General features: G+C 37.9%; 3 protein-coding genes and 1 long non-coding RNA gene across 8 annotated transcripts in view; 1 reads left to right on the top strand and 3 right to left on the bottom strand.

The window, feature by feature from the left end:
- LOC132105826 (ras-related protein Rap-1b) overlaps window positions 1-6,260 on the bottom strand; it is a 59,774-nt gene extending 53,514 nt beyond the window's left edge. Inside the window, exon 1 of the mRNA XM_059511251.1 lies at window positions 6,139-6,260. The gene's annotated coding sequence lies outside the window, so the exon portion shown is untranslated. The remainder of the gene's footprint in view (window positions 1-6,138) is intronic.
- Window positions 6,261-14,318: 8,058 nt separating this feature from the next.
- LOC132105828 (uncharacterized) lies at window positions 14,319-28,232 on the bottom strand. 2 transcript variants are annotated; one of them, XR_009423999.1, is made up of 3 exons: window positions 28,111-28,232; window positions 15,042-15,212; window positions 14,319-14,883 (listed from the first exon to the last, which is right to left on the bottom strand). It is a non-coding gene; the product is annotated as an uncharacterized LOC132105828 (long non-coding RNA). The 2 variants fall into 2 exon arrangements; XR_009424000.1 differs by having other exon boundaries at window positions 28,107-28,167.
- Window positions 24,800-39,042, top strand: LOC132105827 (inosine-5'-monophosphate dehydrogenase 1b). 4 transcript variants are annotated; one of them, XM_059511252.1, is made up of 16 exons: window positions 24,800-25,134; window positions 28,822-28,920; window positions 28,993-29,067; window positions 32,898-32,946; window positions 35,331-35,432; window positions 35,515-35,589; window positions 35,702-35,908; window positions 36,080-36,167; window positions 36,334-36,533; window positions 36,758-36,848; window positions 36,934-37,029; window positions 37,645-37,788; window positions 37,865-38,009; window positions 38,211-38,354; window positions 38,440-38,523; window positions 38,621-39,042. In XM_059511252.1, exons 1-16 carry the CDS (start codon window positions 24,929-24,931, stop codon window positions 38,640-38,642), a joined length of 1,827 nt encoding a protein of 608 aa, XP_059367235.1. In that variant the 5' UTR covers window positions 24,800-24,928; the 3' UTR covers window positions 38,643-39,042. The 4 variants fall into 4 exon arrangements, with proteins under 4 accessions (XP_059367235.1, XP_059367236.1, XP_059367237.1 ...); XM_059511254.1 differs by lacking the exon at window positions 24,800-25,134 and adding an exon at window positions 26,734-26,970; XM_059511253.1 differs by lacking the exon at window positions 28,993-29,067 and having other exon boundaries at window positions 24,823-25,134.
- A 1,426-nt stretch (window positions 39,043-40,468) lies between these two features.
- On the bottom strand, window positions 40,469-71,569 carry LOC132105829 (proline-rich transmembrane protein 4-like). Its single transcript, XM_059511256.1, has 4 exons — window positions 71,316-71,569; window positions 63,519-64,644; window positions 49,945-50,061; window positions 40,469-43,175 (listed from the first exon to the last, which is right to left on the bottom strand). The coding sequence occupies exons 2-4, from the start codon at window positions 64,546-64,548 to the stop codon at window positions 41,155-41,157; spliced, it is 3,168 nt and encodes a 1,055-aa protein (XP_059367239.1). The 5' UTR covers window positions 64,549-64,644; window positions 71,316-71,569; the 3' UTR covers window positions 40,469-41,154.
- Between the last annotated feature and the right edge of the window lie 72,610 nt (window positions 71,570-144,179).

Here is a 144,179-nt window from a genome sequence, read left to right on the forward strand (position 1 = left end):
AGGGCAGAAAACAAATGTAGTATTTGTTGTTTTTTTACACCGCTCTTTTTCTAACTCAAATCTGGATGAAACCATGTAATCAACTCTTGGAACAAGCACAAGCCATTACATCAGAGACAGTCTGAAATAAATAAAAAATTATAAAAACAAAGCAATCTGGCTCACTGCTTGCCATTAATTGTTTTTTTAACCGGTTAAAAAAAAAAAATCTATTGTGTTGAGAACTTAGACTTACTAACACACAAAAGGCTTATTATGAGCAATGATTATGAATGAGACGACATTGTTGACGATCAAGAACATTTAAAGGTTTCAAAAGATTCAGTGGCCCACGTAACAGATAGAAAAGGCTTTTGTTTTGGTAAATGATGCAGTTTTAACTGGCCCTGTCAAAAACCTGTGTTGAAGCCCAACATGTTATTTGCATGTCAATCAACTCACCTAGGTTACAGGTTGTCAAGGAGAATGAGTGAAAACAAACATGGAGTAGCAATCACGGTTTCACATTTAGACATTTCCTTCTGATGCAACGAATCGGTGGGGGATCTAAAGTGATTTACCAAAGTGAACAACTGCTCTTTTTCTCACATACTCTCAACCAGCGTAGTCTCGATTTCTGTTCGCAGAAACAGAAAATGCAAATTCTGTCACCATTTACACACTCTCATGTCATTCCAACAGCTATTTTCGCGAACCAAAAAAAAAAAAAAAAAAAGTTTCTTTTTTAGTTTTAGGCAGGATGTTCATGTTGCTCTTTTCCATACGATAACTGTGAATGGCGACCAAGCTTCAAAAATGACAAAAATAGCACCATGAAAATTTTAAAACAATAGCTCATACACTTTTAAAAAATAAAGGATCTAAAAGGGGGTTTATGCAGCAATGCCATAGAACAAACACAATATTTATTCAACATTCAGCTTGGTGTGATGTTACTTTTCTCTCATTTTCAGAGTTTGACCAATTTTTTGTCACCATTCACTGTCACTGTACACTAAAGAACAGCATTAATATTCTGCAAAGCATCTCCTTTTGTGTTTTACAGAAGTCATACATGTCACTTCTGATCTAGTTACACTAAACTAGAAGGCAACTGATGCACACAACAGTTATGAAGACTACCTCAAAGTGCAAGGGTGTCAAACATCCCTTGTCAAAACAATGTCACGAAGACTAAGGCAATAGCATGATTTTATTGCTAAGAACCAGTAAGCTGCTTAGAGACTGGAAAACAACAAGTCGGAAGGCAGATTATGAAAGGAAAAGGAGCAATGGGAGACGAGATCAATGAGAACTCAGCCCAAATTCTTGTGTCAAATGTCAACACATGGCAGGGCATCTGACGTCTGACTGACTACAGTATATAGACCCCAGGGATGCGTTTATACACACATACACACATACACACACACACACTCAGACACATAATTTTCTGCAGTCAAATGAGCAATGCCTCTTCATGAACTTGTTGCTCAAACCATTTTATTGTGCATTTCTAAATCAGATCTCAGCCTCATCATAAAGGCTGGGTTATAAATATACTACTGATGTGCATAATAAAATAGCATTGCAAACATATGGATGATTTCACCATGCGGCTATTTCTGGCCTTGCATCAATCCTGAAATAAAGTACTTTTAGACATAAGACAATCAGGTCAGTTTTTTTTAAAAGTAATGCTCAAAAACTCTCCTTTAAAGCATTTATTTTGGCAGTTTGCCCATGAAACATATAGAGACTTAAGCCATTTCAGAAACAATATGTAGGCTTACATAAACCATATTTAATATGGCTTTAAAATAACACTCTCCTGTTCAAAAGTTTGGGATCAGTAATATGTTTTTAATGTCTTTTTTTAAGTCTCTTACACTGCTGCATTTATTTAACAGAAATATTGAGAGACTATTACAATTTAAAATACATCTTTACTATTTCAACGTATTTTAAAAATGTAATTTCCTGTGATTTTCAGAAGCCATTACTCAAGTCTTCAGTGTCTGTGTCAGTGTCATTATTGTGCTGCTTAATATTTTTGTGGAAATCATGATACATTTTTTGTATAGTATTTATTTGAAATATAAATCTTGTATAACATTATTAATGTATTCACTGTCTTCAGAGACAAATTGATACGTTATCAATGCAGTGCATCCTTGTTGAATAAAAGCATCATTTTCTTTCAAGAAAAAAAAATCTTTTTCAACATCAGCGAACATATAAAGAGTTCAGATGCAAAAGCCTCTAAGTGCCATCTGAAATTTTCATGTGAAATTAGGATTTTTATCAAGCTCCTATGCTTAGGTTGAGTCATTTTACTTTAATGGCAATGTGCAGGTCATTTTCCAGGCTATTAAATTGAAATAACTAAACAAATTTAGGAGCCTGATAAAAATCCTAAGTTTAGATGAAAATTTCAGATGGCACTTAGAGGCTTTTGCATCTGAACTCTTCATATATAAAGCAAAAACAAATATCTGAATTTCAATATGACCATAAGCGTCATTCAAATGTCTATTTCTAGATCATAGACTCAAAAAAGGCCCCAATCTTGCAAGTCACAAACAGCTGCAACAGTCATCAGTCATGGCTTACATGCTTAAATGAGGAAATAATGTGTGGGAATAGATGGAGGAATTGCTTTGGGATAAGCGTTAGAAAACGTGAGCATCAAACTGAGCCACATTAGCTCGGTAACCCTTGGAAACAACTTGAGAGCCAATTCTGATTTCTTACACTGAGATCATTCACTTGATACCTGCTGAAAACAAAGTATATTTACAGTATCAAACCCACAGCTATCTATACACTCACTTAGTCTCGCACAATCACATGACTTCTAAGGAGGAAGGAAGGCGTGACAAGGCCACCAGGTTTCATGAGGCCCTTTGGCCTAAAGAGGAAGTGGTCCAATTTACTGAGGAACACCAACAACCTTCTTTTCCCCGGACTGTCATGCTCTTCCTCTCCAGAGCATCTCCTTTCCTTTCTGCTCAGTTGGTTCCTCTAAAAGTCTCAACGGTTACCGACAGCTGGCAGTTAATGTTTTGTCATCTCATTACCCATTGGCTTCAAAACGTGATTCTGTTTCCTAGTCAAATGTCAAAGCCTTGGTGGGAAACCACAGTGCTTACTAATGTCATAGCTGTTCTCAAGTCTCAATATTCAGTAACGGGCTCAAGAGGTACAGTTTAAGGATCTGAAATTGAAAAACCCACAATCAACCATTATATATTATTATATATTATTATTATTATTTATATATATATATATATAAATAATAATAATAATATATAATGAATATATATATATATATATATATATATATATATATATATATATATATATATATATATATACACACACACACACACACACACACACACACACATATACACCAGTCACAGCCCCATAATATAGTGACACTAGAAGAATAGCGAGCACAATTCAGACTAGCAGGCTGGTTATTCAGACACAGCCCTCCAGAGGAATCAGTCCCGACAGCTGTATTAGAACTGCCATTTACAAAGTCAAAGAGATATTTGCTTCCCTGAAAGACCCTGTGTTTGTTTGCATACAGTTTGACTCCCACAAGAACGCTGCTGGGAAGTTCTGATACAGCTCAAAGCAAGAACCACACTGTCAACCACGACAATCGTGACTATAATTATACAAAACAACTAGGAACTACATGAAGGCGATACCTGAAATCGACACATCATAGCAGACGTGGCTCTAAATACAGACGTTTCTTCCAGGACCCAACCCAGATTTTTAAAGGGTGTTCAAAATGTGGACAGCTTCTTTGAAAGGAAGTCCACATCTCTTCATCTTGTTATTTTCAACAGAGCCTACAGACCGGCATTCCTCTGTGCCCAAGAGGACACACTATCACAGGGGTTTCCTTCCTCTTGCTCTAAGAGGGACAGGATCGGGGTCAGACCCCACTAGGGTGAGGTCGTCCCGACCCAAAGCTCCAAAAAAGATCTATATGCTAAGTACTGGTATGGTAACAAGCCTGGCTTCTCAATTTGAGAATTTGGACCTGTATGTATGTATGTATACATGTATAAATTACAGGTAAACAGAAAACAAAAAAGATACAAAAACAAAGCAATGACTGTGTTCTCTCATATTTCACACGAAGTTAGTGAACTGACAAAACTATTTGACACAGGAAATGTAAGAGTGTACTTACACTTATCTGCCTTTGGCAGTGACAGATATATTGCTGCCTACTTTTGTGTGATTGGGAATGACAAGTGTTTGCTCAAGACCCCCTCCAAAACAGGAAATGGTGTTCAATCGATTGCCGGTTGCACAATTGTCATAAATGTTGCTGCAAACAAAAACCTAAACAAATTCCACAAAGCCTAAATGGAGTTTTAAACCATTTTACAGTGGAAAGGTGTCACAGAAGCTCCAAGTATTCCACGTAAAAAGGTGTATTTACCAATGGAGTAAATTAAAATAATGCTAGGTAATTCTGAATATAGAAAAATGTGACATTACAAATATAATGAACTATTAAAATGTTAATTCATGACATATGCTTAAATGAGTGGTCACACAGACTTGTTTTTCAGCTAAATTTAAGGTTCATCATCAATAGCATAGCCATTTATGAAGCGGAGCTCATATTGAAGTCAATGTCAAACCGAGCAGTTCTCTGTTGGCGAGTGTGGCCAATTTGGCGGACCAACTTCCACCATCACACCAGACTCCCAATCGCAATCAATCGTGAGAATTCCCATTGAAACGACTAGATTCCATCCATAAAAATTGCAGACAAATGGTAAAAGTGACCGCACCTTAAGGCTGCACTGATGCTGCATTCAGATGCAGATACGATGAGCTTAAGGGGAATCGAAACTGGCATATTTTATTATTAGTAGTTATTTATGTGACATGGCATTTCCACACAGACTTTATAGCAGACACAAAGCCACCTCAAAGCAGGCTGTGTAGAGACACCTTTGGAGAAAGACTGTTATAATTTGACAAGAGCCCCATCATTAAAGATCAAGCCATTAAAAATACATGAAGAAGCAACAGGATCTTCTTTAACAACCTCTTTGAGAGACTTCAGCCTCACATCCCTTCACAGAAGACAATATTCAAAATGTCACATCCAACTAGTAGTCTATAAAGGCCCTGTGATGTCTATGAAGTGGACTGCAACACGCTATATATATATCTTTCCGTGACCCTGAAAAGCAGCAGTGCAAAGTATTCCTACGTGAGCTGACAGTCCCTCCACCGTGAAAGAAAACCTAGTCTCATTTTCTCCAATTCTTCTTGAATGAACTCGTCATCTCCCTCGACTGAGAAACAGAACAGAACTAGGCGGGGCCGGTAATCAGTCAAATCTAGAAGGAAAGACTGCGTTAGAAGGTGCTAAATGTGCCTTTTATCACGATGCCTGACACTCCTTTCCATCTCTTTACGTAAACTGTGTCGAAAAATGCAGCTTTGACGGTTATAAGCCGATAATTCGTGCTTCGTTAAACTACTAATTCGTACAACTTTTCCATTTCCGCTATAACTTCCACAGTGCCGTGGACATGAGACAACAGAAAACGCCATTCTTCACGCGACAGAGCAACGCAAACCTCGCGCGCTTCAACACAAAGTTCCCGGCGACCATTTTCGCCACTAAACCGAGTCTGGTAAATCTAAGGAGTTGAATTGTTTCACTCCAGCTCCGCCATATTCTAGACATCTGAGCTGCTCTTCCGCAAACCCTTGTGCCGGTGTTCTGTCGATTTGTGCTGCCTTGTCGAAAAATGCTACCTCCCATTAAAACCAATGGTAGCATAATTCGATAGCGAAAAGTGTTACCTATCAGATTTTGCTTCATGCATGATATTAATAAGGTGTGAGGCTTTATTAACATGTACACCTACCCCAACCCTAAACCTACCCTTACAGTATGATAAATACAGTGTTGGTAGCATAATCTGATAGGTAGCATTATTTGTCAGAACACCGGTCTGCTTTGCAACATTGTAACATTCCGCCGTTCAGCCGCTACAATGTATCAATCAAACGGTGACATCATAATCCACTCACAGTTCCCGCGAAATACACGCGCCGATACCACTGTGAAGCCACAGAATCTCGCTCAAATGCGATACTTACAGCAATCCGCTCCAGCTCCAGCCAGTCAGTGAGTCTGCGTCTGCGCCTGTGCCTGTGCGTGTGAAAGAGCTGCTCGCCTCTGGGAGGGTGGGTGAGGTTTAGAGTCGAGCATGACGTTACAGCCTCGGTTTCAGCACCGCGCGCTCCTGAGCTCTGCCTACAACCGAGCGTAACGGGAAACGGAGAACGAGCGCTGCTAAATGTGGCACATGGAAGTGACAGTGTCGATGGCTATGTACAGTACCTACAGTACAAGATAGGGAAAGAATGCTGAGGGAGAAAATAGTACTCTAGTGGCATCATGGTACAGTGATTTTATCCAATGGTAATAATACCATGTTGCTAGTATCCCAAAATACTTCAACAATGGTACATGTCAAGGATTTATGTCAAGATATTACAAGGATAGTAATAAAATAACTATGGCAGCAGTCCCACGGTACTTATAGTTACTGTTTCTTTGCTGATTTTAAACGTAATTATTACTCACTTTCCTTTATATTTCAATTATGGTGGATCTGGTGTGGGGTTAAGAATTGTGCTAAAATATCCCCACATAGTCTACTCATTAAACACTTTAAAAGAGACGGACATGTAGATGTTTGTGAAATGTTTTTTTTTTCTGTTTTGGAGGAATAAGCACTTAAATTATATCATATTGCTCCATTACTATAGGTTAGATGTGTACAGTTGTTTATTATTCATTCAACAATACATATGACTAGGACTGTAATATATAGTTTTCATTAATAACCATGGCTAACTTTAACTAGAGCTCTTATGAATGTTGTTAGCATGACTTTGTGAAAATGTAACTACAATACTCAATGAAATAGCTTATTCATAGCTAGTGTTTGCATTTTATTTATTTTTATTTTTTGTGACCTTCTGCAGATCTCTGCACTAATGATATATGGTACTGTTTTGACAGCATTGATAACGTTTCTGACAGATAATGTTATTATAATTTATTTACTTTTTTGCCTTACTGAATGTGGGAGCCTGTCAGCAATAACATATTGCTATGAAAACAAATAAAAACAGAAAATTACATAAACCAAAATGAGTTACATTTTTTTGTAAATAAGGCAAGATAAAGATGTATCTAACTCTAAACTGCAACTTACTTCTCTGTTAGCTTTCTAAAGTGTCAAACTAAGTAGAAAAAAAAACAAGTTAAAAGACGCTTATAATAATCGGGTTTAATAAATTGAAATTGGCGCCCGCGCCTTCACTCACAACCCTCTCGAGCCTCGTTCACTCCGCTAGCATATAGCAGATCTCATTTACATACCACAGACGCTAAACATTCTTGAAAACAGTCTAAACTTAATACTTGCAGACACTTATATGAGGAGCTTTAAACTGCAGAGCAGTCATTTAGTGAAAATTAGATTTTTGACCATGAAAATTTGCCAAGGTCCGGAAGCTGGCTACGCGCATGTATATGCAATATCAATGGCAATGTTTTCTTTCAGTGAATGCAAGATTTCTTACTATTTCTAAAACGTATGTGATATAATTTTTGTATCTGGTTGTCCCATATTGAATTACAGGGATGAGAAAACATATTTAGTGACAAAGATTCTAACGAATTCAAACTGATTTGAAAGATTTCACCCAAATACTAAAAAATCTATATATTTCACTGCTATTTTGTCAGTGTACATGTTTATGCAATATTTTGACCGTAATAATAAAAATAATTAAAAACTATCCCACTCAATTAAGCCATATCATTTTACATAAAATAGATCCTTTTGCTTCTTTTTGTTTCTACAAATTTATGCAATGCTTCTTTTGGATGTGACCATCTAAAAACAACCCAAATCACACTGAATTGAATCGTGGCACTTTTCAACATTTTCCGTGGTGCATGCTATTTCAATGGCATCATTCTAATCCTAGTATGGCATGAATGGACTCCTATTCTCCAGAGCAGCAACTCTCATCCGTCAGAGGCTGACTCTGCCACTCTGGGGGAAAAATCCTCAGCGCCAGTCAAATGGCTCATTGAGAGCAACTAGGAGAAGCCAGGAATGCCAAGTATGCTCTCTGGCATCAGGAATGCAGGCCCACTCCCTGCTGTGGACTAGCATCCCCTCCCCTCTGCTGGCAGTCATGTGGCCCTGAGCTACATGAGGGCTGAGATGTCTTCTTTCGGTGTGGTCCTTAGATGCGGATCAGTGACTAGTGTGCGGTTATGCTGGTCTCACTAAATGGGGCAAGTGAGAGACGAGACAACATTAGTATGTCGCCGCTATATCAGCATTTGGCTCAGCTGTGGAACGACTGGGTGAAGGGGAGAACATCATATGAGACTGAACCACTGAACTAAATAGAGAAAAGCGGAATCAGATGTACAAATTTGCTTTCAGAACTGTAAACGTCTGTGGGTGATGAGACAAATACACTTTAGTTAGAGTAGATAGCATATTTAATGTAACACAAAGGAAAATGAGTCCGTGAAGGATAGAGTTACAGTCGGTTTAATGGGCTGTACTATTGAGGAAATGGTTTTCGTAAGCATTTATTTGGGTGCAATGTGACAAAACCTACGTAATTAGTGTGCAATTCCAGTAAACATGGACCTAAACAGGGAAAAGAGGAACGTGAGCTTTATCTTTGCATTCAAAACTGTTAAGGTCTCTAAAAATTTGGTTAAATGTAAGTATTTAAAACATTTAGGTCTCATTAATCAGAAATTTTGAAACTACTGTCTACAGATGTAGAAATGAAGATGTTGGATATGGCAGGATAAACATTTTTCAATGCTCAAATCCTTGCTTTTATGCAAATGTACAATGTAGATAATTCAAATTTTTACAAAGTGGGATTTTTTATAGGAACACTAATAGGAAAATAATAAGCATAATGGCACCCACACATGCTGCATGTATATGTAGTAATAGAGTTTTTTTTTTTTTTTTTTACTGAGATGTTATTTTGAACCATGTATTTTATTGTAAACTTCAACATCCATATACATTTTTATTTCTTTCCTAGGACTCCTCTCAAATGTATTTTATTTTGTTATACTGCATCTTATTCTCAAATGTCAGGGCACAAAGCCAAAAGAGGAAGCCATTGCATGAGTCTGATTGCAATATGCATGAATAGTTCGGTCCTGTTTTTGTAATGATACGTATATAGTGTAATTTTCCATCTTGGGGGGTGGAGCCAAAGACAAATTTCCATGCGAGTATACAAAAAAAGATCATCTTTTTCCAAACAACTACTTAAAGACCATATTGTTTTATTGCATATGGCTAAATATTAAAGTAATAACAATAATTGAATAGTATTGAGACAGCCAGCCATTGTATGAGAAACTAATTCCTCTAATAGCGTCTAGAGGAACTCCTATCTGTGTGGGTGGGTGGAAACTATTCTTAGATACATCTTCCTGTTAGGGAGGACGTTCAAGGTTTCTTTATAACAATTACAAGCTATTCGATTGTTTGTTGTCATCGTCCAAGTGCTACATATGAAAAATAAAGGAGAGTAACATGGAGTGAGAGTATCAGCATTAGAGCAGTTTACTCTGTTATGTGTGTGTGTGTGTGTGTGTGTATTTCTGTTCAAGTCTTATCCAAGAGAGAGCGCTGTTGCTTCATATAGCCTACAGGAACAACTAATATGCAGTACAAATTAGGAAGTCAATACCTGGTGAAAGCTGTCTGTTAGCATCCCCATGCAAACGTATATGGCATGCACACGGTTAAATATGAAGTATCCATAAAGGGGTTTAAGCAGAGATGCCATAGAAAAAGCATTATGGGCTCTCCACAGATCCTCTCAGTGAACAGTTCTAAAATTAGCCTTTTTTTCCTTGAAGTGAAAAGCAACAAATAAACATTTGTTTTACTATAAGGAACCTTTTGAGTAAAAGAAGGGTTCTATGGATATTGTAATAAATATTTATATACACCGGTGCATCTCAATAAATTAAAATGTCGTGGAAAAGTTTATTTCAGTAATTCAACTCAAATTGTGATACTCATGTATTAAACAAGTCTTTGGTTCTGTTAATTGTGATGATTTTTGGCTCACATTTAACAAAAATCCACCAATTCACCATCTCAACAAATTAGAATACTTCATAAGACCAATAAAAAAACATTTTTAGTGAATTGTCACTACTTACAATACTTGGTAGGGGCTCCTTTTGCTTTTATTACTGCCTCAATTCAGCGTGGCATGGAGGTGATCAGTTTGTGGCACTGCTGAGGTGGTATGGAAGCCTAGGTTTCTTTGACTGTGGCTTTCAGCTCATCTGCATTATTTATGTCGTTTGTTTCTCATTTTCCTCTTGAATATATAGCCCATAGATTCTCTATGGGGATCAGGTCTGGTGGGTTTGCTGGCCAGACAAGCACACCAACACCATGGTCCTTTAACCAACTTTTGGTGCTTTTGGCAGTGTGGGCAGGTGCCAAATCCTGCTGGAAAATGTAATCGGCCTCTTCAAAAACACAATGGACCAACACAAGCAGATGACATTGCACCTCATCAGAGACTGTGGAATCTTAACACTGGACTTCAAGCAACTTGTGCTATGAGCTTCTCCACCCTTCCTCCAGACTCTAGGACCTTGGTTTCAAATGAAATGCAAAACTTGCTCTCATCTGAAAAGAGAACTTTGGACCACTGGGCAACAGACCAGTTCTTTTTCTCCTTAGCCCGGGTAAGACACCGCTGATGCTGTCGGTGGTTCAGGAGTGTCTGCAACAACTGTAGCCAGTTGTGTGGTGGCTTTTAATGCCTTGACCCCAGCCTCAGTCAATTCCTTGTGAAGTTCACTTTGATTTTGCTTGACAGTCCTCATAAGGCTGTGGTTCTCTCGGTTGGCTGTGCATCTTTTTCTTCCACTCAACTTTCTGTTAACATGCTTGGATACAGCACTCTGTGAACAGCCAGCTTCTCTGACAATAAATGTATGTAGCTTACCCACCATGTGAAGGGTGTCAATGATTGTCTCCTGGACAACTGTCAGATCAGCAGTCTTCCCCATGATTGTGTAGCCTATAGTGAATCAAACGGAGACCATTTTGAAGGCTCAGCAGTCTGAGCAAGCCAACCAAGATTTAGAGAGAATGTTGCGATGTTTGGTCTCCAAGAATCCTTCTTCCTGGAACCAACAACTCTCTATGGTGGAGTACGCTCACAATTCATTACCAGTGTCAGCCACGGGCCTCTCTCCATTTCAGTGCAGCTTAGGTTACCAGCCACCAGCTTTTCCTAGTCTGGAATCTGAAGTCGCGGTCCCCTCCACTCACGCATTTGTCCAGAGGTGCCACCGCACCTGGACCAGAGCCCGCGAGACTCTGCTCCGGATTAGGGAGCGCACTAAGGCCAATGCCGATCACTCATTACTCATCCCTATATATTGGCTTGTCTAGCGTCTTGTGTTCGTGAGAGTGTTGTTTCATGTTGTAACCTATGCCTTGCTTTCTTGTGTGTTTCTGCGTTGGATGTCCGTGTCTCCCCGGAACCCCGTCCACTCTACGCAACCCACCACCAAGCAACACCACTTACCTTCGGTTCGCTTCCCCGCAGTTCCTGTGTCACCCTCTCCTGCAGCCAACTCACCTCCGCCTTCCGGATTTGTCATTCCTCACCACCATCTTGGACTGTGCAGTCCTCCCAACGTTATTTGTGTCTCAGTTTTGTATTGTCTCATTGTCTTCATTAAATCTCATTAATATCGCACTTGCTTCCTGCCACTCCTTCACCCAGTCGTTACACTCAGGAAACATTTGCAGGTGTTTTGAGTTGTCACCATATTCTAATTTGTGACCCAAAAAATGCAGATGAGCTGAAGGCCACTGTCAAAGAAACCTGGGCTTCCATACCACCTCAGCAGTGCCACAAACTGATCACCTCCATGCCTCGCTGAATTGAGGCAGTAATAAAAGCAAATGGAGCCCCTACCAAGTACTGAGTACATGTACAGTAATTTTACATACTTTCCAGAAGGCCAATAATTCAATAAAAATGTTGAGATGTCGTTGAGTGAATTGGTGGGTTTTTGTTAAATGTGAGCCAAAATCATCACAATTAAAAGAACCAAAAGCTTAAACTACACTACTGTGTGCACTTAATTGAATACACAATTTGAGTTGAATTACTGAAATAAATTATACACACACACACACACACACACACACTCAGTACAGACCAAAAGTTTGGAAACATTACAATTTTTAATGTTTTTGAAAGAAGTTTCTTCTACTCATAAAGCCTGCATTTATTTGATCAAAAATACAGAAAAAAATGTAATATTGTGATATATTATTACAATTTAAAATATTTGTTTTTAAATTTATTATACTTTATCATTTATTTCTGTAATGCAAAGCTGAATTTTTAGGATCATTATCACATGATCCTTTAGAAATTCTAATATGATGATTCATTATCAAAGTTGGAAACAGTTCTGCTTAATATATTTTCAGAACATGTGATACTTTTTAGGATACTTTGATGAATAAAAAGTAAAAAAAATAAAAAAAAGAAGCTATGTTTTTAAAATATAAATATTTTGTAATAATATACACTACTGGTCAGTAATTTGGGGTCAGTATTTTTTTTTTCTTCTTTTTAAATAAAATCAATACTTTTATTCAGCAAGGATGTGTTAAATTGATAAAAAGTGATAGTAAAGAAAATATATTATTAGAATATATATTAGAATTTTTTTTTTGATTTTGAATAAATGCAGTTCTTTTTAACCTTTTATTCATCAAATATATTAGACCGCAGAACACTCATAATAAATCAGAATATTAGAATGATTTCTAAATGATCATGTGATAGACTGATGTTACATGTGACGCTGAAGGCTGGAGTAATGATGCTGAAAATTCAGCTTTGCATCACAGGAATAAATTATTATTTTTAAAGTATATTCAAATAGAAAACTATTATTTTAAGTTGTAATAATATTTCACAATATTACGTGTTTTTCTGTATTTTTGATCAAACAAATGCAGGCTTGATGAGCAGAAGAAACTTCTTTCAAAAACATTAAAAATTGTAATGTTTCCAAACTTTTGGTCTGTACTGTATATATATATATATATATATATATATATATATATATATATATATATATATATATATATATATATACACACACACACACACACAAATAATTTAAAGATGTTGCCATATTTTGTTTAGTGATTGTATTTTTTTTATACTGTATTTCACCACTGAATTTTGAGGGTATTGGGTTATACCAGTCTTTCCCCCCTTGTATAGTACCTTGAGCAAATACACAAATATGATGTTCATATTACATTTTTATAAATGTACACGCCAACAATCTTGGTTGTAGGAGTAATCTCAGGAACAAGATGTTCTGAACCTCTTCCTGATGCCATGACTCAGCTTGTGTAAACTAAAAAGTCACTAGATTAATGGGAACAGTGACAAAATGTGAAAAACTAGTACTGATGACAAAGTGAACTAAACAGAGAAAGCTGTATGGATAAATTCACACAATGTGAGATTCAAATACAAGAAAAAGCTGAAAACAGCCATTTCCAGAAAAAAAAAAAGCGAAAAAAAAAAAAAAAGCTTTCTTCTCTGATGAGAAAGTGGGGCTGTGGCTTTTATACGAAGGCTTGGCTAGATCATATTACTCAATAACATTCATCTACGTCAAGGTTCTTTTCAAAGCTGCCAATATGCAACTTCAGCTTTGCAAAAAGTCACTATCTGTGGAAAAATGCCACGGTAAAGAGGAGTGGATTTCCATGGAAAATCGAGACCATACATAACATTTTACCTGATTTAACCATCTATAACACTCCCAATTACAGTTTTTCACCTGGCCAGCTTGTATTAAACAAACACACCCCTATAAGTTTCACCTGCCATTTTGTGTAGTTGGTCACAAAACACTCTCAGAAAAAAGTGAAAAGAGTGAAAGTGTGCTATTAAAAAAAAGTTTTAGTAATAACTTTCAGACCCCCCTTTCAGAACCAAAACCCAAACAACGTTTTGCTGCATAATGCCAGTATTTTTTAATGGTGAACACAGCATGTTACACAAATGTATGCAAACATTGTGTTAGTCTTCATATAAAAAGGAACACGAATAATAAAAACAATCACAAAACATTTTTGACCATAAGGGGATTTCAATATTTTGATTCTAGCAGTCAAGCATACTCATGTATCATGTTTGTAGTATTTTTAAGCTTTCAATCTTTCCTGAAGATTTTGTTTTCTACTCTTGCAAGCTTTCTTCATATAAAGTCAGACAAGTTCTTTGCAGAAACCAGAATAATCATGTAAAAAAATCTGATGAGTGGGAAGAATTGACGTCTCATATGGCTTGTAGAATGATCAGCCCTTTTTGATGTTCTTCATGTCTGACTCACAGTAGTGTAATGGAGGAAATAATTCCACAGCAGGCTTTAGTAGGTCAGTAACAATGCACCGATTATTTCTCCTAGTGCAATTAGAGACTTGCCACCGATGGCAGTGGAGAAGATCACCTCGACTCGTGGCGCTTTGTGTTGTTGGCAGCCACAGAAGTCTGTGATGAAGACCCAGGGGGAAGCTTCTCCGTCCAGCTGTCGTCTGCCCAGTCTGGTCCTTGAGGATACATCAGACCTCCGACCGAATCAACCAGACCAAACAGAGCCAGCAGAAAGGAAAACGCGGTTCCGAAGAAACAGATCTTCAGAAAGCCGAGTTCAGTCATGTTTCGCTGCGGATGTCCAGGACTGTCCTTTATAAAGAACAAAAGCACACACGAGCCACGCGTTCATCAATACCGGAAGTTAAAAACACACATTGGCTTAAGAATAGAATTATTTATTTGTATTCCTCGTGTAAACTGATGTTTCAGATTCGCAAGGAAAATGCGTTTGCTGAATAAATACTTACAGAATGTCACTTTGAGAAGGAATTCCTCAAATACGACCAAATATGCGAAAACAAATCCGTCTTTCTTACCAGGAGGGATGATTGTCTTGCTTGTTTGGGGATTTATTACAGCTGTGCCCGTGCTTGTATGCCGCTCTCCTTTTGATGTCATGACATCATATTCAAATTCTCCTGTGAAGTGGGTGTTTCCAAAATTCTGAACACACAACATGCAGAAATTCCCGCGATGTGAAAGAAGCGTGCTTTTGTTTTGAAGTGAATCATTTCAACGAATCACTTGAAGCCGGTACGAATCAGTCTACGTTTTTCTCGAATCAAAAGCTCGTTTTTTATATATTTTTTTACTTACATCGCGAAACATCACATTAATTAGCCGCTGAAAACATGTTAAAGTTGTTTACGACGACTGTAGGAAAGTTTTATTTACGCATATCCTAAAGGACTTTATGGTTTTATGAACGGGGACACATTACAACAAACCTCCCTACGAAAAATGTTACGAATTACCTATATAGATTGCTTTGGTAGAATATGCAAGGGAAGACGCATAGACGTAATTGGGTCATAACGTAAAAGGATCACTGAATTGCTGCTTCTTGTAGATTTTAAAGGCGGTTGGCATGCACCATCAAGGTTTCACTGAATTGCCGTTTTCGAACCGGTTCAAAAGAACTGATTCGCGAAAATAGATTGCTCCACTAATTCCCATTTCCCAACATGTAGCTATTTTAAATCTAAAGTCAGCACAAATAACGAACTCGTTTTATTAAAACCAGTCAGTAGATGGTTAATGACAAACTTGCTTATTACAATGAAACAGGATGTTCTTTGTGAGTCACCAGAAAGTACCAAAGAAACCCGTAAAGTAAAAGTCACTAAAACGGGTTTGAATTCAATATTAGCATTCGTATACACAACATATTAACAGTAGCTAGGTGACCTTGTGTGCAAGTCAAAAGTTTAGCAATTTGTTTATTAAGAGTGCAATAGGCAACCAAGATCATGTTACAGTTTTAATCTGGATGTCCTGTAAAGAGCACATTCAGGACTTTTCACCAAATGTTTGGATGGATCCATAAAATTGTAGGCCTAACGTACATCCTTATGGAAATGGGATAATATTTTGTAATTCTTTTTTGATTAATTGTTTGTCATAAAAACAACATCTCAGAAAAATGTTATGGGGTTTCAAAGCAAATAACTTCGTATGAAAATTAGATGACATGGTCTTTAAATGGGAAAACCAGGGTCTCAAGAGGATATGGGAAACTGCGAAATGGAAGAGATATGAAGATGTAAAAGTCTATGCTGCTCTCTTCTGGCCGAAAGAGAGAAAATTGATGGTTTATTAAAATTACCATAAATGGTCGATAGGGGGATCAGAAACCAAAACGGTACCAACATTTTTTTGGTGTACAAAGACAATACCATGTAAATACAATAGTTTATGAATATGGCAATTGATTAATGTTATAGTATATATAGTGATATGGTTATACATTCATATACTGTAAGTCTTTGTAAGAAGTGCAGTGTACTGTTGGTAGATGTGGATAAATAATAAAATAATGTATTGCATTCAATCAGGAAAGCTTTGTTTTAAACTGTCATTATCCTTAAGTCAAACTGAAACCATCTGCTCACCTGATGAGTCACACACAGCCCAATTCCCTTTATGCACTGAATTGCTGCACACACACACACACACACACACACAGGCAGGCAGCAGAGGGTCAGGAGAGGACCTCGGTCATGTGCTTGACCCTCTCACACTGTTTAGTGAATGGGACTCCCCACAAAATATGCATGAGATTACTTATCATGGTCATAGTAACCACATGAGAAATTAAATGTTTGATTCACCAGACAGAATGACAAATGCATTATATATTTTAGATGACTATGTACATAAATAATTTTGCATAGTTTCGATGATCTTCCACACACAGGTTTTGCATGTGTGGTTTTGAAGACAGCTACTGTTTTTTTTCATAAGGTCTAAGAGGATTTTAGCTTAAGCTACAGTCTCAAACCAGCAACCACCTGCTTCTGCTTAATATGAAATATAAAGGAAAAGAAAGCCTTCAGTTATAGTGCGCAATGCACTTATCAGCTACTCAATGACAATGTGTTTTGATGCATAATCTGTGGCCTTGTTATTGTGAGGAATAATTATTTAAAGGGTTAGTTCACCCAGATAGCAAAATTATGTAATTAATAACTTACCCTCATGTTGTTTCAAACCCGTAAGACCTCCGTTTATCTTTGGAACACAGTTTAAGATATTTTAGATTTAGTCCGAGAGCTCTCAGTCCCTCCATTGAATTGTGTGTACAGTATACTGTCCATGTCCAGAAAGGTAAGAAAACCATCAAAGTAGTCCATGTCTTCTCTTCGGTGTCTGTTGTGTGAGAGAGTTCAAAACAAAGCAGTCTGGATATCCGGTTCGCGAACGAATCATTCAGTTCACCAAATCGAACTGAATCGTTTTAAACGGTTCGCATCTCTAATACGCATTTATCCACAAATGACTTAAGCTGATAACTTTTTTAATGTGGCTGACACTCCCTCTGAGTTCAACCAAACCAATATCCCGGAGTAGACGCTGTGGTGGTGATTAAACGATTAAAACTAAGTTAGTAGACCTACTACTATAATTTACAGGGTCCTGCAAGAAAAAGACAAGATCGGCAAATCCGTGGCCACAGAACAGCAGAATATAAACGCAATGCACAAAGTCTTTCGTTAAGCGTTTTCCTCCTGTAGAAAATAAACACTTAATATGGCAAAATGTATTAAGATGCATTAAGTTCAATTAAAAGACCAAATTCGATATATATTAATTATTTAATGTACTAAAAGGCAAGCAGATGGCTATGAACACAATGCGCAAACTTTGTCTTCCCATACAGCAAAATGCTTAATGTGGCCTAATAACAGACTAAGATGATAAAGACAATTCAGTAGGCCTAGCCTATATGTCTTCTTGTTGACTCAACGTATATACAGACCAGCAAATATGAACGTGCATTATGCATCAAGTGATTTTAAAAGGATCAATCAGAATCAGAATCAGAATGAGCTTTATTGCCAGGTATGTTCACACATACGAGGAATTTGTTTTCGTGACAGAGCTCCGCAGTGCAACATAACAGCGACAGAACAAAAAACACAATAAGGAATAAAAAATACAAAAAAATACAAATAGGTGGGTAAGGATTGACAATATACAAATTGACAATGTATGGCAGGTATATTAAAATGAGCATTTATGTATGTACATGTATATTATGTGGAAAAATTTTAACTGTACGCTAAGTATGTGTGTTTGGATAAATAAGTGTATGTGTATATAAATATAAGTAGTATAGTGTGTTCCATGTATGTACATGTATATTATGTGCAAAAGATTTAAGTGTACGCTAAGTATGTGTGTTGGATAAATAAGTGTATGTGTATATAAATATAAATATAAGTAGTGTGTTCCATGTATGTACATGTATATTATGTGCAAAAGATTTACGTGTACGCTAAGTATGTGTGTTGGATAAAAAGTGTAGTGTATATAAATATAAATAGTGTAGTGTGTGAGGGAAGAAACTGGACATGTAGGGACATGTAGATTGCCTGAGGGAAGAAACTGTTCCTGTGTCTGGTCGTTCTGGTGCTCAGTGCTCTGTAGCGTCGACCAGATGGCAACAGTTCAAAGAGGGAGTGTGCTGGATGTGAGGGGTCCAGAGTGATTTTGACAGCCCTTTTGCTCACTCTGGATAAGTACAGTTCTTGAATAGATGGGAGGGTTGTACCGATAATTCGCTCAGCAGTCCGGACTACCCTCTGTAGTCTTCTGAGGTCAGATTTAGAAGCTGAGCTGAACCAGACAGTTACTGAAGTGCAGAGGATGGATTCGATGATGGTGGAGTAGAACTGTTTCAGCAGATCCTGTGGCAGGTTAAACTTCCTCAGCTGGCGAAGGAAGTACAACCTCTGCTGGGCCTTTTTCACAATGGAGTCAATGTGAATGTCCCACTTCAGGTCCTGAGAGATAGTGGTGCCCAGGAACCTGAATGACTCCACTGCAGTCACAGTGCTGTTCATGATGGTGAGTGGGGGGAGTGCAGGGGGGTTTCTCCTGAAGTCCACAATCATCTCCACTGTTTTGAGCGTGTTAAGCTCCAGGTTGTTGAGACTGCACCAGACAGCCAGCTCTTTAACCTCCTGTCTGCAAGCAGACTCGTCACAGTCCTGAATGAGGCCGATGAGTGTGGTGTCATCTGCAAACTTCAGGAGCTTGACAGAGGGGTCCTTAGATGTGCAGTCATTAGTGTACAGGGAGAAGAGCAGTGGGGAGAGAACGCAGCCCTGGGGAGCTCCGGTGCTGATTGTACGGGTGCTGGATGTGTATTTTCCCAGCCTCACTAGCTGCTGCCTGTCTGTCAGGAAGCTGTTGATCCACTGACAGACGGAGGTGGGCACGGAGAGCTGAGTTAGTTTGGGCAGGAGGAGGTTTGGGATGATCGTGTTGAAGGCAGAGCTGAAGTCCACAAACAGGATCCTCACATAAGTCCCTGGTCTGTCTAGGTGTTGCAGAACATAATGCAGTCCGATGTTTACTGCATCGTCCACAGACCTGTTTGCTCTGTAGGCAAACTGAAGAGGATCCAGCAAGGGTCCAGTGATGTCCTTCAGGTGGGCCAGCACCAGTTTTTCAAATGACTTCATGACTACAGACGTTAGAGCCACAGGCCTGTAGTCATTTAGTCCTGTAATTTTGGATTTCTTTGGGATGGGGATGATGGTGGAGCGTTTGAAGCATGAAGGGACTTCGCACAGCTCCAGCGATCTGTTGAAGATCTTTGTGAAGATGGGGGCCAGCTGGTCAGCACAGGATTTCAGACAGGCTGGTGTAACACAATCTGGGCCTGGTGCTTTTTTCCTTTTCTGCTTCCTGAAGACCTGGCGCACCGCATCCTCGCTGATCTGTATTGCAGGTGTGGGGGAGAGGGGGGATGCAGGAGGTGTGAATGGTGAGAGCGCTTGATTGGAGAGGTGTTCAGGGTGGGTTGCAGGAGTTGTGAGTGGTGTGAACAGTTGTTTGGAGAGGCATTCAGGGTTGGTTGCAGGAGTTGTGAATGGTGAGAGCGGTTGATTGGAGAGGTGATCAGGATGGGTTGCAGGAGCTGTGAATGGTGTGAACGTTTGTTTGGAGAGGCATTCAGGGTTGGTTGCAGGAGTTGTTATTGGTGTGAACGGTTGTGTGGAGAGGTGTGGAGAGGTGTTCAGGGCAGGTGATGGGTGTTCTTTCAAACCTGCAGTAAAACTCGTTCAGATCGTCTGCCAGTCGTTGATTTTCCACAGTGCTGGGGGGTGGTGTCTTGTAATTGGTGATCTTCTTTAGACTTTTCCACACTGATGCTGAGTCGTTCGAAGTGAACTGAGTCCTTATTTTTTCAGAATAATTCCTCTTTGCCACTTTGATCTCCTTTTCCAGTGTGTATTTAGCCTGTTTATACAAGACATTGTCCCCCTTCACGTAAGCATCTTCTTTGGCCTGACGGAGCTGTCTGAGTTTTGCAGTGAACCACGGTTTGTCATTGTTGTAATTTAGTTGAGTCTTGGTAGGAATACACATATCCTCACAGAAACTGATATATGATGTTACGGTCTCTGTGAGTTCGTCCAGATCGGTGGAAGCAGCTTCAAAAACACTCCAATCAGTGAGGTCAAAACAAGATTGTAAATCCTGCTCTGCTTCATTAGTCCATCTTTTTACAGTCCTTAATACAGGTTTAGCTGATTTTAGTTTCTGCCTGTAGGTCGGTATAAGATGAACCAGAAGGTGATCAGAACGTCCCAAAGCTGCTCGTGGAACAGAGTGAAATGCATCCTTTATTGTTGTGTAACAGTGATCCAATATATTACTGTCTCTTGTGGGACAAGTAACATGCTGTCTGTATTTTGGCAGTTCACGGGAGAGATTGGCTTTATTAAAGTCCCCAAGAATGATTAAAACAGAGTCCGGGTGTTGTTGTTCTATCTCTGTGATGTGCTCAGCGAGTTTCTGTAAAGCTGAGCACACGTGCGCTTGAGGAGGGATGTAAACACTAACCAGAATGAACGAATGAAACTCCTGCGGCGAATAGAACGGCTTGCAGTTAATGAAGAGCGTTTCGAGATTTGAGCAGCACGTCTTCTTTAACACAGTTACATCTGTACACCACCGTTCATTGATGTAAAAGCATGTCCCGCCGCCGCGCGATTTCCCCGTTGATTCTGCGTCGCGATCCGCTCTAAACAGCTGAAAGTCCGGCAGATGGAGCGCGCTGTCCGGTATGGTGTCATTCAGCCAAGTTTCCGTGAAACACAGAGCAGCAGAGTGAGAGAAATCTTTATTTGTCCGAGAGAGCAGAAGCAGTTCGTCCATTTTGTTGGGAAGAGAGCGGAGATTTGCCAGATGGATGCTAGGCAACGGCGTTCGAAATCCGCGTTTTCTGAGTCTCACGAGCGCTCCCGCTCGCTTTCCCCGCCTGCGCGTCCTCTGGAAGCGTGTGATCAGCGCAGCCGCTCCGCCGACAAGATCAACTCCATACAGGCAAGCAGACGAACAGAACGCAGTGCGTTAAATTGTACATTAAACGTTTTCCTCCTATAGAAAATCATTATAAACAAAACACATTATGTATCCTAATGGACAAAGACAGTGAAAGAAACGAGTTGTAGACAGTTTATTCTATATGGAAAAATGCTTAACGTGAAACTTTGCGTGTTGCATTTATTCTGGGCTCACCTGCTTGCCTGTACATATAAGTTATGAATTTTAATAATGTAGAGAAGCATATCGAGTTTGGCCTTGATCATCTTAGTCCATTATGCGTTATGTGAGGAAAATACTATATACATATTCATAAAAATAATGAACTGTATATTTAATTTGATATTTTAATAGCATCTTAATACATTAAGCCATGTTAAGTGTTTATGTTTTTTTCTACAGGAGGAAAACGTTTAGCCAGAGACTTTGCACAAGCGTTCATATTCTGCTGTTCTGTGGCCACGGATTTGCCGGTCTTGTCTTTTTCTTGCAGGACCCTGGAAATTTAAACAAAAAGTAATAAATTCAACAAAATAAAAAATAAAGACTACTAGTGATGTCACTATAGCGGAAGTGCAAGTGTCTGAGAGTGCAAGTGCAAGTCTGCAGCCAGACCCTCTTGCATTACTCTCCTTCTTGGTCAAATTGCCCTTGATGCCTTCAGTGTGACTCTACAATTTTCATAGTCATGAAAATAAAGAAAACTCTTTGAATGAGAAGGTGTGTCCAAACTTTTGGTCTGTACTGTATATATATATACAGTCGTGGCCAAAAGTTTTGAGAATTACATAAATATTGGAAATTGGAAAAGTTGCTGCTTAAGTTTTTATAATAGCAATTTGCATATACTCCAGAATGTTATGAAGAGTGATCAGATGAATTGCATAGTCATTCTTTGCCATGAAAATTAACTTAATCCCAAAAAAACCTTTCCACTGCATTTCATTGCTGTCATTAAAGGACCTGCTGAGATCATTTCAGTAATCGTCTTGTTAACTCAGGTGAGAATGTTGACGAGCACAAGGCTGGAGATCATTATGTCAGGCTGATTGGGTTAGAATGGTAGACTTGACATGTTAAAAGGAGGGTGATGCTTGAAATCATTGTTCTTCCATTGTTAACCATGGTGACCTGCAAAGAAACGCGTGCAGCCATCAATGCGTTGCATAAAAATGGCTTCACAGGCAAGGATATTGTGGCTACTAAGATTGGACCTAAATCAACAATTTATATAAGATTATCAAGAACTTCAAGGAAAGAGGTTCAATTCTTGTAAAGACGGCTTCAGGGCGTCCAAGAAAGTCCAGCAAGCGCCAGGATCGTCTCCTAAAGAGGATTCAGCTGCGGGATCGGAGTGCCACCAGTGCAGAGCTTGCTCAGAAATGGCAGCAGGCAGGTGTGAGCGCATCTGCACGCACAGTGAGGCGAAGACTTTTGGAAGATGGCCTCGTGTCAAGAAAGGCAGCAAAGAAGCCACTTCTCTCCAAAAAAAAACATCAGGGACAGATTGATCTTCTGCAGAAAGTATAGTGAATGGACTGCTGAGGACTGGGGCAAAGTCATATTCTCCGATGAAGCCCCTTTCCGATTGTTTGGGGCATCTGGAAAAAGGCTTGTCCGGAGAAGAAAAGGTGAGCGCTACCATCAGTCCTGTGTCATGCCAACAGTAAAGCATCCTGACACCATTCATGTGTGGGGTTGCTTCTCATCCAAGGGAGTGGGCTCACTCACAATTCTGCCCAAAAACACAGCCATGAATAAAGAATGGTACCAAAACACCCTCCAACAGCAACTTCTTCCAACAATCCAACAACAGTTTGGTGAAGAACAATGCATTTTCCAGCACGATGGAGCACCGTGCCATAAGGCAAAAGTGATAACTAAGTGGCTCGGGGACCAGAATGTTGAAATTTTGGGTCCATGGCCTGGAAACTCCCCAGATCTTAATCCCATTGAGAACTTGTGGTCAATCCTCAAGAGGCGGGTGGACAAACAAAAACCCACTAATTCTGACAAACTCCAAGAAGTGATTATGAAAGAATGGGTTGCCATCAGTCAGGATTTGGCCCAGAAGTTGATTGAGAGCATGCCCAGTCGAATTGCAGAGGTCCTGAAAAAGAAGGGCCAACACTGCAAATACTGACTCTTTGCATTAATGTCATGTAATTGTCGATAAAAGCCTTTGAAACGTATGAAGTGCTTGTAATTATATTTCAGTACATCACAGAAACAACTGAAACAAAGATCTAAAAGTTCAGTTTAGCAGCAAACTTTTTGAAAACTAATATTTATGTAATTCTCAAAACTTTTGGCCACGACTGTATGTATATATATATATATATATATATATATATTTTAGGGTGGGCCATTTTAACTTGGCTAAGTAAGCGCCACCTAGCGAGCACAATAAACACCCTAGCAACATTTTAAATGTTTGTTTTATATTGTTGTTTTATCATGTTGGTCGTATTTAATTTATATTAATTCATTTATTTTATTTTTTGCTTGATATAATTTGTTGATCTAGTTTGTTTTGTCTGGTTGTTTAATATTTATTTGCTTGTTTGTTTCATCAACTTTTTTCTGGCCATTTTAATAATGTTTTGAGTTTGTTTCAGCTAGTTTGTTGGCTTTATCTTGTTTGTTTTGTGCCTTGAGTCTGAGTCGAAGTGTTTTCTTCATCTTAATGGTCCCCAGGTCTAATTCTCCAATCCTCTTTGTGTGAGTGACATGCGCTCTTGACAGAACCACAGCTAAAGCTACAAAGAGTGGGAGCGCACGAGCGCAAAACACTCCTTTCGATCTCATCACTGTCCCAGTATGTAACTCCCTCAGGCTTGAACATTCTCTTACTATCTCTAGTTTGTCTGTAATTTGTTTTCGGTCCTCCTATTATACCAGTGCTTTCGCACACAGCCGCCAGTGGGATTCAGAGGTGGGAAGATCTCCACGGTGACACCTTGGTCTCCATGTGAGCAGGTGCATAGAGCATGGATTCACAGTTCCTGGGAACTCGCTCGCCATGGCTATATGAGCTCATAGCAAAGCTCTTCGCTCACCTCGTCAAACACAAACAACCACAGGATCCTAGAGAAATTAAACTGCTTAACTCTGGATTAACAGCTAGATAGATGACTTTAGCCTTCGTAGTTACATACTTATTTTCATTCCATTCTTGAATCTGAATCTTGGATCCATAATTGTGCTATTTTGAACAGGATTCACAGAACATAATTTGAATTTGCACAAGACTCGGCCACAAGACTGGCTTGGACTGGTTTGATTTGTTTTGGAAATGAACAGTGCACAGACTATATCCCTAAACAAAACAGAGATGGAAAACATTCCAGAAGACTTCCAAGAACAGGAGATGAACCACGAGATGGTGAACAACACTGCATGTTCTCCCAATGGCTTCCCAGGGGTTCCTCATGTGCGCGGACATGAGTCTGCAGCCCAACGCTACACGGCCACACGTTTACAAGCAGGTTTTCCAGACAGGTGAGTCGAAGGTTACGAAGTCAGAAATGTTATCTGTTCTTGATAATCGAGATATGAGCATCACATATTCTTCTGAGCCTGTTCATTTTCTAAAATGCATTCAACTTTGAATATAAATCCCCTCTTGTTATGCTATAATTAAATGTAAGACTCTAATCTCTAATCTTTAAAACCATCAAGATTAGGGGTTAAAATAGGCTTGTATAATTGAAGGGCTTAAAATCTGATGCAGGGTCAACAAAAGTTGACATTTAAAAGAGCTATTCTTCGCATAGCAGATCAGGTCTTCTCCGGCTATGCAGTGGGGTGTGAAGTACAAATGTTTTTGTTTGTTTTTGACAATGATTATTGTCTGCACTTTTATACACTCTTGTATAAATGCTACGAACCCACATGTACTTGTCATCTCGCCCCACTGGTCCAAAAGCTTCATGGAAAATGTGCTCATTACCATTGCCTCTGACAATTTTGCCTGGGGGTGTCAGACTTAAATTAAAAGATTAAACCTTTGGTTTCTTTAATGAAAAAGATCATAATTTGAGTTGTTGAATGGCATGCCAACGATTTGGAGTACAAATTGCTTTTTTATGGTTGGCTACCCATGTTAATCAATGGAATGCAAAGCAAAGCACACCAGACTTGATCACGAGTTGCATTATAGTGCTATAATTGTTCAGTTTTTACAAGACCCTACATTGCAGTGTCTAAACAAATGATAAGAGAATATGGATAGAGGAAATTAATAATATGGTAGACATTACAAAGAAGTTCAGTGGATGGCCAAAGATGCTACTCGTTTTATAACATATTACAACTGTATTTTTTCCGTCCTCAAAAGAATGAGTAATGTGCACATTAAAAGACTACTTTAGACAAAATTAGTTTTGGCTTTCATGTGTGCAAGGTGCTGGCCAGTCAGTGGAGAGGATTTATAATTTGCTTAAGCACTGTCATTCTTCAGCAATCAGCATCAGATAATTGGTTCTGGCTGACTTTTAAATCTAGGAGTGGTGCTAAACAATTACCAATCTCTGGTTATAACATTATGTAATTGGGTCATTGGCTTTTTTTGCATTTATTCAAGACTTCACGAGACAGGAATTTAGAGAGAATACTATGCCAAAATTGATGACTTCCTTTATAATGCTTAAAAATACATTTAAAATGTAATTCATTTGGACAGTGACTTGAATACAAACTTATAGGTTTTCAGTTTCTGAATTTTAAGTTTTTAGTAAAAAATGAGGTGTAACAGATTATACATGAAAAGTCTAATTAAAATTTACAAAAATAGTGCAGTTAAAAGGTACTTTGTTGTCAGTGTGGCCTAACCAACATTTACATGTGACCCCAGCCCCCTCCTTCTTTTTTACCTTCCATTAAAAATAAGAAATACATTAAAACACGTCGATTTATTCACTTGTACTCAAGAAAAGCGTTTTAGTTTATTATATCAAATGCATTTAAAAAGTAGTGTACATTTTAAGCCCATATGAATACTAATATTACATTTAAATAATTTGCCCCCATACACGGAGTATAAATATAGAGCATGAATATACACCCTAATGTGGCGGTAATGAAAGAGTTAACCGTGCCGTCACCACGTGGAGCTGTTGAGGATATGACGCGCGCGCTCTGTGTCTGCCTCGCTTTCTACATAAAGCTAGACTCATTACAAAACCCGAATTCAAACGAGCCCCTCTGAAGGATCTCATTTAGATGAACTAAGTTAACCGGTTTCAGATAACGCATTCTCCTACAGAGAGCGGTAAACTGGGTTTCCCATCTGACGCGCATCAGCTCCAGACACACGCGTGCTCATCTACAGAAAAGGTTTGGGTTTACATTTACTCTGGTATCATGTTAAAAATGGTTATTTCAGTAATGTGAAGCAGGAGGAGCACTAACAAAGAAAATCTCCACCAGGTTTGCTTTTGATTTCGACAGAGACTCCGGGTTTCCCTGACTTTCATTTATTAATGTACATAATCTAGGTCACTGGGCCAGTAGTGCGAGTCTGTAGATTAACTCACTGTATTCAAAGAGTAATGCATAAATACACTAATATAATATTTCTGCCGGTTTACGACTGTCTGTGTGCACGTGACGTGTCAGTTCGGTAATGTTAAAATCGCGGTTGCAGATGGAATAATGTTAGTAGGTCACGGCGCTGTGATAGTTACATTATTACATTTAGCGTTTTGGTTATCGATTGACTGTTTACATCGTGAAACCTAAGCGCATTGTTCCTGATATTCCACGCGTAGCGACATGTGGTTTATCAGACATCTGCGTGGCTTCCTGTTGACGCCAGTCTTCTGAATGTGCTTTTTACTCAAGTAAAACAGATCAGAATTGCATTTCCTGAAATAAACATTTCCTCCATAGCAGAAAAAAAGAAAAGTGCTAAGACTTTAAGTTAACTTAGAAAAGATTAGATTGACATTAATGTGTAGAGACCATCAAATCGACGGATATTTGGCCAGAAGACAAATAACCATGGCTGATTTCCATCGGCATTGAGGTTAGATCTAAAAACAAGTATCAGCTGATACTTGGGGCCTGTTTCATAAAACAAGTTTACCAAATAAGCCAGGTTTATTTCAGTTAGTCTGACTTATTTTGAGTCAAATCAACTGACAATAAGCCAGACTTTCTGAAGTAAACCTGGCTTATTTGATTAACTTGTTTTATGAAATGGGCCCTCTGTCACTTAGATTATCGACCTCAACCAAAGTCAATAAAAACACTGGCATAGCCACTGGTACAGACGGAGTCTATAAAAGCAGCCACATTAAAATCAAATATCAGCCTTTTTTGAATTATTGGCATCAGCCAGACTCAAACAATGACAACCTCGTTGGCAGAAAAGTCCATAAAACGGATGCATCACAGTCAAATATAAGCAGACGACTATTCAAATAATAATCTATTTAAATATTCTATTAAAATGTTTTCAAAAATCTTACCTACCAGTGTTTCCTGAGGGCCACCTCAGGTGAAGAGATGAAGAGTTCATCTCCGACACATGTCTCTGGAGGTTTGTGGTAATTTCAAACATCTTGACTGATTAGAGAGTTCAGGTGTGTTTGTTTGGGTTTGGAGCTGAACGCTGCAGGAAGGTGGCCCTCCTGTGGCATGATTGGACACCATTGGCCTACTCAATGGATAATTTTAATTTGAAGTGAATTTTGAGTAAATATTGTGTAGAAGACGCTTAATTTGCTGTTGCCCTCGCCCTAAAAAACCAAAATTTTGTTTGTTTTGATTATCTGATTGGTAGAGCTAGCTTTGCAGGATCATGGGTAATGTAGTTTTCACATTTAGGAAAACTACAACTAGACGGCTTTGTTAAACATAACTGTTAAACACAATAAAAATAATAATGATCATAATAATAAAAATGGCTTCAACAAAAGCATATACAATTGATTAATAACCCTGCAGCTCATAGTTGGTATGTCTTTAAGTGATTGTTCAAAATAAATTCCCCTGTGGAAAAAAGAATGGGAATTTTTACATATAGTGGAAATTCAGAAAGATGAGAAATTCAAGTGGAAATTCTATTTAGGCTATAAACAGAATACCAATATAAACACAGAGATGCATGGCCTTTGCTTTGCAGATTAGCTACGACGAGATCTGTGCTATTTACAGCTTGTGTTTGTGTATTTCTTTTCCCAGTATGGCAGACTATCTGATAAGTGGAGGAACAGGCTATATCCCTGATGATGGACTGTCTGCCCAGCAGCTCTTTTCAGTTGGAGATGGTCTCACCTACAAGTAAGTGCTTTTCACTGGGTTCCTCTCCCTGCAGTGTACTCTGTGTGTATGTAATGGGCATCCACATTACAGATCAGAACAGCAGTCTGTCCCAGACGGACTCACGGCGGAAGAGCTTTGCTCTATGGGGGACGGTATGACTTACAAGTGAGTAATATGGCCCTTTATTTAAGACATCGTCATCTAGTGAGCTCAATAAAAGACCCAAACGTTCCAGCTGTATAAGTACAGTCTGGATGGTCTATTTACTGTTCTCGTTGTTAGGCGAAAATCAAAAAATTCAGATTTCAGTCGTAATCTATGGCCCTTGTTATATATGCATGATAGATTTAAACAAACTCAAAGTTTTTTTTAAAGGGACAATTCAGTAAAAAATTAAAAATCGTCCCCATTTATTCTTCTTGTCATTTTAAACCTGTGTGGCTTACTTTTTCTTTTTTGGTACAAAACAGAAGATATTTTGAAGAATGATGGGACAATGTTTGAACAATGTGGACAGATAAGTGTGTCATGTTTGATAATGCATGTGTGTCTTCATTCTGTTTACCCATAATGCATTGTAATGGTAGACTTGTGTTCTGACGGGTGACATTAGGACATGGTGAGTTCATGAACAGTCTCGCCTTTAAGATTGAGATTACAAGGTGAGAGGTCCAGCTGTATAACTGTCTTATCTGTAATGAAAAGCGGTTAGGGATGCATTGTGGGCCGCATGACTTTCCTCACGCTGGCATCATGTGTGTGTGTGTGTGTGGGGGGGGGGTTCTTCTACAGACACACATACACACAGAGAGAGATGGAGAAAACGCAGTGATGTCTGAAACCCCCCATAAATCTGACACGGGTGTGTGTGTGTTGAATTGATTTGTGTAATGCACTTGTGTATCTGAACAGTATATAGCATATGACACATGATGTCTCGCCCCTGTGTTACTTTGCAGCTTGTTGTATGTTTTTTGAAAGATTATTGTGATTAATGAGATTTCTATGTCTTCATAAGTATTCAAACAAATTCCTCCATTTATAACATTAGCTGACACAGAGGCAATGTCAGTGTTTTTTGCCTTTTTTCAATGCACATAATCTGGAATTTCTTTCTTTCCTTTTTTTGTTTATTCAAACTATAATAAAACTTTGCAACAGGCACCATTTTTGATCTGCATCAAATCTGATTTAAAAAGCCATTTCACACCTTGTAGGTCTTTGGGCTTTTATTACATAGTTTTCTCAAATATTCTTTATGAATCAACCCCTCTTAGAAGTAAAAAACCTCACATTTCCACCCAGTGGCTAACTATTTTTTGCCTCCTGTTTATTGAATCCTGCTCAAGTATACACTCAATTTAAATGAAATTTCAGAACTTAAATACTTGTAGGCTTTTTTTTTTAGTCTGTGAAAGAAAAAGTTTGTTTGAGTGTTACCCTGTTGCTTGTTTTTTTCTAAAACAGAGAATAAATCTAAGTTCAGTGAGGCAGAATGGCTTCACTAATGATTTTGAAAAAAAAAATGGCATGAGTTAGGAGAGGAAGTATGGATAAAGAGATACTGCATTCAAACTGAAACCGCAAGTGGATTACGGATCCGCTTCAGTCAGAGCAACTGCTCACTGAAACCATATAGCTGAACAATTAGTATGCGGTTTAAAATTCATAAAAAAAAAACATTTTTAAATGTAGGGTTATTATTTCAAAGCTGGTTGGAATAAAGCTGTAGTCTGCGAGTCTGGTGATATTTGGCACATTTGGAGGTAGACTGGGTTTCAGTCTGTACTGTCTTTGAGTCTAGTGAAGTTTACAGTCTGAGTCATCTAAAACTGAGACTTGTTGTTCCACCAGAGAGACTGTAGAGCTGAAAGTCAGCAGTGAGTTCATTAACTGATTATAGATGCTAAAATGTGCATTTAAGACATTATTTAGGTACGTAAACACACAGAAAGTAACAAAGCAAGACTACTTAATCACAACCTTTCAGAACATATCTAATGGTTAGTATGAAGTTATGCGAAGCAGGATTTTGAACATATCTAATTTCATTGTGGGCAGGGCCATTGCATTCACTGGAAAAAAGTCAATTTCATTGTGGCTTGTTGGGACAAATGATCTGCTTAACATGGATAAGAGCTTTTATTTCTTGATGTCACTTCAGGAGAATGAGGTGTAACCGCTATTGCTCCCTGCAATATTCCTACCAGTCAAACAATTCCTGAATTTGTACTAAAGATCCAGACTCGAGCACATTTAATCAGGACAGCTGTCTGTTTTGCCCTCATTTATTTGGGCTTTTTTTATGTTCACACCCTGTGTTGTTGTTTCGGGCTGTGTGGTCCGCTCATGTGGGTGCAGAGGAACCCTGCCCTGTTCCAGCCGACACAAACTCCTTATTTAGCCCACCACAAAATAAGAAAATATGTTTATGTCCTTCAAGTTGCCTCTGTCTCTCCCTTTATTTTTACGTATACATAACCTATTCAGAATCCTTAGAATTTTCTCTCTTTGTTTTTTTTGGCACTCATCTGCCAATCATTTACCTTTCGTCTGCATGAGGAGCTTTTTTTTTTTCTCTGGTTCTTGCTAGTAAGTCAGCAGGATTTATATAGCACGTATCGGTGGTTTCTTCTGTTCATCAAGCCTGCATTTATTTGGTCAAAAATACAGAAAAAACAGTAATATTGTGAAATATTATTACAACTTAAAATAATAGTTTTCTATTTGAATATACTTTAAAAAAATAATTTATTCCTGTGATGCAAAGCTGAATTTTCAGCATCATTACTCCAGCCTATCACATGATCATTTAGAAATCATTCTAATATTCTGATTTATTATGAGTGTTGGAAACAGTTCTGCTGTCTAATATATTTGATGAATAAAAGGTTAAAAAGAACTGCATTTATTCAAAATTAAAAAAAAATCTAATAATATATATATATTCTAATAATATATTTTCTTTACTATCACTTTTTATCAATTTAACACATCCTTGCTGAATAAAAGTATTGATTTTATTAAAAAAAAAAATTACTGACCCCAAATTACTGACCAGTAGTGTATATTGTTATTACAAAATATTTATATTTTAAAAACTTAGCTTTTTTTTTTTTTTTTTTTTAATTCATCGAAGTATCCTAAAAAAGTATCACATGTTCTGAAAAAATATTAAGCAGCAGAACTGTTTCCAACTTTGATAATGAATCATCATATTAGAATGATTTCTAAAGGATCATGTGATAATGATCCTAAAAATTCAACTTTGCATCACAGAAATAAATGATAATTTAAAGTATAATAAATTTAAAAACAATTATTTTAAATTGTAATAATATATCACAATATTACATTTGTTTTCTGTATTTTTGATCAAATAAATGCAGGCTTGATGAGCAGAAGAAACTTTTCAAAAACATTAAAAATAGTAATGTTTCCAAACTTTTGGTCTGCACTGTACATCCAGCAGTCAGCATCAGGTTTTCATTATGGTTGAACTACCGCCTCCTCTCCCTATAAAATCAAATAGAAGTTATTCCACACTTTACTCATGTCTTTGCATTTATGCAAATGCTAAAAATGGACAAAATTAACTTTAAGGAGGTATGCAGTACCATTCAGATGTTTGGGATCAGTAAAATTTGTATTTTTTTTTGTAATTAAAAAAAAGTACTTTTATGTAATACTATGTATTACTGCATAGTATTTTGAACTACTTATTACTATTTATAATAATAATAATAATAAGAAATCTTGAGCAGTAAATCAGAATATCAGAATGATTTCTGAAGGATTGTATGACATTGAAAACTGAAGTAATGATGCTGAAATTTCAGCTATTCACAGGAATAAAATACATTTTAAAATAGGAGCATTAAAACAAGTTATCGACACCAAACTTTTGAGACGGTAGTGTTAGTTTCTTTTTCAAGAGAATATATATGATTTGATTCTTGGTCCGTGATAGTTTTATCTCTGTGTCTCTTTTGCAGTGACTTCCTGATCTTGCCTGGCTTCATTGACTTCACCTCAGATGAAGTGGTGAGTCGTCTATCCTCCACACTTTCATTCACTCATTGGGTTTGTTTTCACAATGACGTGTTGGTTTAAACAACCCGTCTGTGTATTCTCTGGACTTACTATTTTTAGCTAAAAGGCTGTCTCCTTTGTTTCATTTCTCACAGGCTTTATTGCTCTTTTCTTTTCTTCGTCATCACAACACATCTTGTCTAGATTTTTATTTTAATTTTTTTTTACAGAAAGGGCATAAATCATTGATATGTTTTAGTGTTTTATTTTCTTTAATAATGTAACTTAATATAAAAAGTGTCTATTTTTTAAATCCATCAAATATCTGTACCATCATTACAAAAGTCACTGTATCCAACTATTAAAATAATAAGACATTGTGATAATTTTGAACTATGTATTTCATACATACAATGTATTACAAATTAAATAAATTATATATATATATATATACACCGTAATTCCTCAAATAAAAGCCGGGGCCTTTATTTACCTGAACTGCAGAAGGTAACAGGCTTTTATTTGAAGCAGGCTTTTATTAGAGGCAGGCCTTTATTTCTAATTCCATCTGTTTGATAAGTAATTGTTATAAATTGAAAGCGATTAGCGTTCCAGTGGACAGCGATCATAACATTAGCACAGAATCAGTTCAGAATCAATCACCAAAAGAATCAGTTTGGTTCAGACGTGCTCTGTGTCAGTCTGCTTCACGCTGAATCACACATGCGCAGTATCATCAGCTCCTCGGTTCTCGAATCGGACATGTCTGACAGAAACAGTTCTCAGTTCAGTGTACTGGTGATCCGAAAACCGATGCAACCGGTTCTTGACTCGAGAACGAGAAACGCTCCAGCAGTGGGCGTGTACGTTCGTTATCTGGCTCTGCTGCACAAATTTTCCCCCGGCCTTTATTTAAGAAGATTTAAATACCACAGGGATTTTCCTTAATTGTGAAATGTATCACTTCACTTTTTGTGATCTTATTTGACTCCTGTAATGCTTAATTCAGCAGTTTTAAATGTGCATCAAGTTACTCATAAACCAGCTGCCTTATTCTCCCCTTAATTTGAATTGTGTTCTGTTTTGTGAACAATGTTCACAATCCACTTGCAGATATTAAAATATAATGAACTTTGGATATTCTGCTGTATTATCTTTGTTTTCTTTTTATTGCCTTTGGCGCACAGTAGGGCTTTAAAATCCCTGTATTGAGTATAATAAGGAATTAAATGAGGTCGAAGCTCAAAACCCAAAACTACAGCAAGTGTGACCAGTATTGAAACTGAAACTCCTGTTTGGGTTTGTGTAGGCTGGTTTAATAACAGCTTTAATGTCTGTGTCTGACTTTCCCCAAACCATAGATTTGGGAAATTTCCCACAGTGGTGTCTGCTTTCCCAGGAGGCCACTTTCCCCCAGCAGAGTGTATGCAAAAGCGTATTTTGGGAACTTAGGCAAGGTGAAGGTTGTGAAGGGAATGTTTGTGAGCTTATCTGTCTTAGAGGAACACTTCTCAGCGCTGGTGTACAAGTGAAGGTCACAGCCTTCACTGTCACTCCATCTTAACCACTTCTACCCACCCACCCAATTTTACTATTATTATTATTTTTTATAATTTTGATTTACATGCACTTTTACCCACAGGTACATGCTTAAATGTGGTATTCTTTGAATTAGTTCTTTTAAAAGTTTAGGGTTAGTAAGTGTATCTATAGGAAGTCTCTTCTCTTATGCTTACCAAGGCTGACTGCATATTTCATTTTTTTTTAAAATTAATAATAAACTGCAATACTGTTCAATATTATTATCATTTAAAATAGTTGTTTTAAGATATGGCAAAGTTGAATTTTCAGAAACCATTACTCCAATTTTCAGCATCACATGATTCTCCAGATATATTTTTAGAATGCTTATTTGCTGTTCAATAAGCTTTTCTTATTATTAATGTTTGCTTTGTACGTTGCTTAAAATTTGTATGGAATCCGTGAATCTTTTTTTTTTTTTTTTTTTTTTTTTTTTATAATTCTTTAATTCAAAATACAAAAGAACAGCAAAAATCATTTGTAATATTATAAGTGTCTTTACTGTCACTTTTGATCAATTGAATTTGTCCTTGCTGAATAAATGCATTCAATCTTACTCCAAACTTTTGAATAGTAGTGTTTTATTTATTTTATTATTATCTTTTTGCACCAAAAACAGTTATTTTTTTTTATCAAACAAAAATGTTATCCCTAGGCATACTATTCATGTTGATATGATGGGTACAGCAGTTAATAATACTCTTCTGCCTCTATTGGCCAGACATGGAACTACATAGTCAAAATACACTCCCTTTTGGCCTGAAGTTTTATTAACAGAAATAATTTTTAACCATTTTCTATGATCTTTTATGTAGGACCTGACCTCAGCATTGACCAAGAAGATCACACTGAAGACCCCACTCATCTCCTCTCCTATGGATACTGTTACCGAATCCTCAATGGCCATTGCCATGGCAGTGAGTACCTCTTAAATCCTTTTTTTGATTAGACTGAACTTCTGTCAATAATTCATATGAATGTTTCTGACTTGTTGCTCAGCTGATGGGAGGAATTGGCATCATTCACCATAATTGCACACCAGAGTTTCAGGCCAACGAGGTGCGCAAAGTGAAGGTAAGACTGCGTCAGCCTTCATAAACGTTTCATGCCAGGTCTTCTGTGAGTGTAAGCGTGTGTTGGTACCTGTTAATATTTGATGTCAAGGTCTGTGTGTATGTGCCTGCAGAGGTTTGAACAGGGTTTCATCACTGATCCAGTGGTCCTGAGTCCTCATCACACTGTAGGTGATGTACTTGAAGCAAAAGTTCGACACGGATTCTCTGGAATCCCCATAACTGAGACGGGCAAGATGGGCAGCAAACTGGTCGGCATCGTCACGTCACGAGACATTGATTTCCTGTCTGAGAAAGATCATAACAAACCCCTCGAGGAGGTAAGACGGGAGTGTTGATGGGTATGTTTGGCGGATGTTGATGTAAAGCCATGCACACAAGCATGTATATATTTAAGAAACGTTTGTTTATATATTAAATATATTTATACATGATATAAATTAAATGGGGTGCTGTACCCTTATGGCTGTTCATCTCTACTTGTTTTCCAGGCGATGACTAAAAGAGAGGATCTTGTAGTCGCTCCTGCTGGTGTCACACTAAAAGAAGCCAATGACATCCTGCAACGCAGCAAAAAAGGTAAGAACACTTAAACAGATTACAGTCATCAGGTCTAATTGGACAATCACAGCCATTTTAACTGAATATCAAATTCTTTTAGTTTCAGTCCCCTTTCACCCACTATAGAATACAGTGTTTAACCATTCTAAAAGGTCTCAATGAGTTTTCTTCATTTCCTTGACAGGTAAACTGCCCATCGTTAATGATAAGGATGAACTGGTGGCCATAATAGCCCGCACAGACCTGAAGAAGAACAGGGACTATCCTCTGGCCTCCAAAGACTCCCGCAAACAGCTGCTGTGTGGTGCTGCCATCGGCACCCGTGAAGACGATAAATACCGTCTGGACCTGCTCATGCAGTCTGGAGTGGATGTAGTGGTTTTGGTAGGTCAAAGCCACTGCGGTTGTTCTAAAGGAACTGTCAGTCTTTCAGTCTTTGGGTTTGAAAACTGAAAGCAGATGCTGCTTGAGGGAGCTTATCTCCAAGATCAGTTTCATGTAGGCCTGTAACTGTCATAAACTGTTTTGAGTGTTTTTTCTATTAAAGGTGAAGTGTGAGGTAAGTCCCACTAGCATCACCAATACTGAGGATTTTATTTGTTTTTCAGGATTCGTCACAAGGCAATTCTGTATACCAGATTAACATGATCCATTACATCAAGCAGAAGTACCCAGATCTGCAGGTTGTGGGAGGGAATGGTAAATATGGATTGAAATACTATCACATACTTCCCAGTTGCTCACTCTTGTTCTCTAACCTCAGTCTCTGTCTCTCTCTCTGTAGTGGTTACAGCTGCTCAGGGGAAGAACCTGATAGACGCAGGGGCCGATGCGTTGAGAGTGGGAATGGGCTGTGGTTCTATCTGCATCACACAGGAAGGTTGGGACTCAATCTCACACACATGCAGTCAATAAAGTATCCATATATTGTCAGGGACGCAAATGGGCAGAGCCTCAGGGTGCTATGAGAGCATAGGTTTTAAAATGTGGATTTACAGTCGATTTAAGGATAAGGATACAAAATAAATCACCCTATTTTTATCTTATTTTTTTAATAGTATTAAATTTTTTTTTGGCTTTCAAACATTAACAGCAGGAAATTCTTTTGTGGACCACAGATTTATAAATTATTCTCATTTATAAATTTGAGAAGATGGTTGGGGTGTGTTGCATTTTCAACTGCGCAATATGAGAGACCAAATCTCTCAGCACTTGCAGAAATGGAATTCATGTGGAGCTGCATTCACTGCAAACCGAGCCACTCAAAACACAGAATTTATAAGCTGCTTGTGTGTAAATGTACACCGTGTCACGTTTCAAGCATCGTATCTATGAAAATCGAATATTTTGGACTTTTGCCAAAGGGTGGCATGTTTGCATCCCTGTATTTCACAAACATAATATACAGTTGTGTACTCCCAGTTATGTTGCACTATTCCTTTCAAACGTTAACCAATCATAAAGCCTGACGTGTGTCCATTCCTGATCCCTGTAGTCATGGCATGTGGACGGCCTCAGGGTACCTCCGTGTACAAGGTGGCAGAGTACGCTCGGAGGTTTGGGGTGCCTGTCATCGCAGATGGGGGCATCCAGACGGTCGGCCATGTGGTGAAGGCACTGTCCCTGGGGGCATCGACAGGTGATTGTTGTTATAGTGCACTGTTGAACATGAAATAAATGTCCATTTACATGAAACGAGTGCTTTCTGTCTGCAGTTATGATGGGATCTCTGCTGGCCGCCACCACAGAAGCTCCGGGCGAATATTTCTTTTCTGATGGGGTGCGACTGAAGAAATACAGAGGCATGGGCTCACTAGATGCTATGGAGAAAAACGCCAGCAGCCAGAAACGATACTTCAGGTACACAGTAGTTTCTGTTTATGTACTACACTGATAAATTATTCAGCAGTTGGAAGGCAATTGCAGTGTTCAGAATGAAACCCTTACTGAATAGTGTGCTGTATTCTAAAAGAATAGTATGTGACCCAGTATGCAGCATATAATGATATATTATTATTATCACATGACTTAATTTTCTTTGCTGATTGGCTCTCTTGGCAGCGAGGGCGATAAGGTGAAGGTGGCTCAGGGAGTGTCGGGCTCAGTGCAGGACAAAGGCTCCATCCATAAATTTGTCCCATACCTCATCGCTGGAATCCAACACGGCTGCCAAGACATTGGTGCAAAAAGCCTATCTGTGCTCCGGTAGGCATGTGTTAGTGTTTTATTGGGCATTTGGCTTTTTTAAACACTATGAAAATTCCTACACTGTTTTTGTGTGCGCATTCAGGTCCATGATGTATTCCGGAGAGCTGAAGTTCGAGAAGCGGACCATGTCTGCTCAGGTGGAGGGTGGCGTGCATGGACTTCACTCGTGAGTCACTAGAGGGCGCCAGTGCTCAACACTACCTTAATATGTCAAAGCTAGGATGGGTTTCACTATCTCAAACTATTGTCTTTTGTCTCCATAGTTATGAGAAACGTCTTTACTAATGGAGCATGCAGAACACGGATGGGAAACAGCGACCAAACCCCTCAGACAATTCCTAGAACTTACCCCACCCTGCCAGAACCCGTTCTGTGCTCTTCACCGTTCCTCTGGCACGACAACCACCGTGAGATATGGAGAAGAGAATTATTAAATGAGTTTGAGAGCAGGACCACAAACTAATTCAGTCCCCAAAAACATGGTAGTTGCACTCAAGGGAGCATCAGGGTTACTGAAAAGCTGCTTGTTTGTGTGTTTTTGCAGCTGTGTTTATGAGCATACTGGCAGAAACAAGATGGCATTTGCAGCGAATATTCTTGAAAGCCTTTTTCCCCCTCCCAAACTGATTCTTGCAACCATGTTGTTCTCTTGAATATTTTTTTTAAGGCAGCATCAGTGTCTATATCCACCTGCAAAATGATAGCTGGCAGTCTTTTCTGTAGTAGATTTGTGACTACTGAAGATGCAATGAGATATATTTTTATTGTAGAAGGCAGAGGTACATAGCAAATTAATGTCAGTTTTGTGATAGTTAAATGTCTATTGTATTATTGGTGGGTCAGGTTTCTCTACGTCCATCTTCCTGCATCCTGTAACTGTGGGTATGATTCATACTGAAAATAATTATACCAAAACTGATTACTGTAGATATATGTAGTTACTCTGAGAGTGTCATGCTAATGTGTCTGGATTGTATTTTTGACAAAAGCTGGAAGTTATACTGAAGGGTTTGATGGTTGTCAAGGTCAATTATGGGTGACTTTTAATGCAGTCTATGAGGAATTTTAAAGAAGAATAGTAATAGTAATTATGGAATCTAGGTTAATGCAGTTGTGACTCTGAGTGCTGTACAGGTATGAAACGTTTTCCTTTGCATGCTGCAGTATTCTTTTTTTTATTATTATTATTTACATAAATGCCAAGTGCATTTTTGTTAACTTGACTATTTAATCTTCTATAAAAGCCAAATAAATGCTGTGAGGATCCTGGTCTTCTCTCAGGATATTTTTGTCCATCTAAATGTCCCCTACAGTGTTGGGTGGACCAGTGACATGCCTTGAATTGTGTAATAAATGAAGGACACATTCGTCTTAAATCAAAACATGCAACTCATACTCGCCAGATCCTGTGGCTTCATTTATCTATCACTGCCAAATGAAGCATGTCAACCATATGTATTGAAATGACTGTTTATGTAATACAATTTAAGTACTATTTGTTTAGCGTTTTGCATTTTTTTTTTTTTTCTAGAAGTTTTTTATTTTATATCTTAGCATTAAATATGTGGCCGATTATTCAAGGTGTACAAAATTCTCAGTATAACAATGTACAAAGACACCCTTTGCATCCAAGTCTGTTTACCGCAGTGTACTCAACTGAGGTTGCATATCCTATTCAATATTGTTTAAAAAATAAATAAAAGTACTTAATCTGTTACTTAGATTGTTTTGTGTGTGAAATATTTGTGCATGAGACAAATGTAACTTTTCAATATATTTATTGCAAATCTCCAACAGCCTCTAATGACAAACATTAGATATATCAGCAGTTTCTCACACGTTTTCAGAACATGCACGCTATAAAATGTACAAAGTAATTTTTCTTCATTTTTATGTATTGAATTACAGTGTATAGAGTTTTTGAAAACATGACATAAGACCTGGCAGATAAATAAATGATTAATTGTAGTTATATATCAAATATACACTATGAAAAGGAAAAAAAAATGGCAAGCTATAGTTCAAATCGTTAAGTGCTACAGAACGACTGAACTTTAGCTATTAGCAGAGTGTGCTGCGAGAATACTTGCATCCTTCTTTTTGTCTTAAGAGAAGTTTTCTCCCTCCGAGCTGATAAAACAATTGGGTCTTTCAACTTCATAATGCATTGTTGCAAAAAACAACAGGTATTTGAATTAACTGTGCAACTAGACCAGAAGCAAAATTAACTTTTCTAAGGGTTTACAAAATTGGATTGACAGGTTATACTGTGTTTAATTTGAAACTATTTTCTGATGCTATGTTGCCTAGTATTTGTTTAACGGTGTGGTTATCAGTAGTTCGCACTCTCACAGTATTAATCACATAGACCAAAAAGTGATTTGGCACAAATTCATACAAAACGTCACTGTTAGGATTATAGAGAAAAATTTGAAACAAATGTTTTACAATTACAAATTTATCAATCACCAAAGAACTTTTGTACAAAATCTGCCTAAGCTTCTGGCAATTGGTGGCACTTCTTAAACCTTTACAAGGATATTGACTTCAGAACCCATCTCTTTGGAGAACTTACCTGACAGAAGCAAACCAACCCTTACAAAATGAAACATTTGGCACAGTTCTAGACCACAAAATGTTTACCTGTATGTCTACACATAGCAAGTGTGTTTTGACACCCTGGCAAACAGACTCACCGAATCACCTGATCTGTCCATTACCTGCTCATCATATATCTAAAACTTTTGGTTTCTTCATATTACATCATTTTGTTTTGTCTGAAAGTAGAGGTCTGCCCCTAGAGGTCAATAGTCTCACTGCAGATGCTCAGAGTGTCAATCTGTCTGCACACACTGATAAATTCTTCTTGGACAGATTGGTCAAATTCTGACTGCTGGTCCATACTCTCCTCTGACTTTAATGTTCTGTAGGGTCTCTGTAAGCTTCCCCTTTGGTGGCCAGAGCTGGCAGTGTGGCTGGAACCCCCACTGAGGGTAGAGGGTGGTGGATGGTGTCCTTCCGGACTAGAGCACAAAACCAAAGAAGATCCACCCAGAGACTGTCTGTAGAGGGAACAGGAGCTGGAGCTGCCTCTCCAGTGCTCTGGAGATGAGCAGCAAGTTGAAGATGATAGTGAGGGAGAAGGGGATGGAGGAAAACCTAACGATGCACCATCTGGTTGAGCTTGAGAAGCAAGGGGATTTTTAGGTAGCACTTCCACACATGAAGATGTTCGATATAGGCCTGGATCAGGAGTAAGGGTTTGGACGCCACTGGAGTTGATCTCTCTACTATTCAGCGAGCGGTCACTAGAGGTGAAGGGTCGTAAGGGGCTGAAGAGACTCATGGGAAATAGAGATTCACCAAACAGTGCTTCATCAATGCTTCGACGCAGATTTATGGGCGAAGGAGGGCGCAGGTCCGCTGTGGAGTCGCTGGTACAGGATGAACCCACAGAAGGGGCACCAGTGTTGGGTTGAGTGTTGGGCAAGTCGAGGTCAAGGTCATGATAGGCCAATGCCCGGTTGCTGTGGTATAAAAGGTCAAGGCCATTCAAGCTGCTGAGACGGTCATCCACCAGTGTGTACAAGGGAAGGCACTCTGTCTCTCCATGCCCAATTGGATCACAAATGGCCAGCTTCTCCTGGTGAGACAGAGTCCACTGGTAGCTCCCAGGAATGATAGGTGACTTTGCTGCAAGCAGTTCTGTCCAGCAACTTCCTGGCTGGGGAAGGTGATCAGAACAGTAAACTGGCTGAGCAACTACCAGGACCAGTGTGAGGCAGATCACTGCTTCACAAACTCGGCAGCTGAACTGGAAAGTCCACCATGGCCAAGGCCGAAAGGACTCAGCGCTTCCAGCAATTCCGAGAGCGTGCAGCATGGCGTAGAGTTGCAGCCCTGCACAAGCCAGAGAGAAGACAGCACAGAGTAACACTGCGGCTGCTGCCCGGTCCCAGTCTCGGCTCTCTGCAAATGGGCAACGGTTGTAGCGTTCGGCTGGTGTTGGTGATGTGTTGTTCAGATGATAAATATGCTTGGAGTCAGCACGAACGTAGCAGTAGAACACAAAATATGCAGCTGATAGGAAAGTTGCCAGAGCCACAAAGGCACCTCTAGAGATCAAGGACAGAAATAAGTAGACTTGCTGATCAACATGGAGTAATGCAACAGGGCCAAAGGCAGCAGCAAAGTGCAGAAGCACCAAGCAAGCCAGGAAACAAGGTCTCTGAAAGGCGGAATAGGACAGCTGCATACGAGAACGCATTGACAGGAGTAGGAATACTAGGCCAAAGGCGGCAGTCATGCAGGGAAATGGTGCCTCGTAAAGTAACAGTAAAGCCTCTGTGGATGCCATGCGGTCCTGGTATCCGTATGCATCGTACACTAGGGCGAAGGCCCTAGTGCAGCCAGCGGCCACCAGGCAGAGACTAACCAGAGCAAAGTAGCCACAGCCTGATGGGTACTGTAGGGGCAGGCACAGGAGGTTCAGTGTGGAGGCCAAAGCGACTAGACAGAACACAGTGCCCAGGCCGTAGATGTGTGCTTCCCACGCTGAACCCCATGTCGCCAGGGCACTGTTCCAATCAGAATATAGCACCACAAACATAGGTGGGGCTGGAAATGGGTTGGGACTTTGAGAGAGGTTGGTGGAGAGGGTGGTTGTGCTGTCATTTTTGCTGCTGTTGCTCAGGACAGTGGTGGTGGGCCAAGTGTCACTAGAACTGCAGATTCCAGAACGTTCTGCATTGCAGTCAGGGAGTGCAGATTCTTGGGTAAGATCTGTCAGCCAGTCTTCAGATGTAGCGGTGACCATTTCTAAAAGGAAGAACAAAAACATTGCATTATTAGTACAGGACACATGTAAAGATGCACTACAGATATTGATTCTCAGGAGATGACTCATGATTTAATTATTCAATGACTGGAAAGCTGGTTACAAAATAAGTAGCACAAAGAACTGGTACTTTTACCAGTACAGGTAATGGTACTGGTAATTTTCTTCAAGAACATTTTCAGATAAGTTTATGGACATTTCCTTTAAAACACAACACAATGCAATGGCTTATTAATAATATAGATAAAACACCTGTGAAAATTCAACATGGAAAACTCCACGTTAGCACAGTACATTGGGCCCTATTTTTGAAGACTTTTTTGGAGTGTATACAAAATGGATATTCCAGAACATACAACCAAGGCAGTCATTACTGTCACCAACTTCTGGCAACCTATGATTTGTTTTTCTGTGATAGATATCACCACTAGAGGGCATTTTTGAGGTGTCTGCCCAGCTGAGCATGTTTCACAGTGGAAAACCAATTGTTTAAATGGGAGATTCCTAAATTTGGGAAATGTCTAGTGTTTCAAATCTACTAAAAGTAAAAGCTCTCAATATGATGACATTTCTAACTGGGAGAGTAGCAGGGATTGGTGGGCTGCCATGAATTGTGGAGATTCGACATCTGTTGTTTGTGTATAAAATGTAATTGTGATTGTATTGTTTGATTCGTATACTGCTCTGGGAGGAGGCTGCTGTTTTAGATTTTGGATTCTGTGGCTTGGCTCTGTTGCTGAGGAGTGTTATATACATTAGAGCTTCTTAGCCTAACAGAGTTGGAACAGCATGTGAAGTTCCATGTGACAGTCATTTCCAAATCTGGAACTGCTTCCTAACGCTTACCAAACATTTTTTTGGAAGTGATGTATTAGAAATCCAAAAGCAAGTCCTCAGATGAACTAACATCACCATAGAGCATGTAAATGTTATGAAAACCCACACAGGTTTGTTTGTGTCATCTAATGTACTACTATAAAATTTGATAAGACGTTCAAAATATGTCAATCCCCCTGTACTAGAAGGATTGCCCTGCTCTGCATTTGCAACTGATGTGCAAATCCATATGAGATGGAAGATATTAGCTTCCACAGCCATATCGGTCCTTTGCATAACAGCGTGGGGATGTACGTCAGCTCTTCAAAGACTGACACATCTAATTACAACCTTTACAGAGCAGATCAGAGTCATAACTCATCTTTGCTGCCACGATCAGGCTTTCTAAAAATGCCGGTGAGTTTACTGAAGCCTTGAGACAGAAACCATGGAGCATTATGGGCCAACAAAGACTAAAAAAGACTAGATGATGCCAACTTTTACAATGTGTTAATGTAGACATTTCTCAAAACAAATCAGCTTAATTCCTGTTTCCATCCCTCCAATTTCTCTTTGTTATATTCACAAACATGAACTGATGAAAACTAAATATGCAAATAAAAGCATAAATGGCCATTCCTTTTACATTTCTGAATGCATATTGCAATATATTTTTCACTGTTTAAGTGTGACATCAAAACACGTCCACATTGTGCATGGTGAATACATAATTACTGAATGTTATTGAGTGCTGGTAAGACCTTGCCTCATTTTAGGTTGCTTCTGTATGCTTTTAGATGTTGGTAGTGACAGACAATTTCCTGTTACACCCAGAGCCAAATTAACTACTTTGTTTATGACCTTCCTCCTTTTAAAAAAGCAGAGGCCTACACAGAATCATGGGGTCACTCCCAAAGGTGGGTCTGTTATTTTTTTGCACTGGTTTTGGCTTTTTTGGTGGATGACCACCACTATAGTTAAATATACTCATCGTACCCAGTCAGTGGTGAGCATTGGCTTCCATTTTAATGTCAATGTGTTTTTTTTTTTTTTTTTGATGGTGGGAGTAGATAATCAAACCAGTTGCACTTGATTAATGGTAGCGTGTGTGTGACAGCCACACACTGCTCATTAGATGCTTCTCTTTAATCAACACTACCACAGCACTAACCACCAAGCAGTGCTCATTAGATCTATAGATGGCTGTTTATCCACTTACATTAAATATAGGTTACAGCTGACTCCTGTTTGCTACACACTTTGGCTCATTGGAATACACTGACCTGATTTATTTTCAATAAAACTGTCCGAATTGATGTTCAGCTCTTATTTGCTTTACTCCTTTATGTTGTTCATTCATGAAAAATATACCTTTGTTGTTCATTCATGAAAATATCCATTCTTAATGTGCTTTATTCAAGAAGAATGAGCAGAATGAATTTCTATGTACAGTAAATCCTACAAAAGCATTCAGATGTAAATTGCAGAACTGATTTCAATGTGACTTACATGCAAAAAGGATTTGGAAATGATTTATACAGAAATTTGTTCTGGATGTGTTTTGAAGAATAAAATGAAATACTAAATGAGTTTAACATATTGCTTTTGCTGTATTCTTTAAGATGAATAAAAATGGCTTTAACTCAATCTCCTGTTTTGCTGTTTGTGTTTTCATCTTTATGTATAAATGTGCTAAACTTAAAATGTTTTTGAGTCATTCTTTCTGCATCAACTGTAATAATAATAATAAGTTTTACACTAATTTTTGACAGAAAGAAGGCATAATACTGACAGTGTCAAAAGTGACAGTAAATGAACTCTTTTCTTTCAGTTTCACAAAGGTTTCCCCCAAAATAAGCAACACAAGTGTTTTAAACTTAATTATAATAATAAATGTTTCTTGAGCCCCAAATCAGCATATGAATGATTTTTAAAGGATCATGTGACATTGAAGCCTGGAGTAATAGAAGCTGAAATTTCATCTTCGCCATTACAGGAATGATTATGGTTATTTTAACTCAATCCAATCCAGTGTTTGCACAAGAATGTATAACTTATGTTTAGGATTTAGGAAATAGGATACATTTTTTTCTGACTGGCTTGTTGAGTTAAGAATTTCTCATACTGTAAGTAAAGACAATTAACAATTAAGCAAAAAATAAAATTACACAATTTTGTTACAAATGCCCTGTTTAAAAGATCAGCATACCAAGAAACCAGTTTATACCACCATGGAACTTAATGCTGGACTCAGCAGGGTAGTCTCTTGCTTTCTAGATGCTATTACATGCCAATTTAAGTTAAATGAGCTCAAGATGGCATGAAAAAGTGTCCAGCTGTCTTGATGAGAATAATTAGTGTTTGATTAACTAAAGGCTGTGAGAAGTGTGTCACTTTGACATGAGGAGAAAGTTTATGGTATGCAGACACAGAAAGAGTGTGGCGAGAAGGCCGGGCACTGATAAGAGGGATTGTTGTGGCAGGAGCTTCACACGTCCTCCCTCTTCATTTTCCTTTCGCCTGCTTGTGCCCTCCACCCTCAGGGGTGTGGAAAATATGACTAGTTTCTGGATGCGAGCCAGAGTTTGAAATCTCAATGACCCTGATCCCTGCACACACTGGATGACACTCTATTTGTGGAACTGTGTGCACATCTATCAAAACAAAATACCTCTAGAGAACACAGACATGTAAACATAGCAGGAATTCAAGCCAGGTTAACATCATCATCCCATGGGGTTCCATAATGTTGTTGTTATGGCCATGCATTGTAATGGCAGTGGATAAAAGTTCAGGAGGAGGGGACCGGAAGCAGACCAAAGGCAAACAACTTCACTGATCCACATGGGGTTGATGGGATTTCAAATGATAGGTAGGGTTAATTGTTGATGGTGCCACCCTGGGTGTGTCTATACAGACATCTAACATTTTGGGTTAAACGTTTTTGCCCACAAAGTCTGTTCAGACATGTCACTCAAATAAATAGCTTTAATTTCATGGTTACATTTTATTTTAAGGCCCAATTCTTGCAATTAACAAGCCATTAACTACGACTTTTCCCCCAATAAACTCCTAATCTGCTTCTTATTAATAGTTAGTAAGGTGGTTGTTAAATTGGGCGGGATTAAGGATGCAGAATATGGTCATGCTGAATATCTGCTTTATATGTACAAATAAACAGCCAGTCAAAAGACATGCTATAACTCAACTTAATAGTGAGAAATGGTCCCTATATTAAAGTATTACCCATCTCACTAAGCACTAGCTTGACCTGTAGTTTATCAGTTAGCATGTTTTTGTGAAGACCGTGATCACAGTGAGTGCAAATATCGATTCAGGTTTTTAGTGAAGAGCCATCTTGCCCAATAGAGTTACAAACAAACAGAAATGAATCTAGATGCATAACTGCTTTTTTATCTGTAATTACACATCTAGATTAATTTGTTTGCTTTATTTGATTATTATTTTTGTGCTATTATAGTATTTATTCATTTTGAATTAGCTTGTATTTTTATGCTTTAATTTCTCTTTTATCATGGCTGCCGAGATATGCAGCCTTACAAAGTTGAATCCTTCGAATTGAGAAGCACCCTATGTTTATACCTCATTTTGTTATAAACTATCAATTTAAACAGTTCAGTCTAATAAATGTGTGCTGTACATTTTTATGCTCAAGTTAAACTGATTTCTGAAAGGTGTCCTGCTTTGTGTTTGACAAGTTGTTCATTATTTTAGCAACATGTTAGCACCAAATTCTATTGGAATTAATTGTGAGTAGTATCTCCGATGCAACTTATTTATTTATTTTTTTACTGGTCACACTTTATTTTAAGGTCCAAATGTTTTATAAGTATTAATAAACAGCCAATATGTTAATAACAGGCATGCTAATAAACAACTAGCGAATAGAGAGAATTGGTCCCTATACAAAAGTGTTCCCTTTTTTTGTCTGTAATTAGAATATACACCAATGCGTCAGCTGATCGAATCACCCAAGACGGAAGTGTAAAGAGGATCTGAGAGTTTTCCAGGTTGTCAGAAAGTGAACCAACAACAAGTATTTTAGGATTAGGAATTCAGACACAACTCGCTGATCCGATAATAACAACTCCCTCTGCTTAATTATGGAATACAGTGCTGTGATTTTGTTACAATTACTCATTCAGATTTCATCTATCCTGTCTCACTTTCAATTTCTGCTCTCTCTAATAATAGATGAGTGGACAGCAGGGTAGGATGACCCCATTCATATTGATGAGGCCTGGGTATGCTGACTTGGGGCAGCGAAGGAGAAATTACAGGAAGAAGAGAGGAAGGCCTTCTGATCTCATAGCACATTACATTTTCAGGTGAGATGAATGTGTGTGCATGATTTAGAAACCTTTTGCATCTTTAATTTGAGATACGGCAGCTGCTGTTTTGTGGGTCGGATCTCTGCATGCAGTTTACTTTACGAGACAGTCCATAAACACACAGATATTCTCGCAACCTGGTTCTTAGATCGTTGTGGCATATTTTGTCCATCTATTAATGGAATTTAGGTTATCCCATTGAATGCAGCGGGAAGAAAGTAGGTTAGGTGCCACAGAAGAGAAGCTGGGTCTAAGACGTACCTCATGATCAACAGGGAAGGTGACGTAAAATGGCACACTTAATGCCATATGTTGATAGATCTGATCTACTGAGACATGTTGCGTAACTCAACTCTCTTGGGCAGTTTAGTAACTCAACTTGGCTTGTTTGTAGGAGGTGCCAACTATGAGATAAAAGTGCTCGTTTCTCCTCCCTCTGGAAGCAATTACTGGCAGGTAACAGACGGTTGGTCGTGGTGCACTCGGCCATACCATATCTTCCTCTAAATCATGTGGAGGAGGAGGAAGAGTTTGACTTTCATTTTTCAGTGAAAGAAACAAGACAAGTTGGCTCACTTGTTACTGATTTGGGAAACGTATTACATCCTGCCAGCTGATGTGTGTATTATTCAGTGTTAAAATACTTTCTCCTAACCCAGTAATGTGCAGAAACAAGTAAGCCATTTCAAGGTTGATTCCTTTAGAAAATGTATCTTTTTGTTTGGACATCCCAACCAATCAGACATAGCTACACAGGCTCAATAATGTTTGTTTTAAGGCAGGACTATCTGTTTGTTCAACCAACGGAGAGCTGGTATGACATTCTTAAAGGGATATTTTAATCAAAATCTACCTATCCTCATGTTGCTCTAAAGAAATATGACATATTCAAACTCCAAAACTAGAAATTTCGCAGAATGTACTGAATGTCCTTTTTCATATACAATTATAATGAATATTAGAGCTCTGAATCTCCGAAAATGGTCCATAAACATATCATAAATGTGGTCCATATGCACTATATACCAACTCTTCTGAAGTCATATGCTGGTTTTGTGTGAGAAAGACCAAAATATAAGTCTTTATTCGCTGAAAATTTTAACATCCATCCTAACTAGTCAAATTTGTGAACAAACTGTCCTTTCGAAATCAGATCTTTTGGGTTAATTGGCTGATCCAGTAAAGTCACAAATGAAAAGATTCACAAATTAAACTGCTCTGGTTCCTCAGACTCAATGGACCTGCTCCAATACCCACACTTGCGGTCTTTGTACTTGAGCACTTGTCTACTTTCCTGTATTTGGCAGGCTCAAGTGTTCAAGTGGGATTTTACTTTTGTGGACTGATACTTTTGTGATAAAAACATTTTTCGGAATGACATGAAGTTGGGTAAACCATGACAATTTTTCATTTTGTGTGAACTATTCCTGTAACAGATTAGTTTGGATGGAGTGCTATTTACTCAGGTCGAAACTTTCTCCATTTTACTTGAATTCTGAAAAGTGGTTCATGTCCCAAGATGAAAATCGGAGTATAATTATCACAGGTGTAGATTACATAAAGGCGTGTATTGCATAATTACCTGTGTTCCTGAGAGTCGTCACACTAGCTGATGTTGTCAGTTCATCGTGCCGCTCTTGTGTTGTCAGATCAGCACTCTTCCCCGTTTCCTTATCGCCTTCCTCCCATGGGAAGCCTGCTGGGAAAACAGAGCACACAAGTCTGAGAATGTGGTGCTGAACGAAAGTTATGACTGAAAGAATCAAGAAACAGGAACATTTCCTAACCTAGTTATGTCAAACAGATTTCTGCAGTATTCAGGGTCAGTAGTTGGCATCTCATTGTTTAATTACAATAACTTGCCTTTCATGTTTGAATATGCGCAGCTTACTCTACTGCGACTGAGCTTTATTACGGATCAGAAATGAAAACCTTATCTTTGTGACGAAGCAGGATTATCAGACTAATCCGAAGCAAAACTTTTCTATGAGAACAAGCTACAAACAGGCACTAGGTTGTGTGTGGCTGTGTAAAACTCACACATACCTTACTAGGACCGAAAACAGACCTGACACAATGAGGCCAGAGTGTTTAATATCTGGTCACTGGTCAATGATTCCCACAGATCCAACTCAAATAGCTTGTCCTATTAAGCACCACACATCAAGCTTCTGTGTTTGTTATATTCTTTATTAATAGACTTTATGATGAAATATTTACATTCCCAAATGTGTAACTATGCATGCGTGTGCGTATGGACTCTATGTGTGGATGTGTAGCATAAATGTGCCCAAATAAGTGTGTACACTTGTGTGTATCTTAAGCTAAGTCAAAGCTTTCATTGCTTAGACACAACATGACCTTTAGGGTGACTTGAAGACTGTTTGTGTGTCTACATTAATTCCTCGTGGTAACTGCTTAAGACCTGCATGATGTTCTTTTTTGTATATTGTCAGGATGTATGTTTCAGGTCTGATCACAGCAGTTCTTCACTCTCGTGCTGATACTGTCTCTCATTAGCATGAATAATGAGCTCTGCACCAAACCAGGCAGGGAGACTACAAAAGGACAGTGTGTGTGTGTGTGTGTGTGTGTGTGTGATTGTGCAGAGCTCTACTCATCCTCTCTTGGCAGGGGTTCACTCATGCTAAACCATCAAGCACCACTTGGCCACCACTTGATTCCATGATTTTCTGTAAGAGAAAATCTAGATCTGTCTTTCTGTCTGTGTATCCCTGCATCTGTCTAAACCATTTATATCTATATTTTTCCATTCATTTCCATTCATGTAGCTTATGTTTAATATGTATCCATCTTTATATATTATCTTTATATATCCTTCCATCTCCATCCATCAACCCACATCTAATCCATCAATATCTTCCCATCAATCTATTTATCTATTCCTTTACAGTATATCAACTGTATCCATCCACCCATCCATCCAACCAACTTTCCATTCTTGTAATGAGAATTGCTTAAAAGAATAGTTCACCCAAAAATGAAAAGGTTGTCATCATTCACCCCCATGTTGTTCCAAGCCTGTTTAAGTTCCTTTTTTCTGTCGAACACAAAATATGATATTTTGAAGAATTTTTGAAAACCAAATGGTTGTTGGTCCCTGTTGACTTCCATAACAGGGAAATAAATACTTTGGAATCAATGGTGACAACCAACTGTTTGATTACCAGCATTCTTCCAAATATATTCGGTGTTCAACATAAGAAAAAAACTCATACAGGTCTGGAACGACAAGACGACATTTTAATTTTTGGGTGAACTATACAAAAGAGAATCTTAAAGTGCTCCTTGTGGGTTTTTTTATCAACACAAAAGAAATCCAGCCAGCCATAAATATTTGTAATATAAATTCGTAGTGGTTTAGATTTTTTATTTTACAGTGATATATTTTAATAGCATTTGCATCTTCTTTTACTTTTATTTCAATAACAACAACAATTAGTAATTATTTTTTAATTATAGCCATTTTGACGTCACAGAGTTTTGGCTAAATTATGCAACTCTACAAGCAAACCTGGATTCGCAATCTTCATTTTTAAAAGAACAATTATAATTAGATTTGTATTTATACATGTATCTATGCATTGCCCCAACATTAGCCTCATACTGAATTACTCTCTGCTGTCTCTTGATGGGTGATTTAAAGATTCTGACTATTAAACCAGCTGTGTTCAAATGAGGCGTCAAACGTCCCCCATCACTCTCTGTCCGAGCCACCCAGATCACCAGTCCTCATTAGATTATGAGAAATGTTCTCTCAGAGCTAGTTATTCATCTAAGCAACCCTCTTTACCTTAATCTTCCTGCCTTGTTCTCTTCTACCCTCCTCCTCTCTCCCTGGTCACCATTAATAAAGAGGGAATTACATCAGAATTTGTAATTTTGGCCTCTGCACAGTGTGACATAAATCATTTAATCTCCCTCATGGGACTGAATGTGTGTATGTTTGTGTGTGAGATTATGAACACAATTCAGTATAAAAAGACCAGTCTGAATTTCATTTAAAAAGGATTTTTAGGCTAAAAAAACATCACTAAATTTCCTTCTGTTTGGATTCATTGAAGTCACACATAATCTCCACACAGACTTTAATGATTTGGTTGGTCTAGACGCTTCGAGAGATCCTAATCATAGGATTAACCTTCTATGAAATGACAGTGAGGTAAATACTTTAAGTGTATTGTTTGTGAGTGTGTGTATATTCTAGTGACAGCCTGCACATGCCTCTGTCCTCAGTTTACCCGAAACACACCCATCAACAATACACTACATAACACTTTTCAGCAGTGTTGCCATGACAACAATCACATTGTAACCAGCCTGAGAGCCATAACCCTGACAACCGTTTAGTTCATGATCTAGCATATTAACAACCCTAGAGTTCAGTGGTGTTTCATCCCAAAGAAAAGAAATACAGAATTTGCAAAGTGATGAAGATTTTGTATTATATTCATTACAGTTCAAACCCTTTTATGGTCTTCAGTCACTTTTGCATGTTAAAAATCGCAGCTGCATCAAAAAACTTGAAAGATTTTGTATGAGTGCAGCATTTATGAAAACAGAAAACAGACTTTGTTTATGATATAGTGATTTTTATTTTGTATAATGCATAACAGTGACTGTAATTATGTATTTTAAGAATTTGAGTAGCATATTTTGGGTTTGATTGGGATAGGGTCACTGGACTATTTTTAGGCTATTTTTGACTGGCCATTAGAGTAATTTGTTTTTCAGACCTGGTAACCCTGCATGTGACCCAGAAAGTGTTCGTTTGTCTCTTCCAGTCCATCACTATTCCAACACTCGTTCTTTCCTGTTTAATGCTCTCCTCTTTCCCAGTCTCCCCTCCTCCTCTCAGTTCCAGTGTGGTAATTGACCTTGCTCTCAGCTCCAGTGTGTTTTTGAGGTGGGGGATAAGCAATTTGTGGCTGCCTGCACCTCCAGAAGACAAGGTGACCCAAACATTAGTCAATAATTTGCTGTTTCACACACCCACACCCACATACCCACAAATGCAGAGACAGTGTAACATGCCCTTTAGAGTGTGAGTCATGTTTCTGTAGTGCCTTCTAGAAGTGCAGGGAGCATATTTATTTACAACCCTTTTTGATGTATCGATTGCTAAATTTACATTTTTTATATACCACCACAATACTAAATCGTCTTTGATTTTTGGGTTGTAGAATCATTTGCATCCGTCAAATGTTTACTGATTGGCTTAAATGGATAGTCCATCAAAAAACAAAATATATATCTTCAGTGGAATACAAAAAATATACATTATGAAGTATGTTGGAGAAAAATACTATGTAAGTCAATGGGGACCAACAACCATTTGACAGTACACTGTATCTTAAAGGTGTAGTTTACCAAAAAAGAAAATTCTTTAATCATTCATGTTGCAAACCTGTATGAGTTTATTTCCACTGTGCAACATAAAATAAGATATTTTAAAGAACGCTGTAGTAGAACTCATAGTATTTTTTCAACAATTTTTGTATTCCACAGAAGAATTTTTCTTTTGATGATAAACATTTGACAGATGCAAATGATTCTACAACCCCAAAATTAAAAGACAATTTAGTATTGTGGTGCTATATAACAAATTTACATTTGGCAATAGATACATCAAAAAGCAATTATGCTTGCTGCACTTCTAGAAGGCACTACAGAAACATGGCACATGGTGAACTATCCCTTTAAGAACTATATATATATATATATATATATATATATATATATATTAGTGCTGTCAATCGATTAAAAACTTTAACTAGATTAATCACACATTTTTTCTGTGATTAATCGCAATTAATCGCAATAAAAAAGAAATGTTTTTGTACGTTTTAAATATATTTTTTAATGTAATAATTTCACAGTTAAATTTAAATACTTGTTTAAATGACATCTTTTTATGAATGAAGGCCAGTATTACTGATATTAATACAGCTACTGATTTTTTTTTTTGATTTTTTTTTTACATTTATTATTAGGCTTCAAAAATATAACAGTTTTTAATTTAAGTAAACTTAAAACAATGCTAACATAAACCCATAATAAATGTCATGTTTACTCCTGCCCTTCCTGTCTTAACAGTTAGGAAATATACAGAAATTTAATAAAGTTATCAAAGTTATATGCAGTCTGCACTGCATAAACTATAAATTAAATAGTTAATCCTTATTAAAGCTACAAAAGCTATTTAGTCAAGAGCAGCGAGTCATTTTCTCTGTTCCCTTTGTTCTTTAACTTTACTGACAGGAAGCTTTATTGGCTGCTGTCCCTTTAAGAGCAGACAGACACGCGGATCTCACCGTTTATATACTGTCTATGGATCTCGCCTCATTCTCTCACAACTCTTTTTGTTCATTTTAGACTTTATATAAATCATTTAAGATTGCTCTTATGAGGATAATCGACAAAACTGGCACTTTGGGATGTTTATTGTTAGTTCAAGCGCTTAAGAGAACGTACTCGGTTACTAACGTAACCTCGGTTCCCTGAGATGAGGGAACGAGTACTGCGTAAGCTAGCTTACGCTATGGGAAAAGGTCCCCTTTTCTCGAGAATATGAAGCCAAAAATTATCCTTAATTTTTAAATAATGTAAAACGCAGTGCTGCAGCACAGCAGACCCAAGCGAAGCGGCTCGCGCGCTTATTGGCTGTGCTGCGGCAACTGCAGCAACCTATGGTGAGGCGGCGGAGAGTAACGAACCAATGGGGGCGCTTCGCGCCCATTGGACGTCAGAGCGCGCCAAAATAGGCGTGGCTGGAACTATATAAGCCACCGCTTCACCATAGGGATCAGGTTTTAAATCGACTGAAGCGATCACCCGGTCCGAGCACATAGCACGGCAGGTTACGCAGTACTCGTTCCCTCATCTCAGGGAACCGAGGTTACGTTAGTAACCGAGTACGTTCCCTTTCGAGAGTACTCTCGTACTGCGTAAGCTAGCTTACGCTATGGGAACACAATGTAAAACGCCGTGCGTGCTCGGGAACTTCGACCTGTCACAGCCCGAGGCGAGAGCTCGGGGCTTTATAGCAGGAGAAATCCCAGTCCCAACAGCCAACCTTAGTGAGCTTTATATAGGGAACGAAAAAAGGGGGACGTGATAAGGCTTAGCACGTCTATATAGAAAGTACCCTGGCCTGCAGGGCAGGGACTTGCAGATTATAGAATCTAATAAATGTGGACGGAGAGGCCCAGCCTGCCGCCGCAAAGATATTATCCAGTGGTATCCCGCAGGACCACGCCCATGACGAGGCCATACCTCGGGTGGAATGGGCTCTGATGCCGAACGGGCAGTGAAGGCCCTTAGATTTGTAAGCCAGCGAGATAGTGTCTACTATCCATCGCGATAGGCTTTGCTTCGTGGTGGCGAGACCTCGGGTGCGCCCACCAAAGCATATGAAGAGCTGGTCCGACCTCTTGAATAAGGCGGAGCGCGCAATATAGGTTTTAAGACCCCTGACGGGGCAGATGAAGCTCGCGTTGCTTTCGTCGCTTTGCGAGGAAAGGGCTGACTGCGAGATGACCTGCGCTCTGAACGGTGTTGAGAGCACCTTGGGGACATAGCCGTGTCTTGGTCTGAGAATGACTCTGGAGTCATTAGGCCCAAACTCGAGACAGTCAGCGCTTACAGATAGCGCATGTAAATCCCCCACTCGCTTGACTGAGGCCAGAGCCAGTAGAAAAGCGGTTTTGAACGAAAGAAGCTTCATATCGACAGACTGAAGCGGTTCAAAAGGGGGGCCCTTTAAGGCCTCTAGGACCGTAGACAGGTCCCAGGAAGGGATTGAAGGGGGTCGGGGAGGGTTCATCCGACGAGCTCCCTTAAGGAAACGAATGACCAGTTCGTTTTTTCCCAGTGATAGGCCGGCCACCGGAGCATGAGAAGCTGCAATGGCTGCCACATACACTTTGAGCGTAGACGGGGATCTGCCCGCATCTAAACGCTACTGTAGGAAGGAGAGTATCTCCGTCACGTCACATAAGTGAGGGTCTAGGTTCCGTGTCCCGCACCAGGTGGAGAACACTGACCATTTCTGCGCGTATAGGCGCCTGGTTGAGGGCGCTCTGGCTTCCGTAATGGTCTTTAACACTCCCTCAGGGAGGTTCCCGGGTACCCGTTGAGGGGCCATACATGAAGGGCCCAAAGTTCGGGGTGGGGATGCCAGAGCGCGCCCTTCAGCTGCGTGAGGAGATCTTTCCGCAGCGGTATTGGCCATGGGGCTGTACTGGACAGCTGCATCAGCTCGGAGAACCAAGGTTGGGTCGTCCAGAGTGGGGCTACTAGCAGCATAGCACATCTGCTCTTCCTGACCCGATCGATGACCTGCGGTAGCATCGCGACCGGTGGGAAGGCATAAAGCGGGCGTCTGGGCCATTCGAGGGCCAGCGCGTCCCTGCTCTTTGAAAAATATATTGGGCAATGAGCGTTGTCTTCTGAGGCGAAGAGGTCGACCTCTTCCCTGCCGAAGATGCTCCACATCAACTGAACCGTCTGTGGGTGAAGAGACCACTCCCCAGGGGGAACATTCGCCCTGGAAAGCATGTCCGGGCCCCGGTTCAGGATGCCAGGTACATGCGCTGCCTTTAGCGAGCGCAGATTGTAATGTGCCCATGTCAGAAGACGCTCGGTCAGGGTGTGCAAGGTTTCTGACCTGACACCACCCTGGCGATTTATGTAGGCCACCACTGACATGCTGTCTGATCTGACCAGAACGTGGTGGCCCTTTAAAAATGGGAGGAAAGCTTTCAGGGATAGTTTGACCGCTATCATCTCCAGACAGTTTATGTGTAACAGTCGCTCCGGGCTCGACCAGAGGCCGGAGGCAGACCTGCCCTCGTACAGGGCGCCCCAACCGAGGTTGGATGCATCTGTCGAGACTACTTTCCATTTCGAGACAGCGCCCGTGCTTACGCCTAACTGATACCAGTTGGCTATTTTCCAAGGGGCCAGAGCTGTGATGCAGCCGTGGGTCACCCTGATGCGCGCGCGGCCGGAAATCCAGGCGCGCGCTGGAACACGGTCTCTCAGCCAGCGCAGTAGTGGGCGCATGCGCAGCAGGCCCAGTTTGAGAACCGCAGAGGCTGATGCCATCAGACCTAGCATTTCCTGAAATCGTTTGAGCGGGTAAAGAGACCCGGCTTTGAACGACACGGCTAAATGCTGAATAGTGAGAGCGCGCTGTGACGTCAGACGCGCTGTACATGTCACAGAGTCTATGTCTATCCCCAAAAAGGAAATCCTCTGGCTGGGAGACAGAGCGCTCTTGACAGTGTTGATCGTGAGACCCAGGCATTCTAAATGGCTGAGGATCCAGGATCTGTGTGTCATCAGTAGTTCCTCGGAATGGGCTAAAACTAGCCAGTCGTCGAGGTAGTTCAATACTCGCACTCCCCGCATTCTCAGGGGTGCGAGAGCGGCATCCATGCACCGTGTAAACGTACGGGGCACTACGGAGAGGCCGAATGGAAGAACCATGTACTGATAAGTCTGCCCCTCGAAGGCGAATCTCAAGAATGGCCTGTGATGGGGTGCTATTTGAATGTGAAAGTAAGCGTCTTTCAGATCCACTGAGAAAAACCAATCCCTCGGGCGAATTTGCGCGAGTATTTGTTTGGTAGTTAACATTTTGAACGATCGCGTCATAAGCGCTTTGTTCAAACGTCTGAGATCTAGGATGGGTCTGAGACCGCCATCCTTTTTTGGTACGAGGAAGTAGCGGCTGTAAAAGCCTGACTCGCGCTGCGCAGGGGGGACAGTTTCTATCGCCCCTTTTGCAAGAAGGTTTATCAGTTCGGCGCGAAGGACGTGTGTCATTTCGCTTTTCACTTTCGTTTCGACCACGGCGCGAAAGCGCGGCGGTCTGCGGGCGAACTGGAGCGAGTAACCTCGTTTTATTATATTCAAAACCCAATTTGATATGCCGGGGATGGCCTGCCATGCAGCGGCTCGTGCGGCTATGGGTTGAATGTGCTTCGGGCACTGGCCGCCTGTTATGAGGGGACCAGTAGCTCGAGTATGCTGTGCTTGTGACACTGTGGTGACAGCGCTTATCTGTAGGGTTGCGCACTGAGAAGTGGGCACGCGCGCTACATTTAGAGCACCTCCGGCGCGAGCGGGAAGGTGGGCATGAAAGGAGACCCGAGTGAGTCTTTGTGACACTTGGGGGAGTGTGTATACATGTAGGGGTGCGTACTGTGTAGTGGGCACACTGCCTACATAGAAAAAGCTCTTTTTGTGCTTTATTGAGGTCGCCGTGAAAACGGCGTTTGTGTGCAGGCGTGCGTGCATTGTAACAGGCTCGTTTACTGCAGTATAGACATCTCCAACCGCCTTTAGTGAGGGGATTGGAGGAAGCATGTGAGGTTTCTTGTGTGGTGGTCCGGCCGCAGCGGGACTTAACCACGGTCTTTTCAGCCCGAAGGTCAGGAGGGCTTCGGAGGCTCGGGGTTCAGCACAATCCTGGGCCGAGGTCCCCGTCTCTCTGGCGGTTTGCGGCTCGTAGAGCGAGAGCGGTGCTGTGTTTTGGTCGCTGGGCGAGACTGTAAGTCTGGCTGCGATGGCTTCGAGGTCTGAGGGGGCGGCGCATTTCTACGGCGTCCCGCAGCAGAGCTAGAGCGTTTCGGCAGGAAGTGTCTCATTGCCTGTGACGTTTTCTGAGCCTCAGTGAAGCGTTCAGCGAAACCCTTAACCGACTGGCCAAAGAGGCCGGAAGGCGAGATAGGAGAGTCGAGAAAGGCGGATTTGTCGGCGTCTTTCATCTCCGTGAGCGTGAGCCAGAGGTGTCGCTCTAAAACAGCGAGGCTTGCCATGCTTCGGCCGATCGCTTGTGCTGTGGTCTTTGTCGCACGCAGGTCTAGATCAGTAGCGCTGCGGAGATCTTTAAAGTCATAGGTATCTGGGGCAGACTCGTCCAGGTTACGGAGAAGTCTGGCCTGAAAAACCTGCAGCACAGCCATGGTGTGTAGAGCCGAAGCAGCTTGACCAGCGGAGGTGTAAGCTCGGCCAGCGAGAGCTGAGGTGGTGCAGCACGGCTTGGATGGATGCACAGGCTTCGACCGCCATCCAGCGGCTGAGGGCGGGCAGAGGTGTGCAGCAATAGCCTCCTCGAGAGGGGGGAGGCTCTCGTAACCGTGGTCTCGGGCACCGTCGACAGAGGAGAGCGCTGACGAGACAGAAGTCTTCAAGCGTGCGGAGAATGGGGCTTTCCACGACTTCGTGAGTTCATTGTGAACTTCCGGGAAGAAGGGGGCGTTTCTTTGCGGAGGGGCCGAAGGGCGCCCCTGCAGGAACCATTCATCCAGCCTGCTTTTAGCGGGCTCGTCTGGAGGAGACCAGTCGAGCTGAAGGTCGCTGACAGCCCTTGTAAGCACGCGAGTAAGCTCCGCGTCGATATCGGCGCGTTGTCCGGTGCAGCTGGGTGCTGAAGAGGGGGGGGGGTCCGCAATGGAGCCCGACCATTCCTCACTACTGGACGCGGCGAGAGAAAGGCTGTCGTGTCTGTCCTCTTCCGCCTCAGGCGCTCCGAAGGAGAAGGGGGCGCTGGTGAGCAGGGACTGGCGCTGCTCGTCCACGAAGAGGACAGGCGAAGGAGAGAGAGCGGGCGAGGCACGCGGGGAGTGTTCCGGCGTGAGCTCGCGTGTAGCAGTATGCTCAGGCATTCTCTGATCGCGGCGTTTCTTACGCGGCACTTGAGAGAGAAGAGGCGGAGCGGGTGGAGCATCGTGGCTGGTTTGAGCTAATCGAGCCCGCAGGGTCGATATAGCCATGTCGTCGCACTCAGGGCAGCTGCCCTTGAAGAGTGCGCTCTCAGCATGCTCGCGGCCCAGGCAGGAGACACAGATGATGTGGCGGTCCTCGCTGGGCAGAGGGCCTCGGCAGGAAGCGCAGGCCCGAGGCATTTGAAACAACGCCTCGAATTCTGGAGGAAAAAAGTGTGATGCAGCGGCAAACACACTAGCTTTGAAAAGGATATAGTCACGCCGGATGGCGCAGCAGGAAGCGAGTGCTGAAGGCGGCGTCGAGATGAAGCACGAGCCGGCGTCCTCAGATCTGCGTTGCAGTGCTATCCCGCTGAGAGGCTTTTCGACGGCGTGTAGAGGCTTCTCCGGAGAAGACAGCGAAGTGCAGGTGAGATCGCTGAAGGAGATGAAATCTGATCCCTATGGTGAAGCGGTGGCTTATATAGTTACAGCCACGCCTATTTTGGCACGCTCTGACGTCCAATGGGCGCGAAGCGCCCCCATTGGTTCGTTACTCTCCGCCGCCTCACCATAGGTTGCTGCAGTTGCCGCAGCACAGCCAATAAGCGCGCGAGCCGCTTCGCTTGGGTCTGCTGTGCTGCAGCACTGCGTTTTACATTATTTAAAAATTAAGGATAATTTCTGGCTTCATATTCTCGAGAAAAGGGGACCTTTTCCCATAGCGTAAGCTAGCTTACGCAGTACGAGAGTACTCTCGAAAGGGAACTGGATTCTGGCGCCCTGTCTATGCATTGTGTGTGTGTGTGTGTGTGTGTGTGTGTACGTGTGTATGTGTCACATAAGGGCATTCACAGACAGCGCATTCTCTTTTGTCTTGCCGCGCTTGAAATGTATAAAAGCATTTAAATGAATAAGAGCGTGATCATATAATGTAAAGCTAGTCAACGGATGGCAGAAAATACGGATGCTGCGTTAATTGCGTTAAATATTTTGACACGTTAAACCAGACAAAAATTAATCGCATGCGTTAACGCGTTAACGTTGACAGCACTAATATATATATATATATATATATATATATATATATATATGTGTGTGTGTGTGTGTGTGTGTGTGTGTGTGTTTGTGTGTGTGTGGTTCTTAAAGGGATTGTTCACCAAGAAATGTAAATTCTGTCATCATTTAGGCCTACCCTCATGTCGTTACAGACCTGTTTCATTTTGCTGTGGAACGTTGACAGCACTAATATATATATATATATATATATATATATATATATATATATATATATATATATATATATATATATATATATGTGTGTGTGTGTGTGTGTGTGTGTGTGTTTGTGTGTGTGTGGTTCTTAAAGGGATTGTTCACCAAGAAATGTAAATTCTGTCATCATTTAGGCCTACCCTCATGTCGTTCCAGACCTGTTTCATTTTGCTGTGGAACACAAAAGATGATATTCTGACTCCCCATATTCATTTCTGAAAATCTCTCTTTCTATGCATTTCCTTTCTCCGTCATCTTAAAAAAGATTCTTTGAGTTCGAAAGGAAAGGAAAAGAGAAGGACATGGAAAAACATGTCTCTGGGAGCCAGGAGAGGTTGAAAAAAAAACATAAGATTGAAGGGCTAAATGAGACTTATTGCTGGAAAAAAAGATAGATGCCCAGTAAACGTCAGGAGAGGCCTATTACTGCGAGAGAGGATGGATAGAGTGAATTGAGAAAAGGAGACTAAATGTTGAGAGAGGCATGCTCAGCATCCATGAACAGGCGGTGCGGAAAAACATCGTCCCTGAGGATTCACTGGCTCTGCTGACTCTGCCATTGGAATACTGATCACATACCACCCAACTGGCTGCTTCTCCAGTGCAAATCCCATGCTTACTGTACACATACACACCTGTCTTACTGCTCCCTTAGCTCTAGATACCAAACAGAGCCATGTCAATACTGGTTAGCAAGCTTGGCCACCTCACATACACCATATTTAGGTGTTTGGCACACTATTGTCACATATATCTGGAGAGTTTTAGTGTATGATCACCTCAAGGAGGTCTGTATTGATTCGTCTGGATCGCATCATGAGCTTAGGTCTAGATCTTCTTTTTAACGACTAAAGTATAGTCAGTGCTGACCTTGGATCAAAATGTTGCAAGCCTTTACAAAAAAAGTGACCCTCCAGTGGGTTAACCGGACCTAATTTGACCTTCAATGATGCCAGTAGTTTTGTAGTAAAAATAATGCTTTTTAAACAGTATGACTCTTTTTAGCAACAACATTACAAAATATGCAACAAACATTTCAAACATTAGTACATGACAGTACATTGTTGTCATTGCTGACTTCATTAGATTTGGTCAGACATAAATATGTAAATAACTACATTTGGATTGTTAAAGCAGTTTTCTGTAAAAAATATGAAGCATTCTGTGCACATAAGCCAAGAATAAGATTACAGCTAATATTACAGTACTTGTAGTTGAGTGGAGAACTATTGGATGCAGTATACAGTAAATGTAGCAGGTAACGTACTGAAGGTACTCCATATCTATCATGTACATACTGTACATATTGTATAAAACATGTTTGTACAATATAGATTTATTTAGTTTTTTTCATTATCATTATGTTTTTTTTTATTAAAATCTGCATAAATTAAATTTAATAAAACAATCTTTTTTTCTGCATTATGGTAATGAGAATGAGATTTATGTGCACTATAGTTTTAAAAACTCGAACTGTTTGAAGCAGTGGGAGTGGAGTTAATTTCCATGGTAGAATTTACAGTGAAATACATAAAAAAAAAAAAAAAAAAAAAAAAAGAACGGTAAATTAATGGTTGAGAGCTGTAAATTAACAGTACTTTACTTGCACCCCTGCTGCCAGAAAATTACTGTTATTTAACGGCACAATTTTTTACAGTGATAGTAACCTTTTTTCACACAAAATTTGTCTTGATTTTGGGGTCACATTCGTCTCACTATATACATACTGTAGTAGTACGAGTAGTATGATATTCTAAATATATATATATATATGTTTCCTTGCCAGGAACAAAGCTCACAGACTAACTATATGAACAGACATCAGCCATCATGGGGCGGTTCTTCTTCTTACTATCAAATGAAACATTCTTTTCACTAATTATTTACAACAGTTAGCATGTTTTAGGGATTTTGAGGTTTTAATCAATTATTCATCTGTACTGATTCCACTGCTAACCCTTGACTGGTAATCAGTAAGGCTCTGCAATTCATTAAACACCCATTTTCACCTTAAATAAAGGTATAACATAAGAACAAATGTAATACACCCATGCCAGCTATGGATGGGTCAAATTGTGTACATTTTTGCTTATCTTAGATCATATGCTTGGGTTGGAAGTGAAAAGACAATGAGGGGTAGACTTACCTCCTGCTGATAGTGAGGGAGTAGGATCTGAGCCAACTCTTTGCACTCTTCTCTTTTCTGATGGGCTTGTGGTCTGCTCTACCCACGAAATTCCATCCAGAGCCTTGTCAGTGGTTTTAAAAGGTGTCCGTTCTAGTTTCGAGGCCATGTTTGTTGTCCTTAATGTGTTTTGTCCAGTGTTAACAGTGGTCAAAGGTTGGGTAGATACTTCTGGTTCTGCTGGTGTGAGGAAATGTGTGGTTTGAAATGAAGGTATCGTTAGTTGTGACATTGTTGCCTGAGTGTCTATGGGTATAGTTTGGTCACTGTAAGTGTTCATGGTTTCCGTCATCAGTTTCAGTGCTATAGTTTGCATGATGCTGGTATTCTGAGCAGTGGATACAGTGTATGCTTGTGTTGTGAGTTCTGACATTGTTGACGGAGTGTCTGTGGGTACAGTTTGGTCACTGTAAGCGGTAATGGTTTCCATAATCGGTCTCAGTGTTGTAGTTGGCGTGGTGCTGGTACTCTGAGCCGTGGTTACAGTGTATGCTTGTGTTTCTGGTTTAGATATCATTGTTTGTGGGGTTTTCGCTGTGCTTTGGCCATTATTAGGGGGCCAAAGATCAAGATCATAGCTTTGATAAAGTTTAGAAGGTTCTGGTCCATCTTTTTGTGGCAGTTTAGCTGATTTTAAAGGCAGCAGGGTGCCTGTCTGGACAGTGCTGCTTTGAAGTTCCTCAAACGAGGTTGTGGTCGGCTGGTATTTTGGGCTTAAGTCCTTCGAAGATAGAGTATAGTCTTGTGTGGTTGTTTCTGGGAAAGCTGTGCTCACCTTTGTAGTAGCAGACCCTTTAGTGTCACCGAAAAAAAGTCGTGATCCCAAGCCAAAGAATGGAATGTTAGATTTCAATGTTTCAAAGTTGGGCATGCCCCATCCTTTGGAGCCTGCCTTGGTCTGGGTCGTCGGTTTTGGCCCATATTCACTGAAAAACCCACTGACAGAGATGAAGAGAGAGAATACCACAAGAGTCCCACGCAGAAGAAGCATTCTGCCCCTCTTATGTTGTCACGGACCACTGCTCACATGGTGTCTGAATTTCCGAGGAACGCCCACAAGATGCACCAGGCTTCTCCTGCAGATAACCTAGAGATGCAATAAACATTTATATCCGGTTAGTTCCCATTACACCTGTAAGAGGATCTGTTTAAGTTTAAACCTTTGAGCCAAACTCATATTTTTCTGCTGTCCCAGAGGTGGCCTCAACTCTCCATCGACAGAGCAATTATAGAAGCAGGGCTCTTGAAGAATACTAATGTGAGACTAGAGGTCTGTTTGTGGCCGTGTATGTATATATGGGGGTGGTGTAGTAGGACGTATAGAGGCTGGTTTCTTTGTGGAGCTGTGGGCTAATTTTGGAGTATAAAGCTGATGACCTGTAGCCTCAGTGAGAGGAGTTGAATTTGATGGAATTTCTCTCGGAGTGAGACTTGGACTCTTTTTTTCTTTCTTTGCCACCCCCGCATCCCTCTTTCTCGCCCTCTCTCTCTCTCTCTCTTGTTCACTTTCTCTCCCCCTCACGCAATTGATTTGTTCTCGAAACTGCAAAAACTCTCTACTCTCCCGCTGGGGATAACATCAGTTGTTTTTGGTCAGCAAACAGTGGCATAAGTATTATGAAATTCTTTCATTTCATTTCTTTCTGTAACCCCATTGTGTCTCTTCCGTCTCTCAATGCCATCTGTATCACAGAAATGGTCTCCCTCAAGAGTCTTTTTAAAGATCTCACAGCTTAATGAGGTTTGCTTACTAGATTAAACCAACTAACTGGCTCTGGGCAAATGGATTTAAAAAAGACTGATGGATCTCAAATTTGTCTTTGTAAGAAAATCCAAAACATCTGAACATCTGAAAATGTGATAGTTTTTCTACAGCATTGTTTGATGAATAGAACCTTCAAAAAAAAAAGAAGAAAAAAAGAAGAAAAAAGAAGCCTTGTAAAAAATGTCTTTACTGCTTACTTTTGATCAATTAAACGCATCCTTACTCAAAAAATAAGGATATATATATATATATATATATATATATATTAATTTATCCAAAAAAAGAATGGTCCAATCAAATAAAACATAAAATATTGTTTCCATGTTACATTGAAAAAGCAAGGTCAAGGCCAACATACTGAATTATAGGATGCAGTACCCTGTAAAATATATTGTGCTTGTACACAGCACATTTTGATATCCAGCTATTCTGTGCATACAGAACATCTGCTTACTATGCATAGCAAGAGCAGAATGGTAGTGTCAGAATTCAGAACTGCATACCACCATAATACTCTCACCATTTCTGATGTCTCCCACCATTTTGGAAGCTTTTTTAACAAGCGTAATCTTTTCACAGGGGGCGCAGTTGAAACCTGGCTGAGTCATAGTCATTACCGTCATCACTCTCAGACTGTTTGCTCATTACCACACACCACCTGCTTTGAGCGAATAGAGTCCCGTCTTCTACAACCTCGCTATCAAAGACCACATTACTACAGGCCAGATTTCTCCGAAAATGTATCAGATGCCAGATCAGTTGATTTGCCAGCCCCTGGGTTTTTCTTTCACACCTTCTGAAATGTTTTAAGAACAGTTTTGTCTGAGCTAAATGCCTCAGTAAGTCAGACCCCACAGGAGCTTGTTAAACAGCATCACAAACGCTACTGTGCATGTGTCAGAGTCAATGCCAAAGAGGAAACATAAATGACTGTATAGCACTGATCTTTACTATTAGACCCCCTTCTTTTCTTCTTTCCTTGTCTCTATCATTTCTCTCTCTCTCCCTTCACTCTTTCATTGTCATTTTGTTCTACTGTGCGTGGCAAAGAAAGGGCCTGCCAGAGCAGGATGTAATCACTCAAGCAGAAAAAGGGAAAAAGCGAGTGCTCGAGAGCTAGTCCTGATTTAACATCACACATTTATTCCTAGCCTGAAATCCCTCCCTTGTTGAGTTTTTATATTTGAGTTTTTTATATTATTATAGATCCTTGACCTTCACCGTCTGTAACAACCCCCCCCCCCCCATTAAAACTTAATTCTTACTCCTAATCATCCTAATAACAATTGCAATTATCATCCAAACTGTCACAATTGTCATTTTTACTCTAATTCAGTGGTTCTCAGATGGTTTCGTTTCAAGATTTTGGATTTTGGAGGCCCAACGATACAAAATCTATTTTTAAATATAGTTTTATACTTTCAGCAGCCTGTTCAGTTTGGCATCTGCTTAATTTCTTTCACCAAGTGACAGATTAATTTTATTTGTCAAAATACAGATTACAGTTGGATGTGCAACAGATTTGACTTTGCGAGAAGAATCAGGATTATTGGTTCCTGTATAACTGAACAATTAAAAGTTAATATGCATCTGAATGATCCATTCAAAGATGTTTAATAGCTGCTGCGAAAAACATAAGCCAACAGCAAATTTACAGACACAAACACATTATGTAAAGTTATACAAAGAGATTTAAAAGTTGTGTATTTTGAGTACACTGCCATTTAAATGTCTGGGGTCAGAAAGATTATTATTATTATTTTTTTTTAAAGAGGACTTTTACGCTCACCTAAGCTGCAAACCTTTTGAAATGAAAATATTTTGCTCTCCCTTTAAAATGTTTGTAAGACTAGTCATTTTGCTGTCACACCTACAGTACAGACCAAAAGTTTGGAAACATTACTATTTTTAATGTTTTTGAAAGAAGTTTCTTCTGCTCATCAAGCCTGCATTTATTTGATCAAAAATACAAAAAAAAAATTAATATTGTGATATATTATTACAATTTAAAATAATTGTTTTTAAATTTATTATACTTTAAATTATCATTTATTTCTGTGATGCAAACTGAATTTTTAGGATCATTATCACATGATCCTTTAGAAATCATTCTAATATGATGATTCATTATCAAAGTTGGAAACAGTTCTGCTGCTTAATATTTTTTCAGAACATGTGATACTTTTTTAGGATACTTTGATGAAAAAAAAAAAAAAAGAAGAAGCTGTTTTTAAAATATAAATATTTTGTAATAACAATATACACTACTGGTCAGTAATTTGGGGTCAGTATTTTTTTTTTTCTTTCTTTTTTTTTAATAAAATCAATACTTTTATTCAGCAAGGATGTGTTAAATTAATAAAAAGTGATAGTAAAGAAAATATATTATTAGAATATATATTATTAGAATTTTATTTTTATTTTGAATAAATGCAGTTCTTTTTAACCTTTTATTCATCAAATATATTAGACAGCAGAACTGTTTCCAACACTCATAATAAATCAGAATATTAGAATGATTTCTAAATGATCATGTGATAGACTGGATGTTACATGTGACACTGAAGGCTGGAGTAATGATGCTGAAAATTCAGCTTTGCATCACAGGAATAAATTATTTTTTTTAAAGTATATTCAAATAGAAAACTATTATTTAAGTTGTAATAATATTTCACAATATTACTGTTTTTTTTGTATTTTTGATCAAATAAATGCAGGCTTGATGAGCAGAAGAAACTTCTTTCAAAAACATTAAAAATAGTAATGTTTCCAAACTTTTGGTCTGTACTGTATATACAATTGTATTTTATTATGCGTCTTTCAGCATTGTTTTTCTAGCTGTCCACAACCATGTTTGGACCCACCAGTTGAGAACCACAGCCATCGCCATCTTTTGTAAACTGAATTTTTGATCCAACGCATTACTTAATCAATGAGAGGCAAAATAGTGATTTCACTTGACCAGATGAGAGAGGACCTGAATGAACCCATCAGAGAAGGTTGTAAAATCAGAGGGTTAGGGTCAAAATATCCTTCTTTCAAATATATGTGTTTAAAGTAGGTCTAGCGCTGAGGACCCTCTTAAGTGGTGACGGATCGACCCATCATGATATCAATTATTTTAACAGGCCTCTAGACGTGCATGATGGCTGTGGGAATCATTGGTTCATGTCTTTATGAAATCAAATAATTTATTCACCGAGCCTTTCTGGATCTTATCCTATAGACAAGATGGGGGAGGGGATATTTATGACCTCCAGCCATAAAAAGCACAGGGTTTTCCTTTAAACACCATCTAAAGGTTTTTACCGACAGCGAAAGCCATTAGCCTAACCTTAACCTCAAATTAACCCAACCATGAACCAAAGCAGCCATGGTCTGGTGTACCAAATGCAACTTAGTCCTAAACAAAGAACATTTAGTGTGGTTCATCAAAAAACACAGAAATAGAAATCAAACTTAATCCTAGGCTACAAAGGATTGAAGTAGTAAAATAGCTTAAATCAGGATTAAAGACATTTAAGTCTAATTAAGATGTTTTAGAGTCATTTTTAAGATGTTCTTTCTTTTGTGTATTGTGGTTGAAAAACATCACAATGTCAATAAAACCACACCATCAGTAGTAGAGCTGTAATCGACAGGACCTGAGCCTGAAAGATTTCGTCCCGAGCCCGACAAGTACATTTTGATTGACAGCTTTTTAAAAGCCCGAACCCGTTTACAGCACGACATTATTCGAATGTACGCACGCACACAGCTCTTTTACCTTTTGTCAAGAATGAGTCATTTATACATGTTTTAACAATTTATTCATGACTATCGTAGGCTATAGGCCACTTGGAAGTTGGAACAAAAAAATAAAATAAGTCGTAACATCTCAGTACTCTAAATAGGCCTAGGCATAGGCTCATTTAGCCTATTAATAGGTTAACGCACCAATAAAAACGAGTCTTTCTTAAATAAAATTAAGATAAATTCTAAATTAAGATGGGTATCTGGCAATAACGAAATTAAGATAAAGGCTCTGCCGGATTTGCTTTGCCACTAGCAGGTGAAATTTAATAAAATAATAATGCATAATGCCAACATTAGCCTATATACTCTGTCTACATTATGCATTTAAGACTCAATTAATATTTAGTTATAATTTGAAAAACCTTTACTCACCAAGATAAGGCTAGGCCTACATGTTTTTGTGGAGGAAAATTATTAAATCCACATGGCTTCAGCGGGTTCCTGCGCTCACTGATGGTGCGTCCAGAAATATAACCCACTGGCTCATTATTCTCATTATAAACATGGTTAAAACTTTTCCACACCTCCGACTTTGCTTTAGTTGCTGGTGCAACCAAAACGTAATTAGCAGAGGCAATCCTCCATTTCACCTGCTCAGCATACATTTTCGCATCTTTTTCGCCATAAAATCGAAACACATCACATGACCACTCATTTACCCCGTAAAATGATATAAATTAAGCCTGAACCCGACCAAACCCATCTTGTCCCCCGGGTTTGGGCAAAGATCTTCAGCTCTAATCAGTAGCTGTATGCTAGGTTTATTAGATGCATTTATCTGTATTATTATTGACTCACATAAAAAATACTTAATTGTTTGAAAATCAGTAGTTTTGGTGTCATATTGAGCACCCATTAACTGTAACTACAGTAGTCAACTGGACACAATAACATCAAACCAAGGGAAAAGTCCAGTTTTTACAGAATCCCCTAAATCACTTCAATCGACCGGTGTTGTTATTGTGTTGTTATTTTACACAATAGCTGGGTTTCCATCAAAAGTGGCAAATTTTATGTATGGGCAAAACAGGAATAATACATTTGCGAACAAGCACTGTTTCCATCCAACGAGACAAAGGGAACAAAATCGTCACTTTCTGATAAACTGGGATTATACGTCACTACGAAAAGTAGGAAAAGCTACTGAATATAATAATGTTCAGAAACCACCTCAAGCGAGCGTTAAAACTTTTTCGCGAATTCCAGTATTTTTATTCGAAATTAAGCGTTTCCATCACTCGATTCTGATGCGCTACTTCAAAGTGCGCATAAAAGCAGGGTGATGGAAACCCAGCTAATGTTTCTCCTCCCATTCCCTCACACTGCAAAACACTGGGCTCAATACTGTTGAATCCATGCACGTTGCACACAATAATTTTCCACATCAACAGCTCTCTGCGTCCTCATGGTTGTCAGTCACCACAGTGTTCATTAACAGAATGTTATCATGTTGCAGGCCTGAATGAATCAATCCATTTATGTTTAGCCTGTATGTGCATTGATGAATTATATATCTTGATTATAGTTGTTTGCTCCCAGCCATCAACCATCAATGCTGGTTGTTTCATTGAATCCCCTGCTAGCAGTATCAGAATACACACTCAACATACTCCAAAATGTGATATCTGATGTGTCTGTCAGTCAAATTCTTTAATTTGTTTAATGATGTTAATCAATGTGGTCCAAACAACCTGTTGACATTTGTGATTCTTTGCCAATTTCACTGTATTTTCCCAATGTTGCAAATGTTTTTCACCATTTTCTGTCTTGGCACATGCACAGTGCTGTTGCTCGGAAGTCGTCAATTACACTAGTCTGTGAAAACATGATAAATGACCTGTCACGTTAATGTTTTTGTGGGCTTCTCTCTTCAAGCATCCGGATCACCTGATTATCTCAAAACGCACAGGCTGCTACGCCGGCTGCCTTCGCCATGGTTACCAAAGGAGCAGAATGCGTCTGAAACGCAGAGCTTTTTCATATGTGAATATGTGAAGAGGTCTGAGAAGGTACACAACCATCCGTTAAGCACAAGAAAGAGCACGAGCCGTGGGTATCAATGAAAAATACAAATGTTTATGGACCCGAATCACCTGACTGAGATTGTCACATATATAGTATACCTAAAACAGGAACCAGGCTGTAGCTTCTACAATGAAACATTTCTGGACAGATGAAGGACAGAAGGAGAAACTTACCTTTCTCCCAGTGGAAGAGAGTAAACAGAGAATCCAGAAGAGCCAACAGCACTCCACTGCAGGAGAGCGAGATCTGTCTCTCTGTGCATGTGGGAGAGAAATCGGTTTTGGTCGCACACTCTCTCTCTCTCTCCCTCCCTGTCTCTCTCTCTCTCCCTCTTCCTCTCTCCTCCCCTCTCCCGCTGCATCAGTAGTCTAGTGTAGGATTCAGATGCACAATATCTGGTCACACATCGCTGAGCAGATTGTTAGAGAGCAGAGAGCAAGCACCGTAGAGCAGGCAACTGTCATGAATTAAGGGTCCTACAGAGATGAAAAACACACGTTCAAACACATACAGTGAATACATATGCACACTGGAATATACCACTACCAACATCTATTTTTTTCCTCACAATTTTTAGATATTCTTGGAAGTGCATAAATAGTTATGTACAATTATTTCTTGTGGTCTTATTTAACATATTTAACTTATTTAAGGTCATACAAACTGCATGCATAATAGCCATTCAGCAAATTAGTTAAATAAATACTTAAATACTGTAATATTTCAAACGTAATATTTATTTAAAATACATTTTATATATTTAAAAGTAAAATATCAATTAGTAACTTAAATATATATTTTTTTAATAAATTATCAACATTTCTTTTAATTATTTGTGACCATGGACCACAAAACCAAGTAGCACAGGCATGTTTGTAGCAATAGCCAACAATTGTATGGGTCAAAATTATTGATTTATTTTTTATGCCAAAAATCATTAAGGTATTAAGTAACGATCATGTTCAATGAAGATATTTTGTAAATTTCCTACCGTAAAAATATCACAACTTAATTTTGGATTAGTAATTTGCATCGCTAAGGACTTCATCTGGAAAATTTTAAAGGTGAATTTTTGTCAATATTTAGATTTTTCCCCCTTTAGATTCCAAATTTTCAAATAGTTGTATCTAAAAGTTGTATCTAAAAAAAAAAACATACTTGTCTATTCTGCTTTCAGATGATGTTTAAATCTCAATATAGTCGCTTTTAGACATCCAGAAGTGCACAAATAGTTTTGCAGTGTTAGAAGTTAATTTTAAAATGTACAAATACCGCATATTTTCTCTTATTGTCATAAAAAGTGAAAGTAGGATAAGAGTTAAAAAACATAATTAATAATAATTAATAATAATTAATTATATTTTATTAATTTACTTATATTTTTAAAAGTAGAAATATTCCATTTAGTGTATCAATTAGGGAATAAAAACCTGCATGCACAATTACACAAGAATTAGAAATAGGATTTATACAAGAGTTAGGAAGTTGAATATTTAATAACGATAATATTTAAATAAAATATAGACTTTAAATAAACTAATATTGTTTTGATAAATAAGAAACTTAATTACATACACATAAATTAGCAACTTAATTTTTTATTCAGATTGTGTGTTAAATACCCTAACAATGTAAAGAAACTCTGTCTCTGACAATGATAACAAAATGTTACATCACACTTCAGCCCACAAGCGTCATGCTTTTGAGTTGAATTGTGCCAAACTTCGTCTTCTTGTCAATGGAACAGCTTATCTCTGATGACAATCAGAGGTAGCCAATAATAATCCATTCTCAATGTTCCTCCTGGGAGAGAGTATATTCTGGGATATCACAACCTCTCTGATCCAAAGGAATTCACTAAATTTAGAAACAATCAGAATTGTCCCATCCAAAGGAAACATAATTTCCTGATAGTAAGCTCAACTTTGTTCAACTGGATGGAGCCAGGGAGTCTCAATGCCAGTTTGACCATTCATACAGTAGGCACAAACACACATTCAACTATTTTTTACCATTTCACTTATGTTCCAGATCAGTACTGTACATCTCATGAGAGCAGGGGTAATGTTTTTGAGAACAGAAAGAAGGTGAAGTGTACAGCTTTGCTGAGGTTTGGAGAACATGATGATCATCAACAGTCCACGATATACTATAGCACTCAAAAAACATATGAGGAAAACTACACAGTTAAAAAAAAATCTGTCATTGTTTACTCATGCTCATGTCGCCCCAAAACTATATTTATAGTAGTATAACTATAACTTCCGTGAAGCACAAAAAAAGTATTTTTTTTTTTAAATCTCAGGTGCTTGTTTATACAATGAAAGTCAGGGGCCCAAGTATAGTCTGGACTGCAACATTACTCAAAATATATTTGTGTGTGTGTGCTAAAAAAGAAAGTCAAAAGAGGTTTGGAACAACTGGAGACTGTGAAAGTCAGATTGAGTGTTTTGGGTTCAAGTTAGGTTTTTAGTACATAATCTGCACAAAACATCGAAAAGTACATCCCCTTGATGTAATGACATCACATTCTGACTGTGGGCAGAAAAGTGGTTTCAAAAGGCCATGTGTTATTAAAACATAGCAATGCAATCTCTCAGCCTTCCTGGTTTTCTATAAAAAGTTCAACAATTGTATTATAAGACACTTGCCAGAAGCAAGACACCACTGTCCACTTTTCATATTTCTGCAAAAAGCCACTTGCTCTGGAGGCCCCTTCAAAGGAAATCCATTTTTAAAATGAGATAACTCCATAACTCAACTGCACAGATGAAAAATGTGTAGTCATTAAGCTCAGCTCAGCAAACAGGCTGATTCAGGGCCTACAGTTACAGAAAAATAAAATGGTTTTCCATTTAGCGCAATGTTCTTTTACTGAATCTGTTTTCTTCCACCAATTCCATGGTTAAATATTTGATTACAGTTGAAATGGTCGTGTTACATCAAAAATCACATTTCCATGCACTGGGATGGTACATAAGCCCATGCTCAGACTCCATATTGTTGTGTCTGACTGCTTGAGCCGCTCACTGAATAGACTAAGGTGGGCAGGGTCCCCCTCCTGACCCTGTGTGTTTTATGTTCACCCACCCCCAGCATCCGGAGGAGCTCACAAAGGTTGCCTCTGATAGAGATAAGTATCTTTGTCTATAGGGAACAATGAATCCTAACGGTCTGCATTAACAAAGCTAAAAGACACAACTTGACTTTAATGTGCAGTTTTCCTTCCTTGGTCATCCAGTTAACGGATGCATATGAATGTATATATTGATCGAACACACACAGCTAGATATATCTCTCTTCCAAAACCCACTCTTTAAATAGTGCTAACCTGCAATTGTTATCTTTAAGAGCTATTAATTTCTACCTGATTTACACCATAGTTTTGTTGGTATAACGTAATGCATTTACGTTATGATATGTTAAATAATGAGAAATGTTGGCTGCATCCAAATATTCATCTAATAAGTAAAAATGTAGTAGAATGTAGTATGTCCGGATTACATTCACTGTATATAGAAGACTTTTTTAATGGTTGTGCAGTGCTTATTTAAAAGAAGTACCTACTTAGAGAATATGTGATTTCAGATGGAGCCTTTGGCTCTGATGCTGTCTTAAAATCCTCCTGGAAAAATCCTACTTCAAAGTCAGGCAAGTCTGAAAAATACAAGTTTCCCATATAAAAATGTGATAAAAAATATATAAAAACTGTCACTTATGCATGGAATTTGTGCATAAAAGTAAAACGGCACAGACAATTTAGATAACTTTGACTGGCGACTTAATTATAAAATATTTAAATATATTTAAATAATACGGTGTAATTAAAATTTTTCATGAATATGTGTGCACTGCCTGGCAACGGTCTGCGAATTCAAGTCCACCTGGGAAGTTCATGTGTTTATGTGCTTAAATGTCAACCTTACGTTGTCAGACGCATTAAAATCACTTCTTTAATGTAAAGAATGTGCATCAAGTGAGTTTTTGCTGTATGTTTTTAATAATGTAGTCACTGTAAACTGAATCATTATACATTCTTTTGTAATTGTACAATACGATCAAATTTTGTACATGCAACAAAGATAATTTTACAGTAAAGGAAAAATATATAATTTTCAACCTTAGATGCTGCATCCATCGTTTTCTCCATGTTTTCTCACTGGCACGCCCCCATCTTGGGAAACCAGGGTTTAAAGAAAACTCTAATAATTCCAACTTTGCTGTGCCATTCATGTGTGCTCAGGTTGTAAATACAATCTTTTTGACATGACTTTAGGGGATAGTTCACCCAGAAATTTGTCATCATTTGCTCACCCTCATGAGTTTCCCCACACAGAAACAATAACTACATACATGTCAAATCAGTCGCTTTTGAGGATGTGTGACAGTTAGGATCCTGCCTATGTAGGCAGTAATAATGTATGCAAATATTTCTGAAAGCAATCATGAAAACTAAAACAGCACCTGGCTGTCATATGCACTGAACATTAATTTATCAGGGTGCAGATAAATGGAGATTTCCTATGAGACTTCAAAACACATGCTCACAAACATGCTGTCGTTGCTTCATCTTCTCCTATTCATTTAGGCAACATGCAAACTAGCACCTCATTGGAAAGCTATGGAACCTTGTCTTCACCAAAAGATATATATATATAGAGTACAGACGAAAAAAGTTTGGACACACCTTCTCATTCAAAGAGTTTTCTTTATTTTCATGACTATGAAAATTGTAGAGTCACACTGAAGGCATCAAGGGCTATTTGACCAAGAAGGAGAGTGATGGGGTGCTGCGCCAGATGACCTGGCCTCCACAGTCACCGGACCTGAACCCAATCGAGATGGTTTAGGGGTGAGCTGGACCGCAGACAGAAGGCAAAAGGGCCAACAAGTGCTAAGCATCTCTCGGGGAACTCCTTCAAGACTGTTGGAAGACCATTTCAGGTGACTACCTCTTGAAGCTCATCAAGAGAATGCCAAGAGTGTGCAAAGCAGTAATCAAAGCAAAAGGTGGCTACTTTGAAGAACCTAGAACATGACATATTTTCAGTTGTTTCACACTTTTTTGTTATGTATATAATTCCATATAAAATTCCACATGTGTTAATTCATAGTTTTGATGCCTTCAGTGTGAATCTACAATTTTCATAGTCATGAAAATAAAGAAAAGTCTTTGAATGAGAAGGTGTGTCCAAACTTTTGGTCTGTACTGTAATAACTTATTAAATATAATAACTTTTTTTTCACAGCTGAGATGTTTTTTCCCAGAAGTGTGAGATATAAACTCAGAATTGTGAAAAATCACAATTACCATTTTGTACCCGAGGCAGTAACAAAAACACAACTGTAAAATGTAAACTCAGATATAAATGCAGATATAAACTCAGAATTGTGAGTCTCAATTACTATTTTTTTTAATGCTGTTGGAAAAACTCATAGATATCAGTCAGCAGGGAGAAGAAATTTTTAGTAACCTGTTAGACTGCACATGGGCCTATTTGAAGGAGGCGAATGATAGTGTGTGTGGGCGCTTCAGCAAGTGCATGCATACATGATTAACGGCTATGTAGGCGTATTTCTTTTCACATCTGTTTTAAAAGTTTTCCTTCTGAATTGATATGATATGGCCTGTATGCTTCTTTCAATTATGCCTGTACTACTGGGTGGATGTTTCATTACATGCAGTTCTAATATGCAAAGAAGAGTATTAACTAAAGCAATGTAAATCCTTCTGTATTTTGAAGTAGTCATTTGCCAATAAGAGTTCATTGAGCATGTTGAAAACACTGAGAATAAGAAGGTCGCGGGATAGTGTAAAGCATTGGGTTCTGATCAGCAGCGGATGCTGGCACGCAGGCAGATTATATTGGATTATTGTGCACATGTTTAATGCATCAAGCCCTGTTTACCCAGGGGGCAAAACATACAGTGCAATAATCCTGAATTTGTACTGGTACAATGCAAAAATGCCAAAAAAGCCAAAGCTGCATGGGTGAGAAGAGAAAAAGAGGAAGAAACGAAAAGGAAACTGTGAACATTGCACAGAGGAAGGCCGACCCTAAACAGTCTCACTGGCCCCAACCCTGAACAATACTTGCCTACTGAGAAACAATAGAGAGGGAGGGTCTACTGGACACAGTGTGTCCACCCTAGCCACCCAGTCTACTTCTTGTTTTACAGTTTATATGAGATTTTAATCTCCAGCACCTTTTTTTTTCAAGAGTGGCACTTGTACACAGACATACTGGCATTGAGATGATTGAAATAACAAAGGCACAATTTTAGCTACATTAGAATACACACACACACACACACACACACACACACACACATATATATATATATAAGTGACAAAGTTTTTATAAAAAAGCACTGTAGCGCAAATGTAAGATATTGCTGCCACCTTGTGGGACAGAATGGAAACTCGGCTAAGGTTTGATTGACGTTTGTTTTATTTTTAGCAATAAAAAAAACAACTTGCAGAAGACCGTCTGTGATGTGAAATCCATGACATCATTATCAACATTTACAGTTGTTGCCAACTTTCCACAATATATTCATAACTTTATCAAATACATTAGTGAATTAAATAATTTTTTATAAAGTCAATAAAGAAACACGCGTTTAAACTACTGTAAATATTATTTTGATTGTGGTGCTACTTTTTAAAATACATAAGTGAATTAAATACATTTTTCTAAAGTCAATAAAGAGACACGCGTTTAAACTAGGCCTACTGTAAATATTATTTTGATTGTGGTGCTACTTTTTAAAATACATAAGTGAATTAAATACATTTTTCTAAAGTCAATAAAGAGACACACGTTTAAACTACTGTAAATATTATTTTGATTGTGGTGATACTTTTTAAAATACATAAGTGAATTAAATACATTTTTCTAAAGTCAATAAAGAGACACGCGTTTAAACTACTGTAAATATTATTTTGATTGTGAATCGGTCATAACTATTTTTCACTTGTGATGTTTACTACATGTTTATATACACAAGTAAAATTTAGTATTTGTTGTTCAGTGTGGCAACCTGTTTGCTGAACATGCACGTGCATGTATGCTGGTTTAAAAAAATAACCGTCGATCTTAAGACGTCGACAATAGGTAGCCTATTTGTTAGTCATTTAAATGTTACTAAGCCTGCACTTAACTGCCTTCGTGTTGTTATAAATATATAAATCAGCAGAATAATATTTGTTTATCGTTAAATATTCTGAAAGTTCAACTAAAGGATAAAAACCAGTCAGGAACGCTACAATAATGCGAAAATTGTATCGGTCCTCGGTTGATTCTCATACAAATAAGAGTAAAGTGATGAAAACGGCTGGAAGTAGCGACATTTGGATGAAAAACAGGACCGCCTTTGAGTACCTGAGTCGATCGACACTAGAGTTGCGACGTTCGCGAACGAACCGATTCTTTTGAACGGCTCATAAACATGAACGATGGGAGCCGAGTCGCGGCTGGAGGGGAGCCGTTCTTTCTGTCGTTCTTTTTTCCTATGCGTGTTTCACACAGATGCACACAAATGAGCTCCTCCGCGAGACAGAACAGTTATAGGGGGAGGGGCGCACCCAGCGCAGGCCAACCCTTTATAGCGTGATGATATTAGGTATTAGTTGTGCACGCATCCTTCACGTGACTACTCCAGTGGAAAAAACCCTGCATGCCTCTGTCATTGGGTAGGAGCGTTGAAAAAAAGCTGTTTTGCACAGACATTCATTGCAGCCCACTTTGTTATTGTTCATTGACTTGAAGTGGCTGATGTCCTATTTGCAAAGTTTACAGTAGTAGTAGTATGTAGACATTTCCATTTTATTTATTCTAATTTTATCTACTTTAAATATTTTTTGTTTTCTATCAAAATGTTCTTGTGTGATAACAATGTTCTTGTGTGGAAGTGTTTGTAGTAAAAGCTGTTTTGCACAGAAATTCATTGCAGCTGGCTTTGTTTTTGATGTTTATTCGTGAGTAGGTATTGTATGAATAACATAAGTCAACGTAGCTTTACACACACACACTTTGTACTAAAGGTAAATCCAAAATAGTGATGTCACTGTCTAAGCAGAGGGATTTGTGCAACCCTATGGAATATAGTCCACACATGACAAATGAGGTAATAATCAATATTTCAGAATAATTCAAACTCAGATATTGGTGTGTGATATCTGAGTTTTAATTATTTGACTACAAATCTCACCTCATCATTCTTCCCAGTGATTATTTCCAGGATAAACTGAGATGCCCCCAAGCTGGCTTCTTAAAACTGACTAAATATTTAAAAGAGCCAAAAGAGCCGTTCTTTTGAACGGCTCTTTGAAAGGAACGGATCGCGAAGATCCGGATCCCCTCAAAGAGCCATAAATCCCATCACTAATCGACACCTGCTCAAATGACTGCAGACTGGATGGAAAGTCAAAGTTGGACATCTTGGAGATCTCCGCAGCACAGTCTGCTGCTGGTGAGTGTTACTGCACTTGAGAAGACTGTATCAAGCAGAACTGTAGCCAAAAGGCACCTTCATTTGTCAAAATATACAGTAAAGGTTAATAATTATAAACAATAATACAATCAGACACGTTTACAGTAATGTGTGCAATTCTTTGAATTCGCGTTTGAAGACTTCTGAGCAGTTCTTTAATAATTAACGTTATTTAATCCACATGAAGGTAATTAAGTTACCATCATCAGACTGACACATGACAATTTGGATATCAAAAGAAAAAATTGTCAAGGACAAAAAAAAAAAATTACCATATATGAGCAAACCCTATATATATATATATATATATATATATATATATATATATATATATATATATATATATATATATATATATATATATATATATATATATATATATATATATATAAAATAAAATAATCTGTGGAAAAAGTTTGGTGTATGTAATTGCTACTGAAGCGGAGAAAAAGAAAACCTTAAAATGATATCTATTACAATTAAAATCAACAGACACAAATAGTGTAGGCTAATAAAACAGACACTTCAATTTGGATGTTTAGTCTGAAAGAAGACTAGTTATGGAAGCAAAATATGAAAATCATGAAAAAATGTTTCCTGCCTTAAAATTCCCAGCCAGTGTCATCACCAGTTTCAGAAGTCAGAAGTCAGAAAGAGCTTTATTGCCAAGTATGTTTACACATACAAGGAATGTGTTTTAGTGTCACAAGCTTCCAGTACACAGAGACAACAACAACACACAGATATTAAATAAGTTGTAGGTATGTACTAGGATTAAGGTTAATAAATAAGTATAAGGTTATTGCATATAATTGTATTGCACAATGGGAGAACATTAACTGTTCATGAGGTGGATTGCCTGGGGAAAGAAACGGTTCTTGTACTTGGGTGTCCTGGTATTCAGTGCTCTGTAATGCCGAGCAGATGCCAAAAGTTCAAAAAGGAGATGGCTTGGATGTGAGGGATCCAGAGCCATTTTCTGAGCCCGTTTCCTCACTCTGGATGTATACACTATTTGTTTCTAGACAAATAGTTTATTTGGTAGTCCTGGGGCCAGTTGCAAAAACATAGTCACTGTGTTAAGACTTAAGAACTGGGTTGACTAGCTAACAGGTAATACTTTACATTTTTTTGGGGGGGGGGGGGGGGGGGGGGGAGAGAATTGGTTTTCAAATTAAACCAATCTGCATTTTTATGTAATTGACTTTAAAAAGTTATTACCAGTCTAAATGAGATGACTAATTTTTAAGACCAGTCTAAGTAGTTTATGCAACCGGGCCGGCCACCTGATTCTACTGTAACATGTCATTAAAATAAGAACTAAACAAGAACTTGATTTGACTTTAAACAAAATTACAAAAATACATTTGTGCATTTGCTGTGGAAAAATTAAATTAATTTATCTTGTGCAGTGCCTCTTTAAAATAATACAAGAATTGGGTTTATTTATATAGACATCAACTAAAATAATACTCTCTATCTCTCTCTCTTCTACATATTAAATAAATACGAAAAGGTTCTGTAGAGGTTTTTGTAAAGATAATTTATTGTCTTAAAAATGCTTTAAAAAATGCATAAAAAAGTGCATACCATCGCAGTCCTACTGCATTCATGTCTGACATAGTAAATAACAAACATCTAAAGGCATCTCTCAGTGCTCTGTTATAATACAAAACATCATCAGGTGCTAAAATATTACAATATAGCTTAGAAAATAGAAAACTGTAGTATAAAAGACAGCACTAACATAAGCTGAAAATTTCAATAGAACTAATCAAGTATAATAAGTTAAATAATTTAGAGAACTAGTCCTTGCTTGTGCATTTTTGAGAGTGATGCATAGAAGTATAGAAGCATGGCTTAAACATTTCAGAATATAAAAGTCTCAGCCACATCCGTGTCTTTGCACCATTTTAGTTTGTCCATATTCAGGCAGAGCTTCTCGAGGTACCTCTGGAGCTCCAGGAGGTACAGGTAGTTGGAGGTGAAAGGGAAGGCTGTTTCATCTTTGTGCACTGGGGTCTCAGGGTTGGGCAGGGGGCATCCCTGTGAAACTGCCAGTCCCTCCAGTGTTCTTAGGAGAGTTTCCAAGTCCACTTGGACCTGCTGTAAGTGCTGGGCTGGAGGCACCTGCAGCCTCAGCTGAAGGTAGCTCAAGTGAACGAAGACAGAAGTGAGACCATCAATGGGGGTATCGATGTCAGTGCCAAAATCAATCTCTGGAGACATCTGGAAATGCTGTGAAGAGAGTAAGAAATGTGCTGAATATTCAAATAAGTTTGCCAAAGTTTAATGTCCAATGGATGTCTTAAATGTCATGTGAAAAAATCTAAATAAATAATCATTTTACATTTAAAACACAAATAATTGAATTAAATATATTTAAACTATATATTTGATTAATATTTATGTATAATAATTGTAAGTAATTTTAAGTTATTTGTCAAGTAGTGCAGAGTTTGCCTTGAATTTCCCACTTTGCAAGTAAATTTCTTTATCCACAAAAGACAGTTATAACCGGGTAGTTTGTAGTCATATGCTATCAAAATTAAGTTGAACTGAATGCCAAAAAAATTAAAATAAATAAATAAATAGTATTATTGCATTCAAAAAAAAAATATAAAAAAAGACTGATGAAACTCTAAGAATTTACATTTAGCTGTGCTACATTTGTCTTTTTTTTAATTAATTGAAGAAGAAAAAAATCTTAAATCAAGCTACATGCTCGTGTTAATAAAATTATAGTTACTCACCCTGATGTCATTCCTAAACTATCTGTTATTCTGTGGAACACGAGAAATTTGGATCAGAGTCGTTTGAACTTCAACATGCTTAAAATAATTAATTTTGTGATCCACAGTAGAAAGTCAATCTTACAGGTTTGGAATGACATGAGGGTAAATTACATGACTTTACCTTGATTTAATCAAATTTACCTCATCCTTGATTTTTTTAATTCTGGTGATGATAGTTCGGGCCATGATTCGGATCCTCTCTTCTGTAGCTGTGGGTCGGCTGATGCTAACGGCCACCAGGGCTGTTATTAAGAAGAAAAAGATCAGGGAAGACTGCATCTTTCTGCAAAGAAACAAATCATATTGTCATAAGTCAAATATTTAGTTGTGTGCAGTATTAGATTAGTATTAGATTGTCTCAAAATCTTCCACTTTACGTATACAAATAATAAATATATAAATAAAATAGTTAGCCTGTTGAGTACAGTATGATAATGAATTAAGCTATAACAAAACTGAATATTTTTTTTTATGTCTCATTGATATAAAGCTGCTATTGTGATGTTTTGTGTCCATGTGGACAAGAGTGTCTGTGTGAATGAATGAGCTTACCTCTGGTGTGTTGATGTGCATATTGAGAAACTCAAGCAGGAATCTGCCTTTTATAGCTTTGGATGATTGACTCATTGCCCCAGTGATTCACCCTGCGCCGGTCTAGTCTGGTTCGCCTTTGTCGTCCACCATAGGCTTTAAGCCTGCTGAAGACCACTTCCACATGTTCTAGTCCAAGACACCGGAGCTCCAGGTAAGGACACTTCCAGTAAAGTTGTGGTTAATACAGCTTGATAAATGACAATTGAGCACCAACTTTTTCTTTTTTTTATGGCTGTACATTTATACACAGACCTTTGTTTTTGATATTGACATGTATGTAATACATTTTGGAAATGTAAAGGTCTTAAATTACATTTAGACAAGAAATTACATATAGACAAATTTTACAAGTGTTTGTTCTAAATTCAACACACACACACACACACACACACACACACACACACACACACACACACACACACACACACACACACACACACACACACACACACACACACACACACACACACACACACAAATTGTTTTAATTTATATTTCAAGTCTAGTTCACTGAAATCTCCAGTTTTCACCTAAATAATTGTCCTGTGAGATATAGGCAGCCAACTAAATATTCTAACAGTAACTTCAGTAACAGTAAGTCATTTATGAATAACCAAATGTTCAAATACTGAATGTAGTTATTCAGCATTAATTTTATAAAACAATTACATGGAAAGAATATATTTATTATTATAGTCTTTATAATGGTCTGTCCTACTGGAAATATACCTTATGTTAAGAAAACATTTTAGCATGGAAACAGTCAACAAATGTATTGATAGTCTATGTTCATTCACTTCTATTTATTTGTAAAGTGATCTTTTTATAAAAGTTCCTACAGTTACAGGACAAAGTACAAATTAAAATGCAAATAATTTGTACTTTGAGTAGGTTTTAAGTCACTAAATTATTCTCTTTAAATAAAGCGATGTTTGATACTGACCACACATGAGATAAATTGAAAAGAAAGGAACAATTTCTCATCTTATTTCTCTTGATATTTCTGTAAGAGTGTTGTAAAAAGGCCTAGTTAAAACATGCAGTACTGTACTTCAAATACAGTGCTTGAGGAAAAGCCAGGCCTTGTGACATTCTTTTGTTGTAAACATGAACAGTAAAAAAGGCTGTATCTGAAAACTTAAGCAGCTGACTTGTTGCCTCAATGCCTTATCAATTCACTTTACAGGCAGCATTTACACATGAAGGTACATCCGGATACTAAAATCGGACAGGATTTTGAGGCAGTATAATAGTGTAATGATCTACAAAACACTCGAGATAGCTCTAGCCAATATTTAATTAGTACAATACTAATTTCATACTAGAAATGAAATCAGAAGTTGAAAAAGTTGTTAAATAACATAAAATTACACATAAAATGACCACCAGCCATAACTTTTATATGCCATTTTAATTTAATTTTTCATAAAATTAAACACAAAGTATGGTGATTTATCATAGACAATGAGGGAAACGGCTATGCTGCCTTCAAAAATCATATGAAGGTATCCGAGTAAGATGTGGCATTGTGACCCTGTTGCTGCTTTCAGACACAAGATATTTACACAGAGTGAAGATAAAATTGCTGGCCATTGACAAACACATTACAAATCAAAACTGCAACTTAGCTGGCACATTGCTGCCTGTTAAATGTATGCATGATTTTATGGTCGTAATGTCAGAATGTGTTGTTTGTGACTGTATCGTTTCATACATACTTCGTGATTTAGTAAAAAAGGATTCATTTTTTTATTACTCAGTGAGTCTTTTATGCGTCACTAAATATGAGCTACAGTAGCATGATTGTTGAGGGTCTCATATAATAGTCTTCTTTAGAGAATTTTATTATTCATATTATTATTATTTTTTGATTTGATGCAAAACATATTGAAGAGACAACATTTTTTTGGGTAAAGGCAAAAGCTGACAAAGCACAAAGCACTCTGGATGAAACTGGTTTGCAGGCTGGAATATTCTTACATTCTTGGAGTTATATGAACTGTGTGTTCATGCTCATGTGTGTTTCCTGTCTCTCATCTGTGTGTGTGTGTGTGTGTGAATGAGTGTATGCGTGTCTGTGATGTAATTCCCTAAGGCTTTCAGTGTTAGTTCCTGGAAATTACGTGCTTTAGATTTCATTAGCTTCACATGTATTGCTTTAGCTGAATGTTGGTTGAAAGTTGTAGTGTTTTTCTAGGGATGAGCACAGACACCGCCCCTAAACCTAACCGTCACTGGGGTTTAGACAAATCGTATAAAATCGTGAGATAGCGTTGGCACAGACTATACAGTAGATATGTACAACTCAATACTGTTAGTAGCAATCTCAGTTTTAGTATAATGGTGATGTACATGTTGTTAGTCACAGATGGCTTTCAGATTTGCATGACACACAGAATAATGAGTATGTTAAATACCCAGCGGTTTTTTATGTAACAGTATTTTAATCCCAAATTATGTAGCACTTCAGTTTGTTTGTAAGTGTAAACATTGGTTAAGAAAAGTAAGTTTTTAGGAGTTTTGACAGAATTAAACCTGGAGTAAACTTGTTTACATTAATTATTCTGTGAAACTTGACCAGAATTTTTCTTTTATTTCAAATATATTTATTTTTTTTGCTTAATTGTAATTTTATCTACTTAGTCATGTTTTATGAGTAGACTAGCATATTAGATGAACTCAAGGCTACCAAATATGTATCAAAAGTCCATTAATTATCAGAACAATGTGACTCTAGTTGGAACCCAATGTGACTCAGCCGATCATCTCCCATGGAAAACACTGACTTGACAGACAGTTTTGTTTTGCCAAACAAAAGGCTTTGGGTCATTTCCAACACTGTTACCGTAAACCCTAATTGGTTTTGTTTGTTGCAATATGTACTATTTCTCTTTTCAGATTTTTTTTTTTCGAGCCAGGGATATTTAGGGATAAAATGTTCCTTATTATGTTTTGACTGTTTTGTATTTTTTTACTCAAACAAAAATAGATTTGAAAGGATTTTATAGGTTAATGCTAATTTATGTTTTAATGCAGGCCATGTGCTTTTTTTGTGTGTGCGATAATGAGGATTTGAAAACCAGCTCTGACCTTTTGTTTTCACTTACTGGTATCCAGTTGCTCTCAGACATTTTTTCAGTTTGATCACACATTAATTCACGCTGCATTGGGATCCAGTAATGTGTAAGAGATGAAAGCAATGAATGTGACACTTTTATTGGACCTGAAATAAAAATGTTGGGTGTATTTGTAGAGACGTTTGTGCAATCAAATGTATTAAAACAAATTCTCATGATCTTAATACATTTTGATGTGTACACAAATGTAGACAAATCTGAATTTATTTATAGCATTTTTAAATGAATAAGTAAAAGGAAAAGCAGGCCACTCATTATGATTTTTATTTATTGAGATGATTATTTTCTTACTACATAATTCCCATGCTTCCCATTTATTTCATGGTTAATTCTATTATTCTAAAATAGGGAAAATAGTGATAATAAAAAATTGATTGGTGGAGTATGTGTAACAATATTTAATATGGCTGACAACATTGAACGACTGATGGTAATAAAGTTCTCTTCCAGTAAACTGACAGTTCATAAAAGCTTTTTTTTCCATTGTGACACATATTTACTTCCTGTCATTTTATCTCAATTTACTGTCAGAGGTTAGAGTTTAATCCCAGATATCCAATCTGACTGCAGTTCAGGAGACACAGATTTATAGCATCATTCATAAAAGCCTGAGGATTTTAATGATCTGTCACAGCTTCCTTTGGTCATCATTACACATAACCCATCAACATGAGCCAGCAAAAACAGTGGGGAAAAAGCAATTTCCTGTATTTAATAGTCTGTTAGATATGCTTTAACGAGATGAAAATAAAGAAAAGGGAATCATTAGAAAGGTATTCACATCAAATCTTCCTCCTCCTCGCGTGTTTTTGTAAACCAGAAGTATTCATTATGTCATTACAGAAAAATTGTTTAGTTTGCATTTGGTTTTCCATAAATCATGTGGTCTTTGTGGATCACGTGATTGTGTTTCTTTAGGTTTGAGAGGCTGTCTATGGGTTTGGTCTGATTTTGCTCAGTCAGCTTGAAAATGGGTATCCTATGACTCGCACTTTGTTCAGGATTGCCATCTGTTAATGATTAATCTCATATAAATTATGATTTCTCTGTAATTTCCATGTGTGCAAATCTGTGGCTTTAACCCACACTGATCTTTTAGAATGGGTTACAGCCTGCTTTCATCCCAACCGAACTTGCAAAACTGACGTACTGCTGGGGGAGGGGAGTGAAGGAGGGTCCTATCTGGAAATCATGTGCTGCATGATGAAGGCAGGATATGTAAAGCTCTCCAAATATGGACACCTATGTGAGCATGGAGAATGCAACCTGTAATTAATAAACACTATGACACTTTTATGACAAGTTAGAAATGCAGGTGGTTACACACTTTTTACTGCCTTTTTACTACTACCTGTCTTTGACAGGTAAACACATACTTATGGATATAGTGTATGTATTATTATATAATATTTTTCTGTAGATATGGAACTGAGCCTTGAGAGAAATACAAAAAGTGCTATACAAGTAATACATAATTATACTTCCAACTGTATATGTATAACTTTCTTTTCTTTCTAATTAGAGCAAAAAAAGTTTAATGTATTTTATCAACAATGAAAAATGTGGTGTAGTAACGTTTCAACTCAGAAATTGATAGTAAATATCTCAAAGATATAGCAAGTAACATGTTTAATGAAACATTAATTTTGGAGCAAATTTATCTTTAATTATTTTAAGAATATTTGTTTTATTTACAGCAAAATGTTTTTTTTTTTTTTTTCTACAACACTGTTTTGATGGGCAAAACCTCACTGTTTAATGAGAAGAGGGAAGCTTTCAGTTGATGAACATGCCCAGAAAGCTCTGTGTTTGCCTCACTCTTGCCATCTCTTTCTTTAGGATTGTGCTCGTGAGTGCATTGCTCAGTTGGACCTGTAGGAGGTTTCACTGAGTCAGCTTTCAAATACAAAATGAAAACCAGAAAATCAGGGTAAACATAAACCGGTCCAAAGGAGGGGAAACATACCACAATAGACAAAAAAGGATATTCCCTCTTATAAAAGAAAATGTAGATTAGACTGAATTATCCAACATGTACTAAACATCTCTCCATTTTTGTTCATACACCCTCTGGAAAAAAAAAAGTTCAAAACTTGTCACCCTTTCACAAGGTACTAATACTTTGGGTACAAATGTGCACTTTTAAAGTACTAATATATGTGCTATTTAGGGTTAAATAAGGTAGAAAGATGAAACTTTTAGGTTTTTCTTTTACCTGGTATCACCCAAGTGACAGCTTTGTACCTTTTTTCTGAGAGTGTGAGAAGGTGAGGATATAAGTTTATTTTTGGAACACAGTTTAAGATATTTTATAATTATATAAGCTCTTAGTAACTCCATTGAAACTGTGTGTACGGTATACTGTCCATGTCCAGAAAGGTAAGAAAAACATCATCAAAGTAGTCCATGTGACATCAGAGGGTCAGTTAGAATTTTTTGAAGCATCGAAAATACAGTTTGGTCCAAAAATAGCAAAAACTATGACTTTATTCAGCATTGTCTTCTCTTCTGGGTCTGTTGTGAGAGAGTTCAAAACAAAGCAGTTTGTCATATCGGGATCATTCGATGTAACCAGATCTTTTTGAAACAGTTCACCAAATCGAACTGAATCTTTTTAAACGGTTTGCGTCTACAATACTCATTAATCCGCAAATGACTTAAGCTGTTAACTTTTTTAATGTGGCTGACACTTCCTCTGAGTTCAAACAAACCAATATCCCAGAGTAATTAATTTACTCAAACGGTACACTGACTGAACTGCTGTGAAGAGAGAACTGAAGATGAACACCGAGCCGAGCAACCTGTCCTCCAACCAATACGCTCGTATAGGTCGTTTGTCCAAATCCCTGAAATACGACCCATCAGAGCGTATACTACAATTGCGCCCCTATCGGCAAAAGGTTGTTTTCATATTAATGTTTTGTACTCTTTTATTTGCACTCTGATTTGCGTTTCGTGTAGCTCAGTTGGTAGATTATTGGGTTATACCTTGATATGTTATCATGCTATCATGGGTTCGATCCCAGGGAACGGACGTGCACGAAAGTGTATATGCTCAATAAATCATAATTTAGCATGATTTCTGTGAGGGTTAGGTTTAGGGGTGGGGTTAGGTGTGGTCATTCGAACGAATAAGCCACTTAGTAAAATATGTAGGAAATACTGTGAGATCGGTGTAAAAAGCCCACGCATTTCATTTAAATAAACGTGCGTTTTGATTGGTAATGACGTTATACGTCATTTCATGACGACAGACGCAACGCTATACTGTTATTATTTTTAGGCCCGCTAGAGGGCGCTTAACTTTAAAACGTAAATATAGGTCGTAAAAGGTGCTTGCACAAATGACCTATATGGTCGTTTTTGGTTGGAGGACAGGCTCTTTGGTGATTGATTCTGAACTGATCCTGTGCTAGTGTTATGAGCACAGGTAAACCGAAGGCTTGCAGTCATCGCCAATGACGCCATTACGTCGAGCGCAAAAGAACCGGTGAACCGTTTTCTTCAACCGGTTTATTGAATTTGTGGATTAATGCATATTGGAGACGCGAACCGTTTAAAACGATTCAGTTCGATTTGGTGAACTGTTTCAAAAAGATCCGGTTACATCGAACGATTCGTTCGCAAACCGGATATCACAAACTGCTTTGTTTTGAACTGTCTTACAACAGACACGGAAGAGAAGACAATGCTGAATAAAGTTGTAGTTTTTGCTGTTTTTGGACCAAATTTTTTTTTCTATGCTTCAAAAAATTCTAACTGACCCTCTGATGTCACATGGACTACTTTGATGATGTTTTTCTTACCTTTCTGGACATGGACAGTATACTGTACACACAGTTTCAATGGAGGGACTGAGAGCTCTCGGACTAAATCTAAAATATCTTAAACTGTGTTCCGAGGATAAATGGAGGTCTTTCTGGTTTGGAACGACATGAGGGTGAGTTATTAATTACATAATTTTAATTTTTGGGTGAACTATCCCTTTAAGTATTTAGTGCCCGATATACAGACTCCTCGCTCTACACTCCTTACAGATCTCTCCCAAAACTCACTTGCATATTATTTGGCTGTGCTCAAATCATTTTATCATTTTAAAAAGCTGCACAATTTAGAAATGCTAAAAAAAAAAAGAAATGCTCTCAGATCACAGTCAATAGCTACTTTAAACTCAAAAGTAATTTTTGCAGGACTCTTGAATGAAGGGTCACATGCCATTAATTTGCATTTATACATTTAGCAGTTTCATCTCAAAATATAAAAAAAATAAATAAAACAACGACTTAATGACAGTTTTATTGTCATCTGGCCAAAAATAAGCACACATATTAATAGTGATTTATTTCTATAAAGAACTAGTATTACAGTAACAGGACATCATTATTATAATTATATATAGTTTAATATCAGAATTTCTCTTTTACATTTTGGACTTGGACACAGTGTGGTCCATGCAGCTAGAGAAAGATGCGGATGCATGAAAGATTCAAACAACATTAGAAGTGCACCAAACATCATTTTTTTTTAATTACAGAGCTGTTTACATTGTTTCTAACAAAGTAGCGTAAATAAGGAATAATAAAATAATAAACTAATAATTAAACGGATTTGAAACAGTTATTTGCAAAATAAGAACTAACATCTACAGTAGCGACTTCAGCAGGCCCGTTACAACATGGAGACCCTAAAAGTGGTTCCACAACACTACGTCCTATGGTGATGACATCGGCAGAGCACTGCTCCATTTCCCAAGGCTGAATGGTGACACAAATTGTGTGCCATGTTTTTGGATCATAATTCAAAGGGACTAACCCTGTCTCCAGTATGAGGGTCACATTGTCATTAGTACAGGAGGGATTATGCATTTATTAAAAAAGAGAGATAAAGGGACAGGAAATACTTTGAATAATCAGATTACATTCTCTAAGCTATCAATTTGATGTAATGTTATAAACCTTTATGAGTTAGGCTTCTCTGATTCCTCTCTACTGCAAAACACCTGATACATTGAATATTCATTTGGGAGAACCTTATTTATACCTAATACATCATTTATTTATATTTATCTGTCAAGCATATGGTCTATGTTTTTGCAAAGTGCATGATCTCCCAGAGAAGAGCGGAGACAACGGAAAGGCCTGCGGACAGTAGAGTCACATGACCAAAGCACTCAGCTGGTCTCTTGGTGAATGGGCAGGAAGTTATGGGGATAAATGCTCTGGGCAAGAAAGCACAATAGCAAGATGCCCATGGACCTGGCTGAATACCCAACTCTCATATCTTACGGCTGTCATAGGCACCAAAAGGGAGAACGGTTGCCATTCATATACAGTCTTTATGACCCATTTAAGTTTCTTCTATGTTTCCTTTCAGTACTTTTCTGTATTGTATCATACAATGCATTAAAAGTATGACAGTCTAACGGGTTGACTGAAATACTTTCTTTTTTAAAATACAATTTAATAGAATAAAAACTTTAGTGGGAAGAAAAAAGATAACGGACAATGTGGTCAGTTCTACTTCTATATGTGATCCTGGACCACAAAATCAGTCTTAAATGTCAATTTTTTTTAAAATTGGGATTGATACATCAAGATCACTTGTCACTTGTTTCTTTATCCTTAAGAAATGACAAAATTAATTTAAAAAGCACTAAACACTTTGAATCACAATTAATCTTCTCAAAGGTTTTATAGGCTAATAAATGATTTTTTTAAAATATTTTTTGCATAGTCCAATATACACATAAATGCAACTGCATATATTAATGTATAGACTGTTGCATATTTAAGCAACTATTATTACAGTATAAATCAATATTGATGGAATGGTCCATTAATTTTTATTACACTTTCAGTAATAAAACTTTTGAGATGGATTTTCCCCCCATATTTATTTATTTATTTATTTATTTAACGCTTTATTTACCACAGATATGAAATTATAAATTTATATTTTATTCAATCTACATTTTTAATGTTTAATGTTATTGTCACCATTTGTAAATATAAGAAAGTCTCTAGAAAATTATTATTATTTTATTCAGAATATTAAAAATAAACTGCTGTGAAATTATGTACAGAATAAAAATTGGGAACACTTTTTTCAAAGTGTCCTTGTTACATGTTAAATATTACTTACTATTATAATAACAATAAATCATGCATAATTACATGCAAGCAACCCTAAACCAAACTCTAATCCTAACCCTAACCATATAGTAAGTACATGTAGCTAATTAATATTACTCAGTACTTAAATGTATAAATACACTACAACAAAGACACTATAAAATAAAGCGTAACCTAAATTGTTTTTATCTTAAAACATTTTTCATAAACAATTCTTGCTGTCCCTTGATTCCTTTTTACAAAATCTCTCCATATCCTACAGATTCAGATTACAATTATTATAGATTAAATATAATCTAATTAAGCAATATCAGTTACCCAGGCCAACAAGTAAAAGTTATGATCTGGTTGCAGATTGAGGTTTCTATAAGTGCATTGTCACAGTTCATCTTGTGCGTCACAAGTGTGGTGAGAGCTGTGCCATAATTTCTGCGCTGACATAAATTTAGATTTTGTTTCTGTTCCCCTTCACCTACTGTGTTTTTAGATGATTTGAGGCAGAACATTTGTTTATTTTTAGACATAGGAAGTCAAATTCTATTCAATTGTAAAAGGTTTGTTAATTTTCCACACAATGTGTGTAGCTGGATCTATGCAAAATGAGGTATTGTGAGGTTTATGGTTTAATATTTGCTATTAAACAAATACTTAGATCATCAAACTGTTTGTTTAACCAAACGATAAACAAAAACATACCATTTATGAGTGTGCTATGCAAAATAACACACTTCTTTTTGGCAGTCTAGGTTTTGATGGAGATTTTGAAAGCTTGATATTTCTGTTAGGATGTTTTGGTCCTCTGCAGATACTTTTTGGGGTAAGGGCTTCCTGGCTACTGGTTCAAGGAACAGCAAGCCCAGACCGCAAAAAGACCTGAAAAGGACAAGACAGGGACCTGGAAATCAGCTTCATGTTGCCTATCTGAACAGAGAAAGGGAGAGAGAGAGAGGGAGGGAAAGAGAATGAAATGTGAATGTCAGCCTTCTTTCATTAAGAAAATATTTCTTTACAAAAAAATATATGAACACACACATGCACACATTGATCCGTCCAAGACATTTCCAGCCAAACGAAGAAATGCATTAATTGAAAGTACTCCAATTACACAATGCAAATGATTAAATTGCACAGAATGAGCATCATTACTTAAGGTTTCTTGTGTTCTCTGATTGTGGCGCAAGAGCTATCTCCCGCGAAAATTGACAATAATTTTTGTTTCTACGCATCTGTTGTTGCGTTTATGACGTGCAGCCTAAACCTCACGCGTCACATGTTAGTCCACTTAAACCAGCTTCACAGATCGTTCTCGCGCAAAGTGTGAGAAACCAATTAATGTAGCCCATATGCGTCACTGTCATTTTCCCATTTGCGAAAGTTCAAATTTTATTTTACCTGCCAAAATGCAGCCTGAGACCGTAAAGTGCCGGACGTGAAATGCCCTTTAATCCGATCCTGCATTGTGTTCTGCGTATGTTGTTACCCGGGCCAAAAATGGTTAGGGTCCAGCGGAGTACATGACGTAGGCATCAGTAAGGCTTACCTCACTAAATGTGTCATATGTGTAAAAGTGTCGCCCTCCCATGCGCGCTCTCCTCCCTTTTCTGATTGCGACGATTCCTATAACGATTTTAGCGGGTTTTTGTCTACCAAATCAACTACCAAAATCTAATAGGCCTTTATCTAAGACATACAATTATTTTTAACCCAAATTTGTCTCCATGTACACATATATCGTGTATTGTGTGTAAATGACCATAACTGAGAGATAAAAACACTACATGCGTGTATATGGAGAAACGCATAGAAAAACGTACTGGAAACGCTGATGTTGTGTATTCGGGTTGATTGAAGGAGGCGTGTTAATTAAACGGGTGCTGTCCGTTGTTCTGAAAGGGCTGCTGTCCACTGTGCTGAAACCCACCCGTCGCGGTGAACGCCTTGTGATGCACACACCCACAGTTTGTGGAAGAGATGGAGAAATAAGAGTTTTTCATCAGACCGATGATGGTGCCTGTAATCTGGAACATAAAATTGAACTTATTCAAATATGGATATTAAAATCACTTTTTTTGATTGTGTGTCCCTTTCAAGATCCCCCTTTCTCCTCTCCTCTGAGTGTAGTTGCTTTATGGGAGTGTGCATGTGTGTAATATTCCCTTTTATTGCGAGGGTGTCTATTTCCCATGAATGTTTGTAAAAAGGTTTCAATGGTAACATTTAGTCCAGCGTGTTGCACAAAATGGGAACGTTAATAATACAATCCTTGTAGTACTTGTTGCTAATGCTTTTGCGCTACACCAGTGTAGTATTGGATATAAATCGTGTTTATGGAAGTAGATATGGGTGTCTAAGTATTGCAATTCTGTAAATGGCATTGTCCCAAACCTTTAGCTGTTTTAAAAGACATATAAATGCACTTATGAATCGGAAGGTTAACATATTGTGCGTTTGCATCGTATTTTCCCAGGCATACTCGTAGGCGCCTGTTCCACACCATGAAGTTAAAGCCAAAAATTCAGTCACGAGTCAGCATTTGAAAATCATAATTAAATATTTAAAGTAATTTCAGATGATTCCTAGCAAGAATAAGCCAGCATTACGAAATGATACACATTTCAACAGTTGCAATGGCTCTAAATGGGTTTTAAAAGCGCGCAAAGGGACGCAGGGCGAAGCACGCGCGTTATAGCTCATTTATAGGCGCTTATAACCGCTGCTCACCTACCTGCTCCATAGAGACCATCTGAAACAGGGTGTTTTCTCCATGTGTTGAGTTCACAGATGAAGACAGAACATGCATCAGACGGTCTGTCAAAAAGTGAGAAATACATTAGCAATGCTTCTACCAAGCCCCATTAAAGGGGACGAGACAATACAACGCGGATCCGTGAGCGTTAAAAGAAAATCAACCCGTGGAAGAAGATGCATGTCAGACTTACCGTGCAAGCGATGCTTCAAGGAAGACGAGATCTTTTTTTTCCATTTGCTTTTTATAATAATAATTCCAATACATTCGAGCGTACTCCTCTCGTATTGACCTTTGCTGTTTTTAAATGACACTCTGGTGATTTAAGTACAATTTAAACTAATCTATTTTGTCCTTTCCGCGTTTCTGGAAAATACTGCAAAATCTAATGGAAGCGCTCAATTCCTCCAGTCTAGAGGTCTTCTCGGGTCCTAAAAACTGTACCCGACCCGAATCGACCCGAATCACTACTTACCCGAACCCGACATGCATACATTATTTATTTTTAAAGAAAAACCCGACCCGAGACAGACCCGATAAAATTAGACCCGAGTCCGACCCGACCTGACGGCATTTCCTTTAGAACCCGACTGGACCCGAACGTAAACGGCATTTACATGTGCACAGCCTGCAACCATGCGTTTCTCAAAAATGCACTTAACATAGACGCGGCAGTAGGAGTAGCCTACGCGCTGAAGTGCTGAAATGTCAATCACACATGTAACCCATTACGTCCTTTGAAAGTTGGCATAATGTTATTTACCGGACCATACGATGATTAACATTAGAACCACCACAGGATAAAATTTACCGATGGCTGTTTCTCAAATATAACTTTTCAGATTACAGAATAACAGATTTTCAATAAAATATACAAAGTCTCCCAGTCATTGATTTTGACTAAACACCGATGACGACCCTGGATGTTTCTGTTCTACATATTCGTTTTCCCTCACCTTTTTCGCAATGTCTGTTATCGCCTCCATGCTTTTCTGACAGTGTCGCGTATTTTTCAAATTGATTGACAGGCCTGGCTTAACGACAATTCAAATACCGGTACTTGCATTTAGTCAAACATCCATCCACATGATGGCGCACTAGTTCTTGGCAAAGGGAGGGGGGTTGGTTAATGTGGAACTGAGTAAATAAATGCGTTGCGAGGCAACCGTGCTTATAGCCCGTTGCACGTAGAAGCGCTGATTTGCTCTCACACTTAGAAAAAATGAGAGAACGGTGTCATAGTTGTTTTAAATAATGCAATTTTGTTAAATGCCCAACATAGTTTAAAAGAATTCGGGTCTTCTCGGGTCCATTTGGAAAAGGCATATTTATTTTAAATTACCCGAGACCACTAATACCGAATCCGACCCGTGTCCGAGGTACTCGTTGGAGTTTTGGACCCGAACCCGCTCGGGTCTCGGGTCGGACCTCGGGTTTTCGGATCCAAGTGGACCCGTGAAGACCTCTACTCCAGTCTGCTGTTGACCTGCATTGACGTCATTGCGTCATTAGGTTTCCCCTGGAAACACAGGCGTTCCAAAAATAGTAACACATTAATTCAACTCTGGCTGAGGGTTGGCGCGAGCGACTATTTGTATCAATCCATAATATTCTGATTCGCACCCTCCCCCCTACATTGTCTTCTTTTTATTCTTCTTCCTCCTCTTCTTCTTCATTTTCTTCTACGGAGCGTTAAAGCTTTAAAGGAGGAGTGGCGCACGAGCAGGCACGACTTTACGACTATTTTAAGGAGCGGGCAAGGTTACATTAATATCAAAGTGAGGGACAGAGCAGAGGAGAGGGTTTGTTTTATTCCCGCCCGCAATCGAAAAATGGTAGTAAGAGCAGAAACAGCGCCACTAGGACAAAAATAGAAAGTGCCGAGCGCGAGCAGTCATATGTCTGGAGAGCTCGTGAGTCCTCGCGTGTTTTAGTGGTGAGCTCTACTAAAGAAAGCTTACAAAACAGAAACAAAGGAAATAAGGGTTCTGATACAGTATCTTATGTACTGAACTGTTACATTTATATTAATCAAAATATTTTTTTTTCGCAAACATGCACTTGATATAGAAATATTTATTGGGTTTGCAATGGTTTTATTATCATTACAAGTTGGCTTATCACCATTACATCCGCAGCCATTGTTTGATTTGTTCCGATGTTGCATTTTCTTCTTGGTTCGGTTATCGTTCACAAGGCAACATTACAAAGCGTACCAAACTGTGTTCATACAGGTCACATGTGAGTAAAGCTGTCCTCTTATTGGTCAGAGTTCACCTGTTTACGTTCCTCATCAACATTGATCAAGATGGTTTGACAAATGGGCTTATTGTGGCTTTATAGCTGTCCTGGCAAACGCAACAACTTTGAAATAAGATAACATGCATTTTTACGTGCATCTGACTGACACTCCAGCTTTAATAGGCTATATATAATTATATTTAATTATATTTTAATATTTTATATTTTTACTAGTTTCTCCGTACAGAAGGCATCTTGAAGCTGTCATTACCAAAAAAGGCTTTTGTTCAAACTATGAAATAAATTTAAGTAGATCAATATTTTTTCCATGTGTCATTCCATTTTATTACACATAAATAAATTTCTGAACTTTTCTGTTTTGTTTTATTTGTGTGTATAATTTACTTAGGTTGTTACCGACATCTGAGGTCTGTACCATGAAGCTGGATTAGCTGACTGGTCAGGTAAATTTCAGGTTAGTGTGCACCAATCCTGGATTTTAGGTACCATGTAAGTGGTTTGGCTTTTAGCGACATTCATTGCCATAGTAACTTAAACTCCACGGCTAACCTGCTCAGGGGCAGGTTATGTTCTGGGTCAAAGATCTCAAACTGAAAGTGGACCAATCCGATGTGAGAAAAGTGACACATGTCTGACACAAAGTCACTCCCCCAGTTTATCTTGCTCCAAATTAAAGGTCACTAACGCTAAAAAAAAAGAGAAGTCTGGGTTTAATGATAATTACTGAGTAATTTTATGATTTACATATTTATTATGATTCATATTATTATTTATCTATTGCACACAAGCAATTTTAGTTTAACAGTTATTATAAATTGTTTATTTTAAATAAATCTTAATTTCTACAGATCATGTAATATAAATAAGCTGTAGTATTGCACTATTTAAAAAATAAAAAATCTGACCTTACATGTTCGAGTCTCTATCTCTATATTTTTTTTAAATGTATAAACTAAGTTAACAAGTTTCACTTGTCACTGCACTGATAGAGCAAGATAATTTATTTTATTTTTCATATGATGTTTAAATTTGTCATATTCTTCAGTCTCTTAACCTTTAGCAAAACCTTTAACCTTTAGTTTTGAATCTCGCTGGGTCTCTCTCGATAAGTAAATCAAACATGCTTTGTGTTGCAAGGCTCGTGACTGGCTGTTCGCCAGTGATGTCACACATTCATGTGCACACGCTCCACAAACTCAGGATCAAAGCCTGAGTTGACAAAGAAAGTTGATGATCAGCATCATGGTACCAACAAAGCCGGATTGGAGAGGTTTGGTTTTGTCAACTCAAAACTAATCCTGTAACTCTGAATTTGTTCAGCTATCATCATGGTACAGGCCCCTGGTGAAAATTTCATGTCAACAACACATTGAGATATGTATATTTACTGGGAAAAATGGTTTACCTGCTGTATATTTCACCCCCCCCCCCCACCATTCTGTCGTCGCTCGGCAAATGTCCATCTTGTGCACTGAGCACTCTCTCCTGCACATCATGAGTAGACACGCCCCTTACTGCTGATTGGCAAAAAGTTTGTTTTGGAACTCGTTCTGACTCAGCTTTCTAAAGCACTTTTGAAAATATACATACCTAGGGCTGGGTAAAAAAATATAGATATCTCGATATTAATCGATTCTTTTTTTTACGAAAAGATATCGATTCTTAAATTACAAAAATGTATTAGTATAGCCTGTTTTCAGTTGATGGATGAAACACTGAAGGGCACTTATGTTCATTCAAATTATGTCCATTGTATTGCAGTATTTAAACAATAAATGCCGTTTTTACATTGTTTAATGTGGAGTGACAGATCACTGTAGCGCCTCTTTCAACAGATGCGGCAGACAACGTGAACTGATCATCTCCTCCACATTAATACCAGTTTCAGCACAAAATAATTACGATTAAACATCCGAAGATAAGTTAAAAGAAACAGTACAACTTTACAATCCGTATCCTGTCATGTAATCTCTCAATCAGTGTTTCAGCCGCGCGAATAGATCAATATAATATAAGTCTTGTAAACAATGTCACATAATGTCACATTTACCTCAGAAACAAACATATTCGGTGACCATAGACTAAAGAAAAATAAACTGTAGAGAGGGGTATTTTGCTAAATATATGCACCATATAACATATTCATTATAATTTTTACTATTATGTTTAATTTATGTTTGAATAAATAATTTTTTTTATAACAGCCACCATTTTAATTTTTATATAAAAAAAACAAAGTAGAAATATTATGATGTAATTGTAACTTTATTTAAAAAACTTAATTGTGTCATTTTAACAGTTTTTATATTATAGCTTACAATTCAGTTACTTTTAACCTTCAAAATTATAGTAATGTAGTACCAAATGACTCACGTATTAGTGGAAAGATTTTTTTTTTCCTAGAGAAAATTTGGCATGTACAGTACCTGATATATATCCAAAATAAACGATATTGAATCGAATCGAATTGGTAATCGAATCGAAAGCTTGTGAATGAGAACTGAATCAAAGTGTGAAATTTGTGTCAAAACTCAGCCCTACACATAGCCCACCTTTAAATGTAACATTCATACACATTATACAATATTATTTGACTCTTTCATTTCATAAAGTAAAAATGCTTTTACAATTTCCAACTGCTAGATGGCAATTGTAGCCCTACTGAGACATGACTACTGGCAATGCGAGATGTGAAAGTTAGTAGAATTCACTGTTGCAAGGTACTGCCATAATCATTTCTGCTACTTTGACTTTTGTTTTTACACGAGAGAGCACTAAGTGTACCTGTCGGAGAGCAACGGGCAAACAACAAACGATAAAGGACATTCCTACTTGGTCTTGTAAGTATCTGTGTTTTGTTTTGAAATGTGTTCATTGTTTATATTATTTGTTAGCATGTGTAAGAACAGTGACATTTCAGCGTAGGTGTTGAGCAGCAGTTGATAGTAATCCGTGACTCAGCCTCACGGTTCAGAATGCACGCGATCAGAGGATTAATGGCTAAATTTAATAGATAATAGAGAGAAAGTTTGTCATTTGTACGTGTTTACAAACTCAAGTTATTTTAAAATACCTTGAAAGAGCAAACAACAGAACAAACACAGCTTTGACAAAGATTAATATATGTTAATTTATACAGTGAACACAGAAGAATTGGACAAACTGATGAGGAGTTTTGGCGTGGCTGACACAGAAGAGTGTACAGAAAATCTTTGCCTACAATAAGTATTCTCATCGCTTCATAACGTTGCGGTTGAAACACTGATGGCAGATGGAGTATTTTGACGATGCTTTTCATACTTTTCTGGACCTTGACAGTGTAATTTACTTGGCAGTCTATGGGACAGTCACAAGCCTCCCGGTTTTCATCCAAAATGTCTTAAATTGTGTTCAGTTAAATGAACAAAGCTTTTACGCATTTGGAAAGACATGGGGGTAAGTGATTAATGTCAACATTTAAATTTTGGGGTGGAATATCCCATTAAATTTTCCCTGACAGTCCAAATTTCGCCTGGTTTTGGCCTAGATATAAGGGCTGTGTTTGGATGGCTAATACACATCTTTTAAATGCAAAATTGCTTATTGGGAAGCTAATGCCTGTGAGTGTAAGCTGCAATAAAATAGCAGAGAAATACAGAGCTGAACAGGCGCTGTAAGTCTTATGGTCCGTGTCATTGCTCACGACTATAGAAAAGACTCAAAAACGAGTCTGAACATAAGCATGTCTGGACTGAGTGTGTGGCTGTCGACTGATTAGTTATTAGATGGAAAAAAAAAGAAAAAGAAAAAGAAATGCTCATTCCATTGCAACAATTTCATTCATTCATTCAGTGCAAAGTGAAATATAAAACCTAGATTTGAATGAAATTGAGTTCTGCGGACATAATCGGTTTGTAATAATGTGATTGGCTGCTCTTACATGAGGGCTGGATGATGCGGAAGGGAAATCTGATCAAATGAGTGTGAAGGGCCGTGAGGTGGAGAAGGATTTTGAGTGCTGATTACTGCAGGGAAGGCTTCATGAGAGGAGCTGTGGCATTTTGTATGAGCAAGAAGAATCTTCTCTATCTCAGGTCCTAACGGTGCATTGAATAGTATTGTTGGACAGTGTGAGTGTGTTTATCTTGGGGATGGAGAACCACCTTTTTTTTTAAGAGTGTTGAAGGAAGATTTTGCTGTTTTATATAAAGTAAAATGGCTCAGGGGAAAAGTATTTGGATATTTAAGAGACAATTAAATCTGTAATCTGTGCAGTGATGCATGTTTTTTAAAGAAATATAGCACAAGTACACTTTTTATTACTGTTTTTAAACATATTTATCTAGCAACCTGGTACTGTCTCTTTACTGAGTTTGCTAAATTACAATCACGTAAACACTGCAGTATATACTTTTCAATATAATTTCATTTTTTTATCACCATGTACATTCAGGCCTATATGTGAGCATCAGCTTTATTTATGTATATAAGTATTAATATTTAATTTTTCCATTAAAAATCAAACATCAGGTCATCTTCAAACTCTCAGGGTTTCTCCCTCTTTAGCAGAGAAAGTACTCTTTCCATGACAGCAGTGTCAGTGTTTCTTCTCTTTTAACTGTTGATGCCATCTACTGGTAAAAGAGGACAACTGCAGATGTAGACAAATGCAAAGAATTGCCCAAAAGAGCATTTAAAAACAAACTCTTTTAAAAATGTGATGATGAGGGGAAGGTCAGAATAAAATACAGACTTCCTCTAATTTCAGTTTAGAAAGTTTTGATTGGTGTTAGTCAATAAAATCTGCGCAATTTGAGTGAATCTGCTTAAAATATCCAATAGTTTGACCCTTTTGCATTGAAAGTACTCTAAGTAAAGTTACTTAAATATGGTTTAACTATTGTTTACTAAGTAACTTTGACAAATTGTTAATATCATTTAATGAAAGTCTTAATCAGTTGCTTGCATGTGCTTGTGTTCCCATCTCTGATAATTTTTTTTTTTTTTTACATTTTATTCTTTTTATGCTGCTTTCTTGGAGCTTGCCATCAGTCATTCACTTTCAATGTACAGTATAGAAGAAAGCTGTTTAGGAATTCTGCTCAGAAAGAAAGACATAGGGGGTTCGAATAACATGAGGTAGAGTAAATGATAAAAGAGTTAATTTCTCATTATTTGGTAACTACTGTATTATCCAAGTGTCATTTCATGTCTGCTGTCTTTGTTCATTTATGTTAGGCCCTAAAGGTAGAGAGTGATCATGTCTATTCTATTCCTAGTATCTTCTTCTAAGATACACTGAAAATTTGATTTTTTTTTTTTTTTGAATGCTGATTTTGTTTAGCAAGTTGAAACCTAAGCTGAAACCCAACTCGCTCACCATGCAAAGGCAAGATGTAGCAATTGCACATTTAGTTAATATTCACTTATGAGTGAAATCTGGTCTTTTAGACCATGTTTTGAGGTTTGATGGATTTGGATTAACTGCTCAGAATTAAAGAAAATGGACATGAAATGATGAAAATTCACATCAATTCAATAAAAAGTTATCTTTTGCAGTAATTTTTATTATATTATATTATATTATATTATATTATATTATATTATATTATATTATATTATATTATATTATATTATATTATATTATATTATATTATATTATATTATATGTTTATGGAATTAATAATAATACTTAAAATATTTTGTTTATTTTAATATTAACAATTCAGATGAGCTTCTTTAAGGGAATTTTCTTTAATACTGGTCCTAGCTCAGTAATAACATTAACAATTCATGTGCATGAAAAGGAAAGGGGTGGATCTCCTGTTCCCCCATTTACCAATATGTTCCTTGTGTTCATTGTTTAAATGAGAACTAAGGATAAATAAAGTTCAAAGAAGTTAGTTTGCATTTTAGTATGTTATGCCTATTTGGCAACGCTATGAGACAGAATTAGTCAGAGCCAGTTCTGGGCTGAACTCCAGTTGAACTTGGTCAAAATGTTAAATTTATCCAATAAATGCATTTAAATTGGGGGCACATGAAATGTGACTGTTCTGCATCAAGAGTTCTTATAAAAATGTACATACTTTTAAAAAATAATGAAAAAAGTGTGAATCTCCCTTAAAACAGAATCTCTCTTCAGAGAAATCTAAAGCAGTCAGTTTTTTTGAACACCAGGGGGCAGAAGAGGTCATTAAGCAATGAGAAAGCTGTTTTTTTTCACTGTTCAAGCCAACTCCGTGTTCTCTTGACCGACCCTGCACTTTTTCTGCTTCAGTGCATGGAGGCATCAGTGTGCATGTGTGAGAGAAAGCTACACAACTGCACATGCAACTCTTTTTAACAGCATATTTTGCAAATCAATAAACAAAAACATTTATAATGTGTTTACACACAATTTGCTAATTTATGATCAATACAATGAATAGTTTGTAGTTTGCAAGTATGTACATCTCGTTTCTTTCTATTTTGCACCTGTTTTGCTGTTGTTAGTTGCTTTTGTAATACCATGTATTATTTATGTTGCCATTTATTTGAACAAAAGGCAAAAGCTTTTCATGTTTAGAGAAATTCAAGGAACTTTACAAACAATTTGAAAGAAAAAAATTGATTGCATTAGGGTTTGAGTGGGATTGTTATCAAAAACTTCTTTAGAAAAACTTTCAAAGATGCTTAATGGAAACAGAGAAAGCAAGTGAAAGAGAGAGAATGAGATATGGGTTTGAAAGAGAGCATTAGAAGAAGAAAGAGTACAGAGCAGAAATAGATTGAGACTGCAAGCTTATCAAAGTTCTGTTATTGTAGTGTTCTTCAGCTCTAAGATCAGAAGCGTGCAGGCTAATGATCCTGCTGACCTTCAGAGGAGATCAGAATACTTACAGCATCTTCAAGGTCTGCTTTGGCCTCTCTTTTATCATTAATTAATTCATGTTAATTGCTGGATTAGAGAGAAAAGGTCTCGGGGATCCAAAGACCGCAGAGCATCTGCCCTTGATATGACATGGAAGGGAAAGGTGAATCAGTGGGATCAGGATTGTATGCTTCTGATCCAGATGCTTTATACCTCTTTACAACACGATGAAATCAAGATTAAAAACAAAATAATGCATAATTTCAAATATTTTCTGATTAAAATAAAGATTAAACAATTTAAAAATATAAATGAAAAGAAAATAATGCTATTTTTTATTTTTTATATATTTAAATGAGCATAAACTAAAGGCAATACGAACAAATTCTAACACTTTCTGTATGAATGCTTTAATTAAAAAAGCATTAAATATAATCTCTTCCTCTCTTATTTTTTTAGCATTATGGTCATGAGAATTATCCGGTTTGGGTAAATTTGCTTAATTATCCTGAAAATGTTATAATTGAATCTTCTGGCTTTAAAATATACTAATATTATGTTATATTTATTTTAACGGTTCTTTAATTTTGTCTATTAATAAAAATATTATAGTCATGAAATGTGATGCAGACAAGTGAGATTTACTTAAGCGTAATAATGCAGATTATTGATTATTTTGGAAAAATGGCACAAAGAAAGTGGTTTAGCATTGAGCCAGAGTAATAGTATTGTTTGGTGTCATTATAAATGTATTACATTAAGTAATTATTCAGTCCAACACAGCTTACAAATGCCTCATTATTTAATGCACACAGCTTTACTCGTATGCAATATTGATTACCCAGCATGTGTGTTACAGAACCTCATACTTGCCTGCGTACAGTAATCCTCCAGGGCTCTCCGTGCACAGCTGAACACTCAGTGTGTGAGTCAAGTCAACCCTGTGTTACACACACTCTGCCCTGAGTAACACACCCACTATGCGAGACCTGACATGACATATTTGGGGGTTGCGGCAGCAGAGAGTTTGTGTGTGTGTATTCATGAATCTCTGCAAGTCTGGGCATTTGTGACGCACTCGGTGGGTTTATTGTTTGTATACGTGTGCACGTACAAAGGAGAAAGAGGGAGTCTATTATCTGAGCTTGCGGGTTGAAGTGTGAGAGTGTGTGATGGAGAGGGAGATTGTTTTAGACAGGTATTAAAGTGTAATAGGTTACGTCACGTCGCCTGCTCTGTCTCCTGCTGTTAATGTCAGTGTTCAGCTTTGCCCTCTTTGGTAGCGGTCGTAGCGGGCTACTCAGCCTCCCCTGCGGGCCCTCTGGAAAAATGCACATCTAAAGGAAATGTCAGCATGTCCTGACTGCTACTCCAAACCGGACAAGCCTTCTCCTCCTTTGCACCTATATAACACCAGCTCTCTCTTTTTGCATATTACCTACATTTATGGCTTCCTGGCTCTTCCCAAACATTACAGGCCTCTGTCCAAGCTGTTGGCCTGATGTACGGTTCATCTGTGTTTTCTCTGCAGTGATGCATGCAGTGAGCCTTTATTTACAAGCTTGCGTTTTTATGTGTGCAGCCCACAATACTTCATTAATTCAATCTAAATGGGGTTGTCTCCTTTAATCTCATAGTATGACTTTTGATGGTTATAATTATAATTTTTTTTTTTATCATCTCCTCACTGCTGCATTCCAGATCTCTCCATTAGTGTGCATGAGGCGTCTCTCTGAGAGAGCCTGTCAATCAGTTGTTCCTGTGATCATTTCTGGCTGGCTGGTGGAAGCTGGGTGGCAGATCTGAAAACACTATTAAAACAACGTGAACTATGTAACAGCGAGAATTATCATATCCCATATTCTTAGTGATGCCTTAATAATTACATTAGTATACTGGCACAGCACAAAGTTCTTTTTGTCATGGTTTCGACAACGATGGGATTCCATAATAGTAACTATTATGACGCTGTTCCAATTCTCCTTTTCACATATGGAAAAAAAGGAGTACACTGTAAAAATCTTTTTTTTTTAGGTTGGAAATTATGATAGGCTTCCAGAAGAGATCAGATGTGCTAAAACACTAGTCACATTTAAATCTAGACTCAAAACCCATCTGTTTAGCTGTGCATTTATTGAATGAGCACTGTGCGATGTTCGAACCGATTGCACTGTATTTTACGTATTCACTGTATTTTATATAAAATCATTTTTTATTTTTAACTGTTTTAAATTCATTTTAAATAAGTCAATTTTTAAATAATTTCCAAAGTTTTAAAATTGCTTGTTTTTATTTTTTTTATTATTTTACTTCATGACTATTTTACTTTCTTTTATGTTAAACACTTTGAATTAATTACCATTGTGTACGGAATGTGCTATATAAATAAACTTGCCTTGCCTAAGTGGAGTCAGTTTAACCAAAAATACTATTTATAAAATGTCACATTTAGTTTGATTCAATGTATTACTTGCCATATGTTTGTAATTGTTTGGAAAATGTATCATTAGTTTCAGAGAAAGTATAAGATTTACTTTAAAATAATTTTTGAATCAGAAATTTTTAGTCAATTTGACAAAAATCTACAACAGGATAACAAGTTACATTGGAACTATATATCTTTCTGTTCTTTCTTTTTTTTTATTATATATATTTAATAAAAAATATATTCAATATTTATTCATTCATTTTTTTAAAAGGTAATGACAACATTTACTGCAGAGGTGCTCAGTTCTGCTCTGATTTATCCTTCCTGCAGCGTTTAAATCTAGCTCTAATCAAATGTGTCTGATTCAGCTAATCAGTGTCTTTGGGTTCACTTGTAAATTACTGCCAGGTGTGTTGAGTGACGTTAGGACTAAACTTTACTGCAGTTGATTTTAAAGAGCAGGATACCTGCATTAGACTTTGCAACACATTCAAACTTATGATTTCAAACTTAGTCTTACTCTTAAACAGGTGCAATATGTTAAGACGGCCTTTAGACTCTGATGGACAGCCTCTGTGTGTACCTAAACACTTAAGCACTTAAGTGAATGAATGAAGTCTGGTGGTTCCATTACAGTTTGGTACAATGTCACTTTCTGAAACCTTCAGATTTCTTGTCCCTCAGTGCTCAAGTTAATTCCAAACCTTCACCTGAACAGCAAAATCCATTCCAATGTAAAAATAAATAAATACATAAATACATAAAAGTGGATGGAACATTTTTGAAGGAGTACTTTTATTGTGTTCTCACTATGTCTGGCATATATGAAATAGCTCATCCAAAAAAGAAAATCTGAAATCTGAAAGGCTGAAAACCTTCTCACCTAAGGCCGTCCAGTATCAGAAAAGATTTGGAGAAATTTAGCATTGTATCACTTGTTCACCAATGAAGGGAACTCTTGTAATTCAGATGAGAAGAATTTTTCACAGGAGAAAGCAAAATTATGTATAGAGGACTCCTATTTTAGCAATGTTTTAAGGTAAAAAAATAAATAAAATTTATTACGAACACTCAGCTTTTCACGTTGTGTGGATTGCTTGTGTGTAATTGCGATGCCTTTATAAGCTGTTTGGACTCTCATTCTGATGGCACCCATTCACTGCAGAGGATCCAATGGTGATCAAATGCTAAATTTCTCCAAATTTGTTCTGATGAAGAAACAAACATCTACATCTAGAATAGCCTGAGGGTGAGAAAATTCTCTGTAAATCATAATTTTTGGGTGAACTATTCATTTAGTTTTTAATTACTGCTGCTTTCATTATTCTCATAAGTCACTTTGGATAAAAGCATCAGCCAACTGAATAAATGTAACTTTATGTACAATCCTGCTTTTAATATGGACAGAAAATGTACCTGTCACTGGAATCTTGTTCCTTCACAGCTTATTAGGACACAATATTAGTTTGGGTGGAAGATAAAGGTTTAAACAAAATATTTGACATTTTGGCATAATGACATAATTAGAATTTTATGAGTAGTTTGAGATTAAATCATGTGCAATAATGGATATTTTACACAAAAGGTTTAGAACAGATTTTTAAAAAACACATTTAGATGCATGAAGACCATGAAAAGACCATGAAAAGCCTCTGCCCACATTGCTTCATCTGTATTCATATTTATGACTCTAGAACCATATCTGTCCTCTTCAAGTGCTCAGGCATTAGTTGTTTATACAGTCAAGATATGCTAGATGCTTAACATGCTGAAAAGTCCAAAAATTCTTCAGATTATAACATGAACCCCAGACAGGACCAAAGCATAAAACCTTCAGAACTCAAATAATAGATTTAGTGTACTTTAATGATGCTATTAGCAAATGTTTTGCCATTAAAAGTCTTAAATATGACTCCCCTCCTCATGTAAAGTTTGTGATTATTCTCAAGGGGCAACTCCTGATGACCATTTTTTACATTTTGTATTTAATATACTCCATTTATGTTATTTGTAAGACTGGGCAAGTAAACACGTTATTATGGCGTTAACGCATTAATTGATTAACGCCGGCAACTATTGAGTGTTAACGCAGTTTTTTTATTATTCTGAAAGTCTGTGGCTCACTGGCTCTGAATACACACAGGCCTACAGACAAATCATGGGTCACAGGGAGGGGATGCTTCCAATCTAATTATTTAGGCTAAGCATCAGCATTCACAAACCACTGTCCACTGTTATTTTTAACAGAAAAGAATGCAACAAGGTCATAATCTTGACTTTATAAGTTTCAAATAGGAAGTTTCCGATAGCATTTGAAGACAGCAAAGAAGCACTCTCGCTCCACACAGTTGTGTGAATCATTTTGTTAACTTTGTGGTTTATTATTTTGAGTCTTATGGGATGCAGTAACACACGTCACTCTCACAATATATTGCTTTTGCTGCTCAGAAATAATCACGCAATCATGCAGCATGTATCAGTAGATCTGCACTCCGGCATGGTTAGAGCTCACACTTGCAGATCTATATGTATCTGGACAGTGTTTTGCCCACCTCTTCCAACCGAGCCAGGGACTGCTAAACAAAACAATCACAATAGTCAAACAAACCAGGCTTTGGGAGTCAAATGCGCTCCAGCATGGTTAAGATTGCCTAGTGTGAGCACACACTAATTATTCTCCCGCATCCTGCACATACGAGTCTCTACTCGCACATCAAGTGTTGTCCCGCGCCCCACTCTGCTGCGATGGGTCCCGTGATCGTGCAGGTCTCTAATAGGAAGATGCCTGTTACAATGTTATGATCGAGGCTCTGGACTCTGAGCATAACTTGTTTTTCTATAATAAACTATAAAATATTTTCTATAAAAATGTTATGTCCTGGCAGTGACAAAGTCAAGTTGAGATTTAGGCCATGTCCACACTATATTTATATATTTATATTTATATATATTTTTCTCTCCGTTTTGGCCTTCCATCCACACTGAGACGGCGTTTTAAGTTAACGAAAACGTAGCTTTTGGAAAACGCTCTCCAAAGCGGATACATTTGAAAATGACGTCAATGCGTCATAGTGTTGACTGTTGATGACACAAATTTAGTCTAATTTAGTCATATTATACCAATAGATATCCGTGTTTATACTGGTATTGTGCACGTCCTGCAAAGATTTACTTGCAATCGCTATTTGCAACAAAACATGAGGGCAGTTGCGTTATAGATCAGACATACAATCATGAGTGTGTGTGACCTGGAATGCGTGTGTGAATGGCGAGTTATTTTCGTGAATAAAATAAATCAAATTTCCTGTCAGAAAAACTGCATGAAACCGTCTCATGTCTGTTCCGTGTGTATCATATGCAGTGAACTTAATGTTTTCTGACATTTCTGTGTGGATGAGGCACTTTTGGAAAACACTTGAAAACGCTAGTGTGGACGCAGAGCATTTTAAAACGAAAAAGCCGTTTTTAAATGTATCCGGATTAATGTTAATGTAGCCTTAGGCTACAAAAAATATTTTAGCTGATATGTAAAAGAAACACTCCTGTAAAAAGCACCTTTGTTTAAAGTGTTTGCAAACCAAATTTTATTACATTTTTGTTCAGATCGCAGTAGGCCTACTTTTAAATGAAAAAGAGTGCGCAACCGCAATACACTACTTTTGAATGCATTTTGAGCACAACAATGCGATTAATTGCAATTAATCACAGATAATAATGCAATTAATCATGATTAGAAAATTTAATCGTTGCCCAGAACTAGTTATTTGTAAATTACATTTAGACTGATGACTGATCAGTTGCAGTATATTGACAGACTAATGTATTATAGCTCAAATCTTCTCACATTTATGTAAAACCTGTCATATGATCATGATATGATAATATACAGTGAGGGATTGTCATGAGACAAACTGGTCATATTTTGAGGAATGGTGTAGCTGTGTTAAATTGTGGGTGGAATAAAAGATTAACAAGATATTTATTACTGATAATTCATGAACAGACACACACATTCATTTCAATCTATATGCAAACAGTTAACACATAAGCGCCTGTCCCCGTTTCTATGGCAACCCGCTATGTCACAGTCCATGGTCTCTGCAGTGGGTCCATTTCTGAAGTCTGAAGTCAGCCTCTCCCCTATCTCTCTCTCTCTATTTCGCTCTCTTTTTCACTTTCTCTCTTCACTTTTTTCTGTAGCTGAGCCAGGCTCCTTCACATTGCATTTCTCGACGTTATAAAGAGGTTTTCTTTCTTTGGGGTTTTTAGATGTGTGCTGTTCATTTTCCTCTACCTCTCTTTCTCTCTCCCTCACTCTTTCACTCTCTTCAGCTGTAAGCATAAATATTTTGGGACTTTGCAGTCAGATATAATGTTAGACTGTCAGCTGAATCATTTCGATGCTAATTTTCTTGGCATCTATGATAAGCAAATTCTCTGTGGCAAACACATTGTCATCAGCTTTTGAGGATTGTAATCCCACCCCCCCCAATCATTCACTAAAGCACCAGGATCCGAGCAAAGCACTTGATAAACGCGCACACACACACACACACACACACACACACACACACACACACACTCTTTTTAGGGATAAATACACAAGTGTGGTCGACTACAATGAGTTCACACACTCACGCAGGGAGAAAGCTCTGATCTTAATTCACACGTTACATAAGATGGATATCCGTACACTTGTGCACTGCTAAATTTTTGCCCTTTTTTATGCAGTTATTTTTTATTCATGTATTCAGAGATGAAGAGATTCTAAAGCGATATGCAGTCCTACTGTAAAGCACAGGGTCCTATAGACATAAGCTCTCACACACGCACAAACACAGTTCATTAAATTCTCTTCTTTTGCAGGCTACAGCTTTTTGTTTTTCGATTACAGCTCAAGTAATTCAGTTCATTTAAGAATGCTATGGCAAAGATAACCCAGTGATCCGCAAAATTCCAGATAGTGGCCTCGTTGTCAATAAGTCTCGGCACGTAACCGCTATTTCTGCAGGGACAGAGTCGTCAGTCCATATAACGTGGCCATAGCCTTGAACTTCTGGGTGAATTCTGCCGCATACACATTAAACAAACAGCTGCTCACACGCTCTCTGGTGTGATGCGCACACACTCCGATTGTACATACAGTCACCTTGGCCAATGTGCCTGCGTGTGTGTTTCTGTACTTTACATGTGCGCCTGCTGCTTAGACATGTGAAAGTTGCCTGTGCATGGAGGTCAGTTCCAGCGGTCGGGTGGGTGTTGTGTAAACCCTGCAGGTCGGTGCAGCTCTAATGCTGACCAGAGGATTGTAGATACACAGGGGAGAAAGACCAAGGCTTCTGGCTCTGCTTTTCATGCACTTGCCTGCTCGAATTGGCTTTATGATACCAGCATGAGGCCAACAGTAAAAGGGAATTCCAAGACTCCAAATTCAAAAATGTGAATGAAATAAAAAATAAAAAGAGAGCAGTGGACTGCATGAAAAAGGAGGCTGGGTAACTAAAATGAAATCGGTTAAAATGCATTTCCAATAAATTTCCTGTATGTTCTTTTAACTGTATGTATCAGTCATCCTGTTAAATATCAAAAATATTAAATGTGTAATTCATCTAAAAGTGATGAGGGGGTTTTGCAGCACTACTGCAGGGGGTCTGCCTAGTATTTGATCTCTGAAAAATAACTAAAGCATACATTTAGAGTAAACATAGCATTATTTTCTGTTGGAGTGCATGCTATATATTCATTGTAGTTTTTGTTTTCACTCCTGGTGTGAATGGAGCTTTAAAATGCTTGTTTTTCTACACAAAGCTATTAATACAGCTTACTAATAGCTATTAACCAAACACAAAGCAGCTGTTATATGGCTTCAGAATAAAGCACTGTTTAAAAGTTTGGTGTTTGTAAGATATTGTAAATGTTTTTTTTTAAGGTCTCTTATACTCACTAAGGCTGCATTTATTTGATTCATTTAATGCATTAAGAAAACAGTAATGTTGTGGCTAAGCTGATTTTTTTTTCAGGAGCTGTGTAATATTTTTCCCCATAATTTTTTTTTGAAAAATTAAAGTTCAAAGAAACAGCATATATTTGAAATAGAAATCTATTGTTACAATATATCACTGCACTGTCACTTTTCATCAATTTATTGCATCCTAGCTGAATAATAATAATAAAAAAAAAATTATACTGACCCCTAACTTTTAAAAAGCAGTGTACATGGAATGTGGTGTGCACTTTTTATTGACTTGTGGTGTTTTTCTCCTTTTGGGATGACGACAGAATTGTGACTTTGAGGTGGTTCCTTTAAGAAACAAACACACAGCACCTAAAAAGTTTCTCCAGCATGAGCCTCGTCACAGCCTCTAATTTGTTTATCAATATGAATTAATTAAAGTCTTGTTTAGTTGTGTCTTTAAGTCGAGAGGAGTTAATTTGGTGATGAGCTCAGACTGCTTTGATTTAAGTGAGAGTTTTTGACAGAGTTTTTTGGAAACAGCTGTCTGTTTTTTTTTTTTTTTTACTCCTTGCCGTCTGGCTTTTTCTGAATTCCTCTGTGGAGCGGTTTTGCCCACATCCTCTAATCCCTAAATGTGGTTACTTAGTTGAGTGCTCTCTTTTGCCTTCCCCTCTATATTTGTGTACAAGTGTGTGTCTGTGCGAGCTCTTAGTGTTGTTCTGCTTGTCTAAGCCAGTGTAAAGCTGCAGGATGTAACCGCTGGCCAGAAAACTGCTGCAGGCTTTCAGTGCCACACCACATCAGTGTCAGAGAGAAAGTTTCTCTCTCACACACAAATACACACATTTATCTCTGTGTTTGCTGACTACGATCTTTGTTTTGGAGCTACCATATCATAAGTGAAATATGGAAATCTCTCTGTTGCAGTGTTCACATTTACTGCTTGTCCTCCAGTGGCCAGTTACTTAAACATAGCCACTTTAAGACTGTGTCTTAAGAACTAGCCTTGATCAACTTAAGTCTTTTTTTTATTTATTCAAATTAGATGCTATTTTTTTTTTTTTTATAACTAACTTAAAAAATAGTGAAATTAGTTCACTAAATTGTAAGTTGATCACTAACTTGTAGTCTAACTGGTCACAGCAGGTCTATGATGCCAAGTATGTCTATCAAAGAGATAGTTCACCCAAAATTTAACATGTTGTCATGTTGTTCTGCACCGTATGACAACAAGAGAGATTCTGAAGAATATCTATGTCACCATTTTTTCAATTTAATAAAACTAAAAAGATGACTGGGACTGTTAAGCTCGAAAATTTAAAAAAATCTCCACTTTATATCAAGCCACACGACTCACTCACAATAAGTCTTATGAAGTCATACAATAGTTTTATGTGAAAAACAAATATTTATATTTTTTGTTGCTATTCACCGATAATCTTCATCAACCCCTGAAATGTTCAAGAAAAAGAGAACTAACTGGATTCAATTTATTCAGACAGGCTTTGTGAATTGAATTATTAGACCCACTGAAAAGATCTGTCTAAAAAGAATGATTCATTCAGGTGCATGCCAATATTTTCAGTGAGTAATGACTTTTAACCCTTTCATGCATGCATTATGATAACCTCAGTCAGGATTTTTTTCCTATGTGTTTTTATTGCTCTTAGGGCATGAAAAACAAGAATTGATTTTTATTTTATTTTTTTACAAATTTTTCAAAGAGATCTTCAGATGTCCACTTGAGTGGACAGCATGCGGTTGGTTTGAACTGAAGATATACTGTATTAAATATAAGACTAATCAAACAGATAAAATATGTGAATTTAACAAACTAATCAATGCAATTATATCAAATAATGTGAAAGCTATAAAATATATGCAAAAAATATAAATGCAAAATATTGCAATGGCTTCATACAACTTCATACAAGTTGCACTTCGCGTATCTATGATATCAGAACATGAGGACATGATTCCATCAGAATTTTCTACAGCCTGTCAAGATACAACTGTGGAAACCACTCAGATGCTCCCTCCAGTGCACCAGAGTATGGAGATTTACCCTTATCATCTGATAATTCTGATTATGTTCAAGATGGACATGCACATTTCTATCATAGCCCTCCTCTGAGAAAACCTAGCGATACGTTTTTTCAATCTCATCTGAAATGATCAGTGTTGGGGGTAACGCATTACAAGTAACATGCATAACCCATTCAGATTACTTTTTTGATGTTACAAGTAAAGTAATGTGTTACAAGTAACATGCATTACCTAATCAGATTACTTTTTGATCTAACAAGTAATTAACTACAAGTAATGTGCATTACCTAATCAGATTACTTTTTGATGTAACGAGTAAAGAAACGCATTACAAGTAACATGCATTACGTAATCAGATTACTTTTTGATGTTATGAGTAAAAAAACGCATTACAATAACGCACATTACATAATCAGATTACTTTTTGATGCTATGAGAAAGGAAACGCATTACAAGTAACATGCATTATGTAATCAGATTACTTTTTGATGTTATGAGTAAAAAAACGCATTACAATAACATGCATTATAAAATCAGATTACTTTTTGATCTAACAAGTAAAGTAATGCATTACAAGTGTCATACATTATGTAATCACATGACGTTTTTCGCTGTCAATGAAAATGACATTCTAATAATACAAATACATTTATTTACAGTAGAAAAAGTCAATGCATATTAAGTTTTTAAGTTTTAAATTTCAAAAACAATATTCACATTATAATTATGAATTGTAGCTGAAATATAGCCATTGCATGCATGACGTCCACTACAGTGGACATGTGATAAATCAGAGTTTTCTCTCAATCTAAAATCAAAACTTGGAAAATTTTACTGTGATATGACTCATTAGATATTGGTTTATGCTGCAATATTTTTTTTTACCTACAAGATTCTCCTAGAATAGAAGGAATGGGTGGATATTCTGGAGCAACTTGGCATGTCTGACTGACCCTTGGCCGTCTTGGTTTGGAGAGGGAAAAAATCGAAACACAAAGGCTTGCCACTTGGTTGCAATTTATAGGATGATACACCAGGGTCCAATGAAGAGGTTGATGTGCAACTTTGCCATAAAAACCCGTGCAAATTCAAGAAAATGCTTTTTTAATAGCTGTCCACTGTAGTGACCACTATGCGTGAAAGGGTTAATATAGTGCACAAGGGATACAAACAAGTTTTATGGTGTTTTTGAAGTTTTAAAGGTACCACAATTGCATGGAAAAGATTTTTTAAAATTTCTCTGTGTTCCAAAAAAAGTAAGTCACGCAAGTTTGGAACATCAGTTTTGGTTGAACTATTTCTTTAATAAACAAGAATCAGCAAAAGCAGCAGGAGTCAAACAGTTTGATGAAATGATGTGCAGTTTGATTCAATTGCACTATTTTTATCAGAGGCTTATACAACCCAGAGAAGGGCTGGGGGTGGGAAAGTGCTGACTGCAGACTTGGAGCTACGCAGTGATTTCTGTGTGAAAAATGGGTTTAATGAGCCACTTTAACTGTGCACATTATCAGCCTGAGAGAATCTGCAGTCCTACACTTGGCTTTTCAAAAAACACCACAAAAAAAAAGAGAATGCATTAATTTAGGAATAGAAAAGAAGTGAAAGAGGAATAAAAGAGTCGGGGCAAGGAATAAACGAGAGGCAAAATGAAAGAGATGAAATCCAGCGAAAGGCTGATTTTTATCTTAATCCCACAGTTATTGGCCTCCGGATGTCTGCTCTGATCCGGGGATCCCTTTAGTGGCCCTTTTTGATCCGCAGTCCCAGACAGACTGTGAGCGCGTTCCATGGTCATTTAGGTTTTTACCTGTCGGCACAAGCGGGATGAGCGAGCAGCTCAAACGCGTGACTGCAGGCTCCTGATTACAGAAGCAGATGGGTGATGTGGAAGCACCGTAACAACACATGTGGGAGTTTATATCTATCCCTCAGCATGCCGCCGCACCGCTCTCCGAGAGTTTGCCGCTGTGATCCTGACGGGAAGCCCATGGTTCAGCCGGCCGAGGATGAGGATTACCATCTCACACAGCGGCTAAATCACAACTTTTCCCCGTTCAAATGATAGAGCTCACTGTTACTGTATTTGAGGGAAGTTTTCTTTTGTTGGTTTAACTTAACTTCATCCGATTTGAAAGAGATCAGAAGTGAGTCTCCGCTGCATTGATCTCCATTAAAGATCCCTGCGGGGTCAGTCAGAAAGTGTGGAAGAGGTTGACATGCAGAGAAATGCAAGGAGATAAGAGGCCCTAGAGTCACAGGAGGGTGAATAATGAACTCATTGAATAGAAAGATGGCAGCACAGCTAATAGAACCGGACACATCATTAAAGCCCTACCTCACTGTGTGCATTTTATGTGTGTGTATGTGTGTATGTGTGTGTGGTTGGGGGTCTATTTCGAGCAAACACAAGGTCTGTCTTCTGTTTTTTTTTTTTTGTGATATTGAGTATTTCAAAATTTATAAGGGTAAAACAGGAGATGAACAAAATCAAAAAGAATTATCAAGAAAAGGAATGCCAGTGATATACATCTAAGTGGAAAGGGATAGAGAAAGACTGTAAGAGAGAAGAAAATGAGAAATGATATGAAACACAAGAGAAATGGTTTTGAGAAGAGGAAAATTTGTGTTTTTCTGTGCCGTCTGAAGATAAAAGAGGTAAGTATCTAAAGGAGAGAAGTGAAGACGGCATACGAGAATCAGATTTCTTTTGTAAGGCTTTCAAATGAACTCGGCTGAACTCAAAAGATACAGTTTTTCTACCCCTTTCAGACAAAAAGGAACAGTTCAGCCAAAACTGAAAAGTCTGTCATCATTTACTCATCCTCATGTCGTTTCAAACCCGTATTGCATGAAAAAGAAGAAAGAAAAAAAAAAAACCCAGCCATTTTAGAGAATTGTACTAGCTGTTTTTTTCCATGCAATACAATTACATTCCGACACATAATCTTCGCTTGGCCGACGCTGGTCTTTTAGTTGTTCTGGTAACGCACCTAAAAACAATGGGTGATAGGGCGTTCTCTTCAGTTGCCCCAAAGTTATGTAATTCTCTGCCTTCTGAAATTAGAAATACACCATCCTTGAAAATGTTTAAATCTTTACTTAAAACTTTTGCATTTGGGTGATAGGTGATTTTTGTGGTTGTTTATGTGATCTATTTTATGGGTTACTTTATGTCTTGGATATTTCTTTTAAAATTGTTTTTAGGTTTGTAAAGATTTTTGTAATACTTTATTTGTATTGTGTTTATCATGCCAGTTTTATCTATCTTAATTTTGCTTATGTAAAGTGCTCTGAGAATTGATTTTTAAAAGCGCTTTACAAAATAAAGTTATTATTATGCAATAATACTTTTACGCTTTCATGCTTCAGAAACAGACACAAAAGTACCATACAGAATACTGTAATATTTCTTCTAATCTTATCTGAAGCAGTAGGACAGCTTTGTGAGAAACAGACCAGATGTAGGTATAGTTCAATCAAAAATGAAAAATTTGTCATCATTTACTCACCTTGATGTCATTCCAGACCTGTATGAGTTTCATTCTTTTGTTGAACATAAAACATGTTTTGAAGAATGCTGGTAATGAAACAGTTGATGGTCCCCTGATTCCATAGTATTTATTTCCCTACTATGGCAGTCAATGGGGACCAACAACTGTTTGGTTCTTCAAAATTCTTCAGAATATCTTCTTTTGTGTTTAACACAAGAAAGAATATCACACAGGTTCGAAACGACATAATGATGACATAAAAATGATGACAACATTTTCATTTTTGGGTAAACTATTCCATGAAGTTCTAGTGAGTTGCAATCACATGAAACATACCAGTAAAATTTCTCATTGTGACATCTAAAACAGAAAGAAATATGGGTTTAAAGTGAATAATGGTTCTGCGAGAAAGTTCTGACCTAGTAATGTTTGTTTGTGGCTGAACTATTCCTCCAAAAAGTTCTATAATTTTCTGCATTACCAAACGAAGTGAAGTGTATGTTTCAAACAGGTTTTCTTGATTAATCAGCAAGAATGACTAAGGCAAATTCAAAAGGACATTAAACTATTTCTGTTTATATTTGAAAAATGTCTTTGCAGTTTCCTTCCTCAGCCCAACGAGCCAACAAAAGACAACACAGATACACAAAACACAGGGTTACTGAAGGGAAAACAGAGTAGGATGCAGTAACAGAATGAGAGGAAGGGTTTTTTTTAGATGTGTGGCTAAATCACTCCCTGTAGAGTGAGCCTGAGGATATTGAAACAACCAAAGCAGGAACTCTCTCTCCCTTGTTCTTTCTTCCTGGTGTGCTCAAAGATTACTTAAATATACATACAGTATATACAAACAGTTGTTTCACTGTGAGTATGTTTTCTCATGCAAACATATACACACATATTAAAGAGATGTATTACAATTTCACATATTTTTCATATTATATACAAAATTATGTAAAGTGGGTGTGTTGTGTGATATTATTATTATTATTTTTTTTATAAAACACTTAATATCATTTTAGTACTATGTATATAGTACTAAAACAAAAGCTTGGTCCTGTTGATCAAAATCATTTATATCTGACTGATATGATATCACACATGTTGTTATTTATTCTGTCACTTGAACTTATTTACGGTTTGTCTGTAAATATATTCCCTAAAGACACGAGTAAACCCAATAGGAGTGCAGGGTTTTGAGTCTTTTTAGAGAGAGGAGGATAATCTGAGCTTTGCTCGAGGTGTTCTGGGAACAGACGTGGGAAGTGATAAAGAAAGTGTATGTGTCTTTATTTGTGAGTAAAAAGGTGTTTGGAGGAATGGGGGCATCGCACATCTGGCAGAGGTTTGGGAAAGTCCATACAGCTGTCTCACAGGACACACACACCCACACTCACACACACACACACACACACACACACACACACACACTTAAGTGATTATTCAGGAAGAGACCTGCTTATGTAATCCAGATAATGGAAGGCAATAGTGCCATGTCAGTCTACTCATAATGAGCGAGTAAAGTAACTTTAAACACACACACACACACACACACACACACACACACACACACACACACACACACACACTCATCTCTGAGTCATGGGGATCAGGAACCCACGTGCCATTCTGAGCTCTAAGGACTGCATGATGGGATGGAATTACAAAGGCAAGCTTCTTTCGCAGAGTTTCACCGCTGTGACCTCCAAATGAAAAGCTTTGCAGATAGTGTCACCAAAGAGTGATTTTATGAGGTTTCTAGCTAGCAAGATAGCAGTAAATGTACACAGTAAACAGTAAAAATAGTGAAAGCAAACAAAAGAGGAAATAAAGAATAAGTATAAGCCAGAGGCCATGCATTACAGTGGTTATTACATTGGTAAGCACATAGCATTTAGTTTGAACAAAACAATGTCAACAACAATGTATCAAAAGACCATTTTGTATTAAATAGCTACATTAATTAATTGTATCAGTATAAAAAATGTTTTCACCAAGTACTGTACCATATTAGCCGAGATGTTGTTTGTTTACTATAGAAGGACATTTGCAGCTCAGAGATATAAACTGAAATATAAAACTAAAAAATAAAACTAAAATGAAATAAAAAAAATAAAACTGAGATAAAGAATAATAAATAGTAAACTGGTGAGATATAAAATCAGATAATGATGCACTTAAGAAAAATAATGAAGTCACAGTGGTGAGATGTATTTGCAATTACAAGAAAGTCACACTTGTGAGAATTTAACAAGCATTCTGTAGCTTGTAGCTTCTTAAGAAAGTGAAAAAATTTAATTTTAAGAAGTCTGATAATGATTCAATTACAAGAAATAAAGAAGTCACAATGATGAGTTTTAGTTGCGATTACAATAAATAGTCATAATTATCAGTATTTGACATGCGCTGTAGTTTGACACTTCTTAAGAATAAGAAATAGTGAAATTGTGAGATATAAAATCACAAAATAATACAATTACAAGAAATAAAAAAGTTACAAAGGTGAAACAGTTGTACGTAATTACAAGATAAAAATCATAATAGTGATTAGGCTGGCACTGTAGCTTTGATATTTCTTAAGAATAGAAAAGTGAATTTAAGATATAAATTCACATAACGATGCAGTTATAAAAAATGAAAGTCACAATGGTGAGACAGAGTTGTAATTACAAGAAAAAGTCATATAACTAGGGCATGCTATAGCTTGATGCTTCTGAAGAATAAGAATAATGATGCAGTTACAAGAAATAAAACACTGCGTGAGAAGTTGTCAATTGTTGCAATTAGTTGCAATTGTGATTATCTGACATGTGTTTCACTCCATATAGGGTACAAAGCAACAGAACACTGACATTAATCACGGTGAAAGGCCTGCAGAGATTAATCAGGAAGCTTCTGAACAGACTATTTTATGGTCCTAGAAACAATGCATTGGGTCAGACACAGCCAATCAGAGCTGCTAATTAAACTGGTGATTACACACTGTTAAGGGATTAGTGACTGATGTGGAAGAACTGTCCTCCATGTCTCCTTCCCTCCATCCCTCTGTCCTCTACTTCTCTCTCCCTCTCTCTCATCATTAATTTTCTCCCTTTCTTGTATCTCACTTTCCATCCCATCTGTGTATCACTCTCTAGCTCTCTTTTACACACTCTTTCTCTTACTGTCATTCACATCTCTGTCTTTCTTTCAGTTTCTCGTTCTCTTTGTGCCTCGTGGTCCCTCTAACAAAGAAAAATGAACAGCATAATGCGGACAAATTAGAACACAACCTCAGTAAACAAACACAGCTTCAGTTGAGCGAGTAATAAACTACAGCTTTGCTTCTTATGATTAGCATGGAGTCGCTAATCGCTAATGCGCTGTTTTTCTTATTAAAGATAATATATCTGATCATGCACTAGCTTATAGGAAATGAGGTTAATAATCGAAACTCCGACGTGGGTGTGTGTGTGTGTGTGTGTGTGTGTGTGAATGCACCTCCTGGTGTTTTGGAAAAGTTGCTGATGTCTTGGCTCTTTTCATCAGTAGACTTTGGATGTGTTTGTATATTTGTAAGTCTGTCATAGCCAAACCTTTGAATTAACGGCATAAGGTCTAGTCCACATTGGCTTGTTTTGGCCATGAGCTGTCCAAAATGACAGGGAGGGAGTAAATGAATACTTTTATTTAACATTAATGCATTACATTTATTAAAAGTGACAGTAAAGACATTTATAATGTGACAAAAGGTTTCTATTTAAAATAAATGCAGTTCTTTTAAACGTTCTCTTCATCAAAGAATCCTGTACCATGGTTTTCACAAAATATTAGAAGAACGACTGAAAATAATCATAAATGAGCAGCAAATCTGCATATTAAATTGATTTCTGAAGGATTGTATGCCACTTAAGATAAAATGGCTGCTGAAAACTTTAAAAAAAAATTATATCTAAACAGAAACAGGCCTATTTTAAATTGCAATATTTCACAGTATTACTGCTTATAATTAATTTTTGATCAAATAAATGCAAACTTAAAGGAGCATAAGAAACTTGCTGAGCCCACATTTTTTAATGGTAGTATATTTTTGCATTTGTGTCAGTGATTGTGCTGAAATTAAAGTAACAACACCATTATTGCTAGACTACATTCAAATATTATGTAATATAATATCAGAATTATGTAATGGAACCTCAAAACTTCAAAATGAGCCCATCAATGTAAGACAAGAAATCAGAGAAAGAACTCTTTTTTGCTGAAGAACAGCAGAAGATGTGACTCCTCAGATCTGCTGAAGTGCAGCAGCATTAAAAGACCAAACAGCAGCAGCCATCAAATGAAACATCACAGATTCCTCTCCTCTCTTTAAGAGAGCAGCTTACAAGCTTAAACCAGAGCAGATCTCAGTACAGACACATGCACAAGCCTCAGAGTGCATCTGCAGTGCTCCAAATACTTAGAGAACCATAGATTATCTCAGAATTATACAGATCATTGTAGTGGATCTGACCCGAATCAGACAAATTAAAGAGTCGATTAGGACTGTGGTTGAAACATGAGCCAAATTCCTCAGGAAGGCAACCGGAGGTCATAAAACATTCTGTGCCACAAGTCTCAAGCAAGATAACCAACCAACCAACTCTTTCACAGAACAGTTTTCAACATTAACACCACTAGAACAATTATTGACAATTTCAATTCGGAGAAGAGATTGTCAAATTTGGCGCAATTAATTGAGATCCAACGCCGGACATCACATGTAAACCCATGAGAGTTATACACAATATCCTTAAACACTTCCCTCACCTAGCAGAACCAGACTGAAATTCCTAAGGGGGGCCTTTTAACCTCTGGTCTCCACAGAAATCTTTGTCAGATAATGACACAGAAACTGTCTTTTTTACATATATATGGACCAAAATGAACTCAAAAAGACTTATAAATGAATATCAGTCCGTCGCTTCACTCCATATTCATTTATATGTAACCCACACATTTGACTATCATGTTTATAATCACTTATTGTGTATGTCTTTTAATATCTATTGGATAGCTTAAGGATTCATATTCATGTCTCATATGTATGTGTTTGAATCTGTTAGCTTGAAACAGTTCTGACCATCAGCTATTTGTCAAATGTATCATATTCTTGTTATAGGAATCATGTCCAAAATTAGACCCTGCAAGAGCGGGAAAATTCGGACCACATGCTTGATAAGATAACATATGATTTATGATATGCCCGAGCCAAGACAATATCTGATTGGTCAAGACAACATTTGAGGTGTGGCCAACAGGCCAGTTTAAATACTTAGGACACCATAAAATCTGGCTTTTAGTTTTAGCTTTGCTTTTGCTATCAGTCATGCCATCTTTTAGTATGCTTTTAGTTTGCTTTTAGCTTTTAGCTTGTAGCTTTGCTTCCTAGCTTTAGCTTTTAGCCATGCTTTTAGTCATCACTGTTAGCTGTTCTTTGAGCGCGGTTCCAGCGTGCTTCGGCCTGCATGCCTGCTGCTACTTAGCCACGATGAGAAGAAACACCACCTAGTCTCGCCAAACTTTACTTCTTTTCTTTTCCGTTTGAGAGTTTTGTGTTCTGAGTTAAGTTTTGTAACGTTGAGTCTCCAACATCTGACCTCGACTGCTCGTTCAACTTCAACCACCAGCCCACACAACTCCGCGTCTTCAGCCAATGCCCAACCACGGGCTTCCCAAGACGTCACTTCAGCGACTACTGAACTTCCAGACAATCAGCGACATCGGAAACCGCCTTTCGATGACAACCAAGGGAACACAGGCAATGTACCTCCAGACATTTGTACTGGTGTATCTAATATAATTTTAACCTCATTGAGGAACTCAATGCGAGGGTTAATTAAGTGATTGATGGTTGTTCATGTCTATGCAATTTAACGTATTGCTTGAAACTTGGGATTCCACATTTCCATTCTCTTAAACTCATCTTTCCCTAACTTTCAATCTTCCTGCAACTTGTGTGAATGTGTGAGTGCGTGCGTTTATTTGTTAGATTAGTTTATATGTCTTAGATTTATCTAATAAAGCCTTATTCATATTGAAAAGAGAAGTATCTTGTGTTTTGTGCTTACAAGTTAATGTCTTAAACTGTCGATCTTGCTACTGTGCTAATTGATAGTGTTTTCACTATACTTTGGATATTAATATCCAGCGCAGATTTGATGTTAAACGGCTCGTTCAGTGAATCGCAGGGCGTCTCAGTGATCAGCCGTGAAACAGTGATTCTGTTCAAATTCCCTTTAAAATCTTAAATGATTCCCTTTGAGCTAAATTGACATGTTTCCCTTACATTATCATAGTAGGATTAATGCTAGACCTGTAGAAAACCTGACAGTGGTGCTTTGAGTAAAAACTAGAATAGAGAAAAGAACAAAAACGGTAAATATGGTGCAGAATAACTGAATGCTGTGGCTGTTGTTAGTGTGTAGAGGTCATTTCACTAAAGCTCTTTCACTCTAACCACAACCAGAAGTCATTTATTTTCAATGAGAGCTTGCAAAAGTTTGCGCAAATAAGCAGTGACAACCTATGGGAATGAAGAAATTGGAGCACTGTGAGCAATTCACTGTTGTATCCCATTTGTCTTCGCCCACATAAAGCGATGTAAAAAAATGATGCATGGAAAACCACGTCGGCATTCTGATTCGTTTGATTCATTCACTGATAGTCATTCATCTTGTTCATGATGTGATGTATTGTGTGCTGCTGCGATTTAAATACAAACGCTTTGCCCTGCAGGTTGTTCATTTTTAGCAGCAAGAAAACTGAATCATTGTCAAAATGACATCTTATTTGAAATGACAATACATCTAATTTGTGATAATTTGCTCGCAAGTAATGTTGCGTAATCTAGCAGCAGGGACGCTTACTAGGGACCAACCTGGCAACATTCAGTGCACTGAATGGGGTGGGTAATAAACTGAACTTGACTTCCCATCGATAGTATTGCTGCTTTTGTCTAAGCTAACATTGAATGTTCTCAAAACGTTGGCTAACAAGTTATAAATGAACCAGTACCATTAACAGCATGTTCGTTAAAAGTGATCTAGTCTTTGATAATGCCCAAAAAACATTCACAGAATATTTTTTCTTCCAAATGGATTTAGTTTGACCATCTAATGTGTTTCAAATGTTACAGTTTTTCGGAATGTTCAGGGACCATTCAAAAGGAATATTCCCATAATGTTTGCAAAAGGATAAAATGGATTCAGTAAAATGGTCATTCTCATTAACAATTTAGAAATTGTTTAAACTTAATGGGAACATTAGCAAAATATTCTTGTTAACAATGTTCAGCCGTTCAAAATTTTAAATTATAAATACAAATACATGTAAATATACAATAATCTATGGGATAAATGTATCATGTATCAGTGTGGATTCTGATAAATGTTTCCCTCTTCCCCAAATTATGTATTTTAATTATCTTCATTTAAAGGCTTTTTTCATCAAAAATTGATTAACATTAATATGTGATACATATTTTAGAAGATGACCTGCTTTTGGATTTTTAAGTCACAGTTCATTCCTCTCAGGTACCTCTTATCTCTCTTAAATTGATCTTTTACTCCTGAACTCTCTCTCTTCCTCTTCCATGCTCTTTCTTCTCCCTTTTCCTCCTTTCTGTCTTGCTGCAGTGGGTAGATTCTGTATTCTCAGTCTTGAAAGGAAACAGCAGGAGGGCAAGCCCTGGGCTCTCTCTGTATTTCCAAATAAAAGAACAACAGAAAGATAAAGACCCGGATGGGCTGGAGAGGGTAAATGGAAGACAGATGGAAGGGAGAAAAGGGTTGAGAGATAAAGGGAGATGAGAAAAGTGTGTTAACAATTGCTTGCAGTTACATATTCACACCTGAGAAGGGCAGTAGAGATACAGCTCAGTCACGACTTAAACACAAAGAGGGAGGACTGCGGAACAGATAACTGTGTAGAAATAGCAAGCTAACATGTATGCAGAAATGCAATTAGTATCTTGTTTGCATATTAGGAGTGGCTGTAATATGATTTCTATAGAAACAAACATTTCAGTGTCTTGATGAAGCACTCTTCAATATTTTCCCCTGCATATTTACTAAGTTGTTTAATTATGAAGTGACTGACTCATGCACATTATTAGGCTTGCTAGTTCAGTGTATTCACACAGGGCATCGCTAATAAGCCATCATCTCACACTGGGTTTCCACCTAGAGTCTGTTTCATATTTAGCACCCTATTCAGGTAAGGCTGTTGGTCATTAGCAAACACAACTGCAAATTGTTGTCAAGGAAAGCAAGATGCTTATATAAATGACAAAGTAATTAGCAAACATAACTAGCTCTTTGGTAAGCTAACTGCTAATCATGGGAATTCGCAGTAGAGAAGTCTGTTGGAAGTGTTTTTGTTTAAATTTCAAACTAAGAAACCACCTGGATCTAGATTGCTTCACCAATTGGATGTCTCTGAGCTGCTATTGAAGCATTAGAGAGTACCGTTTAGATTGAACACTTTATGCTGGGTACACACCAAAAGACCAAGACGCCATGATTGCTTCCATCTTCCATCATCTCGCTTTCTGATTGGATATTGTTTCGTTTCACGTGATAATCTCCAGAGCGTGCGAGCGTTTGCCCAAAATCAGCCCGATTATCTTTTGGTGTGTACCCAGCATTAGCTTAAACAAAGCTCTTCTGCAGTCAACATGTAGGAGCGCCTGTTGCTCTACCCAGAGCCAGTGAAGTGTGAACTATCACAATAATTTTAGGACCACAGGATATAACATTTAATGTAATGATTTTACAACGGCAGTTATTAGGGCTGTATCAGTGATGTCCACTTGTTGCATTAGCTTTTCTTTTCACTTTTTTTTCAAGTCAGCGAACACACAGAAACATACATGCACATTATTCTTATTCTGCAGGTTTTTGATGGAATTAGTTAAGCTAAAGCTTCATGATAACATCTGCACTGCAAAAAGACTATTTATTCTTGTTTTCAAAAAAAAAATTCTTAACATCTTTAAAACACAACAAATGAAACAAGCTTTAAATATTATTATGCTATTTCACTTCTTAATTAAATGTATTTTTTTAAAGAAATTAATATATTTATTCAGCAAGGATATGTTAAATGGATAAAAAGTGATAGAGACTTATACGTATTGTTGGAAATGATTTCTATTTTGAATAACTGCTGTACTTTTTGACTTTTTACTCATCGAAGAATCAAAGAAAAAAGTTTCACTTTCCAAAAGAAATGAATAAAAAATAAATAAATTAAACAGCACAGCAGTTTCAACACTGATAATAAATCTGCATATTATAATAATTTCTGAAGGATCATGTGACACTAAAGACTGTAGTATTTTTTAAGTATATGAAATAGGAAACCAATATTAAAAGGAGCAATAATATTTCACAATATAATATATTTTTGATCAAATGAATACAGCCTTGATGAGACTCCATCTTATTTATTTATTTATTTGCATTCAGTGTTACATGTGCCATCAATTGTTTTCTATTGCATTATACCAATGTTAAATTAATCTATTTCACTTGTCAGGCCTTTATAGCACCACATTTTTTTTTTACTGATGTTGTATTACTGTTGATCACAAGGAGTAGTACATTCAAAACATGCTCTGAAATTAAAATGTTCTGATTAGGATGACATTTGTGAAAGGTTCTACTAACAGATCTTGAACCATCATTAATCTAATACACATGAAAACCCTTACACACACACACACACACACACACACACACACACACACACACACACACACACACACACACACACACAGCCTCCCTGTACCTTTGACATTTGTAAAAGGTCTTTGTAACTTTGACACGTTTCAGAGAGGACATGTAGGTCCTTGGAGGCAGCCCGTGTGTTTGCGTATATGTGTATCGACTCACCATCTTGAAACCCATGATGCATGAGGATTTGTTGTCTTCACCAGGACGCTTTTACTACTAAACTTCAAATCGTAAAGTAACAGCCTACAAACACACACACACACACACACACACACACACACACACACACACACACACACACACACACACACACACACACACACACACACCAAACTCTTCATGGCCTGTAGAGAAACACAATTCCACTCCTGTCAGGTGTTCAGATTCAGCTGTTGGATCGGATCTCTCACTGAACATGACATGAAGGCAATCACTGCCCACTCACTATCGGAACAAATTCAGACTCAACACTCCAACCGATCATTCAGCCACTCTGTGGATCACACATTATGTCCAACACACCTGAAAGAGCCTTCTACACACACACACCCACACACCCTCACACACACACCATCAAATCCAAAGCACACCTGCCCAAGCTCAATGACTGTACAAAAGTGATGAGTCTGTGGGCTGTAGCTTATATACAGGAGCAGCATTTGGATGCTGGCATAAGTTTGAGTGTCATTAGACTCACGGGGATATGGTTTATTAGTAGTATTTGTGAGGTTTTGATTTTGAAGCTTATATAAATCAGAGGGTATGAAGTAAATTTGATTTGTCAGACACAATGTTATAAGGCATGGGATTCACTGAGTCATCAATTTAGATGGGATACAAAAGATTAAAAAGATTTATAGGCTGTTTAACACAAAGAACAATAGAATTCTTACTTAAGCAGTTTGTTCGGCCCAGGAAAAAACAAATGAAGAATTGACAAATAGTGTTGGGACCTTGCACAGTGTAATACAATACCCAATATTATGCTGCAATGCTGTGTTGATTCTAAGGTAGCATTGTAAAAACATGCTGAAAATACCAGGTTAGACTAGTATTAATAGCTGTGCAAGTCATGTGCAAGTCATGTGAGATTGATGTTTTGCAGGTTGACCAAGAAAGTTTTGCTGGTTGAGCTATTTAAGAAGTTTATGCAGCTGGCCTTACATCATATTTTAACCTAAAATCATAATTCATCAAAACGAGGAGCTTGCAAACATAATATTAGAATCTTTTGAGTTTACACAACTAAGTATTTCTTATCTACTAAGAATAGGATTTGGTGCAGATGATTCACAGTTTTTTATTCTCCTAAAATCATTTGGGATCAGTAAGTTTTCTATTTGAATATACTTTAAAATATAATTTATTCCTGTGAAGTACTGTAAAGCTGAATTTCCAGCATAATTATTCCAGTCTTCAGTGCCTCATCATCATTCAGAAACTGTTCTTATATTTAGATTTATAATCCGTGTTGGAAACAGTGTTGCTTAATATTTTTTGGGACCTGTGATACTTTTCTTCAGAATTCTTTGATAAATAAGAAGTTAATAAGAACAATGTTTATTTAAAATTGAAATTTTGTGTTACAATATACAATACTATTGAAAAGTTTGGGGCCAGTACATTTTTCTTTCTTTCTTTTAAAGAAATTAGGACTTTTCTATTTTCTAATATATTTCTGTTTTTGATAAATGCTGTTGTTTTTATTCATCAAAGAATCAAAGAAAAGAAATATCACAAGTTCCAAAAAAAGAAAATATTAAGCAACACAAATATTTCAACACAGCGCTGCATTGAATATAATAAATTATATATTAAAGTATATTAAAATAGGAAACCAAGATAAGAATCTGCAATAATATTTACAATATAACTTTTTTTTTTTTTTTACAGTAATGGTCACGTAAATGTCTGTGAAAGAACCAGAACAGTCTTGTAACTTGACACTGCTCGCTGAGAATCAGAAGGCCTGGTTGAAGTCGCGGTCATTCATCTTGGTGTCTTACGAGTTTCTCCTTGAATCCAGGTTTGATGGCTTTAAGATAGCTGGACGTGTGTTGATAGGCTACACTGATTACCTGTGTGATGTAACGTGCTGGAGCTGTTTAGAGGATCATTTCTAATTTGTACATGGGAGAATGACTAAGAGAATGACAAGAGATTGAGGAAGGAAAGAAAGAGGGATGAGGAGTGCACAAGTTCAGAAAAACACTCATGACCTACATAAAGAGCTCTAGCACAGCAGTGCAGTGATGGAAGTTGATAGAGGGAGTTTTAATGCCTCCGTATCTCTCAATCTCTCCACATGTGTCGGCTCAGTTGTGATATTTCACACTCCTGTTATTTCAGATGAGTCAAATTTAACCCACTGTCCAGCAGGCTTTGAATGAAATGTCTTTTGTTGGCCGGACGACGGATTGGTTTCCCCTAGGGCTGTGCAAAAAATCGAATGCGATTTTCATGCACATCTCATCAGTGAAGACGCTCCTGTAATTAGAAGTATATCTCTAGCACGTGCGTTCAGATCAGGGTTGCCAGGTTTTCACAACAAATCCTTCTCCAGTTGCTTCTTATTAAGTCCAAAACTAGCGTTTCCAGGAGGTTCCCTGGGGTCTTCTGGCAACCCTGATCCGAACGCACGTGCTGGAGATATACTTCTAATTACAGGAGTGTCTTTACTGGTGAGATGTGCATGAAAATCGCATTCGATTTTTTGCACAGCCAAAGTTTCCCCACTAGCGGATTTGTCTTTTTATCTCGATGGAGCGATCGCTGATGTGGGCCGAGTGGGTGGAAGACAGATGACGGACTTTCTTGTCCACCCTTTGGTTGAGATCAGTCAATAACTCCCTGCGCTGCTGGTGCTCGGCTTACCCTAAATCTGTCCATATTAAGAGAATCTGTTTAATGTCTGAACCATTTACACACCCCGTGACGCCAGATTGTTTGGATCGTGCGTGTGTGTTGGATCCAGGATCTTTTGCCTCTGGCCCACACTCACACACCTCTCTCCTCTACAGGTCTCCTTCTCCTTTTAATTTTCCCCTCATTGTAGTTTCAATCACTTTTTACCTGCATGGGCGCCCCATACATCCCATAATGCATTTCTACATCTCCAGGCCTGTGGAGTCCTCTGGGTTCAGGCTGCCTTTGGCAGTTCTGAGCTAAGCGGCAAAGAGCAGACAGGAGAAGTGGGCGGTGTGTGAGTGTGTGTGTTCCCCAGCTGGTGTGTTAATTGATGGTGGAGTGCTGAGCTGCCAGATGGAGTTGGGAAGGTGCAAATTGATTCCTTGCATTCGTCTTCATTAAGGCGGCAGACTCAGGGGCCTCCATGTACAGGGCTTTGTACGAAGGAGAATGAAAGACGAGTGTGTGTATCTGTGTGTTTGCTTAGAAACTCTTTTCAGGACACAGATGGACTCAGTAGCTTTTAAAGCAACGGCCTTCTTGATCTTACATTTGTTTGTGTTCATTGAAGAGGAACGAGCCGATGTTTCTGTGTTCAAAAAGCTTGAGTTTGTCTGTTTGGTCAGAGGACAGTAAAAGTGAGAGAGACAACAGGATGTTTCCTGTCTCCTTACAATGCAGCAAATTTCTGGGTCTTATGTTTGTTAAAACCAGGTAGCCATTTTATTTTTTTAAATACATATATTCTAAAGACAGCTATATTAATTTATGCGTACCCTAAAACTTTTAAGAAAAATAGCTTGCATGATATTATAAGGACATTAAAAAAGTGGTGTATATTTTATAGTAAAACTACTAAAATTGTTAGAATATGATATGTAAAATATTTACATTTTATTACGTCAACAGTGTATTTTTTTCTAACTACTAATACATTTTATTAAAACCATTAAAGGGTAAGTTCACCAAAAAAATGAAAATTAACCCATCTCAAAGCATCCTGGATGTATATGACTTTATTCTTTAAGACTAATCCAATCAGAGATATATTAAAAATGTTCCTTGCTCTTCCAAACGCTTGCATTGGAGTAGGTGAGTGTTTTTGTTCAATAGTCAAATAAAGTGCACGCATCCTTAATAAAACGTGCCTCACAAAGCACCGGGGGGTGAATAAATGCCTCCTGTAGCCATAGAATGCAAAATGAAATAGTATCAAATTATTTATTGTGTTAAAATAATTATGTTGTTTGTTTACCTTTGGTACTGTATCTTTTTACAAGGTAAATTTTTGACACATTTTGACTCTAAAATATATAATTTTATTATGATTGTTTGCACAGCAAGCACCACTTTTGCTGACTTGTATTGTTTTTTTTTCTTCAAAAGGTATTCCATTTCGATGAAAGCATTCTGATAAATAGCTAGATGAATAAACAAGCAAATTAATCAATTAATTAATTAAACAAACATGAATGCTTTTACATCCTGTGCATTTTAAAGGCGGGATTTGTTAATGCAGATTAAGTTTTGGAAGTAGGGCGGTAATGTCCCTTCAGCAGTCCAGTGGGAATGCTTGATTAGGTTTGATTTGGCAGATGACAGTGCAAAGGTTTGATGTCTTTAAGTTCGTTCACACCATGTAATCAAGATTACACGTGGCACTGAGAGACAGGTAGCAAGCCCTTTGCTTACTCTCATGACAAGATGGCAAGAGAAGGGTCAAAACAGTATCTTATTCCTCCTTCGCTCTCTCTCCATTCCTTCTGCAGGGATTTTTAGTGGCTTACAGTGAGTTATTTTGCTGGATGCTTCCGTTCATCACAAAACCCTGGAGAGTGCTACATATCTGATTCCGTCACTTCAGCACACTTTTGTGTGCTTCTAACAGGGCTTTCCAGGTTACACACACAACTTTTTCCAAACACCAAGCCTGTCTATAAGACTCAGTTTCAAAACCTAGTGATCTACAAACATAGGTAACTGCCATGTAAGCCAGCATCTGAACTGAAATAGAAGCACTTGATTTGAAACACTCCTGGATAACAAAGATAGTATTATTAATTAGATCCAACTTACAATTGATTTAAATAGAGTTTGCGGTTAGCGTGTTGCTAAGAATGTTGACAAGTGGAGCAGGGCTGAGAGCCATGGGAACGGAGCGAGGCCGGTAGAGTTAATGATGATGACACCTACGCCACTTACCGGTCTCGAGTCCCACGGAGGAGCTCAAGAAGGATAAAAGGAGGAGTGACGACAGTGCAAGAAGAGAGAGGACCAGGCCTGGACTTTATGTTGTTTTGGTTCTGTTTGTGCACGGCAGTCATCCGTGTCAACAGTCAAGCACTGTCACACTATTTTCAGATTTGTGTTTATTTTAAATATTAAAGTTAAGTTTAAATGTTCGCCGGTTCCTGCCTCCTTCTTTGCTGCTCTTCACCAAAGATGTCCAGTACCAGCGCATGGCACCGCGAGTGAGAGCCTCTGAGAGCAGGTTGAGAGCTGGTTGAGGACCAAGTGGCAGTGTGTCTGGGAACCGGACCAAGCATTTTTTTCTTCTCTTTCCCCTCTCTCGTCTCTCCTCGTCTTTCGGTCTCCTTTTCTGTCACCTCATCTGTCCATACACCCAGGTGCTGTGGCCACTATGATGGAGCCCCCGGGGGGAGTAGAACACAGTCTTGTGAGTAACCCCCGACCTGCGATGGGCAAAGGGGGTGTGTGACGAGTGGGTCTGGGCAGAGATAACCCATGCATACGGTTATAAATATTAAGTATGGAGTAAGACTGGCTTCTGCGCAATATGTCATCCACAGCCACAGTCACGCGGCTCGGATTGCTTTATACACTTCAGCACTGGTTACACTCCTGAGTCCGGAGATGGGCTTCGTATGACAATCACACCGGAGTGTCGCAAATTCAGCCCTTGCCTTTTTATAGGCTGGCGTGCCCTTCTAACAAGTGTTTCGGCATGTATAATCTGTCACGACAGATGTCTCCAGTATGGTTTGGGGAGCTGCATGCAACGGACAGGCAGTCTTGGGGCTCTGCACAGGGCCTTGACTGCTTTGTCACATCAACTGCCTAGAGCTGTTGGCAGTGCATCTGGCTTTGCGGCATTTCTGGCCATTGTTGTAAGACATCACATGTTGGTCTGCACAGACAACACTGTAGCTGTCTCGTACATCAACTGGCAGGGTGGTCTATGATCACGTCACATGTCACAGCTCGCCCATAATCTCCTCTTCTGGAGTCAAATGCGGCCCAAGTCACTGTATGCCATCTACATTCCAGGGGAGCTCAATCGTGCAGCTGACTCACTGGAGAATGGCGACTCCATCCCGAGATGATACGGCTGTTCTGGAGTCCATAGAGAGAAGCCCAGGTAGACCTGTTTGCTTCCCACGAGTCCTCCCACTGCCAGCTATATTACTCCCTGACCTAGGCCACCCTTGGCACAGATGCACTAGCACATAACGGGCCTTGGGCTCCACACAAGTATGCGTTCCCCCCAGTGAGCCTTCTTGCACAGAAACCGTGCAAGTCAGGGAGGACGAGGAACTGACTCACCCGGACCTGATTTTCATAACTCAACCCTTCTCAGGGGCTCGGCACCATATGGCACCCACGTACAGATCTCTGGGACCTCCATGTGTGGCTTCTGGATGGGACGCAGCAGACTTAAGTGATCTTGCAGAGAAGACCCCAGAAGATGCAGGATAGGAGTAGTGCTTTCTTTATTGCAAGGAAGATTGTAGCGTAGGCTGTCACTCTCCACCTTGAAAGGGTATATGGCAGCTATTGCAGCACAACAAGATGCACATTCCTGAAGGGTGCCAGAAGGTTGAATCCTCCTAGGCCTGGTGCCTCCTGGGATCTCTCCATTGTCCTGGCTGGCCTTCAGAGGGACCCCTTTGAGCCGCTCGACACAGTTTAAGTTTCTGTATGCTAAGACAAAGCTCTTGAATGTGCTCACTTGCATAAAGAGGGTCGGGGATCTCCAAGTATTTTCAGTGAGCAAAAAGTGCCTTGGGTTTGGTCCGGCCTATTATAATGTTGTCTTGAGACCCTGACGTGGATATGTACCCAAGGATCCCACCATGCCCTTTCGCGATCAGGTGCAAGCAGTGCCCACAGAGGAGGCAGATCCAGCCTTGATGGGGGCTGGGTGACACACCGAACACCATTTCAAGATTTTACAGTCTCTGTGTTGAGCCGGTTTCTTCCTGTGTGTTGGTTAACAGGTAAGTGGCAGGAAGAGCCAGCCGGTGTCACACTTGCTGACCTGTGATCTACCTCACCCAGGGAAGCGCCTTTTGCTCCTCCAGTAAGTTCCCGGGATGTCAAACCCTGGTTGAGTATCCCCCAGCACCCCCAGCAGTCAGACTGGGTGGACCCTTTTGACAAGACCACTCTGGCAGTCTTTGCTGGCAGCTGTTCCTCCCTACTCTTAGGTAGGACCTGCCTCAGAGACCCATTCCATGTGTAGTACTGCCCCAGGCCTGGGTCAGTTCATATCAGTGTCTCCACATGATACCTCCCAATGGGCAGGATGTGGTCTCTGTTGTGCCCTTCTCTTGAAGACTTGCCCATCGTTACTGCTAAGCTGTAAACAACAAACAGGAAAGGCATGAAGCACCTTTCATAAAGGTCGAAATCCCCTTCCCTTCAGAAAAGATTTTCTGTGGTAGGAACAGCGCCTTGGCTATCTCCAGCAGCGATGTACTTACCTATGGTCCCTGCAGGTGACAAGGTAATCGAATTTGCATTGGGAAGGTCAAGTTCCTCACGTAGCATTTGTCTGACATGCAGCTGCTTTTCAACATTTGTAGCGCTACAGGGTTGTGATGGGGTTCAAGTTCTGGCACTTTCCATGGACCCCCTATGTCGTCACAACATAACTCGTAGTGACCGACAGATAGGAAACGTCAGTTACATATATAACCCTCATACCCTGATGGAGGGAATGGAGACATTATGTTGGTTGCCAGGGACCAGTTTTTAGCTCCTCTGCATAAAACCTGATGAGTGGATGCACCTGTCGCCTATTTATACCCGTATGCATGGGGGTTGGCTCAGGTATGCAAAGTCCACTAGCTAAAATTCAGTTTTCTCTGAAAGTCAGGGGCTCTCTAGTAAACCCCCTATGTCGTCACAACATAACGTCTCCGTTCCCTTTATCAGGGATGAAGGTTATGTACGTAACAGAGATGTTCTTTTGAATTTATGGAAAAAAAAAATCCATAAAAATAGTAAGCAGTAAAGCATTGAAAATAACATACATTTTTGAGCACCTAATTGGCATTTTAGAATTATTTCTGACGGATTACATGACATGGAGTAATGGCTACTCAAAATTCAGCTATTTCATCTATGGAATAAATTACATTTTAAAATATATTAAAACATAAAACAGTCCTTTTAAATTGTAATAATATTGTTTTTTTACAATAATATTGTTTTTACTGTGTTTTTGATCAAATAAATGCAGCCTTGGTGAAAAATCTTACCAACCTCACTTACTGATGTCTTCAAGCTTTTGTTATTTTACATCCACCTCTCATTTAAATGTACAGTATTACTTTAAAAAGCACTTTATAGCTTTAATGTTTGTACACATTCACCATAGAATGCCAACAGCCTCTGAGTTGACACAATTTGCATATTTAATTTTCATGTCTTTTTTTCTCTCTAAAATGAGTCACTCTAAAATGAAAGCTGCCACAAGCATAATGGAGCTCCATGAGGTCTAATCAACACATCACTTATACATGCAGCTCTGTTAATAACAGAATTGTCAGAAAGAGTGAAAAATGAGAGAGATGAAGTAAGACTTTAACTGCCTCTTAAAATGAGAAAGAAAGAAAGACAGACAGATAGATCTCTCTTATTCAGCCTCAAATAACTGAGGCCCACAAAGTAGGTACTTTACAATGTTAACTGACTGTGGCACTGTAGTCAGTGTGACCTTTACTATGACTGAATTCCAAGAAGATGGAAATAACAGGTGTGGGAAAATATGTCGCTGTCAATGCCTGCTGACAAACACTATGATCAGCCCATTGCACTGACAGCTCTTACAATTTTATGTATCAGATGAAGGGGTGATGGCAAAGTGGTCCATTAGGCTGTCCCAAAAAATTCTTTGCTCTTTCTCTATGAATTCTTCCTGCTTCCACACTTGGCAACTGCACCTCCATGTCAATTACTTCCTCATTTTTTTAGTCATGACTAACTCTTCATTCAGCGAATAAAGAACCTCTTCTTATTTCTGTATTACATGAACATTTTATATATAGCTTTAATGTATAGTTACAACATAATACTTCTCTCTTAACTAGAAATAAGATCAGCATTAAATGATTATAGTTTATTCTTTATTTTTAAAGAAAAGGGAAAAGAGAAAAAAGAAAAAAGAAAAAAGAAAGAAAAAATCTGTCCATTTCAAAACTGTATGCCTTATTTTCTAGGACTATAGAATATAAAATAATATATTTTAAAACATGTATTTATATAATATATTCTCTCTCTTGCTCTCTCTCCTCCTCCCGCCTTCCTTTCTTTCCTTCTTTCTTTGTAAAATGAAAGTCAATTAGATTATTCAAAATATTCTTTATTGTGTTCTGCAGAAGAAAGAAAGTGTTATAGGCTTGGAATGACATAGGATGAGTAAATGATGAGAGAGTTTTTATTTTTAGTTAGACTGGAAATAAATAAATACATACAGTAAAAATCTTTGTCTGTCTGTATTAGCCAAAATATTTAATTTTGTCTTCATTTACTCACTTCTGTTAAGCACAAGAAAAATAAAAATATTCTAAAAAATGTTGATAATCAAAAAGCGGATGACCACTATGACCAAATAGTGTGACCAAAAATAAATACCTGTTTGGTTTACCAACATACTAAAAAATATCTTATTTTGTGTTTAACAAAAGATAGAAACTAACACAGGTTTGCAACAAGTGAAGGGTGAGTAAATGATTCAATTCAATTCAATTCAAGTTTATTTGTATAGCGCTTTTTACAATACAAATCGTTACAAAGCAACTTTACAGAAAATTATGTTTCTACAATATTTAGTAGTAGCTAGTAGTTTGTGCACGTTTGACAGGATTTTAGAAAAATAAAAATAATAATAATAATACAAGACGTAGTCAGCTAGATGATGAACTATCAATATTATTAATTAATAGTAATTATATGATGCAGTCACACATGTAGCAATAATTGTTAGTTCTGTTTGTTGATTCAAGGTTAGGATCATCTGGGGTCCTCTGAGGGTCAGCATCATCTCTTCTCTGGTGTTCTGGATCCAGACCGGAGCTTGTGTAAATCCTAGTTACCACGGGATGTAAATCCCGTGGCAAAACATAGAAACAAAATAGAGACATCATTAGCATAGCTGCTGATCCAACAAAGTAAAATTAGTTTAACCCAAGCTAAAGAGTAAAAATGCAGATGCAACTACACTCACAATTTAAGAGATACATTATTCGAATGCTTGGCGAAAGAGATGCGTTTTTAATCTAGATTTAAACAGAGAGAGTGTGTCTGAACCCCGAACATTATCAGGAAGGCTATTCCAGAGTTTGGGAGCCAAATGTGAAAAAGCTCTACCTCCTTTAGTGGACTTTGCTATCCTAGGAACTACCAAAAGTCCAGCGTTTTGTGACCTTAGGGTGCGTGATGGGTTGTAGCGTGGTAGAAGGCTAGTTAGGTACGCAGGAGCTAAACCATTTAGGGCCTTATAGGTAAGTAATGATAATTTGTAACAGATACGGAACTTAATAGGTAGCCAGTGCAGAGACTGTAAAATTGGGGTAATATGATCATATTTTCTTGACCTGGTAAGGACTCTAGCTGCTGCATTTTGGACTACCTGTAGCTTGTTTATTGACGAAGCAGGACAACCACCTAGAAGTCCATTACAATAGTCCAGTCTAGAGGTCATGAATGCATGAACTAGCTTTTCTGCATCAGAAACAGATAACATGTTTCGTAGCTTGGCAATGTTTCTAAGATGGAAGAATGCGGTTTTTGTAACATTGGAAATATGATTTTCAAAAGACAAATTGCTGTCTAATATAACACCCAGATTTCTGACTGTAGAGGAAGTAACAGTACATCCGTCTAGTTGCAGATTGTAATCTACAAGATTCTGTGTGGTGTTTTTTGGTCCAATAATTAATATCTCTGTCTTATCCGAATTTAATTGGAGAAAATTATTTGTCATCCAATCTTTTACATTTTTAACACACTCTGTTAGCTTAGATAATTGGGAAGTTTCATCTGGTCTCGTTGAAATATATAGCTGAGTATCATCAGCATAACAGTGGAAGCTAATTCCGTATTTTCTAATAATATTACCAAGGGGCAACATGTATATTGAAAATAGAAGGGGACCTAGGACGGATCCTTGTGGCACTCCATATTTTACTGATGATAAATGAGATGACACCCCATTTAAGTAAACAAAATGGTAGCGATCGGACAGGTAGGATCTAAACCATCTTAGAGCCTGCCCTTGAATACCTGTATAGTTTTGTAATCAATCTATGAGTATGTCATGATCTATGGTGTCGAACGCAGCACTAAGATCAAGTAAGACTAGAAATGAGATGCAGCCTTGATCTGACGCAAGAAGCAGGTCATTTGTAATTTTAACAAGTGCAGTTTCTGTGCTATGGTGGGGCCTAAAACCTGACTGAAATTCTTCATACAGATCATTTTTATGCAGGAATGTGCTCAATTGAGCAGACACAACTTTTTCTAAAATTTTAGACATAAATGGAAGATTTGAAATAGGCCTATAATTTGCCAGTACACTAGGATCTAGTTTTGGTTTCTTAATAAGAGGCTTGATAACCGCCAGATGATGACAATTTTTATTTTTGTGTACCAGACAATTATGCTCAATAATGACAATCTGAATGGATATATTTATTTTGCTCTCTGACCAACACTCTCCTACGTATACAATTAAATATCAGATGTATGTAAAGACATTGATAGTTATAATGAACAAATTTGTTAATCTTTGTCTGTTTCTAAATCTATCCCTCTAGCTCTGCTCTATCTATTTAGGTTTGCAACAAAGCATTTGTTAATATGTCAAGAAAGAAATATGTCTGTTTATATGTCAAGGAAGAAATATGTCAAGGATCTACGTAGACTTCTTAAGAGTATATGGTCTATTTCTGCTATGGTTTATAATAGCTTTACGTCAAGTTCTCAGCAAATGAAAGTTCTCTTTTTATCTAACCTTACCCAGTAACACACTGATTGTAATGACCATTTATATCAGTCCCGCTGCTCTACTTTAGTTGCATAGTGCACTATGTATCTGAGAAAGGAGTAAACCAACATAACTGATAAATTATGTCCAAATGACACAGAGCTAATGCAGCAAAAGTGACTTCAAAATTCACCTTGAAGACCCCTTTACCTAAAAAACAGACCACAGAGAATATCATATGTCCAACATCCATGAAAAAGCTGTAATGGCTAAACATAATCACAGACACCAATGCTAAAAGGTAAAAAACATGATGAGAACCACAGTGAGAGCCATTATATCCCAGTGGAAAGTAAACTTTCCAAGAAGTGGCCGACCTTCTAAAATGTTTCCCAGAGCACAGCAATAACCAATCCAAAAAGTCACAAAAGACCCAAGGAAAAAATGTAAGGAATCTCAGACCTACATCCATAAAGCTCACTATTTCTGACTCCACTATGCAAAAGACACTGGACAAAAATAGTATTCATGGAACTGTGGCAAGGTAAAAACTATTGCTAACCCAGAAGAACATTATAATTTTGCCAAAACACACCTCAAACCTATAGGGATAATGTTTAATGGAACTGTGGGGAAAACAGGGGTTTTATTACATAAAACAAACATCAAATTTCACAGAAAACCAAATGTTTTACTGCATTTTAACGAAATCTTATATAACAATATAATGTAAAGTTTTAGTATAAAGTCCCAGCATCTCTGGTGAATACATCCATCTGCAGTGAAGAGCAAAACAGAGCTACAGTGAGTGGACAGATCAAAAGATGCTGTCTCTCTTTGGTCGTTCAGATCAAAATCAATGCAAATCAGAGGCCACCAAACAGCCAATGTGACCTGACAGCAACTAGTGACCATGAGCTGCCCTAATGAGCACAGAAAGGCCACTGGCAAGCACAACTCAGAGGTAATAATGTCCTTTCTGTCTCTCAACCCTTGGGTACCTGATCAGATTAATTAAAATGCAAACGTGGCTTGGCAAGAGCTATATGCCTTTGCCTGAAGCACCGCTTTAATGCTGTAACATAAATAAGTGCAGCAAGTGGGGGGGGGGGGGTGGCAGAGAAAAAGAGACAGAGTGAGAATAATCAGTGCAGCACACCTCCACAGGCGCATCTCCCAGGTAAACGTAGAAATCTTCAGAGAGAATTATTCACCTGTGATTGCTTGATGAGTATTTGTCCTTTTTGGTTTACTCAGCTTGGTGTCACTGAAGGATCTGTGATGATTGACACTTCAATGTATGCATTACAATGTAAATTAAACCAAAGTACAGTTATACAATGAACCATTTTAACCTTTCCAGGGCTCTCAGAAGCAGAAATTGTTACACTTGTGTAAACTTCTATAGTGGTGAACAGAAATATATATATATTTTTTTGTTCCTATATGCCCCAACATTAAAATAAAAAGAATTGACTGACACACATAAACACACTCCCTTTATATACTAGATATACTGTAAGGATCACAAGCTTCTATCACGCTTATGTTGTTTTCCCTCAAGTCACCTTTGACCTTTAATCTTTTGTCACCTTGTTTGGGTCAGAAAGAGTGTGGCCAAATCACAAACCTAACTGCTTTCCTTGCAATCTCAGACACAGATGAGATCAAAGACAGGCTAGTGACATTTTGGGAAATATCAGTTTGTACCTGTGCATGTGTGTTAGAATGTGTGTGTGCAGATCCTGGGTTGCTGGGTCCTCTGTTCTGCTGAATAATTTGACAAGATAAACTGTCACACTCGTCTCTTGCTTTTATCCGTCACCTAACATCTTTGACACCTTTTCAGCTTGATTATTATTTTTTTCATATATTCAGTAGTGTTAATAATAAACATTTGTTTTAAATATATAAACTGTCAATATTCCATCATGTCATATTAACTTATTTTGCTAATTTTAAAAATATACTGTATGAGAGACATATGAAGAATCAATGGTGTATTCGAGGTAAATGGAGAATCAAAACGTTCTAGATAATTCCATTCTAAAGCATTCCAGCATCAAATGAGCTAGCTTAAAGTTCTAGTTCCAGTCCATTATGCCGCTTGCCGGCTCAATTGGGTGTCATATACGTAAGAAATCCGTAAGTAGCTTCTAATGGTGCTGACCTGCCCTGGTAACTGTTCATCTTTCCATTGATCTGATGTGATTGATAGCAGGTTGAGCTGTGGTCTCGAATGATTGCCTATCCACCCCAGAGCCGGTCTCGGTTCAGATGGGCTTTATGAGTCCAGGCCTCTGAATGTAATTAGATGCATTTGTCTCTGCCATGTTAACTGAGCTCTAACTGTAGCCCACAGAGAAGCCAGTCCTCTATGAGACGCTTAAGTCTAAACAACACCGTCCCATCTGCCATAGATCAGTGATACTAATCACATCTGGGCAGACATATATTTATATGTTTTCGAGTGTGTTTCATATGACTCTAATTTATCATACAGTCTGAAGTGGTTCTTTGACTCACTTGGATGCACACAGACCCATACACTCACTCACAGATTACAGGTAGTATAATGCATTCTGAAAGGGCTGTGGTAATGGGCAGGCTGAACAATATCTTCTGTAAACTAGGTTTTACATTTCTTTTTAGTATTGTTTTGTCATGGCCATGTCTTCCGATCCCATTGGTCCTAAATCCCTAAATAACTGTATTTTACACATAAAAAATCTTCTGAACAGCTGTGATTGTGTTCAGCCATGTTAAATCTTTGTTTTCAGTGTAGACATAATTTGGAAATTTGCCGGAAGCCTGGTAAAGACAGGTTGCACTACAAATACTCATACACTTGCTTTAATACCACTGTCAGCCACAGGGAAAAGTTTATACTCTAAACACACACAATATGTATCCTAGGGTAAAATACTGTACCTCCCTCACCCACATAAACACTTTCATACAAGCTTCCATTCTACTAAAAATGTCAAGACTTGGACCAGGTTTTTGAAAAGACAGAAATTAGGTGTAGGATGCAGTCAAGTATGTACTTAAAATAAATGCATCTTTCTATGAGTAATCTGAATAATCCCACTTATAATAATAAATCAATACAGTTATTAAAACATTCTTCTGAATGCACTTTTTGGAACATTTCTCATCTAAAACTTGATTTGCTAATTATTTAATTGTATAATTGGGGTATAATGTAATACAAACTTATTATACTTATTATTATTCCCAAACTTATTATAAACATTGCCCTATGCTGCGATATGTGTGAATGTTTAGCATCGGTTAACCAGATTACAGCACCTGCAGGTAAACAGGCTCCTGCAGCTCTTAAAAAACAAATTCAATCTCACAGGGAACAGTGAAAACACCTAACTGCTGCTACCAAAAAGAGCCAGACAACATCACTGCTGTAATCCTATTGCAAATCATGCTGAATACAGCCTCTTTCTCTGCAGAAGCTGTCCATTCACTCCCAGAGAGAGCGGAGGATTTGGATTTTCAGAAAGAGGAAGAGAGTGTGACTGAAAGAGAGAAAAACTGTGAAAAAATCTCGAGAGAGAGAGAATGAGGTGTCAGGTGTTGTGTTTAGGTGTGTAAATATCAGGTCTGGTTTGAGCGTCTCTGAGTGATTGATGGAAATTTTGATCCATAACAGACACTCAGGGTTGACAAAGTGAACCAGAAGCTTCGGGTCATCTGTATCTCTGTAAGTGTGTGTGTTAGAGAGAGATCTATCAGAGGCACTAGATAGCCTTCTGGACACTCGTTACTCAGTACATTTGTCTTCTGCTACAGCACAGTGTGAGGCATGCATGTGACAGTTTGTGTTTGTTTTTGTAACACATTAACTCTGTTCCAAAACCTAGTGAGCTGCCAACCTATTTTATGTCATCTTAGGCATGCTGCCTTTATAATTTTGCCAAATTCTATCCTAGGATGCATTGTGAAGAACCAAAGTCCTTTTAAGACAAGTCATGTCACGTCTTGTTCACAATCCAGTTGGAACAAGAACGTATATTGAGTGTGTTTTTGAATTGAGTGTCTACATAAACAAACATGTATTGGAGGTTCAATTTTGCAGCACGCTCTTGATTCAGTTTGGATTCCAGTTCAATTAGGATTTTATTTTGGCATAAATCAGTGTCAATGTTCATTTTGCTTACAAAAAGAACCATGGTGTATTGTAGACTGCAGTAAATTGCACTGCATTGGTA

This window comes from Carassius carassius, chromosome 26, assembly GCF_963082965.1.
Source record: "Carassius carassius chromosome 26, fCarCar2.1, whole genome shotgun sequence".
In the NCBI taxonomy this organism is placed as follows: Eukaryota; Metazoa; Chordata; class Actinopteri; order Cypriniformes; family Cyprinidae; genus Carassius; species Carassius carassius.

What these genes read in the sequence shown, in the direction of transcription:
- LOC132105829 (XM_059511256.1), bottom strand. Translation starts at nt 64,548, where the DNA reads ATGCTTCTTCTGCGTGGGACTCTTGTGGTATTCTCTCTCTTCATCTCT. An exon ending in TCCCTCACTATCAGCAGGAG is followed by an intron (nt 50,062 to 63,518) that starts GTAAGTCTACCC and finishes CTGTTTTCCCAG; the next exon opens with CAGGCTTCCCATGGGAGGAA. An exon ending in GACGACTCTCAGGAACACAG is followed by an intron (nt 43,176 to 49,944) that starts GTAATTATGCAA and finishes TCTTCCTTTTAG; the next exon opens with AAATGGTCACCGCTACATCT.
- LOC132105827 (XM_059511252.1), top strand. Translation starts at nt 24,929, where the DNA reads ATGAACAGTGCACAGACTATATCCCTAAACAAAACAGAGATGGAAAAC. An exon ending in CAAGCAGGTTTTCCAGACAG is followed by an intron (nt 25,135 to 28,821) that starts GTGAGTCGAAGG and finishes TTCTTTTCCCAG; the next exon opens with TATGGCAGACTATCTGATAA. An exon ending in GGCGTGCATGGACTTCACTC is followed by an intron (nt 38,524 to 38,620) that starts GTGAGTCACTAG and finishes TTGTCTCCATAG; the next exon opens with TTATGAGAAACGTCTTTACT.